Source organism: Coptis chinensis, chromosome 1, assembly GCF_015680905.1.
Source record: "Coptis chinensis isolate HL-2020 chromosome 1, ASM1568090v1, whole genome shotgun sequence".
Taxonomy (NCBI): domain Eukaryota; kingdom Viridiplantae; phylum Streptophyta; class Magnoliopsida; order Ranunculales; family Ranunculaceae; genus Coptis; species Coptis chinensis.
This window is the reverse complement of record NC_141456.1, coordinates 34348028-34487646: the sequence shown is the minus strand read 5'-3', so window position 1 is coordinate 34487646 and position 139619 is coordinate 34348028. Positions and strand designations below refer to the sequence as shown.

At 35.8% G+C, this 139619-nt stretch overlaps 7 protein-coding genes, 3 long non-coding RNA genes and 1 pseudogene across 13 annotated transcripts; 6 read left to right on the top strand and 5 right to left on the bottom strand.

Moving 5' to 3' along the window:
- Positions 1–9092: 9092 nt before the first annotated feature.
- LOC147523637 (uncharacterized) lies at positions 9093–9524 on the bottom strand. Its single transcript, XM_086571720.1, has one exon. It carries the CDS (start codon positions 9522–9524, stop codon positions 9093–9095), a length of 432 nt encoding a protein of 143 aa, XP_086427846.1.
- A 20755-nt stretch (positions 9525–30279) lies between these two features.
- On the top strand, positions 30280–35313 carry LOC147523636 (L-tryptophan--pyruvate aminotransferase 1-like). The gene is made up of 5 exons (XM_086599285.1): positions 30280–31406; positions 32464–32767; positions 34018–34298; positions 34660–34964; positions 35077–35313. Exons 1-5 carry the CDS (start codon positions 31126–31128, stop codon positions 35259–35261), a joined length of 1356 nt encoding a protein of 451 aa, XP_086455411.1. The 5' UTR covers positions 30280–31125; the 3' UTR covers positions 35262–35313.
- Positions 35314–43934: 8621 nt separating this feature from the next.
- LOC147523635 (2-oxoglutarate (2OG) and Fe(II)-dependent oxygenase superfamily protein) lies at positions 43935–48439 on the top strand. Its single transcript, XM_086599282.1, has 8 exons — positions 43935–44288; positions 44811–44973; positions 45145–45262; positions 45766–45835; positions 45966–46046; positions 46974–47030; positions 47166–47277; positions 47757–48439. Exons 1-8 carry the CDS (start codon positions 43965–43967, stop codon positions 48224–48226), a joined length of 1395 nt encoding a protein of 464 aa, XP_086455408.1. The 5' UTR covers positions 43935–43964; the 3' UTR covers positions 48227–48439.
- Positions 48440–49799: 1360 nt separating this feature from the next.
- Positions 49800–51108, top strand: LOC147523634 (GPI-anchored protein LLG1-like). Its single transcript, XM_086599277.1, has 3 exons — positions 49800–50307; positions 50387–50449; positions 50529–51108. The coding sequence occupies exons 1-3, from the start codon at positions 50244–50246 to the stop codon at positions 50882–50884; spliced, it is 483 nt and encodes a 160-aa protein (XP_086455403.1). The 5' UTR covers positions 49800–50243; the 3' UTR covers positions 50885–51108.
- Positions 51109–51819: 711 nt separating this feature from the next.
- On the top strand, positions 51820–60890 carry LOC147523633 (pentatricopeptide repeat-containing protein MRL1, chloroplastic-like; annotated as a pseudogene). The gene is made up of 13 exons (XR_015201550.1): positions 51820–51944; positions 52115–52178; positions 52889–53033; positions 53156–53272; positions 54192–54320; positions 54978–55150; positions 55228–55392; positions 56373–56513; positions 57079–57178; positions 58187–58295; positions 58414–58505; positions 59877–59967; positions 60317–60890. The product of XR_015201550.1 is annotated as a pentatricopeptide repeat-containing protein MRL1, chloroplastic-like (transcript).
- A 2671-nt stretch (positions 60891–63561) lies between these two features.
- On the bottom strand, positions 63562–67105 carry LOC147523632 (protein neprosin-like). The gene is made up of 7 exons (XM_086599273.1): positions 66370–67105; positions 66193–66279; positions 65866–66078; positions 65177–65341; positions 64936–64989; positions 64654–64800; positions 63562–64161 (listed from the first exon to the last, which is right to left on the bottom strand). The coding sequence occupies exons 1-7, from the start codon at positions 66592–66594 to the stop codon at positions 63784–63786; spliced, it is 1269 nt and encodes a 422-aa protein (XP_086455399.1). The 5' UTR covers positions 66595–67105; the 3' UTR covers positions 63562–63783.
- Positions 67106–73567: 6462 nt separating this feature from the next.
- LOC147523631 (GPI-anchored protein LLG1-like) lies at positions 73568–80246 on the bottom strand. The gene is made up of 3 exons (XM_086599269.1): positions 79933–80246; positions 79789–79863; positions 73568–74076 (listed from the first exon to the last, which is right to left on the bottom strand). Exons 1-3 carry the CDS (start codon positions 80000–80002, stop codon positions 73691–73693), a joined length of 531 nt encoding a protein of 176 aa, XP_086455395.1. The 5' UTR covers positions 80003–80246; the 3' UTR covers positions 73568–73690.
- A 12643-nt stretch (positions 80247–92889) lies between these two features.
- On the top strand, positions 92890–94097 carry LOC147523630 (uncharacterized). The gene is made up of 3 exons (XR_015196735.1): positions 92890–93167; positions 93394–93448; positions 93855–94097. It is a non-coding gene; the product is annotated as an uncharacterized LOC147523630 (long non-coding RNA).
- Positions 94098–95066: 969 nt separating this feature from the next.
- On the bottom strand, positions 95067–96386 carry LOC147523629 (uncharacterized). 2 transcript variants are annotated; one of them, XM_086562546.1, is made up of 4 exons: positions 96359–96386; positions 95663–96235; positions 95524–95585; positions 95067–95438 (listed from the first exon to the last, which is right to left on the bottom strand). In XM_086562546.1, the coding sequence occupies exons 2-3, from the start codon at positions 96101–96103 to the stop codon at positions 95526–95528; spliced, it is 501 nt and encodes a 166-aa protein (XP_086418672.1). In that variant the 5' UTR covers positions 96104–96235; positions 96359–96386; the 3' UTR covers positions 95067–95438; positions 95524–95525. The 2 variants fall into 2 exon arrangements, with proteins under 2 accessions (XP_086418672.1, XP_086418676.1); XM_086562550.1 differs by lacking the exon at positions 96359–96386 and having other exon boundaries at positions 95663–96285.
- A 1432-nt stretch (positions 96387–97818) lies between these two features.
- On the bottom strand, positions 97819–101786 carry LOC147523628 (uncharacterized). Of its 2 annotated transcripts, none has more exons than XR_015216678.1 (3): positions 101399–101786; positions 100290–100456; positions 97819–98223 (listed from the first exon to the last, which is right to left on the bottom strand). It is a non-coding gene; the product is annotated as an uncharacterized LOC147523628 (long non-coding RNA). The 2 variants fall into 2 exon arrangements; XR_015216672.1 differs by having other exon boundaries at positions 97883–98338; positions 101399–101677.
- A 35169-nt stretch (positions 101787–136955) lies between these two features.
- LOC147523627 (uncharacterized) lies at positions 136956–138713 on the top strand. Its single transcript, XR_015196734.1, has 3 exons — positions 136956–137082; positions 137612–137758; positions 138347–138713. It is a non-coding gene; the product is annotated as an uncharacterized LOC147523627 (long non-coding RNA).
- The last annotated feature ends 906 nt before the right edge of the window (positions 138714–139619 follow it).

Below are 139619 nucleotides of genomic sequence, written 5' to 3'. Positions count from 1 at the left end.
TTTTTTCGTCCACGCGAAGTCGATGAAATTTTCTCGAATAGTTGGAATTTCCATGTTTGAAATAGCAGGTCGCGCCTTCGGCTTGAAGCTTGAAAAGCGCCTCGACAAAAATTCAGAAAAATATGCAGTAGCGAGTGCAGTAGAGCGTAGCAGCGCTCTGTAGAGAAGCCTTGAAAGCTTTCGGAGTTCTTTGAAACTTCGAAAATGAGCAAAACGTGGGAATCGTGGGAGTGAAAGGTGAGTGATGGAGTTTAGGTGTAGTGTGAGTTGTGAGTGTAGAATGTATGAAGTTTATATAGGTTTTAAGTTGCTAAAACGGATCGGGAAGTTGCCAAAACTAATTTACGGCGGTTCAGGAAATCCTAAAATTTCCAAACCCGAAAACGGAAACAACTCATTATCTTGATTCTAATTCAAACCTAGTATCTTTTTAGGTTGAATTTATGATAGAATCTACCTATTTAATCTAGATTTCATCCTACCCTTATATTTATTCACGGATATGCCTAAACGGCCATATTTTCACCTTGACTCGCATAATAAATTCTAACACGAGGGTTATATAAAAATCATCTTTGGAATAGATAAAACCACCCCAAACAATTTGGGAAGGTGGGATCAATATGAGACAACCACGCGATAATAAAAATAACCGTGATTATATTAAAATTTTCATTCGAGTACATTTCACTACAAAATTCAAATTACGGAAATAAAACTTACATTAAAATAAATAACAATAATGAAACTACAAATAAACATAAAACATCAAACGATGCTATCCCTAACTACTCGAAGATCGGTAGCGGAGGGCACTGGTCCGAGATCGCCACGGGCTCTCGATGGGCGCGCACCATTCGATCGCCGGCGACGGCGGCTCGTGCCTCGATGGTGTGTCCTCGAAGGAGAGTCCCCGTGAGGTGGGAATCGTGTAAGCATCTCTTCCCGGAACCGGCGCTGAGTTTCTAGCTCGGCCCTCATCTGTTCCCACCTCTCATCCTCTCTCTGTGTACGGATCTCGAAGTTATGATGCATCATCATTTCGCCGAGTCGGAGGTCTTCTTGAGATGGTGTTGTTTAACGATGCCACGATGAATCACAGCCATGCGTTCGCGCGTCGACCAACACCTCTCCAAGGCATCCGCATCAAAACAAGTCAAATCCTCCTCATCCTCCGAGGCATTCTGATTTCCCCCAGCCTCCTCGGCATCCCCATCTCCACCATCCTCTTCTTCTTCTTCTCTATCCTCAGCCAACCTCCACACTCGTTGGACACACTCCTTATAGATGCGAGGGTTTTGATTGTAGGGTGATGTAAGTCCTATCAGTCGCCTGAGCTGCTCTCAACTTCAGCATGATCTTGGTTATCAACACAGGGAGAGGTGCAACAGACTTCCCTACTCCCCTAATCATGCTAAGTAAAAACTCCAAGATGCAGAACTCATACTTCCGCTCCCCGAGTATCCATAAGATGTGGAGGCAGATTCAGCTGATGTCGCTAACCTTCTCCTTCCCGGGGCGTTAGACCAATCCACCGAAAGCTGCGGCCGGTTGGTTGGTCCTGCGGAAGCTTGTCGAACACAACGCGACCTCGCATTGTAGTCCCCTCCAATAACTGTCCTCGTTCATCAATGGCTCTACCCCATTATGTTGGGACTCCCCGCAACGTGACATCGGATGGATTCTAGGTGGAATGCCTAGAATCTCAGCCAACAACCAGTCGTCACTTCCTTCCTCCTCTCGCCGCCACCAACAAAAATCCTAGTCCCTTCCAACTCCCTCAGATTGTAGAACCGCCGGACTAAGTCCTCGTGGTAATAGGCTTCAGTCGAAGTACCACAAGCTATTCCGATCTCGACCGATCATTTAAATCACCGTAAAAGCGGGCGAAGTGGTCGCCGATAAAAGCTTGCTCGCAAAATTCGGCGTTGTTGAGCCATTGGTGTTTTGGAATAGTGGGGGCTTAAATGGGATGTGGTGGTGGGATTTTAATCGACCGACTGAAGCAAACGGTGGTGGTGGTGGAGTGGTGGTGGCAGCACACAAAATTCGAAATTTTTGGTGGTTTTTGGTGATGTAAATCGGTGGAGGTTGTGGGGCGGTGCGGTTGGAGTCGATTTGGGTTGGGTATTGATTGTGGGCGTGGGTAAATTTAGTTTTCTTTTTAATTTGATTTTGTTTTAGGTTTTTGGAGCTTTTGGGCATTAATGGCGGTTTGTGGAAGATGAAGTACTGTTGGGCGAAGGTAAGGGCGCGGGTGCGCTGCCGGTGGGCGCGGGTTGGGCCCAAGCCCAAATCGAAATTTTTGATTTTTTTCGATTTTTCGCGAAACTTCAAATCAAAATTGCCGCTTCATTACCGGTCCGATTTTTGCGAATGAGATATGGAAATGATCAGGAGAGAATTTCCAATCCAATGATCCATAAAACACTCTATTCCGACTGTGGATGACATATAAGATAGTGTAAAACGCCTCGAAGTGCGTGTATGACATACGTTATGCAAACAATTGGACTCTAAAATCATGGATTATGTCAACCCAAATCATAATACAATTAAACGGCCTAAGCAACTGTAATGGGACATAAACGTTCTAGGATCTGAAACATTTAACACCCACCCCAAACAAATTTTTACAACGGAGCTTAGAAAATTTGTTTTAGCGATGGTCTTTTAAAGTCGATTTCGAAACTTCCTAGATTACTATGTTTATTCTTTAATATATATATCTATATATATATATATATATATATATATATAGATATATATATTTTTACTTTTAAAAAGAAAAACAATAAACAAGAAAGACATAATTCACCCCATAGAGAAACATGACTCAAAAATCCAAGAAAACATGCAAGAGTGGAAAACGTGAATTATGTCAAACGTGGACTTAGGATCCGGTACTTACAGCCACACACTCCATAGGGAGGGCCCGGTTACCTTAATGGTGCACTCACAAATATATGGAAATGAAAGGAAATGCACCAAAAACAAAAGTTGAGTCGTTTATAGTCAGATACTCGAGACTTTATCTAAACATATGTATGAACATGCAGTTTATCATATATCAACAACCGAAATAGTTGTGGATCATTCCATAAATAAATATCACAGAAAACATATCCAAACACAATTAAGCACCAAGATTTCCTATGACTCAACCTAGTGAAATGAAAGCGAAGTCGGATAACCCTATTACTTAACCTAGCCTGCACCTTTTTTTTCATTTTTGAACGAGAGGGTGTCCTAGTGAATAAGTGTGGAAGAGTGAATGGTTGTGGAGAATATGGTGGATATGGGTAAGTTGTAGAAGGAAAGCATGGAAAAAATGAGGATGTGGGTTTAGCACAAAACTCATTCATAGTGTAGGTAGGGACTGTCTCAAGTCTGAAAATGAAGGTGTCACACGCTTTTGTCTTCTGAAGTATTTGTTTACTAGGTGAATTTAAAAAATTATGAAGCCTGAAGAAGAAACAGGATCGAAAGTGCAAACTCGAGATTTCTTTGAAAGGGTGGAAGGAGGGAGATGAGGTGGATGTTGTGGAAAGTAGTTCTTGATAGGGTGAATTATCACCTCTAAGAAACTCATTGAATTGCTCATCTAGATTGGTCATATCCTCGTTACTATGATAGTCATCTACATCTTTGAGAAAGTCATCTATCTCATCCTCATTCCGTAATATGTGTATCGACTAGTGTAGGGATGGAAATGTTGGAGTCTGAACTTCCAAAGGAAAGAAATTTGGGCATATGATTATCGGGAACGTGTTGTTGAAATAATCTCGAGCAAAGCTCTCGATCATGCTAACCTCTCCATCCATAGACGAATCGGGTAACTGTGTTTTGTTTTAAAAACATTGACTTCAACAGCAAGATGGCCAAAAAAGACATGGACATTGAACCATCGCGGCAATTAATGAGCGCATTGGCAGTTGCCAGGAAAGGACGCCCTAAGATGATCGGGACAGAGTCGTTAACGACTTCTGTGTCGAGGATGACAAAATCAGCCGGATAGTAAAAATCCTGAATTTTTACCAGAACATTTTCGACGACACCCTTAGGATACTTAATAGACCGATCAACTAATTGCAACGTCATTTTAGTGGGTTGCATCTCGTCTAGACCTATTTGTCTATACAAATAAAACGGGAGTAAGTTAACGCTAGCCCCCAAGTCTAATAACGCGGTCGTCGTATAAGAATCTCCTAAGGTGCATTATACAGTAATAGGACGACCAGGGTCCTTGTACTTAACAATTCCATTATGTTCAGATAGAGTTGGGAATTGTTCTGTTAAAAAGGTGTCTTTTGGTATATTGGTCTTACGCCTAGTAGTACACAATTCCTTAAGAAACTTAGCATGGTGTGGTAGCTTTTTTATAGCTTCGAGGAAGGGAAGGTTTATAGTTAGATTCTTGAAAACATCCCTAATCTCCTCATAATTTGTATCCCTAGTTAACACGGCTAATTTTTGTGGAAACGGCGGTTTCTGTTTATATTTAGCAATGTTATCACCTGGATGTTTAACCGTGGCTTTCTATTTCTTAGGTTGTGTTGTAACTGGTACCTCTACAGTGGTAGACTTTTCAGTTTCTATTTCGGTATCTAGTAAAATAGCAGGTGTAGGGGCGACTGGTAGGGTAACTATAGGCATAGTTACTTTGTTATCAACCACTCGCCGTAATCGGAGAGTGGTGATGGCCTTTAGCTCACCTACATTTTCATATTCATTACTAGTATTATCGGTTACCTCAAAGGCTGTATTTGTTGTTTTAGTATTAGGTATTGCGTGACTGAAACACACCTTTGGATTGGGCTTTATCTTGAGCCAACTGTTGGGTTAAATTATTAACGGATTGTAGAAGTTGTTGGTTAGATTGAGCCATGGTTTGGAAAAGTTTTTGGCTCACTTGTATGAAGGTGTCAAGACGATCGGTTGTGTGGGTGTAGTAGTCACGGGTGGTGTGACTGGAACTATTTCACGTGAATTATTTATGGGTGGATTTTGATAGTTATTATTTACCGGAACGATACCTCTATTAGCATTATAATTATTATAACTACCTTGACTTTGTGCTTGACCTTGTCGAGGTTGCACTTGGTTGTTATAATTATTGAAATTCCCCTGACCCTGTCCTTGTCGTAGTGGGGCTTGGTTAAAGCTGTGCGTAGGCCTAACATATTGATTATTGTACCCTTGAGGTGTGACGTGTTGGTTATTTCTCCAACCGAAGTTGGGATTTTGTCTCCAAGGGGCGTTAGGTTCACTATTAATAGAACAAGCCTGTTCATAGGCTATAGGACAGTGGGAGTCGGGATGCTCAGGGCTCCAACAGAAACTACATGGATTTGAATTTACATTCATGACGGGGATAGGCTTTTGTTGAACAGAAATGGCCTCTACCTTTTTAGTGAGTGATTCGATTAGAGTTTTAAGCTCGGAATCGTGTTTAATTTCAAACATATCCGGCGGCCTTAACTGTATTAGAAGAACTAGCGGAGCGGTGGATATCATCACTACCCCCAGTTGTTATTTCGCTTAGTTTGATCCTCTAAAAATTTATAAGCCTCCGAGGCTCCTTTGCTTAAGAAACTACCCCCATTCATTATGTCTAGGACTTCTTTATGGTGGTGTAGAAGTCCTTTGAAAAAGGCACGAACCAACGTGTCTTTCGCTAAGTTATGATATGGACATTCTATAAGGAGATCGGTGAACGATTCCAAGCCTCGAAAATGATTCATGAGGATTTTGTCGAAAAGAAATGAATCTTGGAAAGCATCTCGTCCGTCCTTTGGGGGTGGGTAAAAATGTTCCATAAACAGCTGAACAAGTTTAGCCCATGAGTCCACGAGAATTAGGCGTTTGGGCGTTAACCAAGACGCCGCCTTATCGGCTAAGGTGAAAGGGAATACCCTGAGTTTAATTTGTTCCACACCAACCGTAGGATGGTGGAATGTTGTTAGGACTTGTTCAATCCTACGCATGTGCTGATAAGGTTTTTCATGGTCTAATCCATGAAAAACGGGTAACAAATTAAAAATATTTGGGGGGATTCGGAAATCCCCCACTAGGTCTGCTAGAACGATGCAAGATTTGGGGCTATCGCTCAAGGCTTTGTAGAAGTCAGAGAGAGGAGTTTCTTCTTCGTCGGGCATTGTGTTAGGTGATGTGTGTGAAATAGCTAGTAGCTAGAGGTGTAGTGGGTGGTATACTAGATAGACTTGTTTGTTGACGTTGTTTTGTAATTACGTTCTGTGTTTTTGTTCGGCCAGACCTTAATCTCATACAAGGCTAAAACCAAATTTAGCTAAACACATCAACACTCCAAACAATTCTGATATACTAGTATAAACCTCTAACAGGGGATGCGAGGTGTGGAAGAAAGGAATACCTGACAAGGTCCTTGCTTCGCTTATGAATAGCGTCTTGTTTACGCGTGTTCGGTGTATATAACGAGGTTAGAACACTGAAAAATTTGAAAAATCAAAGTTCGAGTCAAAACCGTAGAATTCGAAAATTAACAAAAGCGGGGCTGGCTTCGATAGAAGGCGTGTCGCTCCGGTAATTTTCAAATTATAGTAGTTTTTTTAGTGGTCGCTCCATATGGGGCTGGGGTCGTGTTGTTCAGCTATAGGTAAGCGCTCCTTCTCGCTCCTTGGCGCTATTCAAGTGTAATTTCGCTGAAATTTTTCAACGATGAAACGGAAAGCCACGGTAAGATGAATCAAACACGGGTGGGTGGGTGAAATGGGACTTTTAAGAAAAAGTACTTACACTACACGAAAACAATGCGAAAGTGCAACTAAGATGGCAGCGACGCCATTTGATAAACGTAAAATAATTAGCTTACCTACGAAATGAACGATGAAACTCAAAACGTAAGTAAACTAAAACTAGCTTATGATGCTTATATGCTTATCAAAGATTTCTACTCTCAATCATATGAGATATAGTGGAGTAGAGTGATTCGTTCCACTCCTAGTCCTTCAAGATTTGTGTTATCACGTATAATTACTCTACTTAAGGTCTAATGAGAGATTTACGAAAAGGCAACTAGACTACGATGCAACTACCCACAAGATGCAACTAGCCGGTTATCAAAATAACTAAGGGAATGCTACGTTTATTCGATGATAAGGAGTTAGAGGGGGATTGATTCCACCTTAACTCGACTTAATCCTATTAACGCATTTAATCGTCAGTAATCCGAATTGAATCGCCCTTGCGCAGAACAATTGGTTCTTCCTAATCCCTAATTACACATGGCATTCCTACCAATTCATAACTAGCATGTGAACGATTAAACCCATTCTCATGGTGAACTAATCGTTTCTAGAATGGAAAGGAAATTACGACGATTCTACAATAGTCGGAATCAAGCTTTCATCAAGGCTTCTCAACCCCCTCTAATGGAGGTTTAGCCGAGAATCATTACATAATCATTTCGATTAAAGTTAAACTAAACATGATATAAAGAATTGAAATTTACTAATCTAAATTAAATAATAATTAAAATCTAATTAATAACTAAGAATTGAATAACAAGTAGTAAATGAATCAGATCTAACACAAATGTAAATGACAAGAATCGAAATTTAACAACTAGCTATTTTATTAATCAAACTAATTAAGAGTAATGATTCTAATAGTTTAATCTAAAACAAGAATTGGATTTGAAATTAAACTTAATTAAAACAATTAAATCTAGATCTAGAAGCTATTCTAATGGCTACTTTCTATTCTAAGCTATCTACCATTAACTATCTACCATTAACAAAGAGCTAAGCTTTTGTTTTTATACTTTCAAATCCAAAAATCGTGCATGGGCTTGGAGCCATGTTTTGGGCCAGAGAATCAGGCCCAAAACCCAATTCTTTCAGTCCAAAAAGGCCTCCTCAGCTGCAGTTGGCTTCAATAGACTTTTCGTCCAATTTTGCTCCTCTGATTGGATCACAGCTTAGACCATTGGAAATCTCTTTCCGAGCCGATCGTTTTGACATAAGGTAGGCCCCATTCCGAGGTCTGAGTCCAAAGATATGGTCTTGAAGTTCTCACGACTTTTGTGTCTTTTTCTACCAGCGTCGACTTTTCAGCTTTTGACCGGGATTTAGAAAGGCTTTGTCTTCTTGAAATCTTGGCCTTTAATCACAGAACTCCTTAGTAACCGACCTTTGCTCCTTTATCTCGCTAAAGTGGCACATTTATGCACATAATGGACTTTGAAGCCTGAAATGCATAAAAACACGTAATCAGTGTTAACTCTTAATTATTACTCACATAATTGGTCTAAAAGTATGTCTATTACAGGGTTAAAACTACAGTTTTGGGCTCTTATCACCTGGGCATATGTTATTGATAATAGCCTCCATGTTCTCTTGTTTCACCTTTGTTTCCACAAGACCAAACAAGCTTATGTCGAATTTCCTAATCATATCCTTCACTTCACACTGTTTAAACTCCATATTCATACCTCTCATATTCCAACAAGCTGTATTCATCATTTATGTTTATGAGAAGTTAAGATGTTGGACCTTGATTAGTCTTTATTACTAGTTTTAGATGCATAACTAGTGTTCCCAGTAGCTGGTTTTAACGCTGCTCCTTGAGTCCCACTATTCATCCCCTCCTTCGCTCCAGTACCTTGAGTTCTCGGGTTTTCAATATGCTTATTCTTGTTAGTTAGGGGTTCCTTACTAACACTCTAGTCAGACCCATTTAATTTCGAACTTTTACCTCCACTTGTATGACCTTCTTCCTCAACTTGACGTGATGGACTCACCATTCAATGTTCAGGTCTCGCTCTTATTGAATGCTTCCTGGTCGGTGATTCCCATCCTTCATTTTCTTTTTCTTTTTCTGAAGCATCAACTACCACAACTTCCTGGCCTTCCAAGTTCTGCTCTTGTAATGGCTTCTCCATGCTTTGTTTCTCTTGTTTCTTTTGCAGCCACACTTGCGGACTTATCTCCTTACTCTCCTTGATTGCCTTTGGGCACTTGCCATCGCTATGCCAAATACCTTGCAACTCGGACAAAGGGGTGGCTTCCAGTTATATTCAATAGGAATCTTGATTGCTCTCACCTGATCTATCACACCACTGGAACCTCACTTTGATATTTACAGTCCACATCGATTTCAACATATATTCGCGCATATGTAGTCCTTGTCATATCCTCTGTAGGTTTATCGGTAAACATAGGCACCCCAACCGCACTTGCCACCTGACTGAAACCCTCAGACTTCCACATCTCCAAAGGAAAATTCTTCATTATTATCCAAATAGGTATAGTTGTTAACTCCCTCGAATCTACTTCCACGAACAACTTCCAAGGCCTCACCACAAACAACTGACTCGCTATGTGAAAGCTCCCTATATCTAACACAACAAGTCTATCTTCCTCAGATTCAAATTCAAAAGTGAACATGTTATCTCCATACGTTTTCATGATGAATTTGTTTTTCAACCTCCATGCCCTGGTTACTATGTCTTTTACATACATGAAACCAGGTTTCTTCCCCATGAAACTACCGACTATGAGCTTCTCGTACTTCTTTTTCGCATGTGCAAACTAATTAGATTTCACATGAACCACAGCCCTTCCATCCACCATAGTTGGTGGTATATATTTCAATTCCTTTTTTCCCACTGAGTTGCGGCCAAGAATGTCAGCCCACGATGATTTTTTAGGGTTTTCTTGATTCCCTAAAATTTCGGATCTAGGTTTGTTTCCTCCTAATCCGTCTTCTGCTTTTTCCTCTACCTGAGGTTCTGATGGCCTTAGTACTGCTTGCTTATCACTAGCATTACTGATAACCTCATCTCATGACTCACCTTGTTGTAATTCCTCATGAATCCGCAACATTCTTTTCCTTAGAAGTTTCTCAATAGAACCTTCACCATATATACTTTTTGTTAACCATAGCATCTAACTCATCCACGTCATAATCACTAGTAGGTGTACTAGGATTACCCTCCTTCACTGTTGTACCTCCTTTCTCTACACTCAAAACCCTAGCTGCCGATTGTATTTTTTCCATCTTTTCCTAATATTATATGAAAAGTCAGTTATGCCCCTAAAAAACAAATCACCCTTTAGTAGCCACCATTAATAACTAACAAGCTGTCTTGCACTATATACTCCAATACATAGTACAAAATATCATGATATGGCAAAATATCGATTACTGATTTATAGATATGTATCGTGGATATATCCTCTTCTTTGGGGATATTTCACATTGTTTCATATGCAAATATCGTGGATATTTCTTGATATATCATAATATATAATTTATATTTACTAGCCACTGTGCACATGGTATCCACGTGGGCTCCACTGAGTTTTTAAAAAATATATAAACATTAAATTACTATTTTACCCCTCAAAAAAAAAAAAAAAATCTGAAAATTACCAAATTGTCCCTGGGACGTACACCAAAACACTGTTACTCACCCCACATTTTTCTATATATTAAAGAAATTACCAAATTGTCCCTGGGACATACACCAAAACACTGTTACTCACCCCCCACATTTTTCTATATATTAAAGATTTGAAATATAATGGTAAATATTACATAAAATTATTACCTACACAAAATATCGCCAAATATCGCTAATTAAATATCCTCAAATATCGCTAATGTCGTCAAAATATCACCAATATTTGCAATTTTATATATCTCTAAGCATATCATAATAGTTATATATCTTTTATTGAAATCTCGATATTTATCGTAATATATCACGATATCTCGCAATATTTTGTACTATGCTCCAACATCTGCAATATAACAAAGATGTTGAAGCATTCTTTTATAGTAGAAAAACTAGTAACAGTGGGGCGTTAGCCTAGTGAGAAGACGGAAACGGTTGTATTGTATGTAGGAAGAAGAAGACGGAGAATTCAAGCTAAAAAAATGACAGTTGATGAAGAATAAGAGAGAAATCGTTAGGGGGGAGTGAGAGAAATAGGGAAATAAGAACTTAAGGAGAAGAAGAAGAAAGGGGTCAGACACGTCCATCTATTTTTATGCTACCTTAACACAAAAGTTAGTTTCGCTCACGGATTATCAGATTAATACATTCGATCATCTGTTACACATAACTATTAGCAATACCGTTAGCACAATGCAGCTACTGTAAATGACAATAGATACATTCGCAATTTCCAGCATACCTTAGGAAAATGATAATGTGTTTTAAAGAATATATACATAGCCATATCATTATTTTAAACATCAAACTAGGTCGAAGATTCAGTTACAATCAATTGGAACAAGTATTTGAGAATGGTAAGTTGTTTTCTTCATTATTTGTTTGCTCCCTAACAAGGAAGCAAGATAATTAAACAAGTATTACAACCACGCCAGATTCTTTAAAGGGGTAACAACCGTTTTTACTTGCAAGTAGTCCGTGAGGCTATAGATTCCCTTTTCTCTGCCATGGTCACTCATTTTGTGCCCACCAAAAGGAATAGTTGCGTCAAAAATATGAAAGCAATTCACCCAGACAGTTCCAACTTTCAATGCACGAGTCAAAGTGTTGGCAGTGTCGAGGCTCTTGGTGAATACTCCTGCAGCTAGGCCATAGTGAGAGTTGTTTGCTCGTTTTATCACCTCACTAAGGACTCTGTCAATGATATCAAAACATTATTAGTGCAAACGTAAGAATAATTCGTCTGCAAGATATATGAAATGATTCATAGCTTACTTAAATTTCAATATTGTCTGCACTGGGCCAAAGATTTCATCCTTCACTATAGGCATATCATCCTATTATGAAGATGAATAAACATTCACGTGAGCTCTGATTTTATTTTCGATATTGATTAAACCTGTTAAGGTAAATGCTGAAATGATACCTGGACTTTCGAGAAAACAGTAGGATGTATATAAAATCCCTTTGAACCAAATCTTTCACCACCAGATTCAAGGGTAGCCCCACTATCAACTCCAGATTGAATGTATGTACTGCAAAATCTTCTCAAATTGCTTAGAATCGATCTGAGGACCTTGTTCAACACCTTTCTTGAAGGGATCACCAACAACACCGATGCACGTTCCTTAGCTTTCTATATGAACTCATCATATACACATTCTTTGTTCCCACTTTTCATTTTAACTTGCTTTCCATTAGTGAACTAGTCAAATCCCACCCTATCTCTGTCACGTTCACTAATGATTCTTGCCTTTTTCAGGACCAGTTATTGAAGAAGAAGATTAGATTGGGACGGCTTAATAGGGGACTCTACCATCTCCAACTAGCTTCCGTTTGCTCATCCCACAACTTCATCGCCAATAATTTATGGCATTATCGCTTAGGACATCTCTCTTCCACTCCTTTGCAGATTTTAGCTAAGCAGTTTCTTTTTATTTCTTGTTCCAATAATGCTACTTGCAATGTATGTCCGCAAGCTAAACAAACATGTTTATCTTTTTCTAATAGTTCAATAAAAACTATTATACATTTTCAAATGATTCATTGTGATATTTGGGGTCCTTTTCATTTACCATCCTATTCCAATGCTCGCTTTTTCTTAACAATTGTCGATGATTTTAGTCGTGCTACATAGATTTATCTTATGATTGTCAAATCTGAAACTGTCATGCATTTACAATCTTTTTTTGCCATGGTTCATCATACTCAATTTCATTCTACAATACATTCACTCATATCTGGCCATAGCAACATTGATGACCATTTTCATGAAATCCAAGTCCTTTGATCCGACAATAGATCTGAATGTATATCCCATAACATGCAACAACTTTGTTCCAAACATGGGGTTATCCACCAATGTAATTGCGTTGCTACTCCCCAACAAAATGTTGTTGTTGAAAGAAAACATCGTTACTTACTCAACATTGCACGAGCATTACATTTTCAAGCTCATCTCCGATCCCATTATCCTTCTAGGGTGAATGCATTCTCACCGCAGGCTATCTTATTAACAAAATTTCTAGCCCCTTGTTAAATGACAAATCACCTCATGAGCTTTTGTTTACAACACCTTCCACTCTTGCCCATCTTCGTATTTTTGGTTGTTTATATTTTGTTCACAACACTTCCATTAAAAATAAGTGTGATCACCGAGATAAACCTGACATCTTCATTGGTTATCCTTATGCTCATAAAGGCTATCGTATTTATGATCTATCTTCCAAAAAAAGTTTTACTTCCCGTGACATGATTTTTCATGAGAATGTATTCTCCTATCAATATTTATCTTCCCCACCATCACATCTTCCTGTTTATCCCTTACCCATCCCAGACAATGAAACTTTCGACATTCAATCCTCTCATGTAGCTCCAGTAGTAAAAGCGCGCATGCGCCCTCCCTCCTGACAATCTTCCACCTCAGTTAGCTCCGTCACCTGCAATTTTGGAACCCCCTCAGCCACCACAACTCAACCCTCTTACCTTACCTCGATCTACTAGAGTGCGAAACCACCCACCACTTCTCATCAAAGATTACCACTGCCCTACTCTCACCAAGGCACCTACAGTCCCTTGTTCGACCAACCTCATCCAATCGGACTCTAAGATAATATGGTCTTCCACTCCATATCCTATGGCTTTCTATGTTTCTGACACTAATTTTTCTACTTGTCATAAAGTGTTTTTTGTCTAAAGTGTCTTCTTCAATTGTTTCTACATCTTTTTCTCAAGCTGTCAAAATTCCAGAATGGAAAGCTACTATGTCAACTGAAATTGCAGCTTTGGAACAGAATAACACATGGACTCTTGTTCCGTTATCCCCTCATCTTAAGCCTATTGGTTGTAAAGGATATTCAAGATTAAATATCATGCAGATGGCTCTATTGTGCGTTACAAAGTTCATATTGTTGCCAATGGTTACAATCAGATTGAAGGACAAGACTATCATGACACTTTTGCTCCCGTTGCTAAATTAGTCACTGTTCGATTACTTCTCTCCATTGTTGCTATCAGACATTGGTCCCTTCATCAGTTAGATGTCCACAATGCCTTTCTCCAAGGTGATTTGGATGAAACTGTCTACATGACCTTACCTCCTGGCTTCGCCAAACAGGGGGAGCACAGGATATGTCGCCTCAATAAGTCCTTATATGACTCAAGCAGGCTTCTCGGCAATGGTTTGCCAAACTATCTACCACTCTTGTCAATGTCGGCTTCACTCAATCTAAGTCTGATTATTCTATGTTCACTAATATTCGTGGTTATAATTCTACATTTGTTCTTGTTTATGTGGACGACATTCTAATCGCAAGCAACAATCCATCTCTCATTCAGAACTTGAACCAATTTTTAGAAGCAAAGTTCTATATCAAGGACTTGAAACGTCTTAAATATTTCTTGGGTATTGAGGTAGCTTGATCCAAAGAAGGATTATTTCTTACACAGCACAAATGTCTTTTGGACATTCTATCTGATTGTGGTACCACTGGTGGTCGTATTTCTGAGTTCCCTATGGAACAAAACATCAACCTCAATGCCAATGATGGCACATTACTTCAGGATCCTACTATCTATCGTCACTTGATTGGGCATCTCCTATATCTCACAGTTACACAACCAGATATCACTTATTCTGTTAATTATCTCAGCTGTTTCATGCAGTCCCCACGGACTCCACATCTAGATGTTTCTCATCGTATACTCCGCTACCTTAAAGGTTCGATCAACAAAGGGATTCTCTTATCCGCAACTAGTTCTTTACATATCTCTGGCTTCTGTGACTCTAATTGGGATGGTTGCCTTGTCACTTGTCGTTCTACTAGTGGTTATTGCACTTTTCTTGGTTCTACCCCTAGTTATCTCCTGGAAAACAAAGAAATAGAGCACTACATCCCGTTCTTTTGCTGAAGCTGAATATCGATCCATGGCTACCCTTGCATGTGAACTTCAATGGTTAAAGTATCTTCTACATGACTTAGGCATCTCTCACTCCTCTCCGATGACCATGTTCTGTGACAATCAGGCTGCCCTCCATATCTCTTAGAATCCAGTTTTCCATGAACGAATGAAGCACATCGAATTGGACTATCATTTCTTACGCGACAAGATACAGGCCAAGTTACTCTCTCCTAAGTTCGTTCCTTCCTCAGCTCAAGTTGTTGAAACCTTCACTTAACCTCTCAGCAAGGACACCTTCCTCAGAATTGGGTGTTCTTAACATTCACTCTCCAACTTGAGGGGGAGTATTAAAAGTAGCTTCTGTATGTCAAAGTGAAGAGCGTGCATGCCCTCTATTTAAGCACAATTAGAGCGCGCCTGGGCCTCTCATTTCAGTAAACAGCTAAGCTGACTCGCACCGTTACTGTTCACCATACAAACAATCTTTTCATAACTCTTACCTACCAGCCAGTATTCATCAAATGTCCCTATCTCAACAAGCCATCTCCACATTCTGTTTACCCTAACTCTACCCTCCTTCCTCCTATAAGATTCAAGGTCATTTTCAAATTCAAAATCCACCACAGACATTACAATATGACAACCACAAAATAGGCTAAAAGATACACGATAATTAAAGGTAATTAGAACGACAACTACAAAAGTTCAAAAGGTATGAACTAAAGACATAAACCCAAAAAAAAACTGAAGAACAATAAATAGGCTAAAAGAAACATAAAAGGGTACAGAAAATGATGAGCTACAGATCAACTAAACTAAAGACCGACTTCTCTGCATTAAATAGCAAAGTCTGTGGGTCTTGTTGCAGTGAGAATTGGGAGAGAAAAAAGGGCGGGATAAAGAGAGGGAAAATTCAGCGGGAATGGGTTGGCCTTAAGTTGACATGATCGGGAATCGGAATTCAACTGTAGTCCCTTCATAACAGAGAGGAGTAGAGGAGAGAGATCTTTTGTGGATTCAGTAGATACAAACTGAGAGAAAGGGCAGTTTAGTACTTGCACTAGAATAGTAAAAGTCAACTAAAACCACTTTGACACTGTGCACGTCCTAAAAGATATTAAAATCTTCTGACCCTGGTCAACTGGTGGTTTTGGCAATAATAAATAGTAAACGTCCAGTTATTTAATTTTCCGTATTTTAAATAATCTAATGTGGGATGGTTTTGCCATGATTGCTGTTGTTTTGGTCCTCTTCGGATAATTCAAGAAACTATTGAATCATTTAAATTTGATAGTGGGATTATCTTTAGAGTAAAAGAAAATGAATATTCAACTCCTATGAGAGTTGATAAAATTTGACAATTGAAACTGACAGTGCTTAATTTTATTTTATTGTACTTCTTATTTTAACATTTGAACTTTTAAATGGTAAACCACTTTTAATTTCCTGGAGTATGATCCAAGGCCATTTGGGAATCCGAGAGATTTAATCAGAAACTGGTAGGGTGGACGGGCCAATTTATATCAACAGATACTAATCTTTATCTTGAGCAACTTTTTGACCTTCCAGTTTGTTGTGTCTTTCCTTTGCACACCTTAGGCTATGTTTGTTTAGTGGCAAAAAACCGGGCTGGCAAATCCTATTTTCCCACTTAAACAGTGATTTGCCCGTGTTTGTTTGCCAAAATAGGAGCTGGCAAACATAATCTTTATTTGTCCGGAAAATATGATTTTCCCGTGAGACACCGAGAAAATTGGATCCTCCCAAAAAAAAAAAATCTTTTGCCGATTGGGAAAATAGGGGTTATTTTCTCGCTAGGGGTTATATATATAGCCGATAGCATCTAATTTTTTATTTTTCTTTTTGTTTGTTGGTTCCAATCATAAATTGAAGAAGGTTGCTAGTTCTTTGTGTCAGGTACAAATTCGATTTTGGACTATTTTTTGTAATTAATTATGGTATTGTTGCTAGATTTGTTTAAAACTCTTGATATGGTTTGTTTAGAACTATTGGATGATAATTTATAATCATGTTATACATTTGGACTATTAGTAGGATTATTGAAAATAATAATAATAATAATCAGTATTGTGTAGGAATCGTTATTTCAGAACGAATATTTCTACAAACCGCGAGAACCTACGCGCAGCGGAATCAATGGGGTTCTCACGATTTTGAATATAAAACATACATTTGAATCCGATTTAGATAATTCTGATAATCCAAGCTTTATCAAATCCAAAAATCCCTTGATCTTCTGTTGTATTCCTTTAGAATAGATTGGACGTTGTGTGGACAACGATCTACCAACCCCCTTCTTTCTCTCAAGATCATAAACGAATTTTAAATCTACTTTTCTTGCCTCTTTTTTAGAACCAGTGAATAGTCAATTTCGGCCAGAGAGAAAGTATTCTATTTATAGGCTACAACAAGGACCATGAGGAGAAATTAGGGTTGGGCCTCCTGACAGGCTTGGGCTTCCCATGTAATTCGCCCAGAACACACGGCCCAAGTCCGTCAACAAATGGCTTATTCCACTAAAGGTCATTGTTGCACTACCACCCTAATCCCAAATTACGTTTCAGCGTTTATGGGCTCCATATTATATGCTCGTTGATATCCCCGTGTTTAAGATATCGAATGTCCATTGATTAAGTCAAGTTACTGACAACTACATTAATCAACTTCTTATGTCCTTGAGTAGTACCACTCAACCTCATTGTCATGTCGAATAAATCCACTGCGCGGGGTTTACATGACAATCTTTTGAGCTCCTCAAGGGGACATCATCAACCCAACTTCTTGCGGGACACAGATTCCTTCTATAATCAACAGCACACCTTATATACAATGTCATTACCCAATCCATCGAGTTTGTTGATTCACATATGAATCTCACTCATTGATGATTTAAAGCAATGTACAATGCATGTAAGTGCCCGTTATTATATCCAGATTATGAGGACAAGCATCCATAATAACAGATGCATTTGTTCTCTTATATAGTCAGTATAAGAAAAAACAACCTCACTTGGTCATGTTCAATACACACAAAGTGTACTAGTGTAATCCTATAGTCAAGATAGACTAATATCATATTATATTACAACCGTACCAATGGTTTGTCCAAATCCATCTAGGTTGTGAACGATTACTTATACTTTATAAGGTACTGATGATATGATATTCTGTGTGTTCACACCATATCATCTACAACATAAAGTATTAGACACATGCATATAACTAATAACATATATAATATGCATAACATTTGCCCATATGATTCTCATTCAAAATATAAAGAATTAGAGTTAATACAAAAGTAATGATTTTAGTATATAACCCTATCAATCTCGCACTTATACTCAAAGCATTGCTTTTTAGTATACTACTAACATATTGTAGACAAGCATGTACAACACAAGAAACTTTGGATAGTTCACCGCATAAATGCCTCAAATATTAGGTTGTTTTAAGCATGTTATAGAAACTACAATCAAAGGTTAGAGAATTACTTCAAATAAGGGATGGTTAGATTTCTCATGAATGTTGAATTTCGAGTAACGAAGTCTCTCCATTCCTCCAAGTCAATTTTCCCATCACCTTTTGAATCTGCTTCCTCAAATGTCTTCACAAATATGAAGTACTATAATTAAGAATAGTGTGATAAAAAGGTGTATAAAGAATTTAAGATGGTTAAAAGAGAACAATACATACCTTATCAATGATAGCTTGAACTGATTTATTTGAAAATACCAACTTAAGGAATTTTTTTATGTCCTGCTTGAACTTCTATCACCACTTTTCATTTGAGGAGTTGGCAGGGAAATATACCATTAACACATCACAAGTAATCACCTTAAGTGAAGTTTACATACTCTAGAACAATGTTTACAAAAAATGCCTTTTGGAAGAGAACCCTTAATTTTCTTTCTAGATTTATTTGGCAACCTCAAGCCACATCCTTCACAAGTATGTGATTTTTTCAGAGATATGTCCTGTGAGAAAACCTAAATGAAGTATGTTATTTTTTTTATTATTTGTTTCAAACTATTTTTTTTTTTTTTCTCAGTAAGCAAAAATTTGTATTGATAAAGGTGGTTGTGGGGGGGGAGAGTACATGAGGAGTTACTTACAGTCTACTCACACAGTAGCACTATAAGAACTTAACAAAACCTATAATAAACATGTTCTGGAACCTCCCATTTGGTTATCCATGGGGGTTTTACAATAAAAACAACTTGATCATTGTCTTGCAACCGACCGAAAGTACTTTGCCAATTGATCTGGCTGTGAAATTGGCTTCTCTCCAAACGGAGTCAATTTTGCAGTAATCTAAAAGATTTATGCATCTCTGCCATCTCTGCTTCATACACCAAGGTACACTTGAAGTTCCAAAAGCATTAACCGCAGATGTCGAGTCTGACTCCACCCATACCTTCCTCCAATTTCTCTTAATAGCATACTCCACCGCCTCTAGAATTGCTAAACATTCAGCTATGAAATTCGTTTGATGACCAATATTCCTGCAAAGACACGCTAGGAACACACATTCATAATTTCTAAAGCACACACCATAGCCTGAAGGGCCAGGATTACCACAAGAAGCCCCATCGACATCGACATTTGTTTCAAACTAGGTATGGCAAGTGGTGGTGTTAATCTAATGAGTGATAATTCCCGAGTTAGATGGAATGCCAATATGGAAGCGATCTTGATTGAGGTGTTGTTGGAGGAGGCTTCTAGTGGGGGAAGGAACACTTATATTGCCATTAATGGGTGGAAGATAGAGAGCTTGAAGCGAATTGCTAATGAAATAAATCGATGACTAAATATGACTCTTGTATCTGACAATGTCCGGTCAAAGTTAAAAATAATGAAGAAAGAAGGGAAACTTGACCAAGCAGGGTTGTGAGGCTTTGGTCTATCTTGGGGTGGTCATGTTTTGAAAATCAAACTTGTTTGTATTTGGGAGTGCTAAATTATTTTGGATATTACTATGTTGATATTTTGGATATTATTACTATGTTGGTGTTTTAACTATTATTACTATGTTGATTGTCTCGACTTTCTTGTACTTTTTTTTTTTAATGTCAATAACCATTGAGTGAATTTAAATGTTTGTTGATTTGTTGTCTCTAGTTGATGAACTTTCTGTTAAATGGTTTTTTCTATTTGAGTTTTTGTAGAATGAGAACAGAACGTGAGAGTAGACTAGTTGCGACTCTTCTTATTATTATGATGGGTCATATTATGATGACATGGTAGTATAGGAGAAGGTATATAGGGACGTATAGGCCTAGGCTTAGGCGTAAGGCTCCCCCCGCTCTTATTAGAGCTCCTCTTAGAAATTGGGATTCTATATGGGCAACTGTGTTGGGTAGGATGTATACTACCACTAATAGATTTTGTCATGAGCAACTAAGGATGAGACGAGGAATATTTCGTCAATTGTGCACTCGTTTGCGTGGTTATGGTCTATTCGATAGTAGACATGTCACTGTCGAAGAGCAAGTGGCTTTGTTTCTTCACACTGTTGGGCATGACATGCGTAATCAAAATGAAGGATTTCAATTCTTGCACTCGGGAGAAACAATCCACTGTTACTTCCATGTTGTGTTGGCTACATTGCTTCGGTTATTTAGGGAGTTAGTAACAAATGCGCGCTACTGCTGAGAACTCTCTTCGCGAGTGCTTCAACACACATCATTGACATTGCTATTTCAAGGTTAGACAACTTTTTCTTACGCAGGTTAGGATGAGTGTTATTTCAAGGTTAGAGAGTTTATTGAATCTTAATGAGTTTTCTTTGTTAGGATGCGGTGGGTGCAGTTAATGGTACACACTTTCCAATCAATTTAACATTGGAGCAACAGACTAGATATCGTAATAGGAAGGGTAATGTCACCCAAAATGTGTTGGTGGCTTGCACATTTGACATGAAGTTCACATACGTACTCGTAGGGTGGGAGGGATCTGCCCACGATGGACGATTGTTGAGAAGTGTCGTGTCTCATCTAGGGCATAAGCTTACTCTACCCATTGGTATAGTTTACAACTTAAACACCCCTTGTTCAGTGTTGAATGACTAGTTACACTTATCAACCTAATTTGTGTCTTCAATTTAAGGTGGCAAGTACTATCTAGCGGATGTTGGTCTTGCTTTAGTCCCACGGTTCCTCATACTTTATCGCGGGGTGCGGTACCATCTCAGAGAGATAGGTGAGGTTCAACCTCAAAATCACAAAGAACAGTTTAATTTCCGTCATTCGTCTTTGCGTACTATTGTGGAAAGAACAATTGGTATTTTGAAAAAAAAAGATTTGCATATCTAAGGCACCCCTAATTCCATGATGTCAACATACACACAAAAGTGATCCTTGCATGTTGTGGCTTGCATAACTACTTGCGAGAAGAAGATCCTGATAGTACGTTGAGCGATGAGGAGCTTAGGGGGGATGAGGCAGAGGCTAACCCTGTTTTGAATGCTCAAAACAATCAAGTGAATGAAAATTTTCATATTGATATGCAACCTAGCCGGGAGTGGACTAATTTTAGGGATGAATTGTCAATTGCAATGTGGCAAGATAACAATCATATGTAAACATTGCTATTATGTGGATTGTTATAGTAACTTTTTTGTAATAAAGAAAAGTTTTTGTCAATTGCAATGTGGCAAGATAACTATTTGTAACTTTTTGCTATTGTTTCAAGACTAGTTATAATGTTTCTTGTAATACTATGTTTTCTTATTTAAGTACTATGTTTTATTGAGTGTTGAATAAGTATGGAGTTTTCTTTATTATTTGTTTCAAACTAGGTATGGCAAGTGGTGGTGTGAATCCAATGGATAATGGCAATGGAAAACGTAAAGACTCTGAAAAAACAAATAAGACCCAAGTGAGATGGTATCCGAACATGGAAGCGATCTTGGTTAAGGTGTTATTGGAGGAAGCTACTAGTGGGGGAAAGAAGGTTGATAATGGTTGGAGGATAAAGAGTCTTAAGCGAACTGTTGATGAAATAAACCGACGACTAAATATGACTCTTGTTTCTGACTATGTCCGATCGGTGAGGTTAAACACTATGAAGAAAGATTGGAAAGTTGCCAAACATGCACTTGACGTGAGTGGTTTTGGTCTCTCTTTCAACCAAGACAACAAGAAAATTGAAGCAGATGATGATGCATGGGCAAGCTACGTGAAGGCACATCCCAAAGCCAAAACCCTTAGACATAAAATATTTACTCATTATGACCAATGTTGTATCATATTTGGGAAAGACTTTGCAATTGGAGAAGGGGGCAATAGTAGGTTTGATGAGGATATTACGGTCTCGTATGTCGATTTAGGAGGTTCACCAGGTTTGAAATAAAGAGAGTTGATTTTTTTATTTTTCTAACTTGCATTGAAACTAACTATGGATTATATTTAGATGTTGGAGAGCAATCCAATGGAGAGGGTGATGGTTCTCAAGTTGGTGAAAGCTCACCTGTTGTAGGTGATGGTTCGCAAGATGATAGTGGAGTTAAAAGCACTACCCCAACTGCCAAAAAGGGTAAGAAGTCTTAGTTCTTTGAGGATATACCTGAACCCCCTTCTTTCAAGGTGTTTACTGAAGTCGTGGTTGAAATGGCCAAGTCCTTCAAAGCCCTAGTGAAGCCAATAGAAATGTTAAAAGAAACTTTGAAAGCTCTTCCTGACATGGAGCCTAAACTTTATTTAAGGTCACTAGACTTGATTTGGAGAGAATGATAAACTAATGGAGATCTTCTTGGGGCAAGATGAGGAAATGAAGGCACCTTGGCTGTTTAGAAAGCTTCGCCAGACAGGGTTGTGAGGGTTAATATTAATTATGGTGGTCACATTATGAACTTGTTAGCTGTTTGTTTTTCAAACTCTATCTGTGCAACTCTCTTGTGTTTTGGGAGTGTGTTCGTTGTTTGTATTTGTCTCTTATGTGCAACTCTCTTATGTTTTGGGAGTGTGTTCGTTGTTTGTGTTTGTCTCTTATGGGCAACTCTATTATGCTTTGGGAATACTCATTTCTTTTGAAGTTGTTATGAATTCATTATTATGTTATGAACTGCTTTATTATGAACTTGTTTGTGTGTGCTAGTGGAGGTTATGTGTGTGTAGAGTGTTGGTGTGGTGTGGTGTGTTGCAGGTGGTGTTGTTGCTGTGTGTGTTGCAATGTGTGTGTGGTGTGTTGCAGGTGCTGTTGCTGTGTGTGTGTGTGTGTGTGTTGCAGTGGTGTGGTGTGGTGTGAGTGGTGCGGGTGATGCAGTGGTGTAGGTGATGCTGTTGCTGCTACTGTGTGTGCAGGTGGAACTAAGTGAGAGTGTGAGTGTGTTGAGTGTGTGAGTTGTGTGATGTGGGTGGGTGTTGCAGTGGTGTGAGTGGTGCGGGTGATGCAATGGCGTGGGTGCTGCTACTGCTACTATGTGTGCAAGTGGAACTAAGTGAGAGTGTGAGTGTGTGAGTTGTGTGATGTGGGTGGGTGTTGCAGTGGTGTGAGTAGTGCGGGTGATGCAGTGGTGTGGTGCTGCTGCTGCCAACCTTTAGTTGGTGGGTTAGAATTAGGGTGATGCAGTGGTGTGGGTGTATGTAATAACTAAAACAATCTAACTGGATTGTAGTATTTAGTAGATGTAGTGGTGTGGGTCTTAATTCTATTCTATATCTTATATAATATATGAATGGTTCGTAATTAGTAGATTGTAGTATTTTTCGGATTTTGAATTGCTAATACAGTACAAAGATTTATATATGATCTACACCTTGGAAAAAGTGAACCAATAGCCCAATACCCATCACTACTCTCTAGGCGTCCCTTGGATTCCAGACACAATCCAGACCTCAAAAAGATGAAGGAAAACATTGGCTGATAGATAGAGCACAAATAAAATTCATTAATACACTTGAACTTAAGTGCGTAGATATATAATTGTTGCTGCCTATATGCATGTGGCCTGCATTATTTTATATATATAATTGTTTTCTATGGCCATTTTGTATGTTGTAATATTAATTGTATGTTTTATGGCCATTTTGTATGTTGTAAAAATAATTTTATGTTCTATGGCCATTTTCTAATATGATCATAGGAATGAGAAAATCTGTGTGTTATGTAGTGCTCGAGGGAAAGAATCGCGGAGTGTACACAAATTAGGATGACTGTAAAACCCAAGTGAAAGGTTATAGTAACGTGAATTACTATGGATGTAAGTCCATATATAGAAGAAGCTGAACATAAATTGGTCACTCACCTTCAGCGTAAGATGTCTTCGGAATTCATTATTCATAGGTGCACACGACCCATCGAAGAGACCAAATTGACAAATTCACAACCTCCCCAAGTGCTAGCTTCTCATGTTCCACATGCACCTCACATAGAAGTTCCATATGCACCTCACATAGAAAATATGAGAGGTCATGCAGCTGAGCAACGCGACGATTGGGTCTACGTCTGCTACTTGGTCATGGTGTTCCTAGTTATTTTAATTGTTGTAATGGTCAAATTACTATTTGTCTTGTAGTTGTACTAGTCCAATATGTTTGTGGAGTATTCTAATTAAATTTATGTTTATGTGGTTGTAACGACATTTGGACCAAGTTTGTTTTACTAATTATCCTAATGCACTTTCTTAACTTGTCATTGTTTTAAGTATATTAACTTAATTTGTATGTTTATTAATTAGATATGGCAATGCAATGGACAAATGAGATGGACAATGTTCTTATCAATAAATTCCATAACGAGCTACTTCTAGGTCATAAGAATGAGAACGGATTTCTTCCAATATCAAAAGAGCGTGCAAGAGAAACACTCCAAAACACATTTACATTTGCTATCGACTTGACTATTAGTCATGTAACTCAATGAGTGAAGACCTTACGATAGATATCACGCGATATTACTAGTGTAACTATGCAACAGGGGTTTGAATGGAGTTATGAAGAACATAAGATCATAGCTAGCAATGATGTTTGGGATCAAGCCATAGCACATGATCCGAGTATGGGAAAGTATAGAAATAGAATTTATCCAAGGCACAATGACATTTTATATGTGTTTGCATAACAATGGTTGTTAAGGTCTATTGCACTTTGACTTTATTTTATGGTTGTTTCAAAAGACATACTATTATTATTAATGTTGAGTTGTATTGTCTTTAATTTTCTTTATTTTGTATTTTATTTTTAGCTTTTTTTAGACTTCATTGAGTTTGGAAACAAAAAATATATATTTCCCAAAAGTTGAAATTTCATTTGCCATGGGAAAAAAATGATGTAAACAAACACTGGCAAAATTGGCAAATCTCATATTTTCCCACTAGAAATTTGTGCAAACAAACACTGGCAAACAAAAATTTTCTCACTAGATATTTGCCTGACAAATCTCATATCTTTCCACTAGAGATTTGCCAGTAAACAAACACAACCTTAGTGTGTTACCATGTAGTAGTAAGTAGGAATTTAGAGATTTATGAGATGGAAGAGTCTAGCTTCCCCGAAGTAAGGGGCCTGGGCTTGATACGTATGCATAGTGTTTGTTGAGGAAGGTGGAGACGTCGGCAAATATATAGTGGGAAAACACTGGCAAATCTCATATTTTCCTACTAGAGATTTGCCAGTACGTATGCATAGTGTTTGGATTGGTGAAAGACCTCTTCTCGAATGCAAATTTTGGGATCCACTGATTCTTTCTTTCATTTGCTCAAATGAATAAAATCCTTGGTTAGGACTTAAGTATACATGGTGCTCTCGCAGATATAAAGGTAAGAACATCCATCAAGGAAATTTCAGATGATATTATTGGTCTAACATACACTTGCTGTGAATGTGGGACCTTTTTCTACAATTTTGATAATGCACAGAAACATCCAAAGAATGGTCATCCAGTCTTAAGGGATAAACTTTTGTTTGGTGGCAGACGTTAGATATTTTTATATAATTATTTGTGTGTGTACCCAAGTAGACAATGCTCATGAGTTTTTCATGATTGTATGGCTTAGAGCCTAATATTGTTGTATTGAGAATTCTCCATCTAATGATCATACTCTTAGGGAGGTATGTAACTATTTGAAGTTTAATCAACAAGTTAATCATACCTCAACCCATCACCGTTTCAAAAAAAAAATTATCTTGTGCATGACTTTCACAGAATGACCATACACCAAGCGGGAGTAGACAGCTCTAGTTTATAAATAAGAATTACCTTTTTTTTTTGTCAATGTTTATCTTGTGTGCAAAATCCCGACTTCTCAATGCTGAAGACATGAATATCTTTAACGTCCTAGGTCAGTTTGTTTGAGGTTTTAAGATCCTTCTTATATATGGTTTCTAGTTTTATATGGTGTTGTAGTTTAGAGGCATAGGCCAGAATTTGATTGGAATTTTTGGAATCGGTCGCACCCCCTGGTTTAATCTACCTTTTCAAGATTTGCTCTGCAATCTAGGATCTAGGATACTTCACGCATGTATATAACTGCTAATTAACTTGTTAACTACAAGCTCTGATGTTGGCGCAAGTGTAAAACCATATAGAACCCACTTTCAACCCTCTGTGCCTTATAGGGCCCTAATGATGTTGATCGGGTAGCAAATGAAGGAAGGACCATCATGTGCTATATTAAGAATTTGAAAACACCGGTTTCCATATCTAGGACCATTTCTAGTGCCTAGGCGTTAATTGGGCGGCAGTATAATTCCATGTGAATTACTGAATTAGGTTACCGTCCTGAGTTTCTAGTCAAAAGATTGATATGGTCCATTTGTTTACCAACCTGGTGGGCCATGGGATTTGTGTTGTATACGTGAGCCACTTGGTGCCTGTTTTTATCAGGTTTGCTATTAGAAGTGGTCCTTTGAGCATGTCAATGATTTCAATGCTATATGGTCCTTATTTGATCAGATTAGCTCTTAATGCTGGTTCTGGTTGAATTGTATTCATTAAAATGGATAAAGAACGAAGGATTTTTACACAGATGAAATAAGTTTCAATTCAGCTTGGAGAAACGTCATCTCTTTTTGAAAGCCATGACGATCCTAAGGAATTGCTGTGAAATAATGTCCATGATTCATGAGAAATGGATTTGATCTTAGGCACCATCCAAAAAGAGAGAGAAGTAGAAGAAGATTTGATCTTAGCTTAGGTACATCCAGTATTTGGTTGATAGAGTAAACATTGAGTCAAAGTTCAGACTTCATACCATTGATAAGGGATCCTTGCCCAAGAGATTTTGTAGCTATACATGCAATATGCCTATATAAACCTATATTTGGTAATCAGAACATGGTAACCTCAAGAAATTTAACTACTTTATCTAGTCTTTTACAGAACATACTGCCCTAATGCCTACCACCAAACACCTTATCAACGTAACAAGGTCTCCAACTTCATGAGTGTCTCAGGAATCAACACTCCACCACTTGTAGTGCAACTTCGAATTTCAAACATGAAAATTACATTTTAAATTAATTTACTAAAGCATAAAGTTGTTATGCCCTATGGTTATGAAATTGATTGACACGATGAACAAGATTTGGTCAACCTTAATATTACTTTGTTTGAGTTGAGATATTCAATGACAATATCATGACTCGTTAGTTCTGCACTATGGCCAAGACCAGATTTTGTTTGAAATCAATTCAAAGAGGTAATCTATTTCGATGGTATATCCCTTTGTTCAAACCATCTATTCTGCACAAGACATTACTTGCTGGAGCTCTAAGCTGGTATTTTTCCATCACTTTTTAGCAAGCTGAAAAAAAGAATGTTAATGTCATTTTGCGATGAAATTATCTCTATCGTACCAGCGTTTAAACCTACAATTCCTTCACATTCCTTTATCAATAACAATAAAATTGTCGAATCACATGATCGAGTAACACGAAAGTTTTTATACTCTTAGCCAGCGACGCTAATCCCATAAAAAGCCTTCGCCAGAGCTTGAACCAGGGACGGATCCAGGACTTGCAATTAACGTGGGCGGTCACTACAAATTTATTTTTTTGGGAAAATAGTGTCCAACTATAACTACTATTTTCAACTCATGCAAAACACGCCTGGCTGTCTAGGCAAACACTCTACTTAATTAGATTTAAACTACACAATTATAAGATAACCAAGACGGTCAATGTGTGGTAGATAGGAGTTTAGAAGGATTTTTTATCATAAGCGATAAGGCTTGAAATTTTTCTCGGCTAGCTTATGAAGTTATGATGCATGCATATGCTTCTAGACTTTCTAAAGTAAAATAATTGTCAAACAAAAGTTTTTATCTAACTAGGCACGCACTAATATTATTAATGTAACAAAAAAATAAGTTACCAAAAAAAAACTTTTATATGCGGTTACTTTTCATTTTGATCTTATTGGAGAGCTTCCTCAAACAAAGGCTTAATAGGAGAATAATTCTATAATATTGGGTGAGTCAGATGAAGAAGAAGAAAGGATGGGACAGCTTAAAAGCTCTTGTTTTAGCTAGCTGCTTTTGTGGTAAGACATACATATATAACAATCAAATCATTTAAAATTAGATCAATCTTAATTTAGGGTTTGAATTTCTGGTTTTGGAAAGGAGAAAGAGAACCTATATAAAAACGTACAAACTTAATTTTTAACATGGTTCTTTAACAAACCAAAAGAAGAAAGATGATAGAAAAAGATGCCAACTTATTTGGATTAGGAAAAGTTTGACTGTCTGTGTTTGTTTGCCATGTAAAATATATACAAGTTTCAAATTTAGAGTTGAGATTAGGAGAAAGTATGTATCATCACAAAAAACAGAAAAATGTGTATCGTTGACTGATAGCTTTCCATTGAAATACATGTTGATTGTGCATTATGATACTGGCGAAGTTCAGCCTCACATTTGAAGAGTATTGATTTAGATTTTTATTCTTCTCCTCTATAAAGGTATATAAAAAAGATATTACAAGCCATAAATGACAATAGACAACTAATGATACATACGTTGTGTAAATCACATACAAAATCTAGAAGGCTCATGCTAAACATTGAATTATCTTTTAATATTTTACAACATTGACCTTTAATTTGTGAGGATACCCTAATTGAATCTCGATTCTTTGAAGTGTACATTGAACTAAAACATATAAAGCCATAATGGAAGGTGCTTCCAGCATTCCGCCACCAAAATACTATCAAAAGTAGGCAAATATAGGTAAAGTTTTGAAGTCTGAAACAGTAGCATAGTTTTAATTGAGTTGTCAGTCGTTTAATTAGTAGGGGTCCAGTTGTTGAATCTTACACACCATCTCCTTTACTTGATTGCATGTTTTAGTACCAATTCGATCTACATACCTAACAAACTATACAAAATTGGTAGGGTTAATAAAGATATCTTTTGCGTAAATATTAGATCAAACAACTCAAAAATTCTACCATGTGTAAAGAAAATCTAATTGTCGTTATGAGTGTTAATTAACTTGTTATTATGATTCACGACAAAAACTTAATTAAATCATCAAGATTTGATATTTTAGTTAACGACAAGCCAGAATCAACAACCAAAAAAAACCATGTAAGTTTTTGTTCTTTATGCAACCAACAACAGCAATCGATTCTTTTAGTTAATATGCCAAGTGAATGGCATTCACGTAATGAATGAATGCAAAATTAGTTGGTAATTAACAAACTTCTTGACCAAAAAAATAAGAGTTTGTAACAAACTTAACTATAAACTTGTCATCATTTATGCCACACCATTAGGAATCGATTAGGTTTGGTACCCCATCTAAATATCTTCACTCTATGGATATCGACAATTAGCACAAGATCCAAAAAGCTTGAATTTCATAATTTTTCAACTCGAGTTAGTTTAGGAAATGCCACATAATCATATTTGGACTAATCATAAGATAGTTTGTGACCAATCTATGTCATTAGAACATCCTAAAGTAAACAATAAACTCCTCTAAATCTATCCTACACTGAATGACACCTAAGCATTTATTGTCGTCCCTCGGCGAATCAAGTTGCTTGAAGGAAACCTAAAATATCTTGTGATGCCAAGTCACTCAACTTCCAACTTGTATGGAAATCCTCCATCAACGACTTCCCAACTCGACAAGTGGAAAGAATATCATCAAATGGGAGTTCCACATCATGCATGTGAGTTATTATACCTTGCCTTCATTCCTTTTGCACCATACCTAACTAGGAAGATGGGCTCATATGAGTGCTAACTAAAAAGTAAATGATACCTAGTGGTCCACACACTCACACCTAGGTTTGAAGGACCAGTCTTAATTTGAAAACGAACTTTAGGCATAAGAACCTAAAATAACAACACTTAAAATGGAATATTTTGGCCAATTCAGTAGCGCATGCTTCGTTCCCTTTCACTTATTACTTATTATTGTCTATATATATTGATAGAAGAATACATCAACTTTTTTGTAAAAGTTAAAATAACTGAAAAATAAGCATTATGGAAAGCCTGTGTAAGACAGTGAGACTGTGGTGAGAGCATGAAGAGTGATGGGAAGGAAAGAGAAAGAAGCTGCTTTTTAAAATTATAAGTGAGTTGAACTTGTTGGGTTGCTTCGAAAGCTGAACTTATGCGCTTTGATTTGGTGTTTTTGAGATCTAGCATTGGAAATCGAAAGACTTGTTTTATATGTAAGTTATCTTTCAAGTTCTGAATAGCAAAGAAGTTGAAATTCTCTCTTCAAAGTCTCATATTAAGTGAAAATCACAGAAAAGTGGAAAGTTTTGAGTAGAGAACAGTGATTCATGGTCTGAATGTGGCTTTGTGAGTGATTTTTCAACTTCGTTCGAGTAGCTAGCAAAGAAGTGAATTACTACTGGGCTTTGTTGAACTGATTAACAAGTTGAAGTCATATATAGTACTGATTGAGCTTGTTTTGAGTCAAGTTTCAAGTAAGGAAATTTGCCCATTTCTGCATATTCACTCAAAGCTTTTACTTCTTTTTCCAAGAAGACCATAAACAAAACTCACACCAAAGAAGAAGGAAGTATTTCAGAAAATATTTTACTACTTCTAAAAAAACCTTTTACCGAAAGTAACCTGGTATTAATATGTTTTTACCAAAATTAAACCCTCTCTATCTCTATCTGAAATCACCTATCAATATAGGGGCAAATTAAGAAAGCTGCATTAATACCACACTTACATTTGTCATTATTTCTTTGTTTTCCACGTTTTTTTCTTCCTTAAATCCCCCCCCCACCCCCACCCCACAGGGCTTTCTATTTTTCTTTCTGAGTTATTATTTGATTGAGAGAGAGATATGGGGAAGAGTAGTTCAAAGGGTTTAAGTGAAGGAGGGTTCAAAATGTTTTCTTTGAAGAATGTGTTGATGTTATCCATCGCTTTAAATGTGGGCTTATTGTTAAATCACTTTGGGTTAAAAGACGGAATATTACAAAACAAGGTTGGTGCTACAGTGGCACAAAATAGTAGCAGAAGCTGTTTTTCTAACTGTACAGTGGTGGAGGAGATTGAAAACGGTGGTGGTGGTGAGAAAAAGAGGCAGGAGCTGGCTGCAGACTCCGTTGTTAATCTTGATCAGTAAGTAGTAGTCTATAACTGTGACTGTATCTCTATTTATTTTCTTCTTTATCTTTTTTTGTTTTTGTTATAAATTCTGTTTATGGGGTGTGTCTAGCGTGCACCTGGTCCCTGGGCGGGTCAAAGCACGATGTATTTGCGTGTTTGTTAGACAACACACTATTAAGCATTAACAATCCACAGTCTGTACTCTGTGGATTTAATTTTTCGAGATGTGTGTTCGTTTCGGTATTGCAGTGCTGACGTGTTTACCAACAGCAGGCTTTGGGCTTTGGTAGTCTGATTTGAGTTGATTTTGGGTCAAAAAGCCTCATGAAACTTAAAAGGTCCAACATTAGATTGAGTCCTCTTCTTTTGTTTTTTGATTGATTCTTTTTCTTTTAATTTCTGATTTACAACTCTGATAATTTGAGTCAGTAAAATCGGTTGATTTAGAAAAATATAGCGGGGGATAGACCAAAATTATGTGTATACAGTATATGGCCTAGTGATCATATGATCATTAAATTGGGACAACCCAACTCGTTACCATGCGTTCCCTACATTGCCACATTGCTTTGGTCCTACTTCTAGTCAGGCACATATTAAGTTTTTTATCAATCTGATTAGCATTTCTGTTTAACCAAATATGTATTTGCCAATGCAATAGTCTCTAGCAATATCATATATACAAAATTGTAAACCATCCCACCGTTTTCTCCCCTGTGAAGCCTCACTGCAATGCCGCATAAAAGTAAAGGTTTTTGCTATAATAATTTATTTGTGTCCTTATGATGTGAACTTTTGCAAGTGTTTTCATTAATTAGACAACTGTACTGATTCTGTAATATAACTTCTAATTGTTTTAAGAATTCTATCCTATGAGAACTCATTTACAAGTTTAAGGCAGGTTATTCACATATTGCTGAATATTAGTGAAGTCTAATTTTGTAATGCTGGATTATGTTCTTACTCAACTTATGTGGATTCTGGATTGCTGAGACCTGCTTTATATTTTCAACATTGTTTTCAGTCTCAAGCACTTGATAATGTTTTCTAATTTGAAATGTGAGCACAGTGGTGACCCGACAATGTTTGAACCATTTTGGCGAAAGATGGGAGACCGAAGTACTATTGTGATCCCTGGATGGCAATCCATGAGTTACTTTTCTGATATTGGAAATCTGTGCTGGTTCCTGGAGCCTGATTTTGCCAAAGAGATCCGAAGATTACATAAGTTAGTCGGAAACGCAATTACAGAAGATCGCTACATTGTGGTGGGAACCGGTTCAACTCAGTTGTTCCAGGCTGTACTCTATGCACTGTCTCCCCCAGATGCAACTGATCCTGTTGATGTGGTGTCTGCCATGCCTTATTACTCTGTGAGTTCTTAATGTCTATTCCATTTATGCAGTGCTAGTTTTTCTAACTGTCAAGACCTTCATATATTTTTTAAATTGGTACATGCCATTATCACATTGATAAAAATGCTCATTTAAATGTATGTTCCCTAGTTAGAATTCCTATGCATGTTCCCAAATTAAATTATCTAGAAGTACTGTTGGATCCATTTTCATGTCATGCTAAGATGACATATAAAAGGGCAACAACTGATTCACTTAAATGTCATGTCTCCATGCTTGTCTCATATCCCATGCAACAAATTGACAGCTTATCTTACCTCTTAGGTCTTTATTATATAAAATTTTGATGTTTGATAGTTCAATATATATTCCTTTTATTGCAAGAATTATGATAACTCGTAATAAGAATTTAATTTCAACATCACATAGACACAAGTAGAGATAAATAGTTATTTAATAGCACGGTCACATGATGGTCGTCAAAGTTTTCGTGAATCGTGTGACATTCGCTCTATGCACATGCATATCATCAAAGTCCTTTTATTTTAAAAGAATGCTAAAAGAGTGATAAAAAAAACAAAGATAAAGAACATCTATCGATGGAGAAACTATAGTGAGAGACAAAGAGAGGAAGACAGATATCCTTTTACCGCCAACTGATGGCCAAGAGTGAAAAGTTTGGCAACATGGGTCGAGGAAGAAGCTCAGATGGACACCTTAAAGCCGAGTACTTCTGATGCGAACATCAATAGGCCCAAGCCCAGATGCATAAAGAGGCGTACATCTTTTTAGTAGTCTTTTGTTTTTAGAATGCCATGTGGCATGTTATTATTGGTTTATTGCTTTCTAGGATAGTTATAAATGAGGAGCTTGAGGTTAGGGCTAGACAGTTGATGTTTAGTAGTGATTTTCTTTCTCAGAGTCAATAAAAGAGACTTCTTTATTTTAGGGTTCTTAATTGTTTTTCATATAAGTTGTAGATTTCTTCTTCTTAAAATCTACATCAACTTCACTTTCTTCCAAAATAAGTGTATTGACCTTGAGATTTTGTTTTTCTATAATACCAAGTCAGATTTCTTTCCAGTATAAAACTCATGAAGAAAGACCATGACTTACATGGACTTTTGATTATAATGTGCATAGCCTTGCTCTGATGTTTGTTCCCAGAAAAATAGTAGCATGAACTATGAGACTAATTATATCTCCTTTAAGGAACATATTATCCTAATTTATGTGTCTGAGTAGCAGTGCTTTTTTTGTTCTTGCAGTCATATCCATCAGTCACTGATTACTTGAAGTCAGGACTCTATAGGTGGGGAGGAGATGCATACACTTATAACAAGGAAGGAGCTTATATCGAACTGGTGACTTCACCTAACAATCCTGATGGGCATACTAGAGAATCTGTAGTTAATCTCGGAGGAGGGACCAGAGTCTATGATTTGGCGTACTACTGGCCGCAGTATACGCCAATCACATCAAATGTGGACCATGACTTGATGCTATTTACAGTTTCAAAAAGTACGGGTCACGCTGGCACACGTATTGGGTATGCTGTCTCAAAGCCTCCACTATACTGCATATACCTTTTATTGTACTTAATCCTAATAAACTGTTTCTTATTGTATCATAATAATCCTTAATGCATGATAACAAGGTTATTCTAAGTAATAGATTTAGTTAAATGCTAGACAACTGAATTGTGGCTAACCCTAAAATTCTAAGTAATGGCTGAAACTTGAATTCTGATTACCTTGGGTTATTGCTTCTTGAAGTTGATTATATTATTTCAGTGCAGAGGATGGTTCTATTGCATATTAGTTCATTGTCTGGAATCACTGTCATCTGCTAGCTTGCATTTGTGACAATGAAAGAGTTTCCATTTTATTTACTTATTTTTGTACGTTCAGGTGGGCCTTGGTCAAAGACAAAGAGGTTGCTAAAAGAATGACAAAGTTCATAGAGCTCAACACAATAGGCGTGTCAAAGGATTCACAGCTACGAGCAGCAAAGATTCTTAGAACATTATCTGATAGTTGTGAACATATGGTTACTTCTGATCACTCCGAGTGCTTTTTTGAATATGGTCGGCTTCTAATGACTAGAAGATGGGAACAACTGAGAGATGCAGTTAGACGTAGCGGGATGTTTAGTCTTCCGGAGTTCTTACCTGACTTTTGCAAATACACTGGAGTGGCCACTGCACCACATCCTGGTAATGGGATTCATTATGATTAGGCATATTTATCTGTCTATCATAACTGCTGCAGTAGTCTGGTATTATTCAAAATTTACTAATAATATCTTGAAATATGTTTTATATGCAGCCTTTGCTTGGTTGAAATGTGAAGGTGAGGTACAGGACTGTGAGAGCTTCCTTAGAAGCCATAAGATCTTGACAAGAAGTGGCATGCATTTTGGTGCAGATCCGAAGTATGTTAGGGTTAGCATGTTGGACAGAAATGATACTTTCAAGCTCTTTGTAGAGAGGTTGTTAAGTATTAATTCCTGACACCTTTGGGACAGAATTATCATAAATAAAACAGTTTTTTAGTGTTCCGTCCCATCAACTTTGCCAATTGGTATTCCATCCCTAGTTCTTCCATTCCATTATTAGTGTTCCGTCCCCAATTTCACATCATGACCAAGTCAGCTGTCCTTGACTCGACTCCATCCAGTTAGTGGATGTGCAATTTCATGTCTACCCTTTATCTTGTAAAATTACCAAAATACCCATTGACTCACAAGACCAAAATCTATCAAATTTACACGGGTCACCATCCTATGCATTTGATCCAATGCCCACAAATATTTTGGAAATGACACATCTCCTAAAATTTGATTGACACATGTCAAAATCTTGATATTTTCAAAGACCAACGGCCGAGATTAAAACCTGGCTTGATTGGGATTGTGGTACTAAATATAGGTCATCATCTTCTTCCTCTTGCCATCATCTTTCTCATGTTCAGCCATCGCCATCTCCATCCGCCTTTGTCGTCGCCACCGAAACAAGGCCACTATTTTTGCTCCCACAAAACTGATAACCTATTAAAAGGGTGAAGTTGGACAATGGAAGAAATAACAATTAAGCATAAAGCTCTAAACTTGGTGTTTGAACAGTTATCTAGATTTAGAAATTGGGGTTAAGAGATTCAATTGAGAAGTCGGAAAAATACCCATTACAAATGCCATTTCTACACTAGGTATTTTATCTATTTGATTATTTGAAATCTAAAGGCGTAGATCGTTGGTTCACTTGGTTGTTTACTGGGTGTCAAAAGGGGAGAAGTCACAATGCTACTTAGAATTATTCCAAGAGCCCAAGGCCGATATGTCACTCATTAGAAACTGTAAATTAATCTAGTGATCTCACGTCTCTATGATTGATTGTTGCTCTAGGAAGCAGATGCCGACTAGCAAAGTCGTTAAAATTTTTGAGTGATGATATCAGAGGTTTGGACCGCTAGCATCAAAGAGTTATTGATCTCATTTAAAACAAACTTGCCAAAAAAAAAAAAAAAATGTTGCTCTAGGAATAGTTTTTTCGGTAATATATAGCACACTGTAAAAATATTGTCTTTTAGTTTTTGTATTTGGTTATAGCCTTATTATATATAGGTCAATGTCTGGATCATTATCTACAATAGAGTGCGAGAATTGCTCATTAATGCTAATCTGCATAAGACCAGATCAATTGGGCTCTCACTAGCAATAATTGTTCCACTTGGGTTGGGGTCATAAGATTTGGCGGTCGGAGGTGTTCTAGGGTGGTGATGGTGGTGGAGACGGGTATGTGGCGGTTTCAGATATTAGAGGCGGTGAACTTGCGATTGGTGGGAGTGACAGTAGGGAAGTGTAGAGGTGGTGGTGCTATGTCATTGGGTGTAGATGTGGAAGAGGGTGACGGTTGAAGAAGATGATGTTAAAGAGCAGTGGCTGTCGGATGAAAGTGTTTGGTGATACATGCATTCTAGATGGGTTGTCATTTGGCCGTTGGATCTGTTTCTTTAAATCAAAACAGAATATGTGATTAACTGATTATTAATGGATATTTGTGGGCATTGGATTAAATCCAATAATATGTGAGCATTCGATTAAACACGTAATTACCTGATTAAACACGTGATTAACTGATTATTAAGATCAAAAACTACAAAATCCAAAAATATTTGTGGGCGTCTGATCAAATGCATAGGATGGTCACATGTGTAAATTTGATCTATTTTAGTCAATGGGTATTTTGGTAATTTTATGTGGTAAGGAGTACACTTGATATTGCATATGCCTAACTGGATAGATTCAAGTAAAAGACAGCTAATTTGGTCATGCTGTGAAATTGGGGACAAATGCGAACAAAATTGTAAATAAAATTAGTCAAATTAGATAACCATGCTGGGTTTTTCGTGTGCATTTTCTCACATGCCCTTGATTTTCTTCTCAATGTTAATAGATGCCTGGTGTACGGATAATAAGTTTGAGGTGTCTGACTATTGACTATTTGTGCACCAATGGAACTACAGCCCTACTGGTGGTATCTTTTTGCATGACAAAAATTTATGAACAGGGAGGTAATGAAATACACCGAAAATGGTCTGCATGCAACGTTTAAATTGAAACCTGATCCAACCCTTACAAGGAAAATACCTATTACTGTTAATCAGTTCTCTAACGTTATCACAAATTCACAAGTTCACAACAACACTATTCTGTATATTTTCCAATAAGATTCATTGGTAATGTTTCAATTACTATCATGATTACTATCATGTGCATCATTTTGTTCTACAACGCACCACCCACCTGTTGTACGTATGGTAGTTTTCAAATCAGTTAGTGACAGAAATAAATATATATCGGTTCATCATCTTTGACATTCAGAGTGGTATGTGGAGCCACTTTCCTGGACCACATTATAGATCACACGATAATACTAATCCTACATTTCTTTCATTTTAAAAGACTTAGATGAAGATGGCTAGTGGCATGAGATTGGACATAGAAATCCAATGCTCCAGAGAGTAAGATATAACAGATATTTAACCAAAAATTTGGGTTTAGAATTTAGACAAAGTTCTTTTTGGTGCTTATATCTTTTTATTTTTTTGTTTTTTCGATAATCCAAATATATCTTTGGACTTGGGCTTGGGTTTAACGAGCTAAAAATGGGATTGCGTATACTTCAATAGTGCACTTGCCACATATCATAGGCAGCATCGAACTATTAAATGTTAGACTAAGAGTTCAAGAGTGATCTTCTAAATTGTCTGTTGCACTAAGTATAGTACAAAATATCATGATATATCGCGATATTTGAGGATATCTATCTAAATTTCAGATAAAGATATATAAATATCACGATATGTTCAGAGATATATACTACTGCAAATATCGGTGATATTTTGATGATATTTGTGATATTTAGAGATATTTTGTGATATTTAGAGATATTTGATGATATTTTGTGTATATAACAATTTTATTTAATATTTACCATTATATTTCAAATAAATATAAATAATGTATCATGATATATCAATAAATATCCACAATATCTACGATATTTGTCGATATTTTAGATATATTCACAATATTTACATGTGAAACCATGTCAAATATCCCCAAAGAAGAAGATATATCTACGATACATATCGATAAATATCCATATCCTGATATTTTGTACTATGGCACTAAGAACTTAATATTGGTTTTCAAACTAAATATAAGCGAAATGTGATTAATCATCAATTTAATCCTATTTATACAATTAGCAATATATTCAAATATATGACAATATGATTATAACAAAATTTTGTAAGTAGTTTTCTGAGATGCAACAAACGATAACAAATTATCATGATAACCCTACTAACTCAATCATGGAGGCCTATGAAGAATCCAAACACAACAAATATGTCAAATATGTTAAAGATTGAAACTACAAATTTTTATTGGTTGGTATTAAAAGTAAAAGGGGTGAGAAAGAGGAGAGAATAAATATTAGAGAGCCAGTAAAAAAGTTAGTACATCTAACATTCACTAAAGACAAAAAATAAGAAAACTCTTGAACTCCTCAATGTTGACTGTACTCTTTTATTATTTCGGTTTAAGAGTCCAATTGTTAATTTTGCATATTTTTTTGGATAGGGACCAATATTAGTAGTGAGGGAAAAAAATAAGAAGAAAAAAATCATTAAAAAAACTAATCACTTAACAATCTTGCAAATTAATCAGCGATATTGGTAGCTTAGTTCTTGCCCTCAAATTATCATGCAATAGTGGTATTTGGTTTTGTAGATGATAGAATCGATTTATCAACATTTAACTAATCGTACAATGTTTATTTTTCTCTCCCAATTTATGTTTTTTAGTAACACCTCCCCGCATAATTGTAAGCATCTCATTCCTATTTTTTTTTTTTAGCAATACTTCCCGCATAATTGTAAGCACCTCCGCTTATTTTTTTTTTAAAACCGTCATCATATTGCATTACCTTGGATTGTAATGTATCTCCGCATTATTGTAAAACACAAGTTTCCTTTTTATTCTCCACACTTTATTTACAAAAGAGTGACAAATTGACTCAAACAAAATACATTATACACAATTTTTATTTATTATTATTATTGATCGTTATTGTTGATGTAGCAACTCACATAGATCTAAAATAACTATATATGTGTGTGTGACGATGTCTAAATTTATGTACGAGAAAAATCCGAGAAATAATATCTTATATTAACAATGAATTTTGTTTTTACACTTTCGTTTGTATTCCTATTTGTAATTAAGTGTATAACTCTTTTTATTTATTTTTTTTAAGTAAAAATTTTATTGATAATGATAATGAATTTTACAAATAATTAGGACAAATGTGCAATAAACTACGCCGCAAATCCTTTATGAATAGCAAATCATAATTTTTCATTTTTTTATTATTTAAAAAAAAAATCTTGCCTCACACCTGATGTATCGTTTTAAGGGGCAGTGGCGGAGCCAGGGGGCCCAGCATACACCCTGGCGTACCCTCACCTGACCCAAACAAAAAAAACTAGTTATGGCTGCTAATTGCTAAGTGGTAGGCGTACCCTCACCTAACCCAAACAAAAAAAAAAAAAAACTAGTTATAGTTGTTAACTGCTAAGTGATAACAGGTAAAAGACAAAACAGAAAAAGAAAAGTGGCATGTGCTCATGAGTCATGAGAGAGGAAACAAAAGAGATGTGCTGATATCATGTGATGTACTTGATGAGTTGATGTACAAATTTGATTCGGTTAAAGCAAATAGTACCAAAAAGCAAATAGAAAACCCAATACTACTTGTGTTATTATTTATCTCATATTTATCCACCCATATATAAACCCAAACAGAAACCATCGTGTATCTATTAAAAAAAATAGGAAGAAAAAATTCCTCTCACCTACTCTACTTCTTTTCTCCTCCATTTTCTATTACTCTATATTAAAATTTAAGTCTTCTACTTTTCTACCCAAACAAACAACTTTACACCTACCGGTTTTGTGGAGGCAACTAGGTAACTCTTATATTATTTAATTTTTTGTCGTCTTTTTGTACTGATTCCTAAACCATATTATTTATATGTTTGTGATTATTATTTTATTTTGTGAATATTATTGGTGGTTTATTTTAATTCGTGCAATTTCAATTAAATTGATTGGTGATTTATTTTAATTGTTTAAATAGATATGTTAAAATATTTGATCAAAGAAAAGTCGTTCCCGCTCAACCAACTAGTAACACATATCATGTTGTTAGTGTTGAAGTAGGATCCTCTTCAAAGCGAAGTCACCAAGAAACTGATGATGGTGGTGTTGAACAACCTACGTCAAAGCGGGTTCAATATGAAAATCGTGAAGAACTTGACTTGTTTAGTCTTCAGAGAGACCCTGGATTGAGGAACAAGATTTCAGATTATCATCCTAATGACCATGACTCGGTGAGAAGAACATATTTGTTTAGGGGTCCTTGCCAGCCTAATCATACTTTTCCTCTAAGAACAATAGGCAAGAGGAACCGTCGCTTTCGGAAAGAGTGGTATGGAAAGTTTAGTTAGTTGGAATATAGTATTCATAAGGATGCCGCATTTTGTCACTATTGTTATCTCTTTAAATCTGATCAAGGGGCACAAGGAGGTGGAGATGTTTTTTCTTACAAGGGGTTTACTAATTGGGAAAGGAAAACCAAATTAAAAGAGCATGTTGGAGGACCAAATAGTGCTCATAATATTGCTTACAGGCCAGCACGGGCATTGCTAAATCAAGAGCAGCATATTGAAACATTTCTTGAGAGACAATCCGACCAAGTTCGAAGGGATTACCGAATACATCTAACTACAATAACTTATTGTATTAGGTTTCTTTTAAGACAAGGTTTAGCTTTCCGTGGCCATGATGAATCAGAGGAGTCGATCAGTAAAGGCAATTTTCTTGAACTTATTCGATTTTTGAAAGATCATAGCAAAGTCATTAAGAACGTTATTGATAATGCTTCTAAAAATCAGAAATTGACCTCGCCTGATATATAAAAAGAGATTGTGAATACAGCTGCTATGGAAACTACAAATGCTATTTTAAAGGATTATGGAAATTCATTGTTTGTTATTTTAGTCAATAAAGCACGTGATATATCAATTAAAGAGCAAATGGCAGTTGTTTTGCGTTATGTCGACAAGAAATGTTGCGTGATTGAGAGATTTTTTAGAGTTGTGCATGTTAAGAAAACTAGTGCAGTAACACTTAAAAAGGCAATTGATGAGTTATTCTCTAAGCATGGGTTAAGCATATCTAGACTGCGTGGACAAGGGTATGATAGAGCCAGCAATATGCAAGGTGATTTGAATGACCTAAAAATACTTATAATGAAAGAGAATGAGTTTGCATTTTATGTTCATTCTTTCGCTCATCAGCTTCAGTTAGCCCTTGTACCAGTTGCAAAGAACCATGAGTCAATTGTTAATCTTTTTAGTGTTCTCTCTAATGTGGTAAATACTTGTTGGAGCATGTGTGTTTAATTTAGAGATATGTTCTGTGAAGCAATGAAGGCTAGAGTTGTTGCGACCTTTACAAAGCGGAGAAATTTCAAGTGGTAAAGGGTTAAATCAAGAGACTAGTCTTAAACGATCTGGTGACACTCGATGGGGCTCACACTATTATACACTTCTTGGCATGATAACCACTTATGGTTCAGTAGTTGATGTGCTTGATAACGTAGCGGAAAATGGTTCAAGCTCGGAACAAATAGGTGAGGCTTACGGATTATTGAGTTTAGTGCAGTCTTTTGAATTTATCTTAAATTTGCATTTGATGAAAGCGATACTATGAATTAGCAATGATTTGTCAAAGGCTTTGCAGCGTGAAAACCAAGACATTGTCAATGCTATGGCTCTTGTAAAAATAACAAAGGTACGCTTACAGACGATGAGAGATGATGGGTGGGATAGTCTCTTGATTGAAGTTTCTTCACTATGTGCCAAACATGATGTGGTTGTTCCAAATATGGAAGAGAGGTATGTGGCTCGAGGGAGGTCTAGACGAAGAGCGGAAGGAAGCACCAATTTACATTACTATCATGTTGGATTATTCTATCACTGTATTTATTTGCAACTTCAAGAGTTAAACGACCAGTTTAATGAAACAAACACATAATTACTTCTTTGCATGACATGTCTTGATCATTGTGAGTCGTTTGCTGCTTTCGATAAGCAAAAGTTGATCCATTTTGCTAGACTTTATCTCAATGATTTTTTAGAGATAGATCAGATGAAATTAGCGGATCAGCTTAAGAATTATATCATTGATGTGCGTTCCGATACTAAGTTTGGTAAAGTAAACAGAATTAGCATCCTAGCCAAAACAATGGTTGAGACAAAGAAAGACATTGTGTACCAACTTGTGTATTTGTTGATTAAGTTTATTTTGATTTTAATTTGCTGCTATTGCTATTGTGGAGAGGGCATTTTTCATTTATGAATATCATAAAAATCGTCTCAAATGAATCGGATGGCGGATGAATGGTTGAATGATTGTTTAATAACATACATTGAAAAAGAATTTTTTGATAGCATTGATATCGAGTTGATCTTGCAACGCTTCCAAAAGATGAAGAAGGATGACAAAAAAGAAGGGCGCCGATGACAACTATGAATAAGTATTTGTTTAGATTGAATTATTTTTTCTTTTATTATTTTATTTATATTACATTTATTGCAATTATTTTATATGATTTTTTTATGTTCGAAATATATTTGTTTTGTGATCGGGTTTGAATTTTTAGTTAAAAAAAAATTAGTGTGTTTTTTTTTTTTTTTTTAATGCTTGGTTTATGGGTGGCTCACCCTCACTTACATTTCTGGCTCTGCCGGGGGGGGGGGATCCATATACCTATTAATCCCCAAATTTACTTTAACCTTACACACTGTTAATCATAGTTAACAAATTGGACATATTTCAACTTTGTATTCGTTATAGATTCTCATATACTATTTTTATTTTCCAAATAGAAATTACTAGTATAGTGGTACTAGTAGACAACTTTTTTATTTTTCTTAGTTTAAAAAAAAAAAAAAAAAATATATATTTTATTGATATAAAAAAAAAAAGAGGGCATCTAGGATGCATCACGATGTATGTGTGCGTGCAGGAATGAGAGTCGTTGACAATACTTCTTTGTTGCAATACACACGAATCCCCTGCCTAGATGCATGGATACACCCTGCGCACACTAGCTTTTCGGTTGTGGAGGAATGCTAGCCCGAGCCCGTTATTTAGATGATGGGTTCCGAAACTCTCTACTAGAGGTCCCTAATAAAACTTCCCACTTAATAAAACATATTCGAACATTTTGAGAGGGGGGGGGATGGGACAAAACCAACGATTTTAAGGAAGAAGGGGGCTATCTTTTTCCACAAAACTTCCATCTTCCTTTCTGTCCTCCATCTTCTCATCTTCTCTCCTCATCTTTTTTTTTTTGCCCAAATACCTTCCTCTCCCCCCGGCCACCCCCTCCCCCGCATCACAGTAAAACATCTCCCTCCGCTTTATAGCAGCTCCGCTCACTCCCCACTGCAAAACCAGTGGTTACTAGTCTGAATCAACCTCCCCGGGCTTTACCCAGATATTCCCTCTCCCTTTTTAGTTTGCACAACTCCCCGGGGAAACGATACTAGTATTTTTAGTTTGACAAGGGCGGGGAAAGATGGGTGTGAAAGTTGGAGGGAAAGTGGAGAGAGTGAATGGCAAGGAAATAAGTTATAAAGAATTCACGGAGAAATATTTAGTAAAAAACGAACCTGTTGTCTTGACAGGACTTATGGATGATTGGAAGGCATGTAAAGATTGGGTGACCTCTGATGGTAAACCCAATCTTAATTTTTTTTCTACCCATTTTGGCAAATCATTAGTCCAGGTTGAAGAGTTGGCAGAGCAGAAGAGAGTTGAAATGTCTGTGGCAGACTTTATCAAGAACTGGCTTGATAGTGATGAGTCTCTCCTATATTTGAAAGACTGGCATTTTGTTAAGGTATGTTATATAAGTTTTAATCTCACTACTAATTCTACTCCTAAAACCAAACTCTAGTATAATAAAATTGCAAGACATGTTAGAAAAAACACATTCTTCATAAATGGATTCTGCCAAATTAATCAAACACTGGCTTAATTTTGTAAAAAATACAATTACAACCTTTCTGGAGTCAGTATCATCTATTGCCACTTGTTTTTTCGTGATTTAACCACATTTTATACGCTTTACAAGAATGGATGTCGTGATGTTTTCCTCCCACTCTTCTTATTATACTTTTCTTGGGTGATATTTTATTCAAGTGATTTGCATAAATTTTTGTGTATGCTTTTTGGGCTAAATTGTGACGTTGACATCAATATATCTATTAGTAGTAACAGTAAACTGTAACAGAGAAAAACAAGTGATATATCATGTCTTCTGTCCACACCATATAGTACATCTGCATCTAATTTATATATTTCAGAGCCTTCAATATCAGGCATTTTGCTTGCTCCCTCATCTATTGATATTTATTCTCAGGAGTACCCAGAATATATAGCTTACACAACTCCTTTGTTTTTTCGTGATGATTGGCTCAACCTATATCTCAACAGTTATCACATGCACACGGATACTGATACTTATCAGGAGAAAAACGAAATAAGTTGCTCTGACTATCGTTTTGTATACATGGGAACAAAAGGTTTGTGCATAAACACGAAAGTTTCAATGATACACAAATGCATCCCTCAGAACTTGTGTCTTTCTAATGAGATATTTAGTTCTTGTTATGTAGTCATGTAATAAGTAGCTTTTTTTATTAAAGTTTTTTGTCATAGTCTTTAGACAACTAAAATAAAGTAACATATTGTAGGTACGTGGACTCCTCTTCATGCTGACGTTTTCAGGTCATATAGCTGGTCAGCAAATGTATGTGGAAAGAAACAATGGCATTTTCTATCTCCTTCCCAGTGTCACCATGTATTTGATAGGTATGGAATATAGCCACCTTTTCTAGCTGAAGGCTGAAGCAGTCGATATATTGCCTTGCATAAAAATAGCATAAATCACTCTGACAATTGGTTGTAGTTTGCAACTCTGAGATTTAATATGAGAGGCTCATATTAAATTGTAGGGAAACATTTTAGTGGTGAATATGCCCTTTTTAATAAATTGGTATATTGCTAGGTGTTCATCTTCGGCCTTGTTTGAGATCACGTGTAGCCCATTCGAATCCTCTGACATCCATATTCTGGGTCGCAACACATAGTATAGTAAATTCACATAATATTTATCAATTCATTGATAGTATATATTTATTCCTAGGACATCTTTGTGAATTCATCAATCTACTAACATGTCTATTTGAACTCTTTGCGTGCTCTATAAATTGGTTGACAAGTGTTTCACTAAATTGCTTATTTGCTTTATGAGAATGATTAATTTATTAAATACAATAAGCATGTATTAACCTCGCCTTTCTTTCTTTATTCAGGAGCATGAAAAACTCTGTATACGACATTTTTGGTGATGTTTCCGAAACAAAATTTCCAGGTTTTAAGAAGGTACTAGTTTGTTCTATTTTTCCATCATTTGATAAGTGAGCTTTGCGAGTGACTTTCTAACACATGGCTTCATGTTGTTTCTACCTTCAAATTTCTTTTACAACCAATACTTTCATACATATCTCCACAGGCTATTTGGGTGGAATGCACTCAAGATCAAAAGGAAATTATCTTTGTGCCCAGTGGATGGTATCACCAAGTTCATAATCTGGTACACTCTCAACCTCAAGTTAATTTCTAGATGCTACTCATCATGATGCATTCACTTAAAAACTTGCCTCTGCTGTTCAGGTTAACCGAATTCCTGTTAAATTTATTATTGAATAAACTTCTCGTTAAAATTGAACTCTTAAAAGCATGTTATATATTTATAATGGGACTGTTTATAATTCCTTAAAATTCGAAACAACTACCATCTTTTTGGCTTTGGATTTTTTGTATTGTTCAAGTCAACTAGTAGCTCAAAAAAAAATAATAATAATAAAAACCCCACAAACAAAATGAAACCAAATATTCAATATACTTCTGTTATCAGATATTAGTCTGCTTTTTGTCGACCGAGAGATAAGGTTTCTTGCTTCGGCCTTTTAAGCGTAAGCTCTAAAAGACATGGGGAAATTAATCCTCCCTAGAGGATCTCTTGCCAGTTTTGTTGTTTCCCATGGCTCTGACAAGCCAAGCTGTAATCTATCTTAAAAAAAAAGGCTAGCTGAGCTGTTGACTGGGAAAAACAAATGGGGTGAAATGAAACAAAAGTAATCTTATTGGGAGATCTCCATTGTGACCTTGAGATCACAGATTCAACCTCAGCTTGCTTTAGGTACAACAGATAAAGTGAAACAGATAAATAAAGCGATGGTATCTGAGTTGGGTGGTAACTTTGTCTATGGAGACATGGAGTATGGACTATAAGCTTCAAAAGGATGTAAGCATATAATTTTGCTCTGTGATTACATCGGACTCACTTATTTGTTGAACCAAACAAAACGTGTTTCTCATCAGTATGTTGAGAAAATGAATTTGCAGGGTCCCGAATAAACTAATAATAGCAATAGTACTAAATAAGTGTATGGTTGCTTACATTTTCTTTTCCTTTTCTCCTGACAAACTTAAGAACTACTATTTGTACTCTTTGCAGGATGATACCATCTCAATAAACCACAATTGGTTCAATGCCCATAATCTTTCTTGGGTGGTAAGCAGGACCAAGTGATTGATCCACGTAGTCTGAGTGTTTGACTTATTATAGAGATTGCAGGATTCCTTTTTTTGGTTTTTATAACCATGTTGAGTTTTAAGATAACAGCTTTGTTATATGATTGCTTTTCAGTGGAAGCTACTTCACACAGATTACAAAGTAGCAAAAGAGTACATAGAGGACATTCAGGATATTTGTGACAATTTTGAAGATCTCTGTCAGCGGAATCTTGCAGCCAACACAGGTAAAAGTATAGAACTTCAGATAACAAAAAGAATAATCTAGGGATACAAATGGAATCGGGACAGCAGAAAGACAAGATTACCTTCCTACCTATCCCTTACCTGAAGGTTACCTGTTATGTCACGAGCCTGCTCTTTGGCATTCAGTTATCCATCCTAGGAGATTTTTTGGCTAAAAGTTGATTAGATGATGTTTTTTGGCAATTGAGTTTGGTGGTGATTGGTTAGGTCTGAAGGAGTTGAACCAATAATCTGGGATCAAATGCCACCACCAGTAGTAATAACTAAGAACTGGTCCACTAATCTCCTTGAGAGAAGGGGCAGAAAATAGGGTTAAATAATATAAAAAAGAAAAATCATCTTGATGCTGGCTGCTCCATTAAAATTCATATTCAGCACAAGTGGGTCTCAAACTTAATAGCTCTGGGGGTCTTTTTTTGTCGTGTTAGGTCTTTATATTTTATTATTCTTTTGATCACAGGCATGAACTTTTGTGACTTCTTCAGCTTCATTGTGCGTTTCTCCTTTGCTAGTTTGATCCTGTTGTACTTGAGTGATAAAGTCAACCATAAACCAATGAAGGGTACACTCTTTAGCACTCAACATGTACTATCGAACCTTAGATTTATAAAGCAAGTCGCCTTGAGCATGAAATCAGTAGAGGCCTTGAATGAAAATACGAGCAGCTTATTGGAGGTGAGAGAAGTGTTGAAGGAGCCTCTGTTTGTGGAATTGTGCAAGGATTTGGAGAGAACATATAAGATGATTTATGAACAATGGGAACAACGCTCAGATACAAATGGGCCTTCCATAGTCAATTTTGATGAGTTGGAATTAGACAAAGCTGCTTTTCCTAGGGTGTGTCGTCCTGAAGATCTTGTCAGAATGATAGACTTTGCGTTTACTCATTTTGGTGTTGAATCAGGCCTTGAAGACTGTTGTGACATCTAAACTAGTTGAACTTGACTTTGCGTTTACTCATCTGGGTGTTGAATCAAGCCTTGAAGACGCAGTTGTTACATCTAAACTAGTTGAACTTGAAACACCAGGCGTTCTGTAAGATTACATGTGGTTTTGTGTTTAGACATTGTATGAAATAATCTTTGTTGAAGAACTATTGTCTCTTGATATTGTGGGAAATTTTAATCGTTCTACATTCTTTCATTGCCTAACGAGTCAATATATGTAATTTTCCCATTATTTAGATTTCATTTATTATTACTTTGGCTTCCATAAGAATTTGATATTGCTTTTGACCTAAACATGAGGACTCTAAACATATGGTTATGAAAATACCAATTTAAGAATTGATGGGTTTATCTAAACAGAGTTTCCCGTTTTTGATGAATTTATAATCTTTGGGCAAGCAGCTAGCAGTAATTCATCTCTTTGAAACTGCCATTGCAAACGCGTAATGCAGTCTTCTTTGCACTAGCTGTTTCAGTTTAAGGTCCATGTCATAGTACTAAGATTGACATTCTGTCCTAAGAGTTTTTTGTGGAAATTCTGAGATTCATACTGTAATTTGGGTATTCTAGTTTGCCTACTGAATGCCGGGGGGGGGACCAAAATCCAATTTATATTCTTGTGAAATACCAACTTATTTAGTTTAGGTTTGCGTGTCTTTGTACTCGTGTGAGAAGCAAAGAAATGATCTTAAGTTTGAAGAAAATATTGCCGCTGGCTTGGGTGCAGAAAAAAAAAATATTGGAGTGCCTATTATTGTAAAAGAGCATGCTGGAAAATAATACTATGGCACGTTTATGGACTCTGCATGAATGCAAATAGTTTTATGGTAATTGATCCTTGAGTATGTGTAGACGTTATTTTTGTATACCTAAGTGGATTTTTAGCTTAAACGGTAAAGCACTTGAGAGTTTGAGTGCATCTGAGACGGCGGTTCGAATCCACCAAAATCCACTCAAGTTGGTGTAAGCTGATAAGTGGATACTACTAAAGTTTCAGTAGCCCACTATTTTGAGTTGGGTGTTTCATTTTTAAAGTTAGTTGATCTCTTGAAGAACTTGGAATACGGAATGAACAATATGCTGACATGAAAGTTATAGAATAGTTTTTTTTTGTGTAAGAAAACTATAGAATAATTGTATTGCTAATTTTGGTTTGTATGTGTATATTCCACTGCAGGTCATTCGGAGTACTTGGTACCAAGGCCCAAAATATCGATATCGATCAATATATTGGTGTACCTAAAAACCGATATATATCGGATATATCTATTATTTTTGTGATCATCAGAAATATTAGACATATAATATCAAAAATATCAGAAATATATTAAAAAATAGTCAAAAAGTCAACCGGTGATCGAATATATCAATTATATCGGTGATATAAAATTTTATATCGGAAATTCCAATATATATCGGAAAAAAAATATTCTATATTCAATGGATATATATATATCAAAAATATCAATATACCAAAATACCGATATATATCGGCGATATTTTGTTCCATGCTTGGTACACTCTATTTTCAGTGTTTACCCAACATACAAGAGAATATTAAGATTTAAGAGCCACTCTAGCCAATGCAATATTCTTGACATGCTGAAATTACAAAAACAAATGGTGATCGAATTTGTGATACCCACATACCCCTAAAAGGCTTGCTATAAACCCAACAAAAGCACCATGTCATACGTCTTCAACCTGCAAAATTCCTTTAAAAAATATCAATCGAATTATCACCCAAGAAAGCAAAATATGAATCAAAATCTGTAAGAAAAAGAAACCATAAGAAACCAAATCGATAGAGATATGGTAGACTCTCAAGAGAAAGAATAAGGGAGAGAGAGGTGGCGTTTATAGAGAGATACGTGGGTTTTTCCTGGAATTACTCATAATATTACGTTACTTAAAAACCGAAACGTACCTATTTTCGTCCTCCCTTTCTCTCTCTTTCAATTCAAAGGTGATAGGGAGAAGAAGGGAGACAAAAGAAAAAAATGGTTCGCTGCATTTTCTTCTTCCTTTTTGTTAGCTTGGCCTTTTCCAGCCCATTCATATCTGGTTCTTTTCTGAATCTGTTTATTTACCTTCTTTTTATTTATTTATTTATTTGCATGCAACTGATTAACGTTTGTTGTAGATAATATCTTTGAACAAGAATCTGTCGGATCAACCTATCGATCGCTTCTTCAAGCCAAAACAAGTGAGAGTTGTTTATTTTCTTACTAATATAACACATTTTGTTATTTCATAGTGTTAAATATTTTGTTTACATAATATAGGTTGTCAAACGAATCTAGAGTTACAAAACTACACTATCATTACAAGTCAGTGCAAAGGACCTCAATTTCCTCCTAAACAATGTTGTGATGCTTTCAAGAAGTTTGCGTGCCCTCTTCGTGATAATTTAAATAACCTTGAGAGTGATTGTGCCTCCACCATGTTCAGTTACATAAATCTGTATGGGAGATACCCTCCTGGCTTGTTTGCAAGTCAATGCAGGGAAGGGAAGGATGGACTTGATTGTGCCGAATTTGACAATCTTAAACTACAAAAAAACACGGGTTACACAGTTCGGAGTCTCTCTTCATATCTAGTTGCAGCCATCTGCTTTGTATTGTTAATCCAGATGTTCTAAAAGTCGAGTTGACGTCTAATTGTCAGAAAATTGTTCTCACGGGTTTTGTGCCTCTGCTGCATCCTTATGTATCAAACGAACTAGATCTGATATTCTTTCATTATTTTGTTCTGTTATGTTTTCTTTTTCTTTTTTACTTATGTATCCTGGATGACTACTACTTTATCCTACTATAATTGCAATATTTATGATTGAATGGAACAATTTTATATACATTTGATAAACATGAAATCCTGTATACTTTCCATAGAGCCACACACAATGAGGTATATTCAGATTGATGTGACTATCAAATAAATGAGCTTCAGTTCAATGAGCTACATCTCTGGTACATCCTTTTACCTCCAGAAGGAGGTAAGTTTTGATTTGTTTTCTACACAATTAGCTATCAGTCATAAGAGAAGGCGACAGACACCCCAAATGTGCTCCATGCATCATCCATAAGTGTGGGCTTTATTGTAACTCCAGCTTCCCTGTTTCCACAAATTATTCTGCATTTTTGAAAGTGAAAATACTGGCCGCTAAGGTCTTTCCTAAAAGAACGGGTCTTCCACGAACCACGGAATTTACAGGCACAAATGGTGGTTTCAGCCTCATTGCATGCCTTCCCATTTCTGAAACTGCACAGATTCGATTTGGCTTTCCTTGTCTGCAATGAATTCTATCTGCATTATGGTATTCTTGAAGATTCTAATGTTTTTGTGTAGACGCCGTGAGGGGATTGACATGGCCGGGTACCCTAATTCCCTGGTAATTTCACACATTTGTGCTCAGACATGTTTTTGTAAGTTGCTTACTGTACTAACGTTCTACAAATTATGCTTCTTAGAGGACTGGTGTCTTTGAAGCGACAAATGGCTCTTGCACAGAGTAAAGATGGCTCATCCAGTAAAATGGAAGATGGTTGGGAGCTCCCCAGAGACACGGGAAAATAAATTGCAGCTCAGAACAATCAGAGTGGTTGGGATGAATCCCCTCCACTAAAAGGAAGACATGCCAATATTCAAGACAATGAGCCAAAGTACCTAAGCAACTACAACCGTTTGCTGAGAGCTGGAAGGTACCATTCATCATTAACAATTTTGTTGCATATTTATCCACTAGAATTGAAAGAAGTTATCTATTTTATACCTCATTTGTTGTTACCTAAGTATGGCATTACCTAAGTATCCACTCTTTGTCAGCTTGCTATAGCAATAATAGAAGTAATGATAAATCTGTCTTTAGCAGGTTATCAGACTGCATAGAATTGCTGAAATCGATGGACCGAAAAGGTTTGCTCGATATGGATAAGGTAGTTTCTATCTGCTTTAGCTGTGAATACTAAGACATAACACCTTCTCAAACCTCGCCTAGAAAAGAACCCTATAAAAGAAGAACCTGGTGGTGATTTATGCTTTTTCCCTGTTCTTTGTGTTTGCCTTTATGCTTGTTTTTTTTTTTTCCGGTTTTAGTTTGGTCTTTTCTAGTTATCAATTGTTTGTTTGCAATTCCATTCGAGACAAAATTTTGTTTGGGCGACCAATATATGGGTTTTGAAAACCTTAGGCTCACGTATGGAAGTATGAAGGATGTATCCCGAACAACTTTTGTTGTTGAATGATAGAAACGAATTTTTGTGGACGGGTAACTTGCAGTATCATCTGGATCTATCAAGAGACCTCTTCGATCAGCCCATGTACATTTCCATATTTTGGATATTTCAACCCAACATCACCAATTTGGTGGGAAAATATCTATGCCTTGTGCTATTGGTATCTTTGTCACCATTTATTGTAATGATTGTTGTCATTGAATTTGACTTTTGACTATTACCTTTTGTATATGTTTTTCCTTACCCACTGGAAGGCGTCTTCCTATTGAGAATATGTGCCCCCCCCCAAAAAAAAAATTAAAAAACAGAAAGAAAGAAAGAAAGAAAGGTCATGCTAATAGTCTTTCTATATTGTCTTTCTGATTGAAAATGCTTCAGTCTGTTGTATTCTAATTTTAATGTGGTTCCAGATTTATCATGTGAAGTTTTTCAATATCTGTAGAAGTCAAAAAGCTGTCAAGGAGGCATTCTGTTTTACTGAATTGATTGGAAATCCGACCTTGAGTACATTCAACATGCTTCTGTCCATTTGTGCAAGTTCACAAGATTCTGAAGGTGAATTCATTTCAGACTATCATGATGTATGTTTTGTGCTGACCTGGATTATACTGTTTGATGATTTTTAGTCTTTCATACATTCACACTCTCCAGTACTAAAGTCTCCTTTCTAAATTTAGGCGCCTTTCAAGTTTTGCATATGGTCAAGGAGGCTGGGCTGAAAGCTGATTGCAAACTTTACACTACTTTAATTTCCTCTTTGTGCTAAAAGTGGGAAAGTCAATACCATGTTCAAAGTATGATCACTTTTGGTTTTGCTTTTCTTGCTTATTTAAATATGAAAACTTGTTGTGTCCTTTGTCCTATCAAGACCCATCCTAAGCCCTTTCAAAAGTCAAAACGTACACCATTTATGTTTTGTCAGCTTGCAGAAGGACGTAAGCTTAGCGGCAATCCTTCCCTTAGGGTTTCATTGGCTTTAGTCCCTATGTCCCGTACCCTTTCCCTTTGGGTAGGGAATCCACAGGAAGAAGCAGGAAATCTCCACTTTCTTTTTGAGATTATCAATAGTGAGCATATGATTCAGATTTCATAACCGACATGGTTACTGTTGGAGAAGCAGCATATTAGGATATGGGTTTTAGTCCTACATCGGTAGGTAGCACTAGTAGTATGTCTACTCTCCTTATATTAGGAAAGTGAGCCCCTATGTTGGAGAAGTAGCATATTCTAATCTACTACTTCTCCAACAGTTACAATGAAGGCATCTTTTCCCTAGAAATGAATGATGGAAGAGGATAGCTATACAAAATAAAAGAATTGAAGAAAAAATTATTTTCTTATAATAAGAATGAAACCACCTATTATGTATTTTAAGGGCTTTGACACATTCTTTTGAAAATCCAGTTTCGTACTCTTTGCTAATCTTCTATCCTGCATCTTCGAAGACATTTTTCAGCTTCTTTGAATTTGTTAATACCCTCATCGTTCACTATTATTTCAACTTTGTTTAGAGTACCGATAGACGATACTCTCCAGTTCTCGTGGAGTAGCTTTATCTTGTTACGTAGTGACAGCTTAGGAGAACTTTACTTTGTGTCTCAGAGAGCACAGCCCCCGTCCTCCACCACCATAAAAAAAAAATGAAAAAAATTGCTTTGGTTTTCTTTCTCACTCTGTGAATTTTACATTAATTACTATAAGCTGTCTTAATAGGTGTTTCATGAAATGGTTAATGCTGGAGTAGAACCAAATCTTCATACATATGGAGCATTGATTGATGGTTGTGCCAGAGCTGGACAAGTTGCGAAGGCATTTGGTGCGTATGGTATACTGAGATCTAAAGTATGATTTCTTTCTTTTTTCAGTTTTCTGCAGATAGGTGTACAATAAAATTTATCAGTGGTGTCAAATAAGTGTTAAATTATTTTTTTTCCGTGTCCTCTGTTTTTCGAGTTCCTTGAGTAATATACGCTTCTTAGATTATTTCCATAGCTTATTGTTTTCCTTTTTTACCATGTTATATTTTCAATTTCCTTGACTTAAAAGTCTGTATACTGTATTGTATAAACAGGGAGTTTGATTTCAGAAATTCTTTTTCTTATGCCAATTTACTAATATCGCATAGAATTCATTTATGATTGAACAACATATGTTATAATACACGTGCCTCATTTAAGGCGATCCACCTTTTACCTTAAAAGAACCAAAATCTTAAAGTTTTGGATTTCCATTTGTCAGTTTTCCTTCATATTTAACTGACAGAGTTTTGATATCTTCCAAATGACACTTCAGACATATGCCATGACCTAAATACGAAGTTGAGTGACAAATAGGTTATGTTTTTTAGTTCCGACCTTTTACAGTAATAGGAGTACGATGGAGAATTAATGATAATTGAAAGCTTCCTATTTGTTGGAATGGGAATTTGTGGTTGAAAGTGAACTAATCTGCATGGTAATTAAAACGTCTTTACACTGAACAACGTACTTAATGCAGTAGAATGTGAAGCCTGACAGAGTTGTATTCAACGAACTCATCACTGCATGTGGTCAATCGGGAGCAGTTAATCGTGCTTTTGATGTTTTAGCTGAAATAAGGCTGAACCTACACCTGTTGACCCTGATCATGTCACTGTTGGTGCTTTAATAAAGTCGTGCACACAAGCTGGTCAGGTTAGCTTTAGATACAGGTATCACATCTTACATGTTGTTGTTTTAGTCGTTTTATTTGGATAACCTTCTTATTCTAGTTTGATCGGGTACACGAAGTGTACAAGATGATCCATCAATATAACATCAAAGGCACACCAGAGGTTTACACTATAGCAATTAGGAGCTGCAGCCAGCTGGGTGATTTGGAGTTTGCACTTGGTGTATACAGAGACATGACTAGAAATGGTGTGATCCCTGACGAGGTACTTCTATCAACTCCAATATTTCAGAGATGCATACGAACTGCGAATCTGTTACTGGATCTCTGAGTTTGATTTGATTCCAAAATTTCAGATATGACGTTTTAGTTTATGGCAAGTCACTAATTGTAAACAAGACACGAGATTCATGATCAAGAACCCTTTTTTGGCGAAGTAGATATTATTTTGCCTCTCATAACATACTGGCATCATATACCCTTTTGAATGTTTGGCTGCATCCAAATTCTGATCTTCATTGGATCATGCTACTTATGCCAATTAAGATATAAGCAGGACCGAGTCCTCGATTGCGTATTTCTTGTTGTCAATTACTCATTTCTATTTCCTACTTTTGTCATTTGAGAAAAATTCTATGTTTTTGAGTTTTGAATGGTATTATGTTAAACAAGCAACTATGTCATAGATTATTAAAATGCATAAAAAGGATGAGATAGCCTACAGAAGAGCGACAAGAGAAAACCATAGACAAACAACAGCATGACCAGTTGCCCATGTAATATCAACTCCCAGGAAAAGCAAATATCTCAAATTGTACGCTATGCCATTGTTCTCTAAATTTCCTTGATCTACTGCACGAAGGACCTATCCTCCAAGTACTGAATATCAGATTTTTGTGAAACAGCCAAAATTTTATTAATTTGAATATGGTACTTTGTCAACAAGCAATATGGTTTAATATATGCTGAGAAGTTTTGGGTCCACTTATTTGCAGTTGTAGTTCAGGGTTCATATCATGTATCTGTTTTGCTAATATCCCGGGTTTCATAGTCAACGTAAACTATGCGCCGGGCCATATTTCCACATGCATTATTAATTCTTATGTCATATACGTGTAGTATTTGTCACAGTAGTTTCCGTGTGTTGAGTATACTTTTGTCAGATGCTAATTGTTTTTTCCCAAGTCAGATGTCTTTCACCATGAGGTTTATGTATTACCAATTTGACCTTTTCTTTGCGTACAGATGTTCCTCAGTGCATTAGTAGATGTTGCTGGCCATGCGGGGAAGGTAGATGTTGCCTTTGAAGTCCTACAAGAAGCCAGAACTAGAGGGATAGAACTTGGAAACATAACATATAGCTCACTGATGGGAGCCTGTAGCAATGTAAGTCCACTTAATGTTTACTGCACTATCTGCATCACAGGTTAATGACCTGAAGATTGTGTCCTTAGTCGGTACACAACATGGTTGTGGTGGAGAATGGACTAGATCTAGGATCTCACTTTTATGTGAAGCTCACTGGGATGGGTTTGATTAATGAACCCAAATCCTTGTCCTTGGTACAGTACATATGCGGCAGAGAATGAGACTAAATCTAGGATGATTTAGTTCCACTTTTGTGTGAAGCTCATTAGGCTTGGGCCTACCATCCAGCATTTGACTCAAATTGTCCCTTCCAGTATGACATGGACAGGATGAAGCAGGAATTTCCACCCATTTCCTTTTAAGTTTCACAATAGTTTTATCCTTGCCAAACCATCTATTCTATGTGCTTGAACTTTTTGGTAGTTCAAGTTTTCTCCTTTCTTGTGCTTCATTAGAACACACGCATCTCTATAACTTATTTATGCAAATGTGTGTATTATTTTTCTTAATCATTTAATACTCAAGTATTTATGCTCCAAAACCTGGTAGATGATTAGAAAGAGTTTTAACTTTTGTATTTCAGGTAAAACATTGGCAGAAGGCACTGGAGTTATATGAGGATATAAAGTCCTTTCAGTTGACCCCAACAGTGTCAACGCTGAATGCTTTAGTTACAGCCTTGTGTATGTCTCTTTACTGTGAATTACTATTTTATAACTTGAGTGGCTGCCCATTTTCTCCTCTAATCAACTATCAGGCCAATTTTTCAATGGGTGCATTGAATTGATTTTGTTTTCATACGGTGGTCCCCTTCTATATATATATTGCGATTTGTGCCCGGTCCTCCAGTCCGAAACATATAGACCGCTACATGTTTCTTTTTTCACTTGGTGTTCGGTTTTGGGTAGAATTTTAACCATTGACAATCTTTGGAAAAGGAAAATGATTATTGTTAATTTCTGCCCTTTTTGCTATGATTCAGGAGAATCCGTTGCTCATACTCTTATCCTTTGTCCTTGTTCTTATGCCATTTGGAACTATTTTATTCAATCTGGTTCAATCTCTTGGGTATGTCCTCAATCTGTTTGTGATCTTTTGATGATGTGGTCTAGTCTATGGTCCCCCACCCGTACTAAGAGAAAGTTGTGGAGTATCATTCCCTTTGTGATACTATGGGGTATATGGTTGGAAAGAAACGGAGACATTTCGAGGATAGAAGCCTTGACGTTGCACATTTGATTCTTCACATCAAAGGATTGCTTTTCCTTTGGTGTAAGCGGTGGAAGGAGTTCAAGGAGATACCATTCGGGTCATTTGCCTTTTCTTGGGAGGATATCATCCGAGATGTCTAATCACTGTTATATTTCTGCGTTTCCTTGTTGTTGTCTTTTATTTTACGGTTCTTAGTAGGATATCTCATCCTATATTGTAATTATCTTTTATATAGTTTATATATATATTGATCGTTTACCTCTTCAAAGAAAAAGAGATAATGAGGGTTGGTGACATGGGCCAATCATCCGTATATGATAGATTTTGCATTTTCGCTAGGTGTTATGTAGTAGGTGTGCAATTTTTTCTGAGTTTATCCATAAAAAAAATCACGGGGAGTCAGGGACGCTGTTCTTTCCTCTTTTTGTTGATCTCCTAGTTCAGAAATTAGATTGAAAAATCACATAACCAAATTACAGGCGACGGAGACCAACCGCAGAAGGCTGTTGAAGTTCTTGATGAGATGAAGAAAGGAAGTGTGTTGCCAAACATCATCACCTACTCCATTCTTATAGTAGCGAGTGAAAAGTAATTCCTGTACCCTTACTATCTACTTTATATAGTCGTAATGTTTACAATTGTTCTTGTATATTTTGGACATTTAATCTTATCTTTGGGAGTATTAAATTTTACCTGTTGTGTATAGAAAGGATGAGGTTGAAGTGGGTTTAATGCTCTATTCTCAAGCAAAAACTGAAGGTGTCGTCCCAAACCTCATTATATGCAAATGCCTAATTGGTAAGCTCATTGGAGTCCTTCTCATTGATTACTTCATAGTTCATACTTTAGTACTTAAAACGTAGTGCATCTATTGCTTTCTTGCGTACAACATACATTGCCTGGATAGCATTAGCTTGAAGTGTTTCGTGTTATTGGAAATGTGAATAGAATCATTCAAATCTTAAAGGAGAATCTCAATTCCAATGAAGTGTTTTGAAAATTGTACCTCAACATAAGTAACTTTCACATAAATTTCTAATCAAGTTTCTTATATTTGTTGTTTTGTTCCTCAAATGCTATAGAGAACTCTTGTACTTCAGATTTTGCTCTAGGTTTTATAGTTGAGTGTCATAGCTGCTCTCACATCTGTGAAACCACGTATAGACATTCAACAAAACTTTTAAGCTTTGTTGCCATGAAAATTATTGAGCTGTGGATCGGATAATGGCACCATATGGGGAAGGCAGACATGGTTGGTGGATGAGTCTAGTTTGACCTTATAGGTTCAGTATGTGTAAACTAATAGTGGCGATCAAGGACAAAGTCCTAGAATGGATATTCAGCGATGTTCACAATCTGTGCAAAAAAATTGAACTGTATTCTTGGTGCATTTATGAGCCTTATGTGTTCTGATTTCCCATGCCTTTCCATGCTGCCCATTCAGAAGAACAGCCTTATGGTGGATGCCATTGTATGGGGCTGTCCCTTCCTTTGTTGGGGGCCTTCATCTTAGGATAAACTGGCCTGGACGTTGCTACACTGGTAGAGACTTTAATTATTCTGGAGCATGTTGGTGGCCAGCAGGAGAATTTTCAATCTTAAATATTTATAGATCCACTTAATCAAGATTCCTGCTGCATAAGTTGTCCGTTTTTGCGTGTAAACCGGTTCAACATTGTCCTATCCCTAAAAAATCCCGTGTTTCTTATAAGCGGATCTTAAATGCAGAGATCTTAGTCAGGAGAAGTCTGCAAATCTCCCTAGATTGGATCTTTCCAATACAGCCTATGTCCTATGAGTAGTGTAACACTAATGTTGCAACATATGTTGTTTCCTATACAACATTGCTATCACTCATTAATCGGCAATTACATATCTATATCTATATCTATCTATATACTCAAACCTAGTGTCAGAAAAGACAATAGATATTACCTGACCCGATCTTGTGCGGAGGCTCGCATGGGGATTACCTTTATAAGTAGTATCTGGGCACTATTGTAGGCTCTATTGAGTACCCGATTTTCTAACCACTATTGTAAGTGCTATTATGTGTATCAGGGCATATTAGATTCAGACATGACTTTTCAAATGCTAAATTCTTAATTACGGTATATTTTTTTCTCTTTCCCTCATATCTGTAATTCAAGAAATTCAATCTCTTAAAAGGTATGTGCTTAAGGAGGTTTGAGAAGGCATATTCACTCGGTGACCTTGTTTTTTCGCTCAAGTCAGGAAATCCACAAATTGACAACAAATGGTACGAGTTCCGTTCTATTGTAATAATTTATGAGTTCAATTTCTAGGATATGCTTTTTATCACATAATTGTCTAAGACTTGGCCAAAGGCCTTCAGATGCGAGCCATGGAGTCTCACATTTTCTTTCCTCATTATTAAATTGGTGTATGCATACTCAGTAATGATAGACAGTGTGAAGTTATGTAGCCAGTTTGTTGCATGGATATTTCTTGATTTTAACTATTTTTTCCCAATCATCAAATTCACTTCGTGATAATAAACTTTAGCATCAGTGTTGTCACAGAAATTGCAATGGCGTGGCTGTAACCCCCCTCTTTAAAATTATTTAAAGAGCTTTCTTTATCTGCAGGCTGGATCATCCATAAGTGTGGGCTTTACTGTAACTCCAGCTTCCCTGTTTCCACAAATTATTTTGCATTTTTGAAAGTGAAAATACTGACCGCTAAGGTCTTTCCTAAAAGAGCAGGTCTTCCAGGAACCATGGAATTTACAGGCACAAATGGTGGTTTCAGCCTCATTGCATGCCTTCCCATTTCTGGAACTGCACAAATGGAGGTTTCAGCCTCATTGCATGCCTTCCCATTTCTGGAACTGCACAGATTCGATTTGGCTTTCCTTGTCTGCAATGGATTCTATCTGCATTATGGTATTCTTGAAGATTCTAATGTTTTTGTGTAGACGCCACGATGAGGGGATTGACATGGCCGGGTACCCTAATTCCCTGGTAATTTCACACATTTGTGCTCAGAAGCTTGTTCACATTCAAAATGCACTTTTCAAAGGTAATAAGTGCAATTTTTGTTTTTTGAAGCTTCTAGGGGTTGTGCCCTAACCAGGGTTAGATTAGTATCTGTAATACAAAGAACCACAAGCATCCTCATTTCAATATTCTGAAAACTTTCCTCTGGAGGAGTTGTATGTTATACATATTTGTCGAACTATTGTTATTCTTAGCTAGGAACTCAGCTGCCCTATTACCCTGCCTAAAGGTATGAGTAAAAACTAAAAAGTAAAAACAAGTGCTCTAAACCAAGGCCCAAAATATCGATATCAATGAATATATCGGTGTACCCAAAAACCGATATTTATCGGATATTGGATATATCCTTTTTTTGGTGACCAGTCCAAACTATTTAAAATATCGGAAATATATTGGAAATATCGGATTTATATTAAAAAATGGTCAAAAAGTCAATTGATATATATCGTAAATATCGGATATATCGATTATATAGGTGATATAAAACTGATATATATCGAGAAAAGTTTCTGATATATATCAATTGATTGATATATATCGAGAAAAGTTTCTGATATAAAACTGATATATATGTCAAAAAGTCAAAAAGTTTTATATCGGAAATTCTGATATATATCGAGAAAAAAAGGTTCTATATTCGATGGATATATATCAGAAATATCAATATCGGTGTACCAAAATACCGATATATATATTGGATATATCAGTGATATTTTGGTCTATGCTCTAAACCAGGGTTGAAGGGTTCTGATTGCTATAGTACCAAGGTGGAGCCTCATGACCATTAAGTATCTTGACAGTCATAAGGATTGGAGTCAGATGCTACCTTCACAGAATTGAAGTTCTGCTCCATGCATCCTTGGATGCCCACCTCTATAGCTTTAAGCTCTTGAGTGAGGACTGACTTAGAATCTATATGACCTCTGTAAAGTTCTTTTACTACTGTATTGTGATCTCTAATATGGCCACCGAATCCAGTTGAGTCTGCTGTACCAGATACATCAGTATTGAGTGCAACATCATCCTGAGATCCTCTAGACCATGTGCAAGGGATAAGGATAATCTGCTGATAGGTAACTTGAATTCCAAGCCCTTCTAGTGTTGCTCTTAAGATGGTAGTTTCTTTTACCTCCTTAAACAATGACTGCAATTAAGTATATCTTGATTGTCTTCATGAATAACCAAGGAGCTGTGTTGCTTATGCTTAAATCTCCTGCAGTTTGTCTCTACCCAGATGGCCATTTACAGTGGCATTCATAAGCACCTTTATAACCTCAGCATGATCTGTCTTCTTTCTACAAAGGTGCAAGATGTCATGCCATTCAGCCTTTGAATCTTTTGTGTGGGCTCCCAACCTTATTTCCTGTTTGACTCCTGACCTGACCTGACCTGACCCTCTTGGAGAAAGGACAGTTGAAATACAGGTGCCTAGAATCAAAGTTTCTGTGTATCACCAGTGACCAGAGGTTCAATATCCGTAGTTCCCCAGTGCATATGACGCATAAATATCAGATGGTTTGGACTATAATTCACACAACACCACAACGTGTTGTTGCTGTCGTTTTGAGAACTTGATATCTTTGGCATCTGGTTACTTGTAGTTTCCTACCCCTGAGCTGTATGGAACGAATTCTGAGTAGTTTTGTGCAGTCTCTGCATATGCAAGTTTAGTGCCTTGAGAAGTTGAAAGTTATTGGATCAAAAGGAAGATGGACATTAATAGGAAGAGAGGATCAAATAAAAGAGTAATGATTGCTGCTGTTGTAGAAATAATATATGCCTAGAGGGACAGACGGCCTTAACAGAGAGTAGCTATTTGAAGTCTTCAGTTAGAATGCACAAAAGACACGTTGTGAGTTCGTAGTGCTATGGTTGCACACTTGCATCAGGATATTTTGAAATAAATTTCCCAGGATATGGTTTCCGGTCACTCCATATGTTTGGAATTATCTGAAATTTAGGGTAGTGATGTTATGCCTTGAAGCGGCATTTTGTACAGTACGTGTGTCTTCTGTCTTGCTGAGTAGAACTCCTGGACCATGCAGGAAGCCTAGAAGGTTGGCCGAGGCAAAAGTGTTTTGATACATGGAGCCAGAGGATCTAACTTCTGTTATATGGGTGGCCTATTATGCGCTCGTTGAATGCACAAAGACCTAAAGAGAGGAAGATAAGTACTTGATTGAGGTCAAACCAAGATCTGGTGATCGCTTTAAACTGGCAGGCGAAGGCAGCGCACCAAATCACGTAGTTTCGCTGGAATTATGAACAAGAGCATGCAATCAAGGAAACTGGATTCTGGCCTAGGTAGCTTTAGCTTTGTGGATTATTTGAATCTCAATTCATACAACTTCCTTACCTTCATCATAGTTTTTCAAGTCGTTATCAGCAAAAATGTAAATTACTTGAGTTGTAGGAATGTGAAAACCCTTTTTGTTTCATTAGCTGTAGAAATGTAAATTACTTGGTTGTTAGGAACTTAGGATCATTTATCACCCAACAAATATATCTGGGAGACTGGGACCAAATTCATGCATGTCCCATACGCAAAGTGTGTTACTAGATGTCATGGTGAGATGGATGAACAGTTGTTAGTTTCTTCAGGAATCAGGACGAAGGTTATATATGGCTTGTAGCTCAGGTAAGATGTCCAGACTCCGGAGTACACTTGATAACCTTTTTTTTTAAGCGTGGCATCAATGGTTTGGGGAGGTATTTGTGAAAATTGTTTCAAGTTGAAAGCTTCTACTCAACTAGCTCATTGATCGAGTACAGTTATTTAAGGACCACTCATCCCTCCAATATATATTGAGAAAAGAGAGAAAACAAGAAAAATATAAACCACAATCCATAGTATATTCACTAATTCTTTTTGCAAATTTACATATAGTCTCTAAGGACGTCGTAATGAATGGATCACCTGTTAGAACATAAAGAAAGAAATGAATTAGGAAAAGAAAGCAAATCTAAAAACTACCAACTCACTGATGGATCTCGAGCGAAACCGATTTGCCCCAAAAAGAAAAAATGAAAAAGAATCTCCCTCCTATACCATTTCCTTAGGGACATTTTATGTTCCTTCCAGGACCTCCATAGTAAAAATAATTTCCCCAAACACTATTTATCCCGCCTTGAATATCATAACAATTTGGATGATCAGCTAATACACGAAGATTTGTTAGAGGGATTAAACTATTATCCCAATCGACAACTTGCAGATTTCGAAAATAGGATGATTTTCCAAATCCTTCTTTTGCAAAATGACCGCTGCCCATTTGAGTTGATGTGTGGAACCCTGATTGCTGAGTGTTAACAACCTCCCCTCCAAATTGTACCATGCTTGCATGGTCTCTCAAGTGACTAAACAAGAATGAGGGCCAATATCCAACAAGCAGTCCTGGCCCAAACTCAAGCCACCAATTTCCATGATTTGGATCCTAACAAAATTTATGCAGAAAATAATTAGACATTCTGGTCATAAAAGGCTTCTAAGATTATTTTATGAGTAATGATCGCATTAGTTGGCATATTTGATCAAAAGAATAGGAGCCAAACTTCTCTAAGATTATTTAAAATTTACAAAACGAAACAAAAGAAAGAAAAGGACTATAGTACCTGGCAGTCATAGTTAAAGAACAGAATCTAAGACAGAGAAAATGATTGGGCAAGCATACTGAGGTCATTTTATTTCCACAAATTACTAGCATGCGCTCTTGGGTAAACTAGAATAGCTGTCATTATATAACAAAATGCATATCCACCCAATGCAAGCTCCAAAACTTTATGTTATGGATTTATGGTCAAAAGATGTATAGCATAAACTTTATTCAAAGTAGCGAAAAACACACAGCATTTTAAACTATACAAACCGCCCTACTGTTATATTAGGTGTTAATATTTGTTAATTGTTAATTTTGGTTGCAAATTACCTTCCAAACCAGTAAACTAATATCAAACTGTCCCCCATTGTATGATGATGTTGGGGAAATTGCCGCTCCTATCGCTATTTTGTTGTTCGTCTGGACGAAGCCTGAGCAGAGCAAATTATAACATCCTGTAGCTTGATAAGCATCGGTCTGCAACGAAAATCAGGAAACATTTTATCGTTGAATGAATTATTCATGTGAGATAATATCTACATTTTAGAAAAAGGAAAATAAAAACCAAAAGAGAAACAATAATATCAAGTTGCAATTAACTATCAGACTTACAGTCCAATAAGTGAAGAATCTAGGATAGTTGTCCCCATATAGCTCTGGGCTGACCTGAACATAATAATTGAAACAACATTTTATATATCCTATGAAACAGCACTAAGCACTTACAATCAAATTTAAACGTAATAGAATTGGCATTATCAATAATTTTGTCTGAACTAATGATCAATGGAAGGGAAAGCGTCGAACTGAAGTGAAAAAGTAATTATAATGGGGTTATAGACAATTAACATGCCTGCCAACCAGCTTCAATTGTATTAAGATCATCGTCGAATGAACCAGAGATCACCCACATTTGCGATAAGCTAAATTCATATTGACTCGCCACTTGTGGTGCCCATACATTCAAGCTTGCTTTTGCCCCATAGTACTTTTCTCCAGTTACAAATCCAACTGCATGCTGTAATGTATAACTGAATAAATATGTAAATAGAAAATAGAGTAAATGATAAGTAATAGACCTGACCAACAACAACCATCATAAGATTTCTACGTTACTCAAGCTCCATACTTCCTTTACACTCCTTTTTTCTTGAACAAGTTGAGCCTATTTTTCCAATTGTAGAATGAATTAATGGGCAAAGGAGAATTGGTTTTTAAAGTTATATTTAGTTAGAGACATATCATGAAAGTTTGACATTAATATAAACAGACGATAATGGTTTCCACAATTGAATTAAAATACAAAGAAGTCCTATTCTGTTCTAAAGGAAAGTATCTGACTCTCTCTGCTCATGTTCTGTACTTGTGTTATTGCTGAAGAAAAAATTTATTTGAAATCTTGATATCTATATGTCAAATGTATTTGATCAAAGATGAAGTCCTAGACCAGAACAAGCTAGAATAATTAAATCTAAAATGAAAGCTCTATTGTTTTCCAACAATATCTTCTAAGTAAATCTGTTATCTTGTTTTTGCACTAACCTCATGATCACTACTCGAAAAATCTCGCCTAACTGGTTTCTTCAATTTTCTTCCAAACTTCTGAAATGAAGTAGCTCTAAGGACATCTTCTTCTCTAATTCTTCTTATTGGAATTGTTCCTTCTGGACATGATTCGCCGGAAGTTCTCCATAACTGAAAGCTTTCAGACTCTGTACCCTTGGTACTAGGACCATTTGGTCTCTCTGGTGGATCCTAGAAGCAAAGAAAAGAAAACTTTGGCGGTGTTAGTATCCTCAATTGTACTTAGCTTAAAAATCATGAAATTTAATGAAGTAGAACACGAAAAAATGCAAATAGAACTAGTACCAATGGTATCTGTCCTAATAATTGAGGATGATCAAAGGCTGGTTGTTGGTGAGATGGAACACAATCTATCAGATCACCATCAGGACTCTGCAGCAAGAAATTACTCCATTAATACCAAAACAGAACATAACTAAACCAAGGTAAGCATTGTACTACATAGGCATATGAATTGCATGCCTGAATTGTCTTGATAGCAGGCTTGTTTATCTTCCTAAGATGAGCTCTTATCCTCTTCAGCTTCTGGACTTCTTCCCCAGGTCTAAAAGTTTGGTTTCTGTGAAGGTTCCCTTCGTCGTTGGACTTGATCGATATTGACATAACACATTCAAGAGAAGAAACAAGAAGAAGGAAGCTAACAAAAATGGGAATGATTGGTGGTATATAGCAACAAGAAGAGAGCATTTTGAAGAATTCTTACAGCTTGTTTCTTCTACTGAGACTCTTTTGAATCTTTGTACATTGGTGTCTTGTCTTCTTCTATAACCAATAAAACACCATATATTCTTAGTTCTTGTCCATGGCAACAGTAACACATCTCTCATGAAATTATTCTTCCAAACTGTATAATCATTCAAACAACTCCCAATTCATTCCTTCACCATTTCCAACGCTTTAAAAACACCAAAACTATGAACTCCCACTTCCTCTATTCCTCATTTAGCTTCATTAGTTCTCTAGATATGTGTTCTGACAGACAGAATTCTTTCTAGCACGAGTTTGAATAAAATAAGCACAAACAAGTGTGGGTGTTTAAGAGTTTTTTTACAAGTGGGAATGTGGAAATATATAGTGGCTTGTTATCTAAAGTTACTTGCACTCTAAGAACATACGAAGAAAATAAATATATTGGTATTTTTATTTTGGTGGGAGAAAAGAGGGAGGGGAATTATGGGTGTTTTGAGTGTTTCCAGTCTTCAATACAAAGACTGATGCAACTTTATCTTTTGTGCCAAGTCATTGGACAAATAAGTTATGTATTCTGGTATTCTTTACTTTGCTTTGTTACTGAACACACAGAAGAAGAATTATACTTTGATTCATTCTGGGTTTCTCCAAAGTTCTTTCTTCTGAGACTTCTCTTTCTCACTTCCCTAGATGTTCCGTTTCATGTTTCATGTCAGCTCTTGTTGTTGGTGTAATTTTGCTTAAATTACAAAATAAAGGTTGTAAACCTTGATTACTTTTTTCGATCTTTTAAGTTAATCTAGCTATGTCATACTCATACTGTCATCTTTATTTCTATTTTATCATGTACCAATTTATTTTTGAGGTAAACCCCATATGCTAGATAGCTTAATTATGTAAGGCCAAAATGGAACTCCAATGCGCCTTTTGTGAATTGGTCAAAACAAGTAAGACTTTGATTATAACACTTTCTAATGGTTTTGTTTTCCTCTAAAGATCTCTTTCTCCCTCATAGCAATCAAATTTAACTTTTCGAGAATTAACTCACTTCCCATTTTGTTATGCATTTACATTTGCTTTCATAATAACAAACTACAATAACGTGTTAGTTTTTCCTCAAGCACTTCGGCGGGGGAAAAAAGTTTTTCTTTAATAGTCCAAAAAAGTGCAGCAAAAATGAAGAAGGTTCAAGACACAGTCAATGGTCACTGGTCAGTGGACTGTGGACCTAAGAGACAACAGATCGAGCTGTATGAGACTGGAAAGGGAACAAGAAACAGTTACAGATCAGTTCCAAGTGCATAGGATTTGTACACCCAGAAACTTACCTTTGTGAGTCCGTAGTGATGTTTTTTACATAAGCATTCTCTTGTACTTAAATAAGTTGCATATACATCTGTACTCATATGTGTGTAAGCATGACGAGAGCCTTGGGGTTGTGTGCATGCTTTAATGTCTACACTCTATACCTTGTTTTCAACAGCCGTTTTCTCATAATAAATCAAATTTCTAATCAGAAGACATATCTACGTGGAAGGTCTTGCGCTTATATATACTGGCATACTGCCTATACAGTAAGATGTTCATAATTATGCATATTTGAATATTGACGTTCTAAACTATGAGCGCGTAATTAACGAATTAAACAACTTTGTGATTAGTGGCATAGACATCAGTTCAGCCGAAATGCCTGAAAGTTCAACAAAATTTCAGTTTCTAAGATACAATACCAGCAGAAAATACTGATGGAAGAAAATGACATTAATTACAATAATATTTTATTCGCTTGTTGGGATTTCCAAACTTCTCAAATTTAAAAATTTCTAAATGGTTTTATCCAGGGCCGAAAATATCGGTCGAAAAATCAATTTTTCGTTGATATTTATCGTTTGTTCAGTCTACCGATTTTGAAATATTTGAAATATCAGCTCGAAAATTAAATTAATTTTAAACTGATATATATCGGTTTTAAAACCGATATAAAAATATATATCGGCGATATATTTTGACATATTCGATATATATCGTTTGATTTGGTTGGACAGTTTGACTGCTGATCGATATATCCCGATATATATCATTATATATCGGTAATATTTCCAATATATTCTTATTTTTCGATTTTTTTGAATATTATAATCAAAATTGGCAAAAGCGATATATCAATCCGATTTTTCAATTTTTCTGATATATATCAGTTTTGAGAGGATCTGAAATATCTTTAAATCCTGAAACTTTTAGCCTTGGTTTTATCGCCCTCCTTCTTTCTTAAGGCATGTACTGCGTAATGATCTTACTGCAGTAACTACAAATATACTTGTTCACATATAAGAAAAATATTGTAACTACTTCGTACACTTTCGATAAGAATTTTTCGTTTTTTTTCTTTTTTAAAATACAATATAAATACTTTATGTCATGTATGAGGAGAATGATGTCATGGTCAACTAAGCCAGTTTCCTGGATTTCTATTGTATTTTAATACCTACATCAGGGTTATGTCATCTTTATTTATTTTCTTGAATTTCTATGTCATCTTCATCACTTTACATCATCAGAGTATTAATAACAGTTACAAATGGAACCACTATGTAACTAGATGAATATACTATGGCTCCTTTTGTTATTTGGATGTCATAGACTTGATTAATAAATTCAAGCAAAACAAATATTTATAGGTTGGTGAGTACAATTATGTAAATTGTATATTTCATATATTTGAATGTTCAATTTTATTTATTTGAACTTATCTATTGTGTGGGAGCAACAAGACTTGGGACCTTAACCTAGTTCTCTTTATGGGGTTGTGCCAATGATGCTTGCCACTCCAACAGATGCCCTTCGTTTTTAGTTTCTTTTTTATGAACTTCTTAGAAACCACTCACCATCTCTGCAATAAATAAAAGGTATTCAAGAATATTGGTCCACAAAGCGTCACTCTCAGAGTCTCAGTCTTTCATAGTCTCATTTCAAACACTATGCAATAGAATATGATATCTCAGTGTATCCATGTCTTTGCACTGTTGAGTTGGAGAATAGATTCGACTTTCAATATAAAGTAAATTCCAATGCATTTGCATTAACTATAATGTTGTGCACATAGCAACATAGACCACTTTATATAGTGTTGCCTGCTAGCAGTCCTTCATGATCCATCTATTTCTTTGATCTATTTTTTACCTTTCTTTCTTAAGCCTAAAGGTAAGCGTACTAATAGCTTAAGAAATGAAGAATGCCTCAAGGCCAACGATATTTTAGAAATATCGCTGATATTGTTTTTTGGGTATTCGATATAAAAATATTTGATATATCTCCACTGAATATTGTAGCTTTTCCAGCTGATATATATATATATATATATTTCATTTTCCAATTTATATCTTTATATATCGTTGATATAGTTTTAATATATAGAAAAATGAGAGGTCGAGTGAATAGTGATTGGTATGAACGTAGGGGTATTTTAGTAATTTCACAATTTCTTTTGTTTTTTTTCCCTGATTTTGGGATCCATGACTAGAAAAATAATTGCACATAGGATTAAAGTAGTAATTCACTTCTATTGTAAATTTAAAATTAGAAAGAAAAATAATGGTGGGACTTGAGATTATTCCAGGTGCCTATGCACGTGGCATGAGGCTAGTAAGATATATATTGTTCGATTTTGTTTGACCAATTCCTTTGATTGTTTGACCGATATTTCTAATATATATCGGTATATCAGCTGATATATAATGATAATTTGACTGGTTCACAAAAAGAATATATATCGGCTATATTCTTGATATGTCCGATATATATCGTTTTTTGGGTACACGATGATATCCCCGATATGAACATTTTGTGCCTTGCCTCTAAGAAAATAAGAAAGGCTGCCATGTAATATACTAAATATGCTTGCTTTCTGAAGGGGACAAAGACAAGCAGACAACATGTAAAGATTTCTAAAGAAAAAGGCAGGTGCATATACAAAGAGCAAATGATTAATTTGAAAAAAACAAACACTAGTCATCCATTTTGTACAGCCCCACGCGCGTGTTGTATGACATGCATACATGTGTTACATATGCCTATAATATTTTAGCAAGATCATCGGGAACTATAGTTTTGTGGACTGTTTTTCGCGCACAGAATGTAATAACTTAGAGGAAATACACACCATACAGTGGAGTTCGAGCTTAGACAAGGCAGTACTGAGATATCACTGTGTGAGTTAAATATTGCAAGTAGTAGAGAGCCACTCGATCATACAAAGATTCAAGAAAGTGGAATATTGAGGAAGACCACTCTATGCTCATGTTATAATTCAGGGGCTGAAAATTTATGGACAATAACTTTTTTGAACAAGAACACGAAAACCAACCGTAAATTAGTAGATATGACTAAAACCATTAAGAACTTGCAACATATCAGAGGGCTCCTTCATAGTGGCCAACTTATATGAAACTAGTGGTGCCCTGGCCTCTGGCCCTTGATGCTCTACCAAACAAATGTCATGAGAGCTTATTCATTAATCCTAAAAGAGGTGCGTAATGCGACCACACAACTACTGCTTAATGCTTATATCATAGAAACTTGAAATTTATTTTAAATTCGATTCATATATAACAACCAAATGTCATGGGAGATATTTTCTGTTTTTCTCTAAAAGTAAAACATTCAATAGGAAATAACCTAATAACTTGAAGAAACAGAAACGTAACAATGAAATGCCAAGCAACTAATATTGATAATTGTATTGTCAAATGATTAAATGGAACAATGGGCACATTGTTTGTCAAGTGTCGACAACCAGACGTAGGTATAAGAGCCAGAATTTTATCTAAGTTGAATCCGGCCTAATGATTCACTGGCCCCATAACAAGAGCCAAGCATGCCCTTTTTCACAGTCCTTGAGATCCTAAACAAGAGAAGTAGAAAGGTGCCAAGAGAGAACAAGAGAATGTTTTTGCAGAGCACACGGTCATCAAATAGCCTTACACTAGACCTGCTTTGTTTTTTTCAGTGATGTTTACATTTTACTTTAATTACTTGGTCAGCCTTCATAATGCATACGACTTGTTTAATTAACTACTAATTTTAGGAGTATATATATATAAACTAACCATTTGACAGAAAAGAAATTTTAATAGAAAGAACATGAGGTTGACTGGAGAATGTTTTTGCCATAAAGTTGAAACAAAAGATGAATTGAACAAGTTACTTTGGATGCTTTCAGACTACATTTCTTGTAGGATGAACATTTAAGCGTCTTCCTTTGGAAATGTACATAATGGTTTCCCTAAGTTTAATTACATCCATATGACTGTACTATTGAAATATTAAGAAAGCAAAATCCACTTTGTCCCACACGAAAAGAAGGGCTATCATGAGAGACTATGGTAGGTACACATTGGATGATGAATGCACAGAAATTTTGGAGAAATCTTAGAGGAAATAGCACACCAAGCTGAAATTGGTTCATTCTACTTTTTTCATCATCTGTGATTGATTTAGCTTAGTCCAATGGTTGTTATCGTACGTACTGGAGGCTCATCTCTTAGCACAGTGCGTGGGTACTGAAGCAAATTATACGGACTTGTGCAAACAAACAAAAAAAGGAGGAGGAGAAGAAGAAAATCGAAAAGGAACACCATTCATATAATAATGCTATATAGCTTTGCTGGGTTTGACTAATGCATGCACAAAATGAGGAACGCCGATTTGTAAAGATGCATGTTGTTACTTGAAGTTTTGTTGCTACATAAGATAAGCCGATAAGGTACTAGTTCCCACATGAGGAGAAAAAGAGGGTTTAATCTCTACTAGTTGTACTAAGTACTAACTACTTATTAGAGGCACTTGAAAGGGAACATATGGGACTATATGGTATGCAAAGTCGATGTGAGACCATGAAGAAATGATTGTGTCTATGACCTAAGGCCAGCTTTCAAAGTTAATGACAATTAAGTGAATACAAAAACAGGCTGCAAAGAGATGTGACCATGGGGCCGAAACAGGTCGTTGACCAGTCTTCCTCAACCGGAGCCTCTGGAGGAGAGGCATGTACATGCTTTCCAAAAGACTTGATTATAATGCTTCTTTACCCACTTTCTTATGTGTCTGTGTTTGGCATGCTTGTGGCATCATCATGGTGAGAGTACTATGGTACATCTTTAAGTAAATGATGCTGTTCATTGCCGCTTTATGTATGGAAATGTAACCAAATGAAAATATAGAAGAGCTCACTGGGGCTCTGGGATTTAACTTTTGAGTATTTCCCATATGGCTACATACACAAATTTTTCACTACTATATATGCGTGCGTAATAAAGCGCCTTTGATCAAAGCACTTCTCAACCATACTACTGTAGTTTGTCAAGAAACATTTGCAAGCAGTAATTGGCAAAAAGCCCATTTTGGCTCTCTTACAGGTTTATATGTTTTTTGTTTGGTTTTCTTATTAGAAGCTTTGTTGAGCAAAAGTTCACATTTAGCAGATTGAGTGGGCGGGAACATAAAAGGGTCGTGTCAGTGTGTCACTCTTTGCATTATACTCAATTCACTGTGATTACTTAGTGGAGTTGTGACCTCTCTTGTGCGCTCAGAATGCTGTGAAGCTTCCTCCCACTATTCAATTTAGATATCCATTTCGAGTTTTGAGTTTTAGTACATGTGCATAGTGCATCACAACTCACACAACCTATAGATCCATGACCTGGAGTACTTTCAACCCAACCTATAGATCCATCAAATTGCAACGGAATTGGAATTACTCTTGGAAATGAACAATACATTGTTGGCATACTCGTTTGGTCAAGTAGTTTTCGGCGATTTGTCAGAGAAAATCAGATGTAGAGGTGGCAATTGATATCGATCGCTTAGGTCACCTTTATAAACATTGTTTCATTCAATCTTAAATACTGTAAGAAATGTTGGATCTAATAGTCATCATAGATACATTAGCAAAAAAGGGAAATGAAAAAATCAATGAAGAATTAAAAATTAAAATTAAGAATATGAATATTGGAAATATTCTGAGACATGCACAGGGATACAACAGGGACACAAAACCAATATTGGTGGAGAATCACTATTTTCTGAATCTTGGACGTTAACTCAACCTTTCGAAAATCTGGGGTAATAATATAAAGCAGATTGCTGCAATTAGAAATGGAGAGAGACTCCCGGGTATGCAACCTTCGCTTTTACTGGTAGTGGGAGGATCAAAAGTAGCGTCATCCAAAAAACCAGTGCAATCAAGTCCAGCCTTCCCTTCCCGGCACTCACTTGCAAATAGGCCTGGAGGGTACTTTCCATACAGATTTATGTAACTGAACATGACAGAGGCACACTCGGATGCAAGATCATTGATGTAAGCAGCGTAGGGGCACGCAAACCTCTTGAAAGCATCACAACAGAGTTTAGGAGGGTACCGAGGTCCTTTACACTGGCTTGTGATGATAGTGTAATTCTGGAACTCGAAATTCTGTGGACAACCTACAGGTAGAGACAGAAGATCATCAATACAGTTCTTCAAGAGTCGTTGCCTGTCAAAATCAACGCAATTAACTGGACTTTTCTGAGAAAAATTAGAACTTATAGAATAGAAAATATCATAGAAGTTGAAGGCAGCGGCCCGCCTGGTCAAGCCTTTGGGGGAAGGAGTCCCACGGTCTTGGGATCAGTTCCCACCTACTATAGAAGGAGGGTCTAGGTGCCAATAACGTCTACCAGTAGAAAATTAGTATAAACCATTCTAAAGGAACTAACTATGCAGTGCTAATTTTTGGTAACAGACATTGCATTCGCAGATGAGTTATCCTGGTCATACATATTTTAATTCTTAAAGGATGCAAGGTTCGCCAAAATACAACATATAAAAAAAAACTTTTAACAAGTTAGACAGATTCTTAAGATATACGTCCCAAACATTCTTATCACTACATGGATGTGCATAAACATGAAAATACGTTACCCACCTTTTTCCAGTTCAGTAAATTGTAAACTGCAATTCACATCAGTTGTGAGTTTTGACCCATGGTTTATTCTCTGACTGAACCAGAAAATGCCAACAAATGCACCCATTTTTACATCAGTTTGAACTTCTGCCTAAAATTTCCACTCCCAGAATATCAATTATTAAGGCCAACAAGTCAACAACTTCATGGTAGCACCTTAGCACTGCACCTAAAAATTTGTGCCTTACTGACTTAGCAACCTAATTACGAATACATCTTGGCTGTCCTGAAGAAAAAACTACTGAACAAACTGTTCCAGCATCCTTTTAGCACCGGAGTAAACTTCCTGGAAACTTCTCTAGGGTCAAACACTCAAATATGTGAAAGTTCCTCTGGGTTTTAGTTTGGATCATATTTTAGAGTGGAACCTTCGGAACAGTTTAGTGAGTATTTGACCTCTTAGAAAACAAAAACCGAACAGTGAAACTCAAACAATACTTCTTACAACAATTGACTCCGACTGTCGAGAACTATCAGCTGTTTGTAGGCTAAAAAATACATGGAACAAGTTAAATTATGTTCTTGTTATTGAGAAGAAAAAAAGATGAAAATATGGAGAAGAAGAGAGGAAAAAGGATACAACATTAATTAGTTTCAGCCTTTTCTCTCAAATCTATATGCATGAAAATAATATAGTCAACATAATAAAAATTTCAGGAAATGTCCATATTTCCCTCTTTTCTCTTCAAGATACGGTCTCGGGAAATGTCTCATAAATAAAAGATGAACAGAATAAAACATTAGAGCAAGTCCAATGGGGGGCTATATGGGTTGCTAAAGACAAATATAACACCCCAACCACAAAAGTGTCATTCCCATGGGGCTGCTAAAAAGGTCTTAAATCTAGAAGGAGTAAAAAACACAGCCAAAATTAAGGCTTTCGCTAGCAGCTGCCATAATAAATTCCAGGAGACGGACGACATAGTTTCTGCCGTCTGTTAGTTATTTATGTACAGACGCAGAAACTATGCCGTCTGTCTCCCGTTTTAATTAAATGGACGGACGACAGACACTGTGCCGTCCGTACCTTCCAAACACTCAACACAATTTAGATTTAGCCAAATTCAACCAATTTTTCATTCACATGCATTTACTTGTCATCAAAGCCTCAACCCTCAACTCCTCAACCACCAACCTCATTTAGTGTCAACTTTATAGACCACAAATTTCTCAATTTTGCCTTCACTCACACATTTTGCATTAACAACTTTTCTTTTCACATTCAAAATGGCTTCTTCTTCTCGCTATGTTGAATCAAGCTCCTCATCCAAAGATGTGAACATGATGAATGACGATGAGAACATGTTCGTACCTATTTTCTCGTTATTACAAGACATGCACGAAACTACTCGTGATTATCGAGGCTCAGTCCCCGGTAGAAAATACATTTATCGTGATCGAATCGACGCTCACAATAAGATTATAAGGGATTATTTCGTGCAAAACCCGAAGTATCCCCTTGATATTTTCCATAAGAGGTTTAGAATGCACCGCCATCTCTTCCTTCGAATCTTGAAAGCCGTCTCCGACCATGACAAGTACTTCACATACAAAGTTGATGGCATTGGAAAGCCATATTTGACGGGTATGCAAAAGGTGGTTGCTTGTATTCGTTTGCTTGCATATAGGTGTGGTGCGGATGTATGGGATGAATACGTTCAAATCGCAAAGAGCACCATTTTCAAAAACTTGAGACATTTTTGTGATGCCATATTGGTGGTCTTCGAAGAAGAATATTTGAGGGCTCCAAACGAAGAAGACATTTAACATCTACTTGCACAAAGTAAAAATCGTGGCTTCCCGGGTATACTTGGAAAATTTGGATTGTATGCATTGGCAATGGGAAATGTGTCCTACGATATGACAAAGTATATATGTAGGACATAAGAAGAAACCTACAATCATTTTGGAAGCCGTTGCCGATCAAGACTTGTGGATTTGGCACATTTTTTTGGTATGGTGGGTTCAAACAATGACGTCAACGTGCTTCAACATTCTCACCTCTTTGACAATTTTATACGTGGTGATGCTCCTCGTTGCAATTACACCGTGAATGGTCGCCAATATAAAATGGGTTACTATCTAGCCGATGGGATTTATCCTAAATGGGTTACACTTGTATAAACAATCTCTTACCCAACAACTCAAATAGAGAAATTTTTGCTAAGATGCAAGAAGCATGTCGTAAAGATGTGGAGCGTGCATTTGGTATCTTACAAACTAGATGGGGGATAATCAAGAGATCGGCGCGAATATGGAGTAGTGATGACATTAATCGGATAATGAAGACGTGTATAATTTTACATAATATGATTGTCGAGGGTGAACGAGAGATTGATATCAAAGATTGACAAATTGACATGGATTGGGAGCCACAATGAAGACAGTCCACACAGGTGGCCGGCTGGGGCCCTAAACTTTGGCTCAAAATTAAGGCCCCCATGGCTAGAAGCAGTTGTGGTCAACTATTTTCTTTTCGGCCCAAAAAGACTTTAGCAAACAAACATCCTGCTGTTTTTTTCCAGCCCAACATTTGGCCCAAACATAAATCATTAATCACATATTACATAAAGCCCAAAAGGGCAACAGGGCAAAACCCCATCGATACTTTATCAAAAAAAAAAACCCCCGTCAAACTGTACAGAGGCTTCAAGCTTGTTCTCCACGACTGACGACTCCACTTCTCCTCTCGATCTCTCGATCTCTGCAATTCTCCAAGGTCTCTCCAGTTCTCCAACTTACACTCCACTCCTTCGATCAAATCTAAAGTTGATCAAATCTTACTTTCAATTGAGCATGTCTCAAGAAAGATTAAATGGATTAGCTATGTTATCTATTGAAAAGTATTTAGTAGAAAAACTTGATTATGAAGACTTAATTAGTGATTTCGCAGCTAGAAATGTAAGAAGACTAGTTTTTCAGTAGTGCTAAGTTTTTGTAATTGAATTTTGGTGTGAATTTGTTGGTGTTAAGCACATATTTGATTCCGTAAGAGTACGAAAGAATTTGGACTTAATTTTTTATCAAATAAGAAAAAAAAATTGGCTTATGTATTTTTCATCATTTATCGGCAGATGCCACACTTTAGGGCCCCCCAAAACTCAGGGACGCCCCTGGCCACCAGTCGCATTGCATGTTGCCGGAAATCGAAATGAGAAAATTGCAAGAAGACTCAACACACTTCGTCACATTCGGAACAGAAAAACTAATGTTCAACTAAGAGTTGACCTCATCAATCACCTTTGGCAATTTCGTGCGGATCAAGGAATATAGTATAAGTATTTCTATGTTTGTAGTTTGAGTATTATCTATGTTTGTTCTATAGTTTGAGTAATATCTATGTTTGACTTTATGTTGTTTCAAGACAATTCAAATTAAAATTGAAATTACAATATTGGAAATGAACTAATAACAACAATAGAAATGAAATAACTAAAACAACATTGAAATTAATCTAAATAGTAGAAGCACCACCCCCACTAGAAGCACCATTTGGAATTCCAAACGTTCCACTCTCTCTCTTTTGGCGAATTATCTCTATTTTCATCGTCATGAAGTATTCGACAGCTTCCGGCTCAAGAGTAAAAATATCTTGTGCTAATATTTTGTTGTCTTCTTTCCACTTCTTGAGTTCCATCATCTTCACTCTATCGGCAGCCAGTGGCATTCGTCATTTGTGCCAAATACTTCTCCATCATCTTGTAATTCTTTCCTCCTTTTTTCATCTTTTCTTTCTCACCCCTTGTTCCCGGTGGTGGTTTTTTTTTGTTCCACTTCCACTTCCACCTCTACCTCTACCTCTACCTCCACCTCCACTTCCATCCCCAACTTGTATAGAACGCCACCAAGAGTTGCCGACGGCGTTGTGGGTGTTGAAGGCACGACTTTGTCATCTATATTAAGAATGACGTTGGTTCGTCTCCTCAATATAGTTGTGGACCGACTCTCCAATTTTTCATTCCATTTTGGGCTATCTTTGAGGAGCTAATAATGCTCAAATTGAAAGTGTGTATTATGAGCCAACATATATGTTGTTTTTGCCTCAACCAACCAATCTTAGATCGTTGTGCCACTTTTTGCGGTACTCTCCGAAGAGGAGATAATTTCTGCCCACCGATTGCAAGCTTTTTAGATGTGTCCAAATCGAGTGGACACCGAATCCTTGCTTCTCTTGTTATTTTCGCCAACTCTCTCTTGAAATTTCTCTAATATTCTTTCTCAATAGTGTGTGACTCGTTACCCCACACTAATAATTTGATCTTCATTAATATATATTCACGCTTTGCAAATAGCATCGTCTTCTTAAATTGAAAAATTGGCGAACCTTGTAGATTTTTTTCCTTTTGATGTGGTTGCATGTTCATTTGGATCTATTGTTGTACTTGGAGTAGTGATTGTTGTAGTTTGAGTAGATAGAAATTGTATGAGAATTAGGAACAAATGGTGAGAGAGTTGTGTGAAGTAATTGCTATAAATTTGCAATTTCGGAAAAACTAGCCGTTTTTAGCCGTTGGGATGTCTGGACTAGACAGACGGCAGAGTTTCTACCATCCGTTACAACTTAACATACGGACGACAGAGTTTCAGCTGTCCGTCTCCCGAATTTACCAGATGCTAAAAAGTGTCGTTGGTTTTAGAAGCTTAACATATGGTTTTAGAAACTTGGGCTGCCAAATTTGTCTGGGCCTGCTAAAAGGCCTATGTGGCACCTTTTAGCAGCCCTCCATTGGACTTGCTCTTAGTCTAGCAAATGTTTCCTTGAAAAACTTTTCTCAAAATCCTTGTGATAAGCTTTCTCTCTCGTTATAATACAACCTTCATTTTTTTTTCCTTTGTTATATTTAATAATCAAATCAGACGACATTATCAATCCCGCTTTAACTGACTCACAATTTGTACATCTACACAGTACTAGGCTACAAGCTAATACTAGGACCGTTCACCAATCTGGTAAAGTATAAACGTAGCAGTCTAGGACCACGAAAAACATTTTCCCCCTGAAATTGCCTGCAATGCATCTCTCATTCTTAAATGGGCTTCAACTTGTCTTCTAATTTAACTAAATTTAATAACTGAAGATCCCATAAAAGAAAAATAAGTGGCGGGTGAAGGTAAATTGAGTGTGTTTCCTACGGTAACGTTAGTATCTATTATTTCCACTTATACAACCAAGACACTGAAACAAACTTACTATCTTTGGTTTGAAGAAGAGATCGATGCGTAGTAGTAGATCCATGAGATTCTTCTTCTTTTTCAAAGATTTCATCTGCAATAAAGAAAAAAAATTAGTATAAAATCTTGAAAATATATAGAATCAAGGATAAGAAATGATTACCAGAAATGAAAGTGGTGGAGGAAACGGTTAAAAGGAAGAAGAAAACGCAGCAGCGAATCAGTAACGCCATTTTGCTTCTTCTGATTATTATTATTGTTGAGTTTCGTTCACGTATGTATCGTTGACTGATAGCTTGTTCACTACTTCTTAAAACCCAACTCCGTGTTGACTAAAATTGTCAGCTCGTCAAATCTTGTCATATGTTGTAGAGTTTCGACAGTTGTCTTTGTTTGCCTGTTGTCCGTTGGATAAAACCCGATTTTTGTTAGTTATAGACTATCTTGTTGTATCAGTGGTTTGGATTTGGTTTCGTAAAATCAAAACCCCACTCGGTTTTTAGAATATAAAAAAAACCAAAAAACCTGAGCTCATGTGCGTGGAGTCCATTTTTGCTGCAATATTGTAATACTTAGTTTGCTTCTGGCCGAATAACAAATTGCCACGTGGTCATTAACAACGGAGACAAGAGCTGATCCGTTTCTCATAATAGTACAAATTTAACACAGTTATCAGAGTTTAACTTTTCAAAAAAAAAAGTCACCAGCCCACCGTACATCAAAACGTTTTTATTCTAGAAAGGTGTACACTTGTGCACCTTTGCAACGCCAAATTTTGTGAATTGCCCCAAAGTATGACTAAAATGTTTTTTTTTTATATAATTTCTTTTGATAAAAACATAAAACTATGCATAACCAAAATACTAATAATAAAAATTATAATAAAAAATTTTAAAAATACAAGTCTAAAATGCAAGTACCTTACTCCTACTAGTTCATTAAATTTTTATTATATATTTATTAAAAGACATAATAACGATATACTAGTCACATTAATATATAATAATTATAATAATAATAATAATAATAAATGTAAATTATTATAACTAAGGGTGCAATTTGAGTCGAAAGTGGCTCGGGGCTCTCTTCGAACTTCGTTCATTTAATAAATGAGCCAAACTTAAACTTATATTATAGCTCATGTAACAAAACGAAGTCCGATTTCGGCTTAATAAACTCAAATAGCAACACCGTAGTGTAAAATAATCGAGCTACTTAGGTCGCTTTTATATATATATTATATGAGCCAAGCTTGAGTTTTTTCAAAGCTCGCTTAAATAACGAGGCAGCTTGAGCATAGTAAAGCTAGACTTGATTAGCTCGATTTCCACCCTTATTGATAAAGCGTCATGCTTTTCCACGCATTTACTACATACATTGAATTTAAAACCATTACAGGGCAGGGTCTAGTGGCAAATAATATATATTTCCAACGATGACCCACATTCGTTCGGGTACACAAATGTATTCTTGTTTGTGCATCATATCCACAGTTCAAGATTTCAATTTTTTTGAAATTCGAACAACTTTAAAACCGAAATTATGGTTGATATTGATATTTTTTAATTTTGCAGTAACTAAAATGTTTAGTGGAATTCCGATATTCCGTTTGAATTGAGCTATCATCATATCTCCTCTTCTTCAATTCATGTTATTTTGAAAAAATTTACCATTTTTTCATTTGAGTTTGATATGAACAATTGTATATCTATTAATGGTCATCGAGTTACCCGAGTAGATTATTGTCATGTTCAAGCTAGACTTACTAAGTTGTACTAGCTAATAGTTCAAGCTCGATTTGAGCACAAACTCAAGCTTCGATTAAATTTCGTTTGAACTCGAATTCGAATTTAAACTCAAAAAAAAAAAAATGTCAACAACCAAGACTACAACTTCAAATTGAAGAGCATGCATATTGTCTACTATATATGGGAAAAAGAAGTAAATAAACTTGCATAAACTATTGCATTACAATTCTATGTAAGCTCAGAGTGCCAAACTAGTATAATAATATAATATGGTACCTTTCTTCCTAAAAAAAATACACTAATTTTAGCGTTTGCCTTCTAATTAAGATATCAGCAATGCATAGGGTTGTTAAAAAAAATGAAAACGAAAAACCAAACCGAATCGAGGTGAACGGGTGAAATTAACGGTTTTTTAACGGTTCGGTTGCGGTTTTCAAAAGGCAAAACTTACTAGTTAGGTCCGGTTAACCGATATTTGCGAGATATATATAGAAACTTGAGAGTTTTTTATTATAATTTTTTTTTGGCTAAATGGTTAATGTTACTGAGCACTTGAATACTTGCTTTCTGTGATTGGTGTTATAACTTGTCAACATGTCTAAATTGACACCAATACTACTCAATATATTTATTGAAATTTACTTGGTTGGTGATCAGTAGGCTTATATATAGGTTTCGATTTGAAGCTTGATAGAAGACCCAAACCGAAAACCGAATTGAACATTCGGTTCAGTTTCACTTTAGTTTTTATTCAAATTTGGTTCGGTTCGGTTTCGATTTAGACGTACTTTTAGATAATAGAGTATATTGGTTCGGTCTACGATTTCTATAGGAACCGATATAAACCGGACCAAGAACAATAGCCCTAGCAATGCAAGCAAGACTCCATCACTTTCACAAAAAACCTGCAACAATACACAAGACTCTATCACTTGAACTGTCAAACACAAAAGTTCCCTGATCAACCTTGTTCAATTTTTGATCGACTTTCGTTACCCTTGGTCATAGTCAAAGATTCACATGTCTCAATTTTCGTGACTTTGTTATTTTTTCCCCTTGTAGTATCACTTATGGTGGATGGGGTAATATTTGTTGCGAGAAATAAAATGAAACAAATGGTGGCGAATATGAGTATATTGTGTGGATTTTTATAAGAACGACAACTCTATGTGGCGAAACAATTGTTATCAAACACACATCTTATATTTAAAATTTTATCGTTAACTTTGCCATGTGAAGATACAAATCCAAATTCAATAGTCTTAAAAAAAATATATTACTAAAATTACCAAAAAAAGAGAGAGAATGTATTACTAAATTTTTAACATTTTGGAAAACCTTTATTATTTTACTCTCTATTTATTTACTCATTATTATATATTAATGTGACTAGTATATCGGTGGACATTATTATGCCTTTTAATAAATATATAATAAAAATTAATGAACTAGTAGGAATAAGGTACTTGCATTTTAGACTTGTATTTTTAAATTTTTTATTATAATTTCTATTATTAGTATTTTGGTTATGCATAGCTTTATGTTTTTATCAAAAGAAATTATATAAAAAAAAGCATTTTAGTCATACTTTGGGGCAATTCACAAAATTTGGCGCTGCAAAGGTGCACAAGTGTACAAGTGTACACCTTTCTAGTATAAAAACGTTTTGATGTACGGTGGGCTGGTGACTTTTTCTTTTTGAAAAGTTGAGAAACGGATCAACTCTTGTCTCCGTTATTAATGACCACGTGGCAATTTGTCATTTGGCCAGAAGCAAACTACGCATAGAGAAAATTGCAGCAAAAATGAACCCCATGTGCGTGTGTGTATAGGTTTGGCTAGGTAGACAGCTAAAATGGAAACAGCCATCAGACAGCCGAAACCAGAAACTTAAGCACGAAATCACGAAATTTTGAAATCAACTCATTTTCGGCTTCAAACATAAGACAATGGGGTTTTCTCTCTCCTATTTCTCTAAATCCAAACCCTACACTTCCAAATTCAACACCCAAACAACTCCAATTTCAATTACTAATATCACGTTTTTTTATATTTGCAGACGTTCAAACATAGGAATGGTGGCCGTAACGTCAAATTAATCCGTTGTTCCAACTGTGGAAAATGCTGCCCCAAAGTTAATTAGATCCCCTCAACTTTTATTTATTGTAATATTAGAGATATGTGTTTATTTGTTAATTGGATAATAATAATAATAATAGGACAAACCTATTAAGAAGTTTTGGGTGAGGGACATAGTTGAACAAGTTGCTGTTAGAGATGTTCAAGAAGCTTGTGTCAATGAAGGTAGCCTCTATCATTTTCAATGTTTTCAATTTTTTATGAGTTTCATTTTTGATGATGGGTAATTTTGAATGAAGGGTATACTCTACCTAAGCTGTATGCTAAGATGCAGTACTGTGTTTCTTGTGCAATTCACTCACATGTCGTGAGGGGTTCGTTCAGGACCAGGGAGGAACTTGAGCCACTTAGAGATTCAAAGGCTAAACCTTTTTTCTTGAAATTTCATTTTGGAATTGGAAAATTGATTGGTGGTATTTTTTTTGTTTGGTAGGGGAACTGTGGAAACTATAAAGAAGGGGTTGGAAACTTTTCAGGCCGATTTATTCTTGCAAACTATCCACTGCCCTTCGAAACGCATACTTAGCAAGGCCGTACCTATGTTTCAAGTTGGAGTTATGGGGATAGTTTTGGGTTGTGAACACATCTTTCCAAGGCTGGGATACATGACCCCTCTTGCTTGGTATTTTTCAATGCACCAAAATAGATTTGGAACCATCGCAACCGCTTGGCTTCTTGGAAATGTCATGCAATCCTTCCTACAAAGTTCTGGGGCATTTGAAGTTTACTGCAATGGCGAATTGGTAAGTGGCTTTTGCTTCTTCTATATTTGGAATGAAGCTAATTATTCACTGTCAACACATGTTTTTGTTCCTACTTGATAGAAACATTTATTTTTTTTTAATTTGGTTGTTAATTGTTTTTACATGTACCAAAGCCATATACCGTATATACCAAGTTTGACAAGGTAAATCTCAAGACAGGTATTCGCAACAATTTCGTTTTCTCTATTCGACAGATTCCATAGGCAGATGGTGTTGTTCTCATTGACAACTTGTCGAGATTGTAGTAGTATTAGCAGTCTGTTACAAGCTGCAGTTCAACATGAAAGTGTTTGGACACTCGAAGTGGTCTACTGGTTTGTGCTCTTCCTGTCAAGTTGCAAACGATGCCATGGGTACTATTCGAATTGTTGCTTCCTTCTTGGGACGTTATGCAAGTTGTGCAAGTTGTATGCAAGTTGTGTAGGAGTGCCCGACTTCAGTTGCTTTGGATGTAGCTTCTGGTTTGAATGTTGTTGCACTGGCTTGGCTTCATTATATGGCAGTCATTCTGAGTTCATCTCATATTACCGGATAATATTAGGAAAGAGATTTTAGAACTTGAGTTTCCAGATGATGGGTATAATTATTTACTTCATTTATGCGAAATCAAGAATTCAGGTGGTGGTTCTGCTTACTACGAGAATACTAAAGCTAAACTTGATCACCAGCTTTCCCCCGACGTAAAGGTCGGTCAAGTTTTAACATATTTAAGTTTTATTTTTATATATTGATTGATTGAGTTATTTTTTTTTCCAGGCGTACGATGCGTCCAGAGTCTATCTGGAATTGGTGAGGATTTTAATGATAATTCGATTTATGGATTTTAATGATAATTCAATTAATGAACATATAATAGTTTCTTAGCTGATTTGGGACTAAACCATGGTGCTGCAATCATTTCTCATGAGCTAGGAGACTTTCTAATACACCTCCTTGGGATATTAAATATGCTCATACACATAATTATTGCAATCTATCTTGGTATCTGTCTTCTTTCACCTAACTTGGAAGTATTGTTGTGATATAAACTATACTTGCTATGACTTTAGCATTGCAAGAAAAGTGTTTTAATGTGATACTGTAATAGTACAAACTAGATTTTGGACCCGGGCATACGTCCGGGATCTATTAAATATTTTGTGTGCTGAAAAGGTTTTCACAAAATGTTTTATACAAATTTTTGAATCAGAATATATTTTTATTGAAAAGAAACTGAAATAAGTTAATGAGCAGCGATTATGGTGCATAAATACTTGGAAACTAAGGGATCAAATTGAGATAGCCTCTTCAGTTTGTGGTTTATGATATTAATCCATAATTTTCAAATATAATTATCTTAAACTCGATATAGTTTGTATAATAGTTTTTTTAGATTTATGGTGATTTAGCGGCAAATTTTCAAATCAGAATATATTTTATTGAAAATAAATCGAAATACATTAATAAGCAGCGATAATGGTGCATAAGTACTTGGAAACTAAGGGATCAAATTGAGATAGCCTCTTCACTTTGTGGTTTAGGATATTAATCTGTAATTTTCAAATAGAATTATCTTAAACTCGATCTAGCTTGTATAATAGTTTTTTTTAGATTTATGGTGATTTAGCGGCAAATTTTCGAATCACAATATATTTTTATTAAAAATAAACCGAAATACGTTAATGGACAGCGATTATGGTGCATAAGTATTTGGAAATTAAGGGATCAAATTGAGATAGCCTCTTCACTTTGTGGTTTAGGATATTAATCCGTAATTTTCAAATGGAATTATCTTAAACTCGATCTAGCTTGTATTATAGTTTTATTAGATTTATTGTGATTTAGCAGTAAATCATCACCGCTCAACTTACGTACTAATGTGTACAAATCACTAAAACAAATTGATTGTTTCCATACCTTCAAAGAATACACTACTCCCACTTGAAAAGATTTGTCACATGAACGTGTTCTACGAACGGGTGCCATTATATTAAATTATTCTAAAAAATATTAGCAACTATGCATAACTATGAGATATGAAAATTATATTAATTACTCATTTAAATTTCTTGCACCACAATGCATAGCTCTATAAAAAGGAAGCATCAAACCTTGATAAAACTTACCGACTTCTTTTTATTGTTAGGTTTAACAATAGAAGTTTGATTGAAGTTTTGTGAGAATGCCCAAATGTGGCTTAAGATAATATTGAAGCTACTTGAATAGCAAAACATTCCCAATCACAATAAAAGAATTATGATAAACACTACTTAAAATGTAAAACTATATTTGTCGAGACATTTATTCCCCCTACATATAATACAAATATGTTTTAGGGTTATTAGTTCAATGCATTTGCATCAAGTTTCTTATTTTCCATTAATTATTCTTTAAGGTTAGTTTAATGTAGTACGTTGAATCTAGTTTCCAAATTCTCATTAATTATTCTTTGAGGTTAGTTCAATGCAGTTGCATCAAGTTTCCGATTTCCCGTTAATTATTATTTGAGGTTAGTTCAGTGCAATTGCATCCACTTTATGATTTCCGTTAGTTATTCATTAAGGTTAATTCAGTAAAGTTGCATCCAATTTTCGATGTTTCGTTAATTAGTATTTGAGATTAGTTCATTGCATTTGCATCCAGGTTCCAATCTCTCATTAATTACTCTTTGAGGTTAGTTCAATACATATGCATCCAGTTTCTGATTTCCCGTTAATTGTTTTCTAGGTTAGTTCGATAGTTTACAATTTCTATACAATTTGCATACATGTAAGAGTCTGTTTTTAAAAACTCACTTTCGTTTTGGGTTCCTAATTACTCACGTGAGAAGGCTAAAAAAGCAGACATTTATGCTTTGAGGTCAGCGCGATGCAGTTACATCCGACTCCTGATTTCCAGTTAACTATTTTTTAGGCTATTTCAATGCATTTGCATCCAATTTCTGATTTCCCGTTAATTAATCTCTGATTTTAGTTTAATGCAGTTCCATCCAGTTTTTTGAGGTTAGTTCAATGTAGTTGCATCCAATTTTCGATTTTATGTTAATTGTTCTTTGAAGTTAGTTCAATACATTTGCATCAAGTTTCCGATTTTTCGTTAATTATTTTTTAAGGTTAGTTCAATGCAGTTACATCAAATTTATAATTTTCAGTTAATTATTCATTTAGATTAGTTCAATGCAGTTACATCAAATTTATAATTTTCCGTTAATTATTCATTTAAATTAGTTCAATGCAGTTACATCAAATTTATAATTTCCCGTTAATTATTCATTTAGATTAGTTCAATGCAGTTTCATCCATTTTTCAATGTTTAATTAATTAGTCTTTGATATTAGTTCATTGCATTTGGATTCAGTTTTCGATTTCCCGTTAATAACTCTTTAAGGTTAGTTCAATGCATCTGCATTTAGTTTATGATTATTTATGCTTTGAGGTTAGTTCGATGCAATTATATCCGGTTTCTGATTTTCCGTTAATTATTCTTTGAGATTATTTCAATGTATTTGCATTTAGTTTCCAATTTCCCACCAAATTATTCTATGAGGTTAGTTCAATGCAGTTGCATTCGGTTTTTGATTTTCTGTTAATTATTTTTTGAGTTTATTTCAATGCATTTGCATCCAGTTTCCGATTTTCCATTAATTATTATATGAGGTTTGTTTGATGTATTTGCTTACCGTTTCCGATTTTTCGTTAATTATTTTTCAGGGATTTTCATCCAATTTCTAATTTCCCGTTAGTTATTATCTGACGTCAGTTTAATGCAATTGCACCCAGTTTCCAATTTTTAGTTAATTACTTTTTAAGTTTAGTTTATTGCATTTGCATAAAGTTTCCGATTTTCCGTTAATTACTCTTTGAGCTCTATTATGTATTTGAATCCAGTTTCGATTTTCTTTTAATTATCCAATGTGGTGTGTAATACCAACTTCTACAGATTTATCCGTAGTGTCCTCGCAAAACATGACATAAAAAGTAAACTATGCTTGATTTACTATGCGATCGATCATCGAAGATTATCCATTTCCCGATTTTCCATTAATTATTATTTAAATTATGCATGACTCACTATGTGGAATATTCAAAAATTATCTATGAACGGGTGTTGTTATATTAATTATTCTGAAAAATATTTGCAAATATGCATAACTATTATATATTAATATTATATTAATCACTCAACCAAATTTCTTATAACGTGAAAACCTCACTCTCCATTAAAAAAAAAAATTCGCATTTGATAAAATCTTTCAACTTCATTTTGTTGTTTAATAATAGAAGTTTGATTAAATTTTTGTGAGATTGCCTAATAAGATGAAGTTCATATATATTGAAGCTACTTGAATAGCAAGGAGTTCCCAATCATACGGAAAGAGATAAGATAAACATCATTTTAAATGCAAAACTATACTTACCGAGATATTACCACAATATAATCCAACTATGTTTTGAGGTTAGTTCAATGTATTTGCATATAGTTTTTGATTTTTCGCTATTTATATTTTGATGTTAGTTCAATGCAGTTGCATCCAATTTTCAATTCCCGTTATTTATTTTTTGAGATCAGTTCAATGTAGTTGCATCCAACTTTTGATTTTTTTCGTTAATTATTTTTTCGATTAGTTCAATACATTTGCATCTAATTTCCAATTTCCTGTTAATTGTTCTTTGAGGTCAGTTCAATGCATTTGCATCCGGTTTCGATTTTCCATTAATTATTTTGTGAGATTAGTTTAATGCATTTTCATTCAGTTTCTGATTTCTCATTTATTATTTGATAAAATTGCATTTGCATCTAGTTTCCGATTTTCGATTTCCGTTAATTAATTTTTTAAGATTAGTTCCACGATTTGCATCATGTTTCCAATTTATAATTAATTTTTCTTCGAGGTTAGTTCAATGCAGTTGCATTCAGTTTCCGATTTTCCGTTAATTTAATCTTTGAGGGTTAGCTCAATGCATTTGCATCCAGTTTCCGATTTTCCGACAATTAATTTTTTTATGTTAGTTTGATGTATTTGTATCAAAGTTTTGATTTTCTGTTAATTATTCTTTGAGGTTAGTTTAATGTAGTTGTATTCATATTCTAATTTTCTATTAATTACTTTTTAAGATTAATTTAATACTTGCATTTGCATCCAGTTTCTGATTTTCTATTAAATATTATTTGAGGTTATAGTTTGATGCATTTGCATCCAGTTTTCGGTTTCCCATTAATTGTTTTTTTACGTTAGTTTCATTAAGTATTATATATGTTTTAAAATATTTGTCATTATTGCTTTGCCGTTATTTTTTTTAAAAAAAATTATATTATATATTTTGTGATGTTATTTTTAGTATAATTGTTTTTAACTATGTTTTGAGGCCGTGTTAAGGATATATTCGAAATAAGTTGGTGCTTTATTAAAATTGTATGATTTGTAATAGGGAATTAGTTTCTACAAATTACATATTTTTAGCAATTTTTTTTATTTGATCAAATATATAAGAATTGGAACACTAAAAATATTTGATTCGTAATAGGAAATTACCTTTTATAAATCACCTATTTTTTAGCAATTTTGTTTATCTGATCAAATATATAAGAAATACACTCTAACTCTCCAAATATAAGAATTAGAAATACACTCAAACTCTCCAAAGAGGTTCTATGCATGTGGGATTATAGGCTATTAGAAAAGATTATCTTTCATATTAGAGTTTCACATAAGAGAAAAAAAAACTAACTCTCATATTAGAGTGCCACATAGGAGAGAGAAAATCATTTATTAGAGGTCTCTGCTTTAAGTATATAGATAGTAGATAGCTAGTGGATTATGAGATTTTGATCTCACTTGGCCTATCTTTTGCAGTTCATTGGGAATTTTCAAGAAACATTGATCAAATTGGGAGTTTGTCAGCTGAGAAGTGTTGTTGTTGCAATCGAGAATGTAAGGGAAGTGTCTTTGCGGTGAGAATTTACGTAAGGGAGTCTAGAGTAGTCTACACAGTTAAAGGGAGTGAGCAAATTTGAAACTTGGCAGATTATCAAAATGCTATTGCTTGTAAAACTAGTAGAGGAAGCTGTAATAGATTTTGCATGTAATGACACTTTTAGCATTTTTGGTAGTCCTCAGTTTTGAATATGTTAAAAACCAAGATGTAGAGATTCTGAACTGAAATTCGTATATATTGTACCTTAGTTGTAGCTCTTGAGCATTTTCCTCTTATTAAAATTAGCTCATCTTATCCATGCCCGAATTTGAATAACCAAGTCCAATCCAGTCCCAAACTAACAACTGTTTGATATATAGACATTTGGTTTTGCCTGTTAATGCCTACTTGTAATATGACGAAGAAGTAACTGTAAACTACCAAACTTCGTTTTTCACTGTAAATGACTAGACCTTCAATCATTAACAAGGGCTAAAATTTCCGAATCGCACAGTAAATGTCAACTACTTAAACAACAACTATATATTTGTATCCAAATATTTCATTATTGTCCACAACCCAATCAACCTAAGAAGAACTAATTTCTGACAAGCCTACAATCCAATGAACTTTAAGTTTATAAATAGTCGAGAAAAGCTAGTCTCATTTCTGACAAGTCTAAACTACCAAATATAAACCAAATTTCACTATCCTATTTCTCTCTAATGTAAAATCAAGTTCACTGGCTTCACAATGCAATGTAGCAACTACACATAAACTATCACAAAACTAACGGAAACAAGATCTTTACAGTGAAAAAGTGAAAAAATAGTACTTTGTTAGATGCGTGCGACACCGAACTTGTCCAAAAATGTTTTCACGTTACCAAACAAAGATGCTTCAGTAACCACCTTTAAGGTCATTGACCACATCATAGGGGATGCTTCAGTAACCACCTTTAATAGTTTCAAGGGTGGCTCCCTCGACCATAAAACAAAGTTGCCTCTTGGTTGATCTTCTCTCTGCGGGATTTTGCCTCGGCTTTTGCCGGCTCATTGCAGCTTGCCGATTGCCAAACGAAAATCTTCAAAGGCTGTCGAGAATGTATCCGCTTCAGAAATTGTTAGAAACACTTTAACAAAGCCGTCGAATGTATCTTCAAATCTTCAAAGTTGTCGAATTCCTTTAACAAAGTTCACTATATACTCTTCTTGCCTCAATCTCTCTCGGCAAGCCACCATACTTAGAATGTATGCTGCGGTATTGAACTTCGCAAGAAATAAAGAATTCAATGTTCAAAGCAACCATCATTTTAGGACAAGTTAAATGCAAAATAAATTCTATCTAACACTGATTAATCATAGAGGACCAAGAGCAGGTTCAGGTATGAGTTCCAAGTTTATACTTTTGCCCAATTATACTTTTTTCTATTTTTGAGTTCCTTTTACCTCCTAAAATCTCGAGGATATGAACTTCTCTGTATTGCAAAAGGGGGACCAATACAAAATTTGATCACTCTATACTCAGTCACCAAATGTCCAACCGCCTTGCAATGGTTCCAGAAGTTGGGGCTTTTTACCAACAATATACTCTTTGCAAGGTTGACGTCGACCACATTAATGTTTGCATATTATTTCAAACCTTTAAATATGTAATGACTTGTGTAAAATACCTGTGATTTATTCTCCTTAAACAGAAAAATTGCATGTATTACCTCAGGAACGCAAGATACTTGGACTGCATATTCCCACATAAATTTTCCACTGCATCCTTGAGGTCCAAAAGCTCACAACATAAATTTGTAATTCTCTGCACAAAAAAGATATAAACCTCCTCACAATGAGATTGCATTCAAGTACCTAATAAAATAATAGGCAACAACTTGTTAAAAACCTTAACACAATCTCATCTCATCAGCTCTTCAAACTTGTTAAAAATAAAAATTATACTTGCAACTAAAAAAAAACAATTAACAACCAAATCGAAAAAGTAAAAAAAATCGAGGTATAAAAAACAGTTAATTGATTAAAAATAAAAATAAAAATTTATACATTCAACGAAAACAAACAAAAACAATTCACAACTTGTTCTTCTCATTCTTCTTCTATTATTACTGAACCCATTTCATTAAAATCATAAATGAAAAATTGAAAATCAACAAAATACATACCTTCTTCCAATTTGTGCTTTGATTTTCTCAATTTGGAGAAAGGAGAAGGGAAAATTGGAAGTATTAGGTTTGGATTTGGAGAAAATTAGAGAGAGAAATAGGAGAGAGAAAACACTTCGTAAGTGTTTTATGTTTGAAGGCCAAAAATGGGTTGATTTCGTTCCTGTTTGGATTTGATAAAATCTAACGGTTAGATTTCGGCTGTTTGATGGCTGTTTCATTTCGATGTCTGTCTACCAGTAATACTACACTGACACGGGATATCTACACAGTCAACCAACACATTGAGGTGGCTGGTGACGTGTCATGTCCACGTAGCAAAAGTCAAATATATTATTTTTCTTTTCGTTTCTGCGATAAAAAAACTCTTACCTTCTCGCCGCTCTCTTTCTCTCCTAAGCTACTACTGGAAATAAAAAATTGGAATAACCCAAATTCATTCTCCCAAAATTTTCACCCCAAAATCAAACCCAAATAGGTTGTTGTAGTGTCGACAAAGAACATCCCGTTTGTATCTCGTCATGACTCATCATGTCTGAAGAAGATGGTTTTCTCATTTGATGATATCACTATTTTTTTTATTATAGAGTAAGGAAGAGTATGAAGCTTCTATTTGTTTATGTGGAAGTCAAATCTGTCGCGGTAGCTATTTGAATTTGACTGGAGAAGGGGCTTATCAAAAGGTACAATATGAGTGGTTTTCATCAGAATTTCCCATATGGTGTTGTGGATACCGAGTTTGCATAATTTGCCTAACTGAAAGGATAATATTATGTTTTAGCTTATTCATTTTTATTTATTTTTTCTTCAATCACCATTCTGCACTGAAGGAGCGCTCGAAAAGTATTCTGTTTTCAAAATGGTCAAGTGAATTCTGAGTGTAATAGCCACTTATTTTTTTCCCACTAGGTCCTTATGGAGTGTCATGGAATGCTGGACCGGCATTGGCTGATGCTAGAATCTTGTGAGTTGAACTATGTATCTGAAGAAGATTATTTTGATTTGGGTATATTTACTCTATATTCACTTAGCTTAACAGAAATTATAATGAGTATATATCTTCTTTAATTAAAACATCAAGTTCACCTGACCATCATCTCTCAACCTTTGGTAGAAAAGGTTTTTAGCCATAAACTGGTATCTTTTTTACCTTTTAAATTTTTGGATAGGTTGTGCAAGTTCTCTTTCCAATCGTAATCACTGGATAAGGAGGCACAGCTATTAATTGTGAATACTTTTCACTCACCAATATTCTTGTTAAATGGTGTTCCAGAAACCATTAATTGACTATATTGATAGATAATGATGCAACAGAGTGATAGTTTCATTCTTATTGGATCCATGATCTGATTTGTATTTGTATATTTCAGGTGAGATACGTAATGAGATGTATATACCATGACCCAAAAAAAGCTCCACCCCCACTCAAGAAACTGAATCCTGAAGAGGTAGTTTCCGTCCTCTAGAAAGGAGAGGGTTCACTTGTTGAGGAACTTCTTGAGTGCATGGTTTCTCATACAGAGGAATCCTTATTAAATGACCTTAGGTCCAAAATACATGGTCACGAACCATCAGGCTCTAATGATCTTATGGGAGAACTTCAAAATTCTTTATTGTGGTAAGTAGCATAAGCTCCTTTTCTTGTTGCACTCATTGTATAACACTCTTGTTTGTAATTGTGATTATGAACATGCAGATTTATGTTTAGAGCGTCAGAAGTATGGTTGTCTTTTGTGTGTGTGTAATCAGATCGTGTGTGCTCACAATACCTTTTTGGCAGGGAGAAGCAGATCCCCAGACCGCGGGCTGAAAGAAGACGAGAATATGGTCTTTAAGAGTGCCCCTCAAGTTTTGGTAGTCCGATGCTAGATGGCGTTGTGAATAAATCTTCCTGGACAAGGAAATGGTGCTTTGGTTGAAGAATAGACCTCCAATATTTCAGGCCATGTGGGACAGATGACCCGTCTTGTTTGTGAGAGGCTGCAGGGATGTTGCTAATTGACCCAGCCATTTTGTTTTGAAATGATTATTCTATTTATATTACAGCTACCCGTTGTATTGTGGGAGTTGGTAATCATTTCAAAACATCGTCCTTTGTGATCCTCTTCATTTAAATGTATAGTTCTAGTTCTCTCTGTAATTTGTATCCATTATTTAGAAGCAATGGTTATTTAGTTTTCTGTTTTTTTGTTCTCATTAGAATATTCGTTTATATAATAAAATTCAAAGACAATTTTCAATTGCCAATTTCGAGCCAGACTTGTAATGCTAATTGTTTTTTCGGCGAAGTTGGTCTGTTATAGAACAGTAACGTAATATGCTTGTATTTGGTGAAATTGATCAGTTGTTACAGACTGTAGTGCATAGAAAGTTACAGGCTAGAGCTATCATTGCCCCTTTCGGAAGTTTTACAATACAAATTTGAAATCATGGTTATTGACATTACAAATTACAAGCTGCAGTACAATATAGTTTAACAATATAGTTTGGACGGTTTCTGACAGTGTGGTTTTAATTTTAATTTCTAACAGTGCAATATCCCTAACTAGGAAGCAACAAATGTAAAAACAGAAATGACGGACTAAGAGAATAAACACTAAGGTTACCTAGAATGAAATATGTTAAGAATCAACAACAATCTTTTTCCAAATAACCAAAGGTCTCTAACATGATTCACAATTCACACACGAGTTCAGTGAAACACAAACAGCTACGACACGGCCAGCAAACCTGTGTCTATCTTCTGAAACTGATACTTAAAATTCTCTGCCATGCTAAGAGACAAAACTCAAGTGCAAATAGACAAACTCAAGTGCAAAGAGACAAACTGCTCTCGTTCTTTCCCTATCACACGTACGTCTTCCATACAGTTTACTTGACTAACTCTCATTCTTCATTCATGCCTACTAAATGCTTCCACCAAACTTCATAAGTTCTGCTCCACCAATCGTATCCTACGTACCAAGAATATAAATCCAATTCATTCAAACAACTTTTAAAAAAAAACAACAACAACAATAAACTATGATAAATAGAAACCTTTAATGGAATGCTTTCTTGTGTCTCGCCAGACTCCATAACTTCGATCCACCAATTGGGTCCTACATATAACGTAAAATTCATACAAATGCGCAAATAGCTAAAAAAAAAAGTAAAATCATTAAGGTTGTTTGCTAACCTTCTCCAAATCTAAATCATTAATTGTTTTTTCAATTGCGCTCATCCCTTTCTTCTTCTTTCCTTGGTTCATTTTAGTGACTTGTTCTCGCTTCCCCTCTTTCTTCTTCTTTTCTTGCAACTTTTTAACATCTTGTTCTACCTTGCTTGTCTTCCGCTTGAAAGGTGGACGGTGTGCACCACGAACTGATTGAGGACTATGAATAAGGCCATTATTCTTAGTTGTAGTATGAACATTACCACTAGTTTCACATGCAGTAGGCTGATCACTTCCATATGCAATAGGCTGATCACTTCCACATGTAGTAGGCTGACTACTCGCACATGCTCCTTCGCCTTTCTTTAGTTCATTATTCATGCCCTTAATCCACTTCATAACAATATTTGTCTTATCTTCATTGTCGGTTGCCAAGTCTGCTGTTTCATATAAGGCATTACACATCCTATCAAAACGTTCATTCTCAGGGTTTTGCTTCCAATCAAAGTAACTGATTTTAACCTTTGTATGACACCTCTTTACATCTTTCCTCTATTGATGAAGAATGTACTTTTCAGGTATATTTTGAATCTTTTTCTGAATCAATACGACAATAATGTGTTTACATAAGATTCCTCTAAACTCAAACAAACGACAATTGCACTTGATGTCACCGTCATCGGGGGTTAAAAGCACAGTAAAAGTAAGTTGTAGATTTACCTCTCCAACCATAACATCTTCGAAATTTCATCGCCTCAATGCCACATTCCTTTTAATCAAGACACGCCACAAAGAGCTTCGGTTAACTCCTTCAAACTCCTTGAATTTTGCGGTTGTATAAGCATCCTAAAATTGTTTCTCAATTTTATAGTGAGTAATACATGGGACTTGGGAGTTGAAGGAATTAAAATCTTCTTGGTTTTCTTTCTCGCCTTGCTCCGTAATGCATTCTCATATTGCTTTCGACAAATTGCTTCAATGTAGTCTTGAATTGATGTACCCGTCAAAAATGCATTCATGCTCTCACTTCTTTGAGTACTTGACATTCCAAAAAAAAATATCTTTTTACAAACAGGAACCCAACGACGACTCTCCTTATACAAACCATCTAACCATTTATTTTCCTTAAGATCATACTTCTCAATAAACTTATTCCATCTTCCTTTGAATTCAGTGTGGTTGTTAAGGAATTATAAACAGTTTGTTGTATCTCAAACTTAATTGACTTGTACTTCTTATGATCCCGTAATTTTTTAGGTAACTTTTTCATATATCGTCAAATTCAGAAATTCTTGACTCCATTCCTAAAACAAGAAGTAAACAATTGCAAATAAGGAGAAAGTGCGTTTTTTGATTGGTGCAAATTAATAATTAGAGAGAGTGCGTGGAGTCTGAGTTGTGTTTGAGAAATAAAAAGAGAAGAAGATACGAAGGGTTTTTGGATTAAAACAAAGAAAATAGAAAAAATAAGAAATCCAAAATTGTTGAGTTTGAGTTTTCTTAGGTGGACATGACACATCACCAGCCACCTCAGTGTGTTGGTTGACTGTGTCAAAATAATGTGTCAGCTTAATATATACTACATATTACCCGTGCCTTTTTGTCTTTAATTTGTATGTTTCACAATATTTTTGGGAGATGGGATAAATTACAGCACGACATTCATGTGTTTCATTTTCTTGGTCTTATTACGGTTGACACATTTAAAGTTGTAAGAAGTAATCATTTTGATCAATTTTGCATTTGAACTTGCATGATCTGCAATCATTGCATAGCCAATCCAACCAAATATCTATTTTTATTATTTTTATTATTAATTTTTCATTTTGGACTAATCAATTACAAACGAACTCGAGCATCACATTACTGATATGGTATGAACATCCCCATCTAAAACTATCAATTACAATAACCTAACAGAGGCTAACTAACTCTTATACTCAATGTAGTATGAAGCATCTATGTCATCCCTTCTACAATTCAATATGAAATAGAGTAAAAATCTGAGCTTTTAAATCACTTGCAAAACACCAAAACGTTTAACTTATCACAAAGAATATGCTCCTCTCTTACTCCTCCAAGCAGGTCCTAGAAAGGCAAGAGATATAGATCAATTCTCCTACCTGAATACCATACTCCAGGTTCTTCACATGCATACTAACATAAGAGTTTACACCTGATTAGAACCCCAAAGAATAGTATATCGCGGATTTTCGACCACATACCAAACATAAAAGTTGTAAATGTTAACTGCAAAACATGAGTTTTAATTTATGGTCTCTTTAGAAACAAACATAGACCATTTCTATTAAATACATACACGAGTTTATGTCCTGATCCTCTTGGCAAAGGCAACAATGGGCAAATACCTGTTCTTTCAAAGAAATATATTTCCTCCTTTATTGATCTGCGAATGCACTCACCAACTTCGTTTGTTACTTTAAGAATCATAATTAACTGCAACCTCAACAGGATCATCCTCCATGGGTGACGTTGGTATTTATATTGCCACAACCAAGTCTTGATGCCTTCTGATCAGCATAAGATTGGAAAGTAATCTCAAGTATGGTAGCAGATAATAGCTCCTTCAAGTTAGAAACTTAATTATCAATGAATATATTATCTGGATCATAGAAAAGCTCACTTTCAATAGCATTTTAGCTTTCATTGTTGGTTGCATCAAAAAAATTCAAGTTATATCTGATGGCAAGAAGATTAAAATTATGAGAACAATCATGACGTGAATATCAACGTAAATTCATACATTAGTTTTAAGTTTTAAGTTTTAAGTAACAACAAATTCAAAAATTGATTAAGCAAGCAAGAAAATAAAAACAAAACTAAAGAAGTTGTCATTATTAATAACCTAATGCACTATGCATATTACAAAAATGTTGTCCCTAATAAGCAAAATGGGGAGTGTGGGATGAGGAAAGGGAAACCATCTTCAACATAAATCCTTAGTAACCCCTATATTAAGCCTAACTCATCAGATGCCAACATGAGATAACATAGGCATGTTATCTCCTTGAATTCCTTTCTTATTCTTATTCTTTTCTTTTTTTATTCTTTTTTTTTTTTTTTTTTTTTTTTTTTTTTTTTTTTTTTTTTTTTTTTAAAATTTTTTTTTATATCTATTTTTTATTATTATTTTAAATCAACTTCTATGAGAATCCGACCAGCTTCCTCTTCCTACATACTACTTGTTCTATGAAATTTCAATGATTTGGTACTCCAAATTCCACAAAAATACAAAAGTTAATAAAAGCACATTCTGAATAAAATAATTAAAAAACACACCATGTGAAGAACCACATTACATTTTCGGAGAAATCTATACTAGGATTCTTCAGAAACAATATTTAAAAACTAAAAAAAAATATCAAACCTTACTTGACCAATCATCTCGATGAGAGAAACAATAGTTATTATAGAATACACACGAAACAAAATATTCAACGATAATTAGAATAGAAAAGAATCCATATCATGGTTTTGTTTGTGAAATGATAAAAAACCCAAAAACAAAAATTATTACATATAAAAATCGTATGAGGCTATGAAGCAAGGCAGTGCTATGGCGTTGGATGGAAGGCAGCGAACACTAATGGACGGGTTATAGTTTGAAACTCTCATCTTCTATAGATGATAGGAAGTTGTTTTGGTCTCCCTAAGTGGTGACCTATATTACTTACCCAGGTTATTTTTAGTAGGAAGAACTATTCTTAGTTGCCTTCTAAAGTAGTGTGTTACTTGAAGTGGCTACAACACAAATACAGATTTGTTGTTACCAACGTGTGACTATTACAGTAATGAAGCTTTGTGTTGCAGTGATGCTCTCCCCTTGGTATTTAAATCCTACCAGCCGCACATTAAAGAAAATTCATCTTAATCAGACCAGTAAACATGACATTCGAGGTGGACAAAATATTGGTACGTATTGGTATTAATTAAAACTGCAATAAGATTCAGTTGATAGTAACAAAAAACAATATTTATCAAAAAAACATAAAGAAAACAAATATACAATGAAAATGAGAACGCAAAAGAATCGCTAATCTGGTTTTGTATGTAAAAAAGCTGAAAAGAAAACACCTACTTATAAACACAAATTTCCAAAATTAATTAAGGATTTAAGGATAAATCTAAAGCTTTATTTATTTTTTCTTAATGAATAAGAATGGAACTGCTGCATGTAAATGTGTCAAAACGGCATAAAGGAATATTATGTTTTTCTAAACCACTCCATCTATAACTTAACGGTAGAATCTGTAATTAATGCAAAATAATATAGATATTGCTCCAAAGAGGCAACATCATTTAACTCATATTTTTTGGTCAACTTCCATGCAAACCTATGAAAGGTAAATGAACTTCTAGTGCTAAAAAACAATAAAGAAGGATTTATGTAACTGCTTATACTCTTAAAACCTAAATCAAATATATGTATACATGAACAACTTGCTCAACATCCACATTTAATCTTAAACCAAATTTGAATTGGTTGTTACCCACCTTGCAATAGCCATCCAACATAAAACATCATGAATATATATATGTGGCCCAACTGCACTTGTGAAGTTTTGGATACTAAAGCCACTGCTCTGAGTGGTAACAAAGTTATATACGTCATCAAAACTAAATGACTTACCTGATTTAAGAACTCTTAAAAGAACTGTTCTTGTAGTTGAGGACCTTTTACATGAGGTAAGTTTGGTTCAAAATCATCTTCTCATCATGATGACACCAATAAAGCCTATGCTTGAAGGGCATCTTTGTGTCTTTATAATCTCGATTATCATTTTGCTCCCACATGTCCTGCCATAAGCCAACATATATCTCACTAAAATGGGAAAAAAAAAAGTAAGAAAAAATAATGTTCTGCATGCTTTCTAGGAGAACACAGGTCACTCAACAAATAAGTAACTAAAAGGTTAGTGACAACGGAATATTTTCTGGTGTGAGATTGCATATAATAGCTATTGCCTAATTTTACCCCATAAATTACTATTTGAATGAATGCAGAAAAGCTACTTACACCACAACACATATCAACTATACTAAGATAACGAAATAATTTTATAATAACTCAACAAATGGACATGATCTATTGAGGCCAATCATTCAAAGGACGTACATCAAAGGATTAATGACGCCAATCATTCAAGTCGACTTTATATTTTGTAGGGATATTCTCCAAAGCTTGTAATCTAGCTTCTTATAGTCATCAAGATTGTTTCCTTGCAAGTAAATTACAAAACTCAAAATTTCATTGAAAATTCAGAAAGCATGTGTTCCAAGAAACCAACGATATAAGAAACAATACCCTTGTCCAAATAAACGTGTCAAATTATTCCAACAATAATTGTTGTTTAAATTTGATAAGTAAAGAGCATACTAAGAGTTTTACCACCAGCTAGCATTAACTTCTCAAAAATTGTATGTACATCGTACCATGGCTTTCCCATTTCCTTCAATTCCATCTGTACATTCATATGGGAATAGGAAGTACAGGACCAGTTGATCACAATAAAAACTGAATTAGACATAGCGGTTTGGAAGTTATTGAGAACACGGATAGGAATGCCTGCAAGGGACATCGCTTTAGCAAATGAAATCCTACAACGAAGTCAAAGCCATGTTCTATCTCAATCAACCTAATTGTGTTGCCAATCAAAACCCTTAATTTCTTCTAACAAAATTCAGTTGATTATGACTTTCTTATGCAAAAGAAAAGGAAACAACTAAAACAGTGCTAACCTTGGACCTGGAGTTCGAGCTTGCAAGCGACACCACCAGAACTGCAACCCAAAAACAGTAGGTTAAACCTTAAAGTGCCAGAGAGTGAGTGGGGAGAGTATGGGAAGTTTTTGCATTGAGCGGAAGAAGACGAAGCGTTTTCAGTTTTAAAAAAGATTTATATGAGAGTGTGGCAATTATTAAACTCCCTATCTTCATCCTTATTGTTTTCTAATTGCTAGATTTATTGCTGGATATGAAGAAATATTGATTTTTGGACAATAAAAAAAAAGGAAATACACTATGAGAATAGAGATTAGAGTGATGGGATTATTTGGGTAGACCGGTTGACTATTGGCACCCAAAACCCGACTATACATTGAGAAAGGCCTCTAATGCATTGAATCCTAAAGATTTATAAGTATTGAATTGGCATTAATTTAACCCGCACCTGAAGCCCACAGCTGAAGCCCGAAGCACAACTAATAGGAGAAAAGCGATCCTGACAGCACAGTCGCACACAATCCATTTCTTTTTTTTTTTTTTTTTTTTTTTTGGTTTTTTAATTAGAAGTGCAAGTGCAAGGTGTAAATTGTATTTAAGAAACAACTTTTGAGTTTCAAAATGGTTTAAATTTAATTATAACCAATGTATGCATTGAATACATATTTATGTCCTCCCAATGGTTACGTTTTTGCCCATTAATTTTGTATTAAAAAACCATCTCATTAAAATGCCCATTCATTTTGTATTAAAAAACCATCTCATTAAAATGGTCTACACAAATCCCCACACACATCTAACTCATATCCCCATGAAATTCCCACCACCATTTGTCTATCCATTTTGTTTTATTATAATACTAGGTATTATCCGTGCCTACGACACGGTTTGTTATAAAGTGCTTATTATGTTGTAGCATAAATCTTGGTACACTCAAGTATTTCAAATGTGGGAATTTGTACATTTTACTTGAATAAAAAATGAAATATTACTGAAGTTAGTGATGAAAAAAATACTCGTGACATTAGCAATACAAACATGCATGTCTAAACAGTTGGCGACACAACAAACGATATCTTAGAACATTGTTCCTTTAAATATGCCTTCAATTAGCTGCTGGAAGCAACAACATCGCCAAGGTTCAACCAATGGCTGTAAAAGGAAGATTAAAGATGTATAAATTTAATAAAAAAAAAAAAAAAAAAAAAAAAAAAAAAAAAAAATGAAATAATAGGTTTCATATTTCAAACCACGACATGAACTACTTGTCTCTCAAGCTCGAAACAACTAAGAAAAGGGAACTATAAAAAATTACCACAGGATTCACAAGATCCAAGCCAAACTCAAAAAATGAATGTCCATAAATGGAGCAAACAAACAAATATGGTTTAAATTTGAGAAATCAATAAAACCAATAAATGAACACATCAACATAGATTAACCAACAAAGGTAGCCAAGTAGTGTTAGAAGGGATTAACCATACGATTCAGAGTACATGGAAGACAAAAATAAAAAATGTAGTAAATAATACCTGTTTGGGGAGAGAATCTTAATACTATTGCAATAATGGAAAGAGAAGAGTTGTCATCGTATTTTTTGGGAAAGTAGACATGTCAAAGTCATGGAGAAAAGTGGGTGTAATATGAAGGGTTGTGGTTTTTAAAAGTTGTCTTTGAATTATAAAGCCCACATATCATGCGGTTTTAATGCATACTAACCATTCGTTCAAACTGCTCGTTCAGCTTGAATAATGATGTGATGTCATCCTGCAATTGCAAACTTTGGAAGTACATGCAAAGAGTACCAAAAGATGCAATGTATTAGGATACCAAGAAATAAACTCCCACAAACTAAACTAACAACCCCAAAAAGATAGTACTTCACCTTTGAACAATAATCCATTGTAATGAAGTATAAAAAATTTGGTCTAGAATGGAAACAAAATTACAAAAGCCAAGATCCTTAATTAAGGGGGAAAAAAATACAAAAGTCTAGGACTATATAGTTGTTGCAAATCTTGTCATTTTCCTTTAAAAACAAAATATATATAATGGTCTAGCATGATATTTTATGTTGGATTCTCCACTCTACAAAATTAGCAAGAATATAAAGCAAACTATAAGTACAAATATGTAGAAAATTGATCTCTATTTAACATTTGAAAATTTTCATTAAAGATTGCAAGACTATTTAAAATGATGACTCTAAGCAACAACATAAGCATCTCCGCTTATTCTTAACACCATTTAGGCAATAAATTAAATCTAACCATCTTTCTTATAGGTGCATGCTTAACTATTCCTAACTACAAACTCCATTCAAAGGTAAAAGATAAGGTGTAACCAATATGAAAGATCAGTACACTACACAATTTGAACTCCAGGAAAATAAAATGTCGAACAAAATTAGCATATAACTTGATGCCTTGACCATAATGAATTCAAATTTTACAAAGCAGGATATTCAAAAAGGAGGGAAAACTAAGATAAAGGGAATCAAAGCCACGATTAAATAGCAAACTATGTGAAAAATATGATTTTAGAATTAAGTTATGCAGGCATGCCATAATAGTGAATATCAGTGATATGCAGTAACCTATTGTAAAACTAAGATGATATGCACGCATGACTTCAAACAACAAACTCAATCAAGAACTATCATATAGTTATATGAAAAAATGCAATGCCAAACTTGAATAATTGTTTTACCACAATTTCCTCTGAATTCACTCGGCTAAACTCATAAGAGCACATTAACAATTAAAATGAGAACTGGTATAGTGTCATTTAAAACTAAAACATAAACATCACTTAATAGAAAGAACAGATAATAATCGAAGTCCACACGTGAAATTAATGATGATTAATGAGATTCAAATAATAACACGAAGCATGTTAAGGAAGACATATGGCAAGAGAAGATATACCTGGGGTGGAACCAACAAACGGATAGTTATGACTTTCTCCATAGTTCACCATACCTTGTAAAAAGTTCAAGGGTACACAGTCGATCAACATGAAACACTGAACTGGCCAAACTCAATTGACCATTGGGCATAGAAAACTAAAATAACCATGCTAAAATTTTTGTTGTGATGAAAACTTCATTGCAGAAGAAGTAAAACTAAAGTCGCTATCAAGAGCAAACCTTCATGCATATATACAACTTATCAATCATAATGTAAGTGCAAATTGAGTACTAAAATAGAACATTGCATCTTTAGTGTAATGAGTATAAGCTTCACATCACTCTGGTACTCGAAGGCAATATGCCAACACCATTGAAAAAACTGGAATCATACATGAAATAGAAAAAATAAAAAAGTATATTAGATGCCAAAAACCAAATAAGATCCATATCAAATGAATATGGAAAACTCATCAGTTGCTTGCCCGCTTGGAAAGAACTCCTTTGCAATCTCCTTTCCCAAAAAAAAAAATGGGATGAGAATAGAGAAGTTCTTGCGAGTTGTAGTAATTTAAAAGATAGTGAATATGAACGTTTGAGTCAGAAGGAATCTTGAGGGTTTCAAAACAAATTAGTTTTGGTCGCACAATCATTAACAATCGAATAGGATTTTCACTGAAATGGAAATGAAAGAGAACTTATAACAGTCTCAGTAACCTGAATCGCAATGGTACAAATCCCGCATCAATTGTCAGCATGAAGCAACCTAAGAAAAAAAACCTTTTATGAAGATTGATGAGTTTTTTAGGTAATTCTTAGAACCATGAATTGAAATCGATCAGTCACTGATTGGAAGAAGATGGATAGTTCCTACCAAGAAGATAAGAGTAGAAATTGATGATTGGCCATGAATTATCTTAATGGCGAGTGAGGAGTTTTGGGAGTTACAAATTTATTCAAGAAGGGAGCTGAGGGGGAAGTGAGAGAGACTGAGAGAGGATGGTTAACGGGGATTTTATAGTGAAGACATTTAGTTATGGACTAATAAGAATTAAATAAGTTGAGCGGTTTTTTCCACAAACTTCATCCAAGCAACAAAGATCATTTTCAACCATTACCTAGGAAATATTAGAAAATTTAAATTGCTTAATAATAATTAATTTTATAATGCTAGACTAAACATATTATCACATTTGTCATTGTTATAGTATTTTCATAATAAAATGATCATTGTTATGATTGCAAACATGGTATAATTCAAAGCTCTCATCCAAAAATAGCCAATAATATGACTAAAGAAGAGAGGAAAAACGATCAAACCTTAATACAGTGAAAGCTAGCTATGACAACGTCTAAGAGCTCAAGAATATGCTAAGCATTCAACAACTTTATGTAATTGACTTGCAAGCATCTTACGTAGTACATTGAAGTCAGATAGTAGCATTTTGATTCCAGTTATGCAATAAAAGAAGCTATATTAACAAAATGAAAAGAGACATATAGTGAAAAAAAACATATGGCAATTAGATATAGTCGTAGACATGAAATGAAAAATTATTTGGAAGAAATCGGCTTACTCATATAGTTAGAAATATGCAATTCCAATCAAGTCAATTGTTGTTTTTATTTATCATTATATGAGGAAAGAAAATGGTAACAACAAACAGAATATAAAGAATCCTATTTGCTAAATTTTAATGCTAAGAAGAAGAAAAACACAGATATTGGAATAGATTGTACCCTTCAAACAAAAAAATGATAACATTCTATTGGATTCGATTTTTTTCCTTTGTGAAAACTTAGTTTCCTATGACTAAACCAATTCAATGAAGTATAACCAAATTTGTATAGAGAGCAAAATTCTTCTATAATATCAACATTTCTTAACCAAAAGTTGAATAATTAGAAATAAATGTGATATATGAAGCACAGTACCTTGAAGAATGATTTAGGAGAGGGAAGACATTGCTTAAGGTTTTGTATCCACTTGATTACTTTGATCAAACCACAACTGCCTCCAGTGACATCTGAAATCAAACTTTAACTATGGTAGATTGGAAGTTCAAAAGACGAAAGAGTTTAAGTTATTCATAGAAGTAGAAGAGTCGCTTAGATGGGGGACTTTATGGAAGCCATTATGTGAGAGCGTTTTGTTTTAAAATGCTAAGAATTATGGTTATGGAAGGAAAGTGCAACAGTTGACCAATTGGGTTGATGGAAAGCTTTCTTTAGTCTTAAGCTTAACCCATTTCAGTTACTACGTTGAGAATTGAGAATAATGAATGTGTTATTGAGAATTGCATTAAGTTAGAGCGAGCTCATTTAATCTAGAAAGGGGGCCACTCCATCTCATAGAGCAAAAGCAGCCTATCCGATTACTAAGCACCAAACACGCTGAGTTTATTAGTGGGCTCTAGGTAAGCACGAAAATTCATCTCTAGTGGAAGTTAACCATAAGCAAATGAAACTTCGGAATCGCGAATTGTCAGAACTATAACGAATAATAATAATAATAAGCATAAGAGATTTCGAAAGAGAAAAACCGTAATGCTATCATTCCTGAAACACAAACAGTGATTTTACTAATAATGTTTATTGTTTTTATCGTAATAACTGAATTACAACCCAAGCTCCATACCAGAATTTCACAAAGTGGATACTTTGTTAATTGAGTTATAAAGCAAGACTTAATGTAGATAGTACATTCATCACACATATTTTAATCAATTCATTCATCAAATGTTTTAATCGATTTATTCTTGTACAATGCTTACTCAAGAGATTCTCTGCAACAGTGCATCATCACTTCATCCATAACAACATTCGTTGTGAACATGTTGATCTATGGTTCTTCCATAGAGATTTAGCAACTGAAAAGAATTACAATAGTAGCTCACTCGTCAAAATGTTTCATTAAACCAATAAAGCAAATTAAAGAACACATGAAACACAATAGCTATAGCTGAACCCACTAAAGTAACAAACAAAGTAACAAATTTAAACATAGCAATCCACATTCGACACTCTGAAGTCGCAATTAATTTCAATACATAACATGTTCTAGTAAGCATAAGAAATTTCCAAAGCCTTCAAAATTCAAGCAAAAAGAATAATACACAATCAACTCATGGGAAAGAAAAGAGAAATTAAAAATGGAAACAACCAGCAATGATTCAATCCACCCCAGTACCCACTCAAATTCCTTGCTAATTCACAAATATATGATGCAAGTGAGTAACATTTCTAATGGAAGAATGTAAATAGATAATTTACAGATGATTTCAAAACAGGATAAGAGCTTGAGATTCAGTACCTTATTTAAAAATGTCTTATCCAAGGGGTTAGTTTCTCCCCATCAGGGAAGAATAATAACTGCATCAACAATCCTTATTAAGTCAGAAGAATCAAGGATTATATTTTTTTTCGATCAATCAAACAGAATTTTATAAAGAGGAGAAGATATAAAGAGGAACTATAAAAATTGATCTTATTGAGTCGTTGCGCACTCTTAGATGCTTACCAGCAGGAACTTTATGTATTGAGACTGAAAGGCCAAAGAGAAAACAGGATCATCATTTTGCTTGAGAAAGGTCTTTAACCAAGAGAGGGAGGGTCTTAATGGCGTATAAAGAGAGTTTAATTAGTGGGGGAGACCGTTCCTTTTCCTCAAGTGTTTTAATTCATTCATTCGTTTTTTTTTTTTTTTTAAAATTTCTTGTGGGCTGGGCTCAAGGCATTGAGCAAATGACTGAATGAGGCATATTTAATGCACGTATTAGTAATCCGTTTATAGCGTTGAAATTAAATATGAATTAGGCCAACTGAATTTTGCAGGTCAATAGGAATTTAGAGAGAATTTAAATGCATTGGAAGTCTGGAAGTCTATTGCCGTTGGAGATACATTTTATTTCTTGAAGTAAGCCTTTCAAATGCCACAAGCGCCTTTTAGCTGGCACATTCATTTATGAAGTGTAATAATTCATTTAATTCATTTACAAAATATTTAACTTATTAAAGAACATTTTAAATATCATTGAGAATTAGGTTTCAAAACAATCTAAGCCATACATGTGTCTTTTATCCAACTCAGATCCCCACGCAATCCCAACCACTCTTTGTCTACCAATTTTTTATTATATATATATATATATCTTTCAATCCTCTTCTTATTTATATAACAAACAAGAGAAGTGTGGGGCCCATAGGGCCTCCATCCTACGACTCTACTCTAACAGTCTAACCCTGTTTTCTGGGCTTATGACGTGGATGAATGTGGGGTTATCTAGTGGTATGTTGTTTTAGTGATCTCAAACAGGCTCATAGGATCCTCCCCCCTTTTGTTTTATTCTCCAAACAAACTCATTCTTTTGTTTTCTTCTCCAAACATTGTCGTCACCACTCCTCGCCTTAACGCTAAAGGCGTGCGTATGGTACGGGTAAATACTAGTATATATAAAAAATAAGGTTAAGAATATCTATTTTAGAGAGAATAATATAATCAATAAGGTTACTTTCCCTTTAAAACAATCAAATCTCTTTGATTTCATTAGAATATTTCAATTTTGGTGTTTTTTACCACCTAATTTCAAAAGAAAACCCAAGATGTTTGACCAACTCGACATAATCCAATCCAATCCGAATTGGTCGAACTAGGGCTTGGGCTGAAAATTTAAGGACCGACTAGGACTTGGTCTCGAGCTCGGGTTGAAACATTTGAAACTCAGGTTAGGCTCGGGTTATACCTCAACCTGACCCAACTTACCCATTTTATTAACGGGTTATCCGACCCATGACCCTTTAAGCTAGCTTGTCAAACTGGTTAGTAAATATTAACTTTTGCAAACAAAAAATAGATTAAGTATGAATTTATTAAAAAGATGTGCTTAATTATTACATAACACACATTCTATTTTGTTTTGTTTTAGGTAGTTGGGAACTTGGGATGATGATATCTAAAAGAGAGCGGATTTGTCGACAGGCTTGTCCACAAACAACAACTCTTGATTGGTCCAAACAATTTGTGGTTAGTTACACAGTTTTTTCGGGGCAGGTTAACAGTTTTTCCGGGCAGCCTCTCCACTAATCAGCACTTTAGGTCTTGTGGACAGCAAATAGTTTTTTTTTAAGAAATATTACTGAGGTTTGGCAGACCTCCACCTGTATTAGAATCTTAAATAGGATAAACTTACATCATCCTCTACTATCTCAGAGAGGGTTTTACACAATGGAGGGTAGAAAACCACATGTTTTAATTTACATTACCGTCTGTTGAAAGTTTAGCTAAATGATCAACTGCCCTATTCACTTCTCTGAATACATGTTTGAAAGTAATCTCCTCCATAGAGGTACATAGTCTTTTGATTAGTGAGACTAAGTTCCAGCAGCTCCAAGGTGAATCTTCCATTCCCTTCAAAATTTGGATTGCCCTTAAAGAGTCAGAATTCACTATAACCTTTGTAAAGTTCATGGAAAGGCATTCTGACAACCCCATTTAAATTGCTTTCAGTTCCTGGTAAATTACAGACTTAATCGAGCCACCCCTTGAATAAGCAAATACAACATTTCCTTTGTCATCTCTTCCCATTCCTCCATATCCAACTCCTTGAGCATTCACAACTCCATCACAGTTTAGAATGATTGAATCTTATGGATGAGGAATCTGGCCAGCTGCATTGAATGGGTTGTGTTTTCTTGTACTTGAAATGATAGCCAATTCTGTTGGGTAGAACTCTGATAGCAATAGTTTCCTTGATTTCCTTTACCTTCACTACAATGTAATGCCTCATTTCGGCCATTAGGAGTTTACTGACATCTATAGCTTCCATATATTCACTCTTGAACCTCCTGTTATTTCTTTCTTTCCAAATGTATCCCACAGATGCAGTCACAAACACCTTAATAATTTCTGATGTAGGAGAAGACCCTCTACACATGTTGAGGATATCACACCATTCTTTACTTGAGTGAGAGACATATGCATTCAGGTCAATAATAGCCTTAACTCGGGACCACACCTCTTTAGAGTATTGGTAGTCAAAAAACAGGTGTTTGGAGTTTTCTCTATGGCCTTGGAAGAAGCAGCAAGAGGATGTTGGCAGAACTTTCTTGTAGACCAACCTATTTTGTGTGGGAAGACTACCAGAGAAAAGTTGTCATACATTAAAAGAAAACTTTGGAAGCACTAACTTACCCCACACCAATCCATACCAGTTCACCTTAGCTACCTCTAGACCTTCTAAGACCATCATATGCAGACTTAGTGGAGAAGTCACCCGAAGCTGTTTGAGTCCATACTATTTGGTCTTCAGTAAGCCCATGAGACAGAATCATATGTTTTTTGAAGATTTACTTTGAGTGCACACCTAGGGGACCCATGCTTCCGAATGTAACTTCTTAAGAGCTCATGAGATAGGAGAATATTTTCTTGTATAGATCTTCCAGGAATGAACGCAAATTGACTTGGAGCAATCAGTTTGTCCATGAGAGGTTGCATTCTTTGAGCTAGCATTTTTGAAACACATTTATAAATCACATTAGTGCAATCTATAGGTCTAAAGTCACTTACTTTGGTAGTTGGAGACTTCTTAGGAACCAGAACAATGAATGTAGAGTTTATGCCATGAGGGATGTAATTGTGTTGAAGCATGTATAACACATAATTGACCAAATCCTCTCCTACTATAGCCAAATATTTCTTAAAGAAAAAAGCATTGAAACCATCAGGTCCAGGAGCCTTATTATCTTCCATACTGAAAAGAATAGATTTGACTTCTTCATGAGATGCATCTCCTTCTAGAAACCCAACATCCGCTTGTGTTTGAACACCTGACGGTTGGGTGGAGTTAAAGAAAGATATATCATGGTCAATAATTGATTCCTGGCCAAACACAGATTCATAAAAGTTGAGGAACTCCTTCAAAACTAGATTAGGGTCATTAAGAATAACTCCATTGCTGTCCTCGATTTCCCATATCATATTCCTTCCTTTCTTCTCTTTGATGACATTAAAGAAGTATGCATTGCATTTATCATTGAATTGGAACCAATCACAGTTAGCTTTCTATCATAAATCAGCTAGCTCCATTTTAGAGAGAAGGATATATAAGCTTATTGCTTCCTTTTCTTTCTGAGAGAGGAGAGCATCAAAAGGAGGAGCTTGAAGAAACTTCTGGGTATGATAGAGATTCTCCTGCAGTGACTCTAGCTGAGAAGTTTGAGAATTTACCTCTAGACCATCCTCTGATTGTCTTCTTTAACATTCTTAATTTAGAGTTCAAAATATATACAGGATTGCCGAGAATAGGAATAGACCACACCTTCAAAAGGATCTCTTGGAACTCAGGATGCATGTACCAGATGTTGCAAAATCTGAAAGGCATATGAATCTTTTTTGAAGTATACCAATTAAGAGAGATTGGTGAATGATCCGAAACCCCTGGTGGGTGGAAAACTGCTTCAGAAAGAAAAGATGAACTCCATGCAGCATTGACAAGATATCGGTCAATTTTGGACATCTTTCTACTGGCTCTATTTGCATTGTTATACCATGTGTAGAAACTTTTAGAATATTTCAAACCAGTTAACCTAGTAGCTGCAAGGAAATTCATGAAATCCCTTGTTTCTCTGGGGTGGACAGCTACACAACCAACTCTTTCATGAGACAAAAGAACATTATTGAAATCTCCCATGACACACCAAGCCTCTGAGATGCCCGAGCTCAAGTGTTTTAGGAAATTCCATAAGGAAATTATTTCATTGTTGTCATTACTAGCATATACAACTGAGAGAAAAAAAGATTTGCCATCAACAAGATTAGTAACATATGAGTGAATACATTGACTAGTTTCTGATAGCTTATCAATTTTGACATAGTTATAATTCCAACATAACTAGATTCTTCCACTGGGATCACAACTATAATTATAGCTAAAATGCCACCATCTCGACCACATATAACTCCATCATTGCACATATAAATCTTCACACAAATCATCACTGGATTGCTTGCTTATTTTATGGAAGTCCTTATAAACCATGTAAGGATAAAAGTTGGGAACCTATAAGAGCTCTATCATCTTTTAATTATCCTATTCTCATAATAGGAGATCTCAATGTTACCCTGGATCCTGAGGAGAGTTCAAGTAAGTACCCATACCAATTTATAGATGATGAACCAGCACATTCCATCATAAACAATCTTGCTCTCATTGATATTGGTTTCAAAGGTTATCCCTTTACTTGGTCTAATAAAAGAGTGGTTCTAGACAATGTCCAAAAAAGATTAGATAGAGTTTTAGTTAATGATGCCTGGCTCATCATGTTTCCTGATGCTATCCTCTTTCACAAAGCAGCAATTGGCTCTGATCATTGCCCCATTCTTCTTGATTCCCATCCACAGTCTACTTCACTTCCAAAACAATTCAAATTCCATCACATGTGGATTGATCACCCTGAGTATCCAAATATTATAAATAATTCATGGAACAGAGTACACCTCCACCATCCAACACCCTCATATATGATCTTTGGGAAACATCTCTCTTCCGTAAAAAAAGCCCTTAGGTGTTGGAATAAGACTACTTTTGGCAATATTTTCCAGAATATTTTAGTTCTTAAAAAAACTATTGCATGCATTCAAACTAGAAGTCCAACAAAAGAGAATGTTGCTTTAGAACATAGAGCCCTAAGGGATCTTGATAGTTTGCTTGACAGTGAGGAGAAACTGTGGAAGCAAAAATCGAGAGATAAAGATGTCATAGAAGGTGATAGAAATACTCATTATTTTCACATCAAAACTGATAAGAGCCAAAAATTGTAGTTTTAACCCTGTAACAGTCATACTTTTAGACCAATTATGTGAGTAATAATTAAGAGTTAACACTGATTATTGTTTTTATGCATTTCAGGCTTCAAAGTCCATTATGTGCAGAAATGTGCCACTTTAGCGAGATAAAGGAGCAAAGGTCGGTTACTAAGGAGCTCCGTGATTAAAGTCCAAGATTCAAGAAGACAAAGCCTTTCTAAAGCCCGGTCAAAAGCTGAAAAGTCGACGCGGGCAGAAACAACACAAAAGTCAGTAGAACTTCCGAAGGCCGTATCTTTGGACTCAAACCTCAGAATGGGGCCTATCTTATGCCAAAACGACCGGCTCGGAAAGAGCTTTCCAATGGTCTAAGCTTTGATTCAATCAGAGGAGCAGAAGTGGACGAAAAGTCTGTTGAAGCCAACTGCAGCTGAAGAGACCTTTTTGGATTGAAAGAATTGGGTTTTGGGCCTGATTCTCTGGCCCAAAACATGGATCTAAGCCCATGCACGATTTTTGGATCTGAACATATAAAAACCAAAGCTTAGCTCTTTGTTAATGGTAGCTAGTTAGACCTAAAACTATAGATAATTCTAGATCTAGATTTAATTGTTTTTAATTTAGTTTAGCTTCAATTCAATTCTTGTTTTAGATTAAACTCTTAGAATCATTGTTCTTAATTAGTTTGATAAATAAAATAGCTAGTTTGTCAATTTCGATTCTTGTCATTTACAATTGTTTAGATCTAAATTCCCTTATTACGTAGATAGCTAGACCTAGATTAGTTAGATTATTAATTTAGTATTTGAATCATTGTTTTATTATTCATTAGATTAATAAAATAGTGTTCTCCATAATCTAGTTTCATTTCCATTGATTGTTTAGTTTCAATTCGTAGTTTCAATTATTTGTCAGTATCAGTTTAATTCAATTATTGCATGAGTAGTTTTTAATTGAGTTTAAACAAGTAAAGTTCAAATCTTTATATCATGTCTTGTTTGAATTCCATTGGGAATGATAGCGTGATGATTCTTGGCTAAACCTCTATTTGAGGGGGTTGAGAAGCCTTGATGAAAGCTTGATCCCGATTATCGTAGAGTCGTCGTAATTTTCTTTCCACTCTAGAAATGATTACTTCACCATGAGAATGGGTGTAATTGTTCACATACTAGTTATGAATGGGTAGAAATGCCATGTGTAATTAGGGATTAGGAGTAACCAGATTGTTCTGCGAAGCAATTCAATTCGGATTATGACGATTCGTCGTTAGTAGGATTAAGTCGAGTTAAGGTGGAATCAATCCCCTTCAACTCCTTATCATAGAATCGACGTAGCATTCCCATAGTTGTTCTAATAGTCGACTAGTTGCATCTTGTGGGTAGTTGCATCGTAGTCTAGTTGCCATTCGTAAATATCTCATTAGACTTTAGTTAAGATTACTTATCGTAGAGAACACAAACATCTTGAAAAGGACTAGGAGTGGAACGAATCATCTACTCCACTATATCTCATAGGATTGAGAGTAGAAATCTTTGATAAATCTTAGGCACATAAAATTAGTTTTAGTTTACTTACGTTTTGAGTTTCATCGTTCATTTCGTAGGTAAATTATCTTTTATGTTTTATCAAATGGCGCCACTGCCGTCTTAGTTTCACTTTCGCATTGTTTTCGTAATATAAGTACTCTTCTTAAAGTCCCATTAAACCCACCCACCCTTGTTTGATTCATACTGTGGTTATCCGTTTCAGCATTGAAAACTTCCGAGAAAAATTTGCACGGCGGACACACACCGCCCCAAAAGGAGCGACTGCGGCTCAAGTTTCATGGATTCTTTGGATCTTTGCTCGACCAGCTTTCAACCGAACTTGCGCTAAAACATTGTAACTTGAAGTTACACTGAGCGCACCCGCGCCCTGAGCTGAATTTTGCCGGATTTCCACAGGTTTGATTCGAACTTTGATTTTTCAAGTTTTTCAGTGTTCTAACTAGTTATATATACTGAACACGCGTAAACAATACGCTATTCATAAGCGAAGCAAGGAGGCAATCAGGTATTCCTTTCTTCCACACCTCGCATTTCCTATTAGAGGTTTATACTAGTATATCAGGATTGTTTGGAGTGTTGACGTAATTAGCTAAGTTTGGTCTTAGCCTTGTATGAGATTAAGATCTGGTCGAACAAAACACCAAGCATAATTAAACAACATCAACAAGCACGCCTATCTAGTATACCACTCATTGCACCTCTAGCTACTATTCCACATACTCTGCGACCTGTTGCCCGACGCGAAGGAGACTCCTCTCGGACTTTTATAAAGCCTTGGCGATAGCCCCAAATCTTGCATCGTTCTAGCGGACCCGATGGGGATTTCGAATCCCCAAATATTTTAATTTGTTACCCGTTTTTCATGGATTAGACCATGAAAAACCTTATCGGCTACATCGTAGGATTGAACAAGTTCTTACAACATTCCATCATCCCTACGGTTGGTGCGGAACAAATTAAACTAAGGGTATTCCCTTTCACCTTAGCCGATAAAGGCGTCTTGGTTAAGCGCCCAAACGCCTAATTACGTGGACTTGTGGGCTAAACTTGTTCAATTTGTTTATGGAACATTTTACCTACCCCTAAAGACGGATGAGATGCTTTCCAAGATTCATTTCTTTTGACAAAATCCTCATGAATCATTTTGAGGAGGCTTGGAATCGTTTCACCGATCTCCTTATAGAGTGTCCACATCATAACTTAGTGAAAGACACGTTAGTTCGTGCCTTTTCAAAGGACTTCTACACCACCATAAAGAAGTCCTTGACATAATGAATGGGGGTAGTTTCTTAAGTAAAGGAGCCCCGAGGCTTATAAATTTTTAGAGGATCAAACTAAGCGAAATAACAAGCTGGGGGTAGTGGCGATATCCACCGCGCTCGCTAGTTCTTCTAATACTGATTAAAGCCGCCGATATGTTTGAAATTAAACACGATCCCGAGCTTAAAACTCTAATCGAATCACTCACTAAAAAAGGTAGAGGCTATCTCGTTCAACAAAAGCATATCCCGTCATGAATGTAAATTCAAATCCATGTAGTTTCTGTTGGAGCCACGAGCATCCCGACTTCCATTGTCCTATAGCCTATGAACGGGCTTGTTCCATTAATAGTGAACCTAACGCCCTTGGAGACAAAATCCTAACCGGTTGGAGAAATAACCAACACGCCACACCTCCGTGGTACAATAATCAATATGTTAGGCCAACGCACGGTTTTATCCAAGCTCCACCACGACAAGGGCGGTCGGGGTAATTTTAATAATTACAACAACCAAGTGCAACCTCGACAAGGTCAAGTACAAGATCAAGGTAGTTATAATAATTATAATGCTAATAGAGGTATCGTCGGTAAATAATAACTATCAAAATCCGCCCATAAATAATTCACGCGAGATAGTTCGATCCACACCACCCGTGACTACTACACCCACACAACCGGATTGTCTTGACACCTTCATACAAGTGAGCCAAAACTTTTCCAAACCATGGCTCAATCTAACCAATAGCTTCTACAATCCGTTAATAATTTAAGCCAACGGTTGGCCCAAGATAAAGCCCAACCCAAAGGTGTGTTTCCAGTCACGCAATACCTAATCCTAAAACAACAAAACACGACCTTTGAGGTAACCGATAATACTAGTAATGAATATGAAAATGTAGGTGAGCTAAAGGCCATCACCACCTCCGTTTCGGCAAAGTGGTTGATAACAAAGTAACTATGCCTATAGTTACCCCACCGATAGCCCCTACACTTGCTATTTTACTAGATACGAAATAAACCGAAGAACCTACCCCGTAGAGGTACCCGGTTACAACACAACCTAAGAAACGTAAAGCCAAGGTTAAACATCCGGTGATACCATTGCTAAATATAGGCGAAGCCACCGTTTCCACAAAAATTAGCCATGTTAACTAGGGATACTAATTATGAGGAGATTAGGGGCGTTTTCAAGAATCTAACTATAAACCTTCCCTTCCTCGAAGCTATTAAAAGCTACCACACCATGCTAAGTTTCTTAAGGAGTTGTGTACTACTAGGCGTAAGACCAATATACCAAAAGCGCCTTTTTAACGGAATAATTCCCAACTCTATCGAACATAATGGAATTGTTAAGTACAAGGATCCTAGTCTTCTTCTTGACAATGCACCTTAGGAGATTCTTATCACGACGACCGCGTTATTAGACACGGGGGCTAGTGTTAACTTACTCCGTTTTATTTGTATAGACAAATAGGTCTAGGCGAGATGCAACCCACTAAAATGATGTTGCAATTAGGCGATCGGTCTATTAAGTATCCTAAGGGGGTGGTCGAAAATGTCTTTGGTAAAAATTCGGGATTTCTACTATCCGGGCTGATTTTGTCATCCTCGATCTGAGAATTAAGCTAACGACTCGTGTCGATCATCTTAGGGCGTCCTTTCACGGCAAACGCCAATGCGCTCATTAATTGTCGCGATGGTTCAATGTCCATGTCTTTTGGCCATCTTGTTTGTTGAAGTAAATGTTTTTAAAACAAAGACACATTTACCCGATTAGATCTATGGATGGAGAGGTTAGCATGATCGAGAGCTTTCGAGATTATTTCAACAACATGTTCCACGATAATCATATGCCCAAATTTCTTTCCTTTGGAAGTTCGGACTCAACATTTTCATCCCTACACTAGTCGATACACATATTATGGATGAGGGCCGAGATAGATGACTTTCTCAAAGATATAGTGGACTACCATAGTAATGTGGATATGACCAATCTAGATGAGGAATTCAAGGAGTTTCTTAGAGCAGGTGATGATTCACCCTATCAAGAACTACTTTGTACAACATCCACCTCGACTCCCCTCCTTCCACCCTTTCAAAGGAATCTCGAGTTTGCACTCGATCCTTTTGTTTCTTCTGTGCTTCATAATTTTTTAAATCCACCTAGTAAACAAATACTTCAGAAGAACCAAGCATTTAACACCTTCATTTTCAGACTTGAAACAGTCCCTACCTACACCATGAATGAGTTTTGTGCTAAACCCACATCCTCATTGTTTACATGCTTTCCTTCTACAATTTATCCATATCTACCATTTTTTACACAACCATTCATTTTTCCACACTTATTCACTAGAACACCCTCTCGTTCAAAAATGAAAAAGATGGTTCATGTTAGGTTACGTTATATGGTTATCCGACTTCCCTTTCAGTTCACTAGGTTACGTCATAGGAAATCTTGGTGCTTGATTGTGTTTGGATATGTTTTCTGTGATATTTATTTATGGAATGATCCACAACTATTTCGGTTGTTGATATATGATAAACTGCATGTTCATACATATGTTTAGATAAAGTCTCGAGTATCTGACTATAAATGACTCAATTTGTTGTGTTTGGTGCATTCCTTTCATTTCCAGATATTGGTAAGTGCACCATTAAGGTAACCGAGCCCTCCCTATGGAGTGTGTGGCTGTAAGTACGGATCCTAAGTCCACGTTTAACATAATTCATGTTTTCCACTCTTGCATATTTTCTTGGATTTTTTGAGTTATGTTTCTCTATGGGGTGAATTATGTCTTTCTTGCTTATTGTTTTTCATTATAAAAAAAAAAAAAAAATAATAATAATATATAATAATATATATATATATATATATATATATATATATTTTTTTTGAATAAACATAGTAATCTAGAAAGTCTCGGGAATCTGACTTTAAAAGACCCACTTAAAATTTTTTTTTTTTTTTTTTCTAAACTTTGTTGTAAAAAAATTGTTTGGGGGTGGGGTGGTCGTGTTTCCGTCCTAGAATGTTTTATGTCCCATTAGAGTTGTTTAGGCCGTTTAATTGTAATTCGATTCGGGTTGACATATTCTATGAATTTATAGTTCATTCGTTCGCATAACGTATGTCATGCACGCACTTCGAGGCATTTTCCACTATCTTATATGTCATCCACGGTCGGAATATAGTGTTTTATGGATCATTGGATTGAAAATTCTCTCCTGATCATTTCCATATCTCATTCGCAAAAATCGGACCGGTAACGAAGCGGCAATTTTAGTTTGAAGTTGCGCGAAAAATCGAAAAATTTGAAAATTTCGAATTGGGCTTGGGCCCAACCCGCGCTCACCGGCAGCGCACCTGTGCCCCTTACCTTTGCACCAACAGTCGCGTTCTTCACTTCCAAACCGCCATTAACAAACAAAACAAAAACTTAAACCCTAAAATCGAAAATTAAAAAGAAAGCTAATTAAACCCACACCCACAGTTCAAATCAACTTTAAATCTTCTCTAAATCCTTCCACCACCACTTCCACCAAGTTAAAAAAAACCAAGAACCACCGAAAATTTCAAAATTGTGAACTGTCGCGCCACCACCGCGCCACCACCATTGTTTGTTTCATTCGGTCGACTCAAATTCCAACACCACATCCCATTTAAACCCCCACTACATTCCAAACACTTCAATGGCTCAACAACATCGAATTTTGCCGGAGCAAGCATTTACTGGCGACCACTTCGCGCCATTTTACGGTGACGAAATGATTAGTAGAGACTGGAATAGCTTGTGGTACTCGACCGAAGCCTTTTACCACGAAGACTTATTCAGACGGTTTTACAACACAAGGGAGTTAGAGGGCAGTAGAATTTTTGTTATGGTGGCGAAGAGGAGGAAGGAAGTAACTGCTGGGTTGTTGGCTGAGATTCTAGGCATTCCACCTAGAATCCATTTGGATGTCACGTTATAGGAGTCCCAATATAATGGGGTAGAGCCGTTGATGAACGTGACAGTTACCGAAGGGAACTACAATGCGAGCTCGCATTGTGTTCGCCAGGCATCCCTCAGAACCAACCAGCTGGCTGTAGCTTAGTGGATTGGTCGGAACATCCTAGGAAAGGAGAAGGTCAGCGACATCGGTCTGAACTGCCTCCACATTTTATGGATACTCCAGGAGCAGGAGTACGAGTTCTGTATCTTGGAGTTTTTACTTAACATGATTAGGGGAGTAGGGAAGTCTATTGCACCTCTCCCTGTTTTGATAACCAAGATCATGCTGAAGTTGAGAGCAGCTCTGGCGTCTGATAGGATTTACCTCACCCTACACCGAAATCCTCGTATCTATAAGGAGTGTGTCCAACGAGTTTGGAGGTTGCCTGAGGAAGGTGTAGAGGAAGAGGAGGATGGTGGAAATAAGAATGAATCGGAGGATGAGGAGGATTTGACTTGTTTTGATGCTGATGCCTTGGAGAGGTGTTGGTCAGATGCAGAATGCATGGCTGTGATTCATCGTGGCATGCGTTCACTCAACACTATCTGCGAAGACCTCCGGACTTGCCAAGCTACTATCCACAATAACTTCGAGATCCGTACCCAGAGGGAGGATGAGAGGTGGGAACGGAGGGTGAGCTAGAAGCTCGGCGCCGGTCCGGCCGACATGCTACCACGATTCCCACCTCACGGGGATTCTCCTTCCGAGGACACACCATCGAGGCACGGCGTCGTCGCCCGAAAGGCTAATGGTCTTGGCCCATCGGGAGCTCGGGGAGCCATCTCTCGGCGTGTGTGCCCTCCGCTACTAGTACCGAAGTGGTTAGGGATAGTATAGCTTGATGTTTTTGTAGTTTTATTATTGTTAGTTGTTTTAATGTAAGTTTTAATTCCGTAATTTGGATTTTGTAGTAAAAGGTCATTTAATGCCAATATTAATATAATGTCGTTATTTTCATTGTGCATGGTTGTTTAATGTTGATCCCACCTTCCCAAATTGTTTGGGGGTGGTGTTATCTATTCCAGCATGATTTTTATATGACCCTTGTTTTAGAAGTTATTGCGGAGTCACGGTGAGAATATGGCAGATTAGGAATATCTATGAATAAGTATCATGGTAGGATGAAATCTTGATAAAATAGGTAGATTCGATCCTAAATTCAACCTAAAAGATACTAGGTTTGTTTTAGAATCAAGAAAATGAGTTGTTTCCGTTTTTGGGTTTGGAAATTTTAGTATTTCCGGAAACTGCCGTAAAAACTTTTTGGCAACTTCCCGATCCGTTTTAGCAACTTAAAACCTATATAAACTTCATTCATTCTACACTCACAACCCACACTACACCTAACTTCCATCACTCACCTTTCACTCCCACGTTTCCCACGTTTCGTCTCATTTTTCGATCTTCAAGACACCTCGAGCGACCTTGTGCCTTGTGAGGGAGTGCAGCGCTTTTACATTTGTCGAATTTTGTGCGAGCTTCGGCGCTAAGGTGAGCGCGACTTCGGCTCAAACACTGGAATTCCAAAATCATCGAGCGCGCTTCGGCAAGTGGAGCGCGCTACGACTTCCGTGGACCAGAAAAATTCCAGTTTTACGTGGGTTGTTCGGCGGGTCATTTGCAGCTATTCCAGAGCGTAATTTTGAGATGACATCTCCTACATTGATACCGGAATAGTCTTTCGAAGATTTGTTCCAAAGCACTACTTATGGTGCTTGGTTTCGCGAGGCGATCACATTTCTCCAACACTAGCATCTTATTTTTACGATAACTGCATTTTCTTTGAGAGACCAGATGGAGAACAAGTGTTTTCCATCAACATTGATGATGAACCAATGGAAATTACCAGGTTCTTGCTAGCATTTGTTCTTGGACTTGTTATGCCCGCTAAAATACAAGACCCATGGTGCTATTGGGTAGATAATATGTATGTCTACACTTATGAGTTTTTGCATGAGTCGTATGGGGCAGGCATTTTCCGTATCGAGGACCAAGGGGACTATAACGTTGCCTTTGGTAGCCTGTCCATGAACATAGGAACTGTTATGTTTTGGATCATGCTAAACATTTTAGGGGAATGACGTTTTTCTTCTGTGAATGATGCCACTTGCAGCGTCTTCCTTGCTTTAGCCACGGGACGTATGTGTCATGGCCTTCCCAGAACTTTGATGTCTAGTTTAGCACGAGCCCATAGCATGAGGCATAAGTACCTTCTTATGCCTGTTCTAATTTCCCGTATTATGCTATGTTTCTTTCCTGTTTTTTGTACACGTTTCACGGATTGGATTACGGTCGACACTGTGCGACCCACCAATAGTATTATTCGATTTTTCCGTGCAATGACTTGGCAAGGGTGGAGGATACAACCTCATCAGGTTGCACCCTACACACCGTCGTCGGACAAGTGGCTTTAATAGGTTAGCAATAATAGATGATAAATGGCGGGAAGCCTGGCAAATTATCATGGCATGGCAGGACGCGAAGGAACCTCACTTCTTTATAGAAGAAGAGGATGAGGAGGATGATGAATAAAGCGGGAGATAAGGTAAGTTTTAATTCTAGTTAGTGTCTGCTTATGTCCCAAGCAATTTGATTTTTGTTAACCCCATAATGGGTGGAACTTTTATAGAGTTGCGTCAGTTTTTATTTCCTATATTAGTACGTTCTAACCTTGTTTTGCAGATGTTCCTGAATTTCACGCGCTTCAATGGTATTTTTCCTACCATCTTTATTTAAATGCTTTGAGGACAAAGCATGATTCTTGTTTGGGGGCATAGAAACACGTGTAATTAAGGCATCTGTTAGGATATAGATAGGTATAATATGCATTTGTTTTCTAGTTAAAATTTTAAAAATTCAAAAATATAAATAAATAAGTTCATGCTATACACTTAGGATCGGAATATTGGTATTGTTTTCCTTCTCTATGCTCTTATTAATCTAGAAGTCTCACGTAGCTTTTGCATTAGAATAATTTTTAGAAACTTAGGTTAATATGTAGGTAATAATCTTTGCATCCATCTATAAATATATTACATGAGTATCTATGATTGTTAGCGATAAGTTTAAAATCTAGGCTAGAGTACTTATTCTACAAATCCTGTGAGAATATAGCCTAAAGCCTTATATGAGCGAAACATTTGAGAAATGACACAAGGGAGAAGTAAAATCCGGATAGAGAAATCACACGTCCACTTACTTGATCACTATGCCATATTCTAAGCGAGAATTTAGGCCCTCTTTGGATCGATATAGCCAGAAATTCAAACCTATGAATTATTTTCCGCTAGTAAGCCCCTCGAGCCTTTCTTTAGCCTTCCATAAACCACAAATCCTTTACCCTGTTACAAAACAAAACAAAATAAAAATTCAACCTACCCAATTTAGATAAGTCCGAGAATAGAATGAGGAAAGAAAGAAAAGAGAAAAACCCGTAAAACAAAAGTTAGTTAATTGCTTGAGAAAATAAAGAAAAGAAGTTTCCATCCAAAGAAAAGAAAAATAAAAATAAAAATAGAAATAAAATAAAAACCAAAAAAAAAGCATAAAAAGAGTCAAAAGCCCAAAGAAAAGAAAAAAAAAAAAAAAAAAAAATATATATATATATATATATATATATATATATATATATATATATATATATATATATATATATAAAGTAAGGATGGAAACAAAGTGTAGAAGCAAAAGTAAATAACAAGGTTTTCTCTAGTTACATAATATGAAGACTCTATTATCTCGGACTTGTCCTTTTGAATATCCATTTCCTTCCTTCTTAAACCATCTCCTAATCCCCATGACACCTAATAAAGACCTCTAGCTCAATTAGGAATATGTTAGTGTGATAGTAAGTGGCAGATGTGTTTGATCGACTCCGGCTTCCTTGTTGTCATTGAGATTGTAAGATAAAGTGTGCCCACCGCATTAATTTGGAGAAATAAACTTGAGTGGAAAAAATCGAGTGTTGTATCTTGACTATTATTGTGAGAACCTACTTAAGGGACGCTTATTCGAGTTTTAAACTAACTGCTAGGCATTTCATAGTATTACTCATTGTATATATGTTTATTGTAGATGATTGATTATTATGCATATATTAGCTTAGGTTTCGACTTGATTACTCTATATGCATTGCTAGTGAGAGGTATAGTTAATTTAGAGCATGAATAAGGAAACAATAGTTTTATTTCTTAGTCGTTGTAGTATAGATAAAGTTTGTGAGTACCTTCACTGGAAAACTCTCACGAGGCTATAACTCGTCCACTAGGGAATTTCTAGTGGTTTAAGGCCTTGTTGTATATGGTCAATGCAATCGCACTCAGCGAAACGAGACTAGTTAGAACTCCATTTTTAGTCACTTATTCTAATTTCTCATATTTGCTTGAGGACAAGCAAAATGCTGTTTGGGGGTGGTTTGATAAGAGCCCAAAACTGTAGTTTTAACCCTCAGAATGATCATACTTTTAGACCAATTATGTGAGTAATAATTAAGAGTTAACACCGATTACGTGTTTTATGCATTTCGGGCTTCAAAGTCCATTATGTGCAGAAATGTGCCACTTTAGCGAGATAAAGGAGCAAAGGTCGGTTACTAAGGAGCTCTATGATTAAAGGCCAAGATTCAAGAAGACAAATCCTTTCTAAAGCCCGGTCAAAAAGCTGAAAAGTCGTGTAAACAAAGACACAAAGTCAGTGAGAACTTAGAAGGCCGTATCTTTGGACTTAGACCTCAGAATGGGGCCTACCTTATGTCAAAACGACCGGCTCGGAAAGATCTTTCCAATGGTCTAAGCCTTGATTCAATAAGAGGAGCAAAAGTGGATGAAAAGTCTGTTGAAGCCAACTATAGCTGAAGAGGCCTTTTTGGACTGAAAGAATTGGGTTTTGGGCCTGATTCTCTGGCCCAAAACATGGATCCAAGCCCATGCATGATTTTTGGATCTGAACATATAAAAACCAAAGCTTAGCTCTTTGTTAATGGTAGCTAGTTAGACCTAAAACTATAGATAATTCTAGATCTAGATTTAATTGTTTTTAATTTAGTTTAGCTTCAATTCAATTCTTGTTTTAGATTAAACTCTTAGAATCATTGTTCTTAATTAGTTTGATAAATAAAATAGCTAGTTTGTCAATTTCGATTCTTGTCATTTACAATTGTTTATATCTAAATTCCCTTATTACGTAGATAGCTAGACCTAGATTAGTTAGATTATTAATTTAGTATTTGAATCATTGTTTTATTATTCATTAGATTAATAATATAGTGTTCTCCATAATCTAGTTTCATTTCAATTGATTGTTTAGTTTCAATTAAGTAGTTTCAATTATTTGTCGATAGTCGGTTTAATTCAATTATTGCATGAGTAGTTTTTAATTGAGTTTAAACAAGTAAAGTTCAAATCTTTATATCATGTCTTGTTTGAATTCCATTGGGAATGATAGCGTGATGATTCTCGGCTAAACCTCCATTTGAGGGGGTTGAGAAGCCTTGATGAAAGCTTGATCCTGATTATCGTAGAGTCGTCGTAAGTTCCTTTCCACTCTAGAAATGATTAGTTCACCATGAGAATGGGTGTAATCGTTTACATACTAGTTATGAATGGGTAGAAATGCCATGTGTAATTAGGGATTAGGAGTAACCAGATTGTTCTGCGAAGTAGTTCAATTCGGATTACCACGATTCGTCGTTAGTAGGATTAAGTCGAGTTAAGGTGGAATCAATCCCCCTCAAGTCCTTATCATAGAATCGACGTAGCATTCCCATAGTTGTTCTAATAGTCGACTAGTTGCATCTTGTGGGTAGTTGCATCGTAGTCTAGTTGTCATTCGTAAATCTCTCATTAGACTTTAGTTAAGATTACTTATACATAGAGAACACAGCATGCGGAAGGACTAGGAGTGGAACGAATCATCTACTCCACTATATCTCATAGGATTGAGAGTAGAAATCTTTGATAAATCTTAGGCACATAAAATTAGTTTTAGTTTACTTACGTTTTGAGTTTCATCGTTCATTTCGTAGGTAAATTATCTTTTATGTTTTATCAAAAACCTTAAGACACAGGAAGTTTAATAAGATTGAATGTTTAAAAGATTCTAAAGGTACATGGTTCACTTCTCATAAAGATATTGGTAACATAGTGGTGACACACTTTCACACACTCCTCACTGAACATAACACTGTTAATACCATGCTCATTTCTGATCTCTTCGCCAGCTCTATCTCTAATGAGGAGAATATTGATATTCAAAGACCAATCACTCATGCAGAAGTTAAGGAGGTAGTTTTTAGCATTGGGGGTTTAGATGGCTCCCAGCTATTTTTTATCACAAGTCTTGGAACTTAATTGGTGAGACTATTTTTAATATAGTTTCAAACTTCTTCTCTGAAGGTCATTCTCTATAACACATCAATCCCACAAACATTTCTTTGATTCCAAAGTGCTCTAATCCTATTTCATGTGATGATTTCAGACCTATAAGTTTATGTAACATATCTTATAAAATCATCTCTAAACTTCTTTCCAACAGGTTGAAAAAATCTATAGCAAAATGCATTTCTCCTTTTCAAAGTGCTTTTGTGCCACAAAGACAGATTAGTGACAATATTATTTTGGCCCATGAAATAATGCATACTTTAAAACATAAAAAAGGCAAATCAGGTCTTATGGCAATAAAAAGATTGACATGTCTAAAGCCTTCGACAGAGTCAGCTGGTGTATCATTCTCTCCACGCTTAAGTCTTTGGGGTTTGATCTAAAGATTATACATCTTGTAAATCAATGTATAAACTCTTCTCATTTCTCTCCTGTTATTAATGACACTCCAACTGGTCACTTCAAATCATCTAGGGGTCTTAGACAAGGTGACCCCCTATCACCTATTCTTTTCATTTTGTGCATGGAGATTTTATCAAGAATTTTAGAAAAAAAAATCTCTGATAATAAAATACATGGGATCAAGATTTCTAGAAACAACTCTGCTATATCACATCTTCCTTTTGCAGATGATGCTTTCATTTTTTGTAGAGCTAACATGGAAGAAGCAACTGAACTTCTTCATGCTCTAGATCAATTCGGTAATGCCACGGGTCAAGAGATAAATTTTGAAAAATCTGGGGTTCACTTCAGCAAAAACTTTCCCCTAGACCAAGCCAATAGTATTAAGCAGTTATTGAAATCCATCCAAGTTGGGGAAAAGTATTTTGGCTCCCCCCTCTTTCTTGGACAGCCTAAATCAGAGATTTTTAATAGTCTTATTTGTAAAGTTAATAATAGGATCTCAGGTTGGAAGAGCAAGTTGCTCTCTCAAGCAGCTATAATAGTTCTCATTAAGTCCATCTCATCCGTTATACCTACATACCAAATGAGTATTTTTCTTCTGCCTCTAAAGGTCACAACAACTATTAATGCCCTTCAAAGGGACTTTTGGTGGGGAACTAGTACTGGTAAGAAGCATCCCCTATATCACAAAAATTGGAGTATCATTTGTAAATCTAAAAGACATGGTGGTTTGGGTATTAGAGATGCATAGTTAGATAATTTAGCTAATTTAACTAAAATTATTTGGTATATCATTTCTAACCCTTCATCCTTCTTAGCACAGTAGCTAAAAGGTAAGTATTTCAACTCCTCTATTGCCTTAAACTCACCACATGTCCATAATAGATATTGGTTCTGGTATGGTATGCAGCAAATACTTAATAAGATCAAAGATAACTCTATCTGGCAAACTGGAAATGGCAATACTATCAACATGTGGCAAACTCTTGGATTCCAGGTATACATAAAGGGAGAGTACCAAACTCTATTATACCAAACCAGTCTTACAAATGTGTGTCAGAACTCATCAATCACTCCACCAGAACCTGGAATATCAACCTACTTAATCAACTCTTTAATCACTTAACTAGCCTCCACATACAACAAATATACCTACCAAGATCACAACTAGAAGACAAACTTCAATGGTCTCTCACAAAGAAAGGTTCCCACTCAGTCAAGTCAATGTATCGCCTACTGAGCTCTCAAAATACACAACCAATCATTCCTACAACCAACCTAGCTTTCTGGCATAACACTCATTGCCCAAGAGAATCACTTTTTGCTTGGAAATTATCATGAAATCTTACCAACTAGGGAACATCTAGCTCAAATTATTCATATCAATGACAAATCTTGTTTACTATGTGGAATGCCTGTGGAATCTGTACATCATATATTGTTAGTTTGTCATTTTACTAGGAAAATATGGGCAACTATCCCCTGGAGTGTCAGATTATCTCAATTTCAGCACTTGTAGGTAAAACAGTGGACAGACTTGTGGTTTAATCCACCTTCAAAGTGCCCCATTAATAAAAAACTTTGGACAAAATTTTGTTTGTACTTGTATTGGAAAATTTGGTTGGAAAGATGCTCTGTTTTTCATGAAAAAAGAGGACCAAACTTCTTCAAAATTTCTCTACTTGTTAAATATTTTTTTGATTCCACTGAGAGCCAAAACTTGCAGGAACCACAATTGAATCCCAAGAAGGAAATGCACTGGAGCCCGCCTGCCATTAATCATGTCAAGCTAAACACTGATGCAATGTACATACAAGGAAGAGCCTCATGCTATGGGCTTGTTCTAAGGGATTCTAATGGACGTTTTTTGGCTACAGGATCATAACATGGGAGAGACAGCAATCCAGAAGAAGCAGAATGCAGAGGAGTACTCCAAGGCATCAAATGGAGCTTAAAGTTTAACGTACAGAACTTGGAAGTGGAAACTGACTCCCAAATTGTCAGCACCTTTTTGGAGAAGAAGAATGCTAACATATCATGGTTTTCTCAAATACTACTTTTGGATGCTCTAGAACTGTTAACTACTGTAGATAGCTATTGTATAAAATAGGTTAATAGAACTGGAAATAAAGTTGCCCACATGCTTGCAGTGCAGGGTAGATCTAATCCTGGTTTCACAGAATGGGTTCAGAACCCGCCACCATGGCTATGGAACATTCTGAACACTTATATATTTCTTGTAACCTTTGGATTAATATATATATATATATATATATATATATATATATATAAAAAATATATATATAAAATGCCAAAATGCCACCAAAAAAAGATATGTTTTATTTATTTATTTATTTTTTTTTATGTTAATAGCTTTCTCTTCTCTAACTTTTGTTTCCAAAAGTCCAAAGATACATAACTTATTATCAAGTCTTATCTTGCCTACTTCTTTAGCTTTATGGGGTTCATTCATACCCCTAACATTCCAAACTCCTATAAGTTTCATTATCTTGGAGTTAATGTTTTTTGTACTTGGTAGAAGCCTTAAGCTTACCATTACTCTTTTAAAGAGTTGTTCTCCAGAGCCTCCTTAGCATTAGACTTTTGTTTACTTTGCCTCTGATTCCTTGTAGTGATTGGATTAAAGTTTCTCTTAGGGCGTGCTTGATAACTAATTTTCCCGCTGGGAAATCAGTCTTTTCCTACTTAACAGCCTATTTGCCACTGCTTGGTAGCATTTTAGGACCTGGCAAACTTTTTTGTGATTTGCCGGCAAAACAGTCACGTGACCCAATTTTCCCACTAGAAGCAGGAAAAATTTATCCATCTCGAAGATGGATATATTTTGCCATAAGAAAATCACCCAAAATTTTCCCACTTCATTTGCCAAATTTGATCAACCCTAGGTCGCAATCTCTCGTACTCACTCTCTTCTCTCATACTCACTATCTCTCAGGTTAGCGCCACAACTCTCTTTTCCTCTTTCTCTTTTGATTTTTTTCAGAAAAAATCGATTTTAATAACTGTGATTTCAAGGTTTGTGTTAGAGATTCGCACGGTTTGTAAGAAGATTGGAAAAAATATTGGTGGTTGATAAGCACCCAAAACTGTAATATGAAACCCCATTGAGACATATAAATTTGGTTAATTATGTGTTTAATAATCATGAAATAAATATATTTTCGTACTTTTGCAGGTATTCGCAGTAAACATAAAAATATTGGTTAAACCTACGTTAAAGCACAGGGAATAATGTATATATGAATTCTTCCAAATCAGCCATGTAAAGCCCAACAAATCCACACAGAAGCATCAAACTTCCGAAGCTCCTACCTCTTGAACTAGGACTCCGAATGTGACAAGTGAGCTGCTCAGACAATCAGGGTGATGAACTCTATGCATAGGCGGGAAGTTATAAAATTGCCAAAAGACGGACTACCACTGGACTGTACGTGGACCCACTATGCGGGCCTGCAAGATTTGATGAGTCATCAATCATGGAGCATGTCAAGACAAAAATGCCAAATTATTGGTGCAAAGTTGACACCTTGCATGTAATTAATTAGATTAGGTGTTAATAGTGAAAAAAAGGCAAGGTGACACTTTGTTTTAATGTGGTGGATAAAAATGAAGTAAATGTGGTTTGGTGTTTCACGTGGGAGGAAATGAGATTTCTCTCAAATGGAGAAGAAAACAAAATAAAGGGGGGACAATCCATTTACTCCCTTGACTTCTTTTCCTTTACCATGTATTATTTTAGTTCCTTAGCCTTAGTTTTTATTTAGTTTTTAGTTTTGAAAAAAAATAGCTTGTAATAGTTTTAATGGAGGAAACCTTGTGTTCCTCTTGAAAAATTCTCACTTCTTCATGCAAGTGAGTTTATAAATAGATAGTTTCTTCTTTTTGCTCTCTTCTTTTTACATTCCATATTTGTTTTAGTTTTAGCCCAAGTATCATGAGCTAAACCTTCCCTTTGTGGGGAGTTAATAATACTCATGTGAGGGAAAATTCTTGTTATTTTGGTTTAGTAAGTTGTTTAGGAAGAACAACTAGACCTACATCCTATCCCAAAATGATAGTTGGTGTAGAGTCTAGTTAGGGATCAAGTTTTCTTTTAGTAGGACTTGTCTATGAGTTCTAGGAAGATAAAAATACATTTACAAAAATCAAATAACAAAAGTTATCTTCACATGAGGAGAATTAACTCTCCACTTTTGTTTTAGTAAAATTTTATTGTGTCTTAGTTGCATGATTACGTAACTTAATGTTTTTTTAATTTTTGTGTAATAAAGAAACCAAGTATGTAGTATTAATATAATCATAGCTAAACTTATTTACTAGTTCCCTAAAAGAGTAAAAACCAAGTTGTAAGTGGTCTTAGAAATTTAGGTTGGTTCGAATCCTTACTCCAATTTTATATGAACACGAAGATTGAGAGTAAGAAAAAATATCTTTGAATTTGCACTTTTGCCAAAGAAGAGATTCAAATCTCTAACGTAGCAAAAGACAATTATCAGTGGTGTTCCTGAATCTGCTGATCTGTTTTACCAAAGAAAGCTTAACTCTATTGAGGTCATTTTTACTAGTTATTATAGCTTGATATTTATTTATTTTTTCTTGTTGTTGATCTGCTTGTTGGGTGTTGACTATTTTGTTTTTGATTTTTAGCTGTTAATTATTTGTTTATTTTGATTCGGACTTGATTAATTGTGTCCTGTTACTCACCTATTAATTCTAGGAATAATTCCTTTTTGGGGAATGTTGTAATAAATTAATCAAAGTGCACAAACTGATTTAGGGGAATTTGAGAATATTACTTTATATGTTTCATTAGAAGAAGAAGCAAACAAGGTGAATTTAGTTAAAGGCTTGAAGCATAAGAGGGCCTAGGGAGTAGGGACTGAGTCATTTTCCTAAGTTTATTAAAAGTTCATAAGTTTATTAGCACAACTTTGTGAGGAGTCTAAGTCTGGTGAGAATGTCAATTGTGTTCTTAAGAAGGTACATTACAACGTGTTTTTACCTACATTACTGTATTTCATGTTAGTTGCATATGCTACTGTTTTTAGTATTATGAATTAGTTTGTACGAATCTTATATTGATAGTGAGTGAGTTTGTGGTTACATGAGTGCTGAAATTAGTCAAATTAACACCTATTACTTAGTTTAAGCAAGAACTAAGCCATTTGAGAAATGGTCTAATCCTCACCGAAAGCAAAGTAAGCACTTTTATGATATCCATAATCCGGAAACACATTACATTCTGTCGATATTGAATACATTCTGTAAAAACACTATTATCATCTCAACTTTTGTGTGCGTGGTTTGTTAAAACACTAGAGGCTTGTCGTACTTTCACTTGCACGACGCGGTGATTGTTTTCATGTTGTGTTGAGAGCAATTTGACTATTTGAGACTTTTATAATTGAGGAAAACATTAGAAACTTCAGTGTTACTTGTATACTAGACATCTGAGACTGTAATTGTTTGGTGGCTACAGGAACCCTTTTATGGTCCATTAAATATTTTAATGGGAACTCTTGCCACGTCTGTCACATAAAGCGGGTGGAATACCATAGATATGTTAGCACAACTTTGTGTTTGTCGCACACCATCGAATTTCAAATTGTCATCATCACCATAAAAAACTACACCAATAGTCCAACTCAAAAGAATTGGTTTTGGTTTGGCTTACATTGTAGAAGATCAAGTTTAATAGGCTTTAAGTGTTTCAATATTCGAGTCATAGAAGTTCTACGACGAAAAGATGAGATATTGGGGTTTGGAGGTTTGACTCTCTGATGGTTTGTTGAAGTTCTTTTTCTTGATCTTCTTGATGGATCACTTTGTTCAGAATGGCTTTATATTATTGCTAGTCATTTCGTATATATGTATCTGTATCTCGACTTTGTGGATATTTTAGTTGTTACTTATTATTACACATTATGAGTTTGTGTAAATGAGGAGAACTACACATGAGCGTAGGGCAGTTGCGACTTTGGTGGTTGTTGTTATTGCTCAAGCTATGATGGCATACTATGATTGGTGGTATAGGATATATATGACTAGGTGTAGGGTTGTTAGAGCTATACATCCACCCATACCTAGGGCTCCACGTAGGAATATGGATCTACAACGGAGTGTTGTGTTGAGGAAGTTTTATATGGACAGTGACCGCTATTGTCATAACATGTTGAGGATGAATAGAGAAATGTTTTCCGCTTCGCCTCCGTTTTTGCGTGAGTTGGTCTTAATGACAGCCGGTATCTGTCAGTCGAGGAGCAAGTCGCGTATTTCTTATACACAATCGGGCATGACATGCGACAACAAAATATTGAGTTGCAATTCTTCCGCTCATGTGAAACAATTCATCGTTATTTCCATGTGGTATTGCAAGTGGTTTTGAGGTTATATAGAGAAGTGGTCAATAATGCTACCATTGCAAACTCTCCTAAGCAGTGCTCGGAAACAAAAGAATGGCATCAGTATTTTCAGGTTAGAGAGATATAGAAGCATGTTAATGTCCATTCTATTAAACTTTTGACTTATAAAATTGCCGTTAACAACCATTTTTGGTTTTAGGATGGGTGCTATTATTGATGGTACTCACATTGCTACCAAAGTAGATGTGGAAGACCAGGGTAGATATCGTAATAGAAAGGGTGTCGTCAGCCAAAATGTGTTGGTTGCCTGTACATTTGACATGAAGTTTACTTATGTACTTGCTGGATGGGAGGGTTCTGCCCATGATGGTCGAGTCTTGAGGAGTGTCGTATCTCGCCCTAGGCACAAACTTACTCTACCCACTGGTATGTTAAGGTTTATAATTGTAATCTATCTTAGCACATAAAAATGTCATATACTAAACTTAACATGACACCGACCCAGGATTGAAGTACTATCTTGCGGATGCTGGTTTTGCATTAGTCCCGGGATTCCTCACACCCTTTCGTGGCACGCGATATCATCTCTGTGACATAGGCATAGATGATGCTCAAGATTATAAAGAGTTGTATAATTTTAGGCATTCGTCATTGCGTATGGTTGTTGAGAGAACAATCGGGTTGTTGAAGAAATGTTTTGTATGTCTTAGGCATCCTCCTCATTATGATATGAGTGTACATACGAAAGTAATCCTTGTATGTTGTGCTATCCATAATTTCTTGAGGGAGGAAAACCCAAACAGTATGTTAACCGATGAAGAATCAAGCTCAGATGAGGAAAATGGGGATGCGGGCATTAATGAGGATGACACTAATGGTAATGAAGACCAACAAGTACCAATTGATATGGTACCTTCCCACGGTTGGACAAATTGGAGAGATGCTTTGGCTTTAATGATGTGGCAAGATACCATGGGACCACATTAAATATGTGATGGTGTTTTAATTATCTTTTATAATGGATCACGTTGTGAATTGGTGCTTGTATTAATTATGGTTTTTAATGGATATTGTTATCTATGAATTTGTGTAATGAATACTTATTAGAGGTTGTTAGTTATTAATGAATTTGACATTGTTTTTTTATTTCTTTGTTTGTATTTTAATGATACTTCTAACAGTTATGGCTAGGCGGGCGGGCAACTCATCCAAGTGTAAGGGTGTGGTTAGTGAGGGTGAGGTGATCAAACCACCTGTTCCCAAGCAGAAGCAAATTCGTTGGTACCCCTCAATGGATGAGATCTTAATCAAGGTCTTGTTAGAAAAGACTTTAAATGGTTTAGGTAGGAAGTCGGACAATGGGTGGAAGCCCAAGACCTTAAAAGAGGTTGTTGAGGCTGTGAATCAACGATTGAATATGTCAATCGGGAATGACAATGTACATTCTAGGCTGAAAACAATGAAGAAAGATGACCTTGCTGCCGACTGTCGAGGCTAGTGGTTTTGGTTTTTCGTACAACCTACAAACCAAATGTATTGATGCTAATCATGTGGCATGGGAAGAGTATTGCAAGGTAATATATTTTACTAACTTGTAACTCTAAATTACTACTTATTATTACAATATCTTCTAAGCAATTGTTTATTGTTATAGGCCCATCCTACAGCGAGGCCTCTACGAAAGAAGATGTTTCCTCATTTTGAGGAAGCTTGTATTGTATTTGGGAGTGATGTGGCAATTGGGTAAGGGGGCAATGCTGGACACGATGATGAGGAAGTAGTGATTTTAGATGAAGAAGTTGGAGATGAAGGGGCAAAGAATACAGAGAAAGAGTCAAGTCAGCCTCCAAGTCCACATCCTAATGCCAATGATGGTGATAGTTCACCTGGTGAAAGCTTTGTAGTTGGTGATTCTACACAAGTTGGTAGTCGGAGCATTACTACCCCTCCTTTAGTGAAGCGCAAGAGGTCTCGTCTTGGTCTTGAGGCCATGCCTCCAGTACCCCCAGATTTCAAGGAGTTGACCAAGGCAGTGCGTCAACTAACTAATGCCTTCACTCCTGTTGACCCTTCCACCTTGTTAATCGCTGCTTTAGAAGAACTTCCTAACATGGAACCTGATCTCATGTTGAGGGCCCTTGATTTGTTGGTAGAGAATGAGCCCTTGCTTAAGTTCTTTTTGGGGATACGAAATCCTCAGTTGAAGTATTCGTGGCTTATGAGAAAGCTTGAGTAGTTAGGGAAGTAGATCGAGCAGTAGAATGTAGGCCGTTAACTTGTGTCTTTTGGATATTTTAGAATGATATTTTGAATTAGAATTCGCTATATGTATGATATTTTGAATTAGAATTCACTATATGTATGAATGCCTGTCTTTTATATAGATTAATGTTGGTTATTGTGCTGTCTTTTATATAAGGCTTGATGTCTGGTTGTTTAAGAATACAGTTTATGTAGTTTTCTTTTGATACGAGGATAGGTTTCTACCAGCTCACTAGGAAACTCTTCTGACACGTGGATCGAGTGACGGTGCTTTTAGCACAAGAACTGGAAATCGTGTGAGTTGAGTTAGGAGCAATGATAGTAAACTTTTTGAAATAATTGTTTGTATATGTGACTTGGGGTTTTGATTTAAGTTGGTTTAATTCTTGGGTTTACGACTGAGGTATGAAGTTTTATATAAGCCTTGGATGTATATTTATTGGATTTTCAGGTTAAGACAGGATGTGTGCATATGAAATGTCAGAAATACAAAGGAGGCTCTGCCAAAATTTTTCTAGAATGTGATGTTTTATAGTTGGTTTTAGTAAATAGAATATAATTGGTTGGTCCATCATGTCTCAAGTTTTGAATATAGTGTGTAGTGTATGAGTGTTGAATTAGAACTTGCTATATGTATGAATGTATGAACTTGCTATATGTCTTTTGGATAGTCAAACTGTATTTTATCTGTTATATTTAGTCAAGTTATTTAACAGAATGTTGTTATACATGTGTTGTTGTTTTAATGTTTAAATTACATTATTATATGTTTATGTGTGTGTGCAGGCTGTGTGAGTGTAGGTGAGTGGTTTGTGTGTGTAGGTGTGTGTTTATTTATGGTGTGCAGGCTGAAGAGAGCGACTCAATAGTTCTTGGCTTCTAATTTTGTTTCTTAAAGGTTGGAATAGCTGTTATCACCTGATCTGATGGACGCTAGCTTAGCATTGGGCAGGCTCAGAGCACTTTGTGAATAGATTCTCTTTGAGACTAGTACTTCTTTCTGATTTGCTTCGTTACTCAGGCAAGCAGAAGGAACTAGGAACCAGGAACCAGGTTATAATTTTTAAATATGAAGGTAATTTCCCTTTCTAAATTCATAGCAACCCTTCATCGCAAATTCATAAGTTTATTAAAAGTTCATAAGTTTCTAATTACTAACATGTTTTGTTCACAGGTTGAATGTCAAGTTTGTGGTCAACTTGGACACTCAGCTATTGAGTACCAATTTATGTACTCTCTGTGTAAAGAACCTACATGTGATGGGATCCGATTATTGGGCATGTCAAAAACAGCAAGCAATCCAGAAAGGAAGTACTTGAGGTGTCAACATCAGTCATGTCGAAGCTATTTGCAGTGGTTAGATGAAGCTATTTCCGATACACTTTCTGGGATTGGATCAAGCTCATCAACGAACGAATGCTTTAAGTGTGATCAGGCAGGCCATTGAATGGACGAGTGCCCTTGGGTAGACTGTGAATGCAACAAAAAAGATTGTAAGGGAAGGAGGACTGTTAAGATTACTAAGAATGGAATGAATGTTGGAAAAAAGTACTTGAAATGCGCAAGCTGCGGGGGATTTGAATGGATTCATGAAGCTCTGAAAAAAGCATCCAGAAAGAAGGCCATTGGATATTTGGATTGACTGCAGAACCCATTGTTACTTTGAAAATGACTTTGTCAGAATTCTCAAAGTTAAATATAAATGGATGACCTGGTGAAACAAAATGTGGAGAATGTTTTGCAGTTTGTGCTCTGTTCAGGTATGTTACTCAAGTATACTCATGGATAGCTCACTCACTGTTTTTGCCTCATTCATAATATATCTGATGAGGACATTGCACTTCTCTGAATTATATACAAGAGTTGCATATAATTAGGATTCTCCATGTAGTTCCATAGGTTCTTAAGACATGCTTTAGGATGTCTGCAAAAATTCAAAGGTTGAAGGGTTGCACATAAAGTTTCTTAAAGGAGTTTCTTTCCTGCACGTTTGTCTCATCAAAATTTAATAATTAATCCCCCTTCGCTAAATAAATTGATGGCTCGAGCCTGATCTACAATCAAATTCCAACTGCACTAGACATGGAAGTTATGGTGGACTTGAATTTATGAGAACTTCGGCAGATAAATTTTGAATGATTTAACCTAATATAGGGAGATTCAATTTTTCTCTCGTTCGTAACAAAATCAGTTTAGATGGTGTTAATGGATTTGTTGTGGCAGTTGAATGTTGAGAATAGAACATTATTATTTTTAGGTGTCTTCTAATCTTGTTCTACGAATTTGCAGTGCTCCCCTGACTATGCGTATGGTGCTAAAGGATTTGCAGCTTGGGGAATACAACCTAACTCAGTTTTGGTGTTTGAGATTGAAGTCCTTGGCGCCCAGTAACTACTATGGTAGAGTTGGACCATCTAAAGATGTGTCTCATGCCTAGTAAGGGATTCTTGTCTGGGTTTTTTTTATACCTTATGCGTTAGTTTCCTGAATGTTGCTATGGAGTTGTGACTGAAATGATATCTTGCTATGATGTTATGCTTGAAAATGTAGACATTAGAACTGTTTCTTATAATCTAATTAGCTAAACTCTATCAAAGCGAGGCCTTATATAAGAAGGGGGAATGTCAGAATGTGTTAGGAGGGAATATGTGTTAGGGGGAATGTCAGAATGTGTTAGGGGGAATATGTGTTAGGGGAATATGTGTTAGGGGGAATATGTGTTAGGAGGGAATGTCAGAATGTGTTAGGAGAGTTGAAGCTTGTGCACATATGTAGCAAGCCAAAGCCAAAATGCAGGGTTCTCTGTTGAATTACTTGATTGAGTTTTATCCATAAATCTCATAATTTTATTGACATAGTTCAGTTCAATAGTCACAAGTGCTCAACATCTAGGATTTTAGCTAAATTGACATCAGATAGTATTTCGAAATGATATTCTCTATGTGGATATTGATGTTCGGGTTCATGCTAATGGATCATGAAGTAAGCTTTCGTGGTGATATAACATAGTCATTTTCTCTGTAGATTTTTTGTTGGAATGAATTTGAAAGATGAGTAAGATGACAGATCTTATACCAAAGACGTTCCGTTTGCACGTTTGCTTACAATACTACAAGTTTACAACTGTGAGATTCATGGAGCACAAGAAATGGACCTGTATTCGTATCACTTTTTCTTTCTATAGTATTTCCTATTATTTGTCTGTAAAAGTTCACTGTCAAATCATATTGAGCTCGTTTCGAATTGAGTTGGTTTTCGACTTTCTTACTTTTCCATCCAATTGTTTGTGGTACTCTGTCGCTCGCTCTCTTCTTAGTTACAGTTATTTGATTTTTTTTTTCTCATTTGAATCAGAGAATATGACCATCTTTAAACTAGATTTTCTTTTATAGAGGGAATGGATCAGATCTAAAATCTCCTTTCATATTGTCTTCGTGTAGCTTGATTTTGTGACCACCAAAAGTGTGAAATAATTCTGCTGTAGATAATGTAAGTTTACTAGATGAACTAATTTTCCAGCAATGGAACTTTGAAGTGGATGTCTTGCTTACTAAAACAGATATGAGGAATTATCATGTGTCGTGCCTTTATAATATTAGTCTAAGCACTACAGGGTGCGCTATCACATATCGAATTGTCTCGACCAATTTTTGTTAGCTTCATGAAAAACAGTCTCTTCTAAATTATTGATGCCGTGTTCTGATTCTAAGAATGATGAGGTGAATATTCTAAAGGTATTGACGACCTTTATTTAGGTACATCAATAGAACCAACCGATTGAGATTTTACTGTTAAGTTAAGAATGCTCTGTACTGGTTGTCATTCTGCCAAAAGAAGGCTTCAGAATTTCCGTAGAGTGCTTGATGAGCGAGCTGTGAAATTCTACTATGACTTATCCAAACTCAAAGTCAGAAGCATGCACACAACTTGCTGTATTTGAGCCCTTCAGGTTTTTGTACACTAGAACCTCTGGATTTGTTGCATCTCGAAGGAAATGCTCAAGTTAGCTTAGTAAGCAATGATCCTGATTAGAGTTTCTTCCTGAATCTTTAAATCATGATTGACCCTGATATTCCCATTCAAACAAACATTGTATTATTTATTGAAGTTATACTCATACATAATTACAATAGGCCGACCAACATTCAATACGTTCCAGGAGATCCACTGCTTATTCTAGAGACACAATGCTCTTAAAAAATATACATTGCGTACACATTCGATGCCTCTGACGTCCTTCTGAATATTTCTCAAGAAAGAAGCAGGTGTACAGGAAATTGATAGCCATAGTATGTTG

Excerpts from the sequence above, each read along its gene's own strand:
- LOC147523629 (XM_086562546.1), bottom strand. The coding sequence starts at position 96,103 with ATGTGTAATGCCTTATATGAAACAGCAGACTTGGCAACCGACAATGAA. Across the intron at positions 95,586-95,662 it reads ATGATTTAGATTTGGAGAAG|GACCCAATTGGTGGATCGAA; the intron begins GTTAGCAAACAA and ends CGTTATATGTAG.
- LOC147523631 (XM_086599269.1), bottom strand. The coding sequence starts at position 80,002 with ATGGCGTTACTGATTCGCTGCTGCGTTTTCTTCTTCCTTTTAACCGTT. Across the intron at positions 79,864-79,932 it reads CTCCACCACTTTCATTTCTG|ATGAAATCTTTGAAAAAGAA; the intron begins GTAATCATTTCT and ends TCTTTATTGCAG. Across the intron at positions 74,077-79,788 it reads TCTTCTTCAAACCAAAGATA|GTTGTCCACAGAATTTCGAG; the intron begins GTAAGTTTGTTT and ends CTCTACCTGTAG.
- LOC147523635 (XM_086599282.1), top strand. The coding sequence starts at position 43,965 with ATGGGTGTGAAAGTTGGAGGGAAAGTGGAGAGAGTGAATGGCAAGGAA. Across the intron at positions 44,289-44,810 it reads AAGACTGGCATTTTGTTAAG|GAGTACCCAGAATATATAGC; the intron begins GTATGTTATATA and ends ATTTATTCTCAG. Across the intron at positions 44,974-45,144 it reads TGTATACATGGGAACAAAAG|GTACGTGGACTCCTCTTCAT; the intron begins GTTTGTGCATAA and ends AACATATTGTAG.
- LOC147523637 (XM_086571720.1), bottom strand. The coding sequence starts at position 9,524 with ATGGGGAAGAAACCTGGTTTCATGTATGTAAAAGACATAGTAACCAGG.
- LOC147523636 (XM_086599285.1), top strand. The coding sequence starts at position 31,126 with ATGGGGAAGAGTAGTTCAAAGGGTTTAAGTGAAGGAGGGTTCAAAATG. Across the intron at positions 31,407-32,463 it reads TCCGTTGTTAATCTTGATCA|TGGTGACCCGACAATGTTTG; the intron begins GTAAGTAGTAGT and ends ATGTGAGCACAG. Across the intron at positions 34,299-34,659 it reads CACGCTGGCACACGTATTGG|GTGGGCCTTGGTCAAAGACA; the intron begins GTATGCTGTCTC and ends TTGTACGTTCAG.
- LOC147523632 (XM_086599273.1), bottom strand. The coding sequence starts at position 66,594 with ATGCTCTCTTCTTGTTGCTATATACCACCAATCATTCCCATTTTTGTT. Across the intron at positions 66,280-66,369 it reads CTGCTATCAAGACAATTCAG|AGTCCTGATGGTGATCTGAT; the intron begins GCATGCAATTCA and ends TTCTTGCTGCAG. Across the intron at positions 64,990-65,176 it reads CAATTGAAGCTGGTTGGCAG|GTCAGCCCAGAGCTATATGG; the intron begins GCATGTTAATTG and ends TATTATGTTCAG.
- LOC147523634 (XM_086599277.1), top strand. The coding sequence starts at position 50,244 with ATGGTTCGCTGCATTTTCTTCTTCCTTTTTGTTAGCTTGGCCTTTTCC. Across the intron at positions 50,308-50,386 it reads TTCCAGCCCATTCATATCTG|ATAATATCTTTGAACAAGAA; the intron begins GTTCTTTTCTGA and ends CGTTTGTTGTAG. Across the intron at positions 50,450-50,528 it reads GCTTCTTCAAGCCAAAACAA|GTTGTCAAACGAATCTAGAG; the intron begins GTGAGAGTTGTT and ends TACATAATATAG.